Genomic DNA, 144,179 nt, shown 5'->3' with positions numbered 1-144,179 from the left:
ATCGTAGAGATGCTGGATGTAGTCCTGTGGAACGGCTTGCCATGCCATTTCCACCTGGCGCCTCAGTTGGACCAGCGTTCGTGCTGGACGTGCAGACCGCGTGAGACGACGCTTCATCCAGTCCCAAACATGCTCAATGGGGGACAGATCCGGAGATCTTGCTGGCCAGGGTAGTTGACTTACACCTTCTAGAGCACGTTGGGTGGCACAGGATACATGCGGACGTGCATTGTCCTGTTGGAACAGCAAGTTCCCTTGCCGGTCTAGGAATGGTAGAACGATGGGTTCGATGACGGTTTGGATGTACCGTGCACTATTCAGTGTCCCCTCGACGATCACCAGTGGTGTACGGCCAGTGTAGGAGATCGCTCCCCACACCATGATGCCGGGTGTTGGCCCTGTGTGCCTCGGTCGTATGCAGTCCTGATTGTGGCGCTCACCTGCACGGCGCCAAACACGCATACGACCATCATTGGCACCAAGGCAGAAGCGACTCTCATCGCTGAAGACGACACGTCTCCATTCGTCCCTCCATTCACGCCTGTCGCGACACCACTGGAGGCGGGCTGCACGATGTTGGGGCGTGAGTGGAAGACGGCCTAACGGTGTGCGGGACCGTAGCCCAGCTTCATGGAGACGGTTGCGAATGGTCCTCGCCGATACCCCAGGAGCAACAGTGTCCCTAATTTGCTGGGAAGTGGCGGTGCGGTCCCCTACGGCACTGCGTAGGATCCTACGGTCTTGGCGTGCATCCGTGCGTCGCTGCGGTCCGGTCCCAGGTCGATGGGCACGTGCACCTTCCGCCGACAACTGGCGACAACATCGATTTACTGTGGAGACCTCACGCCCCACGTGTTGAGCAATTCGGCGGTACGTCCACCCGGCCTCCCGCATGCCCACTATATGCCCTCGCTCAAAGTCCGTCAACTGCACATACGGTTCACGTCCACGCTGTCGCGGCATGCTACCAGTGTTAAAGACTGCGATGGAGCTCCGTATGCCACGGCAAACTGGCTGACACTGACGGCGGCGGTGCACAAATGCTGCGCAGCTAGCGCCATTCGACGGCCAACACCGCGGTTCCTGGTGTGTCCGCTGTGCCGTGCGTGTGATCATTGCTTGTACAGCCCTCTCGCAGTGTCCGGAGCAAGTATGGTGGGTCTGACACACCGGTGTCAATGTGTTCTTTTTTCCATTTCCAGGAGTGTAGAACTCACACTCATTCACCTAGACATACTACACACACACACACACACACACACACACACACACACATACACACATACACACACACACACACACACACACACACACACACACACACACAGACATACATACACATACACAATCTTCTACATAGAATTTTTTATGACGATAACGCAGTCTTAGAATTTCGATTAAATAACTGTTCTACATTAAATTCTATGTGGTTGCAGTAGACAAATAATGAAAGAAAACAGGCCGGCCGCGGTGGTCTAGCGGTTCTGGCGCTGCAGTCCGGAACCGCGGGACTGCTACGGTCGCAGGTTCGAATCCTGCCTCGGGCATGGGTGTGTGTGATGTCCTTAGGTTAGTTAGGTTTAAGTAGTTCTAAGTTCTAGGGGACTTATGACCTAAGATGTTGAGTCCCATAGTGCTCAGAGCCATTTGAACCATTTTTGAAAGAAAACAGCTGCAATAAAAAACATAAAAATCCAGGAAAACCACAACATATGGTATCAAGGTATGCACAGGGTGATGTAAATTCCCCTTACAAACTTCTAGAACTTGTAGAGGGGAATGATAATATTTTGAATGGATTCAAAATGGCTTTGAGCACTATGGGACTTAACATCGGAGGTCATCAGTCGCCTAGAACTTAGAACTACTTAAATCTGACTAACCTAAGGACATCACACACATCCATGCCCGAGGCAGGATTCGAACCTCCGACCGTAGCAGTGCGCAGTTCCGGACAAAAGCGCCTAGAGCAGCTCGGCCACCGCGGCCGGCCTTTTGAATGGGAATTCATATCCGAAAACATACTGTTTCCGTGCAACAGCAGTTAGAAAACATGTTTGCTAGGTAGCTATGGAACATGGGGTTAGTTACATCATATCGGCTGATGTCATTTGACGTCTATCCTACCTGTCTATGTTGGGGCCTCATTCTCGTATGTGTGGGTGTTAGAGCAACATGACTGAGTCACGTTTGCAGAATGCACCGACATTATCCTTCTGAATGGCGAAGCTCATGGTAATGGAGGAGCAGCTCGTCGTCTCTGTGAAGATCTTTATCCACACCGTATGACTCCATCGCATACCCTTACCGCCACATTTACGCAACGGCAACGAGAGAGGTACCTTCACCCTCAGCAGGTGTGACTTTGGTGCTCCAAGGAGACTTCACACACCCAAACTGAAAGAGGCCGTACTACATCACGTTGAAGAGAAGCTGTCTTCGTGTACACTAGCAATTTCTTTGGCTATTAATGAGTTGAGCTGTAAAACAAATGTGTACTCGGTCACGCCTAATCAATTACTTGTAAAGGTGGTCGCGTTACCAACATGTTTTCACGTTGTTGTAGCACGGAAACGGTACGTTTCCGAACATGGGTTCCAATTCAAAATATTGTCTACTTACTCCACTCTAGAAGTTTGTAAAGGGAATTCCCGAACACACTGTATGCAAAACTTTGTCGGATTTTCAAATTTAATAACATTGTCTTAAAAACTCGAATTTATATGTGTAAAAGTAGTAAAGAGTATTTCTCCTGTTTTATAGAAAGATAAAAACTCCACTGATTATACTGAAACTTCAGCGAAACATGACTATGAAATAAAAAGAAAAGATAAAAAAATGTGTTTTGCTCAAGATGGACCCTCTCCAAGAAAAATCTGTTTGTAAGCAAACGGACAGAAGAGCTTCGACCTCCAGATGATTAATAATATTTGTTTTCTACCTGTTTAGACTTTTAGTCAAAGAAGTCAATCATTGACCCTTTTTTGGTTTTTAATTTTTTAATTTTCATTTTAAATTAATTCCGTCATCCGTTTCTACATCTGCGTCTACATTTATACTCCGCAAGCCGAGCGAGGTATCGCACTGAACTTCCATTTGGAAGGATGCCCATTCAAATACCAGTCCGAACACACCGATTTAGGTTTCTCGTAGTTTCCCTAAATCACTTAAGGCGAATGCCGGGAAGGTTTCTTTGACAGGTCATTGCAGGTTTCCTTCCCCATCCTTTCTTAATCCTAGCTTGCAGTCAGTTTCTAACGACCGAACTCAAGACGGATCGTTAAACCCTTATACTCCCCCTTTTTTTTTTCTTTTTTTTTTTTTTTTTTTGTTCCCGTCGCGAATGGTGCGCGTGAACAGTGATTGTTGATAAACCTCCGTATGATGTCGTATCTCTCTGATTTTAAGTTCATAGTGTCTTTTAGAGTTATACTTAGGAAGAAATATAGTGGTTGACTCTTCAAAGAATGTACGCTCTCGTATATCTAACAGTAAAGCACACTGTGATGCAGAGAGCCTCTCTTGCAGCGTTTGCGACAACAGTTGCCTGAGCGTCGTCGTGAAGCTTTCGTGCGTACTAAATGAACCAGTGACTCAAGGCGCTGCTCTTCTTTGGATCTTATGTCCTCTATCAAACTTATCTGTCACGAATCCCAAACTCACGACGAATATTCCAAGTCTCAATAGGACGAAGGGTTGGTCAGCTACCTAGTTTGTAGGTGAACTACATTTCCCAAAGATTCTCCCAATGAATTTCATACTGGCATCTGTCTTACTCACGATTAATTTTATGTGACCGTTGCACTACAGATCACTACGTACATATACTCCTCGATATTTTATGAACTGACAGCTTCCAGTGATTCTTCCACAATTGTGTAATCGTATAATAGTGAGTATTCCTGTCTATTTACGCGCAATACATTTATGTTGAGAGTCAACGGATAGCCACTGCAGTAAGCGTAGATCCTCTATAGATCTTCCTGCATCTCAGTACATTTTCTAACGTTGAATTCAATACCACTATCTCCGAAAAGGCTCTAGGAGCGTCTGACGTTATCCACTAGATTATTTATACAGGGTGAACATCAGTAAACCTGACAAACTGCAGGGACGAATTGCTGACTGAAAAAGGAGGAAAAAAAGTTCTATGAATATGTGTCCAGAAAAGCATCGTTGCCACGATAGATGGCTCTGACGAATGAAAACTTCTCTGACCACGAGCCGTGTGTTCCTTGTCTGTTGAAGGTTTTCTGATGGGCGCAGCGTACTGTAAGCAGCAGAAAACTTAAGTATTCCTGTCGGGAACAAGCCGAGATGGTATTTGTGTATGCCAAACAGATGGAAACGACCGAGATTCAACACCGCTGTACCAAAACAAGTACCCTCGCAGACACCAACCACATCACACAACTTTTTAAGACCTTTTTGGGGCCCTTTCAGACAAACTGACGTGCAGAAAGTCGGCGGACTGTCCGTACACTAGTTTTGGAGGACCGGGTTCTACAGGATAACGACGTGATCCCCTGTACAAGCTCCAGGCAAGTCGCCTGCCAACGTGGTGTAAGCCAAAGTACGGTTATGCGTATCCTGCATGACAACGCTACTGCCCCGATCACCTGCAACAAGTCCAAGGATTATCAACAGCGGATTCCCCTCTACGTAAAGGATTTTGTCGATGGTTTTTGCACCAGAGCATCACAATTATGGTATTTCTGTCATCAGTCCTCTTTACCGACGAAGCACTCTTTACCAGAACTGGCATCTTCAATCTGTATGGGCTACAGAGAATCCTCAGGGAATAGTTAAGGCGTCTCAGCATCGATTGAGCACCAGTGTGTGGGCAGGAATTCTCGGCAAGCAAAGGCTTGGACGGGTTATTATTCCACAACGCCTGGACGGAGGAAGATACCTGGACTTCCTGCGGAATCCTCTGCCTGGGGTGCTTGAGGGTATGCATAAAATGCGACTTGTTATGTGGTTTGTGCATGACACAGCACCTCACCGCTTCCACACTGGAGTTCGTCGACACCTCAAGTGTTCCATGGACGATGGATACGGCGCGGATGCCCTGTAGAATGGTCTGTTACACCACCGGACTAAAACCCTCTGGATATTTACCTCTGGATATTTACCTCTGGGGCATCTGAAAAGCATTTTCTGTCTGAATCTGTTCCTGAGGTGCAGACCCCACAACAGCGTGATCACGATTCCTGTGACCGATGTTGTCGTTGCACGCTCACCGTCCGTTTCCAGACACATGTCCAAAGGACCTCTATTCGACTCACTAGGTACGCTTCGCACCTATGGCCAACTACGGTACACTGCTGCTACGAGAGGGGAAAGTTCTTTCGCATGCTCTGTGCAGAATAGTAATGCTGCCTCGTTAGATTCACTGAGCTGTGCTTTGTTTAATGATTTCAGTTGCTTTTCTGCCTTGTGGTCACTTATTTCGAAATCTATCATTGTGATGCACGTGCGGTGATTTAAGGGAAGAAACCCAGTACGATCACCCTCACTGAAACTGTTTTGGGAAAAGGAGTTTAGTATTTCGTCCTTGATTCTGTCGTCCTCCAATTTGATGCCATCATGGTAACGGAGTGTCCAGACAGATCGCTTCCATCCTTTCACTATTTTAAAATAATGAGGAAACTTCTCAGGATTTTCTGCAGAGTTGGTAGATAGAATTTTACTTTCTTATTCGTTGAATGCTCCATACATGGCTCTCTTTACACTTACTGTGATTTGATTCGGATCATAAGGCTGATAGCGGCTCGTAAAGAGCCGAATAAAGAATTTTTTCTAACTATGTCTTTGAATGGAACGGCAAGAAAAAAACTGTTCCCGGTCTCACTCTCCGCAGTGATATGATGATATAAACGTGGAATAAGTGTCATAATTAATTTACATAGAGAAAAAGCAACAGATAAATTTGTTAATGGTGTTTCTCGAAGTATTATTCAGCAGTTCTGAACAATAGACTTGTCTCTGATTTCACGAAAAAGGAAAGTATGTTCAGTTATGTGCAATGAATAGCATAATACCAAAAATATCTGCAGTAAATAAACAGGAGTCAGCATTGTACAATGTTGCAGGGTTTCGGTGATACATTGCGAAGAAAATTTTATTTGGGAGTAACGTACTACTGAGCTAATGTAGCAGCTGATATCAGCGACATACTACAATCAAACAAATCAACTGCTTGTTACACTTTACATATTACCACAAAATAATAACTCATGACTTAATTATTTCAGGGCAATTCATCGCTTGGTAAAAAAAAATATTTATTGCAGAAAAGAGGGCAATGAGAGTAATATATTGTGTAGACTCTGTGGAACCAAGCATTCTAAACGCAGCTTCACGAAGAATATAATACCACTAATGAAATTTTGACAAGAAAATCAATGCTTTCAGATACAGTACAGAATGAGAAGATTATTTTTCTTTACTTAATAATAACATTTTCCCTAACCCGGGAAATTGCTCAGTATGCAGGCACAATAAACTTTCCCCAGTTACATGAAATGTTTCACTCGTAACAAAGTAAACTTTAAATCTATGTTAATACAGCTCCTTCTTATCAATTATTACTCCGCAGCTCGTGGTCTTTTGGTAGCGTTCTTGATTCCCACGCACGGGGTACCGGGTTCGATTTCCGGTAGGGTCAGTGATTTTTCCTGCCTCGAGATGACAGGGTGTTTTTGTGTCGTTTTCATCATCATCATTCATCCCCATCACGGTCGGAGGAAGGCACTGGCAAACCACCTCCACTATGACCTTGCCTAGTACGGCGGTGCGGGTCTCCCCCATCGTCCCCTACGCTCCTCTGAGTATGGGACATCCCATCATCTATCAATTATTTGTGTTATTTCTTCGCCAAAGATGTACTTTTAACAGAAAGTAATGGAATATGGGGTACAGAATAAAAAAGTTCAGTTTTTTTTTAAAACTTAATGTTTTTATGTGTCACATGAGCAATGTCAATTGCTAATACGTTCGTTTTCATTAACTTTAGTCTACTGAGCCGCTTAGTAGTATATAAGCTGACAGGATGAGGCGATAAAAATAAAGAAATTACGTAGTTTGTGAATCGACTATCTCCACATTTTACCGATATAAATCGTGCAAATGACATACGTAACATGATATTAATGTAAGAACTGCAGTAAGAAGCAATAACTCTCTTGCGGCGGAAGTCTACGGTCAGAATATCGACGACTTAACGGCAACCAAGAGTTCTGCAGTCAGACTAATGATCCTAACGAGAGCGAGTATATCGCGAATGGGTCAAGATCACAATGGCGCGAGGTGGGGCCGCCACCGGTCTCTAACTGGACCGTCGGCACGGAAATATGACCCAGAGCCAGCGACCAGTATATAAGGCGCGCCGTGCCAGGGGGAGGCATCAGTTGCCCGCAGCCGACAACACACACACATCCTCATCATGTACAAGCTGGTGAGTACGCGGTCCGAAGAATTACACTGAGGAAAACAGCTCACGCAGGCTGCATGTTGACGTTTCGTAGGCAGAGAAAAATTCCTGGAGGGAGGGGACAAAGTGGTTTTCACGAACAGAAGGGAGCCTCGTTCACGAGACCCAGAAAACAGTAGACACCGGCGCCTATGTTGATGTCATATTCTCTTTCCATAAGGTGTTCGATGCAGTTCCGCACTGTCGTCTGTGCCAGTGTACGGAACATCAGACCAGCTTTGTTATTGCGTTGTAGAATTCCTAGAAAACAGAGTGCAGCATAACCACCTTACTGGAGAAAAATGTTCAGACGTAAAAGTAGTTTCGGGAGTAGTCTCCCCTAGGGGGAAGTAGTGACTTAAAAAAAAACCGATATTACAGCAAATATGCTGTTTATTTACTAGTTTTGCCCATCTTCACAAGACATGTATCTGTATTTACCATATGGCTGGTGTGGACAGTTCTACCTATGTCACCACACTTGAATGTATCTCATATCCTCTTTACCCTGCTTCATATGGTAGACATGACAACGATACTGTATACACAATGGATAATTTGTTCAAATGGCTCTGAGCACTATGTGACTTAACTTCTGAGGTCATCAGTCCCCTAGAACTTAGAACTACTTAAACCTAACTAACCGAAGGACACCACACACATCCATGCCCGCGGCAGGATTCGAACCTGCGATCGTAGCGATCGCGTGGTTCCAGTCTGAAGCGCCTAGAACCGCTCGGACAATCCGGCCGGCGACAATTTGTTGTTATTGGATTACACAATGTGTCGCGCTGGCTTATTTGGCGTAGGTGCTATAATGTCTTTTTTTTCTAAATTCCTGGGAGCTACAGGACGCATCGTACTGGTAACGTTTAAAAAAGTCGAAACTCGAGGAAGGTGTATCGGAATGCAGGAATTGACAGCAGAGAGTCGACACTTGCAGTTATTGGCAGTTGACACACAGCTTAAGAAATGTAGCGTAATGCACATCGATAACCGGAAAGATCCATTGCTGCGTGATTGCACTATTGTCTAAAGCAGTCACATGCATTAAGTATCTGGAAATATGGAGAGTATGTACACGGAGCAGTTTAAAGTGGAATCATCAACTAAAACTAATACTAGGAAAATAGATTTCAGACTGAGATTCATTGGAAGAATGTCCTAGAAGTGTGTGCAGTCCATCGACGAAGGAAGTAGCTTACGAAATCCTCTTAAGAATGATAATTCGGTATTCCTCGTCAGTCTGGAGCGCTTACGGGATAGAACTGATCGACTAAATAGGTCCAAAGAGGAACGGCGAGTTTCATTGAACGTTCGTTTATTGAAGACAAAAGCATCAAGGATATAAATATCATATCCGGTGGTTGACCTACGACAGTTGCGTTCTTTCTCACGGTGCAGTTTACTGTTAAAATTCTGACAGGGTACATACCTAGAGGAGTCAACCAACATACTGCTTTGTCCGGTCTCTTGAAAAGATCATAAATGAAAAATGACAAAGATTTTAGCTCAGACGGAGGCTTGTCAACAATCAATCATCTCGTGTACTATGATCAACTGCAATAAGGATTGCGGCGAAAAATGAGAATGGTACGTTAAATACCTCTCGCCACACACTATAAGGCAGCTTATAAGATATGCCTGAAGATGTGGAAATGGAACTGCAAGAGTTGTGACCGAAATCAGGCGTCGGCGAATAGCTTTGCCTCTCAGGTGGCACACAGTAATAGCCGAAATTAACGCCACTATCCAACGGTCAAATCATCATCTACAATGTTACACATCTCACTCCGTGAAATACTGCGAGACGGTTTCTGATGTGTGATCTAGGACATTGACTTAAGTTTAGTGATATTCAGGGTGAGTCAAAAAGTACTTCACAAGTTTGGAATGATACAGAAATGTACTGAGATAATTTACACAATCGGTAGGTCTTTCATTTTTTAGCAAACAATCTCAAGTTTCATTCACGTAGTGCACCAGTACCCTACTGGGCCACCACGAATGCCAGCGTAGCGCAGAGCTAAACTGGCTACTTTCACTGATGCGGAGCGTGCTCGATGTGTGCTTTGGTTTCATGAAACGAACTCTGCAATAACTGTTCGGCGTAAATTTCGTGTGTATGTTATTCTCCTACAAATAATTTAGCCGTTCTGAAAAATCGGATCTACCCTGCCGTTGCGCAAGTTACGCCCGATTTGCTGCAACAAGTTTGGGAAGAAATTGATTACCGGTGGGATGTCTGCCGCATCGCAATTGGTAGTCACATGGAACCAAAATGGCACTTGACACTTTTATGCGTAACTTGAGATTGTTTGCTACAAAATGACAAACCTACCGAATTCGTAAGTTATCTCAATAAATTTGCATATAATTACAAAGTTGTAAAGTCCTTTTTAACCTACTTGTATAATTTAATGTTATTACTTTCCCTTTACCTAGCCAGTGAAATGCTAGCCCTTAAATTTCCTTCTACCAGCACAATAGTAGCACGCTACTCCTCAGTGGAACACCTGTGCACGACCATGCGTTAGTGACCTCGGCAATGCAGCTTGGTTAATGGAAGGTTTGCTACTACAAAGAGATTTTACAACCTATCCGAGGAGATATATGAATCGGAACACTCTTACGTGACTGAATTAGGTACAAAACAGTCATTTTATTGAGAATGAATCCCTCTTGCTTCACGTTATGAATTCACTATTTAATTAGAACTCCTGAAGATACGAGTGCCTAGAACTGTTACTGGAGTCAAGACGAAATAATGTTTTGTTCAGCACTGAGCCTACAAAAAGTTATACATAAATTTTGCAAATCATTCTCGATAGTCTTGAAATTTCCAATAACCAAAGGTACTCGTCTTTAGATCGTAACTCTCTTGTTTCATTCCTTAACAACAGCATCACACTGTTTTAGTACAAAGTGATTTGTGTGAGTTTAGTCCAAGTTTCACGCATGCTGTAATTAATTTCAATGAATACAATACTTTTGATTTTATCATTCTTGCTGAGAAACCTAGAAAATAAAATTACACAGTTGAACAGAGACGTTTCAGTTCTGTGATGTTTCTTTGTTACTGTCTTGTGGAGTTCAATAAACGTTTGAAATGTGTTCTGCCTGCTATATCATTACAAATAATAATGAATCCCAAATTTAAAAAAAAATGCTTTTAGGTTTTCCATTACTGCGGTCAGGAATACATACCGAAGTATATACGTTTCGGGTGCTGGAGTGTTCTAGATTCTTGGTTCCGTAATCTTATTGAAAATTTAGAAAGCCATTGCGTAAAAGTGAAGAAAGGTACAGTTTACAATTTATAAGGGCTTCTCGCTATCTGTAACTACATGCGGGCTAACTGCTAAGTACCTAGCGATAACGAAACTATATAAGTCATTCAATTATACGTAAAGAATGTGAATACGACGAGAAAGTTAGATTAATGTTTCGTATGTTTTACAACATAATGCAGTATCAAATGTGGTACTTTAATTAAATGTGTACCACAGCAAAAACACTGTAATTACGTTAGTATTGCGCTACATTATTATGGACATATTCTTTAATTTTTGAAAAAAGTATCTTTACTACTTCGACTCTCACGTCCATTGCGTCCATATCTTTAGCAGCACATCCGTGAAAGAATATCGACATTGACGGTGCAAGACCTTCATTTTTTGGTTGGCAGTCTCAGTAAAGATTCAAGAAAGTCAAAATCGAAATTCTTTTGGAATAGCACAACGCTTCATGTTGCTATTACTTCTCGGGATAATCATTATTTTATTGCTGCTGCGGTGAACACTACCCGGCCGCTGTGCCCGAGCGATTCTAGACGCTTCAGTACGGAACCGCGCGACTGCTACGGTCGCAGGTTCGAGTCCTGCAGCGGTCATGGATGTATGTGATGTCCTTAGGTTGGTTAAGTTTAAGTAGTTCTAAGTTCTAGGGGACTGATGACCTCAGATGGTTGAGTCCCATAGTGCTTGGAGTTATTTGAACCAATTGGTGAACACTACAGCCGCTAACGAAACTATAGAAACCATACTTTAATCTACCGCATATAGTGGCTAATTTACAGTTTTAGTCAAAAAATTGTGAAAATGCCAAATAGGTTATAAGCCACATCACAACTACTTTGCTTTTCTCTGAGAAGTCCATTCAGTCGCCAAGTGTCGGGATGATCGAAGGAAAATCGATCATAACTCAGAGAGGCAAGGTTCTCTTTTCACATATTCTCTTGAAACATGTGGGATCCTCGTCAGAAATGTATTCGTACTCTTCAGATAACTGGAGTTTGGCATTTAGGGACACGGTAACATAAAATTTAAATGCACCGGATGAAGTACTTAAAAAAGTGAAGGAACTAACTTACATTGGATGGAAAGAAAATTTAACGTTTAACATTCAGTCAATGATGAGTTCATAAGAGACAGAGGATAAGTTCGAATTGGAAGAGATTGTAGCATGAAATGTATCAGTACCTTTCCAAAGGAATCATCCTGTTACCCACATTGGGATTTAGGAATTCCGTAGCAAATTATTATTTGTTTGACCAGGAGGAGATTTCAGATCATATCCAGAACGTGTTAACTGCCGTGTCAGGTTGCTTGTATCATAGATAAGTGTTATTCTTTATCATAGATTAAAACTGGGTCTTTTGCAGGTGATCCTTCTGTGCGCCGTGGCCGCCGCCCACGCCGGCTACCTGGGAGGCTACGCCGCCCCCGCCGTCGCCGTGGCCCACGCCCCCGTGGCCGTGGCGCCCGCCGCCTCCTCCATCGCCAACACGTACAGGATCTCGCAGACGGCCCGCGTCCTGGCCGCCCCCGCCGTCGCCGCCGCCCCCGTGGCCTACGCCGCTCCCGCCGTAGCCGCCGCCCCCGTGGCCTACGCCGCTCCCGCCATCGCTGCTGCACCCGTCGCCTACGCTGCCCCAGCATACGCTGCTCCCTTTCTCAAGGTGCACTAAGCAGAGCACCTCTGAGCATCGAACAAAATATATTTATTCAATAAAGAAAACATAACTACACAAGAAAATGTGTCTCTTTCTCTTGATAATCCATATCCACTACTTAATTAACCTGTTAATGTAGTAAAACGTCGGGAAAAATTATTAAGAACATAGATCGATGGCTCTGATCTGGGTTAACAAAAAAATGGTTCAAATGGCTCTGAGCACTATGGGACTCAACTGCTGAGGTCATTAGTCCCCTAGAACTTAGAACTAGTTAAACCTAACTAACCTAAGGACATCACAAACATCCATGCCCGAGGCAGGATTCGAACCTGCGACCGTAGCGGTCTTGCGGTTCCAGACTGCAGCGCCTTTAACCGCACGGCCACTTCGGCCGGCTGATCTGGGTTAACATTCATCTATAAACAACGAGTGAGGTGATGCAGTGGTTTCAAAAGAGCTAGTATCCAGCTGAGTATGCTGTTATTAACTTTAGGAAGTATCCCAAAGATCGAGGAAGAGCAGTGGTGTGACACTGGTCCCTTATTCGGAAGGAAGGCGTTTCAGTTCCCCGTCTACACTACAGGCCATTAAAAATTGCTACACCACGAAGATGACGTGCTACAGACGAGAAATTTAACCGACAGGAAGAAGATGCTGTCATATGCAAATGATTAGCTTTCCAGAGCATTCAAACAAGGCTGGCGCCGGTGGTGACACCTACAACGTGCTGACATGAAGAAAGTTTCCAACCGATTACTCATACACAAACAGCAGTTTACCGGCGTTGCCTGGTGAAACGTTGTTGTGATGCCTCGTGTAAGGAGGAGAAATGAGTACCATCACGTTTCCGACTTTCATAAAAGTCGAATTGTAGCCTATCGTGATTGCGGTTTATCGTATCGCGCCATTGCTGCTCGCGTTTGATCGAAATCCTATGACTGTTAGCCGTATATGGAATCGGTGGGTTAAGGAGGGTAATACGGAACGCCGTGCTGGATCCCAACGGCCTCGTATCACTAGCAGTCGAGATGACAGCATGGACTATCAGCTCGGAGACTATGGTTGCGGTTACCCTTGACGCTGCATCACAGACAGGAGCGCCTGCGATGGTGTACTCAACGACGAACCAGGGTGCACGAATGGCAAAACGTCATTTTTTCGGATGAATCCAGGTTCTGTTTACAGCATCATGATGGTCGCATCCGTGTTTGGCGACATCGCGGTGAACGCACATTGGAAGCGTGTATTCGTCATCGACATACTGGAGTATCACCATTGGCGTGATGGTATGGGGTGCCACTGGCTACGCGTCTCGGTCACCTCTTGTTCGCATTGACGGCATTTTGAACAGTGGACGTTACATTTCAGATGTGTTACGACCCGTGGCTCTACCCTTCATTTGATCCCTGCGAAACCCTACATTTCAGCAGGATAATGCACGACTGCATGTTGCAGGTCCTGTACGGCCTTTCTGGATACAGAAAATGTTCGACTGCTGCCCTGGCCAACACATTCTCCAGATCTCTCCCAAATTGAAAACGTCTGGTCAATGGTGGCCGAGCAACTGGCTCGTCACAATACGCCAGTCACTACTCTTGATGAACTGTGGTATCGTGTTGAAGCTGCATGGGCAGCTGTACCTGTACACGCCATCCAATCTCTGTTTGACTCAATGCCCAGGCGTATTAAGGCCGTTATTACGGCCAGAGGTGGTTGTTTTGGGTACTGATTTCTCAGGATCTATGCACCCAAATTGCGTAAAAATGTAATTATATGTCAGTTCTGGTATATTTGTCCAATGAATACCCGTTTATCATCTGCATTTCTTCTTGGTGTAGCAATTTTAATGGCCAGTAGTGTATTATCACATTAAATTGGTTTCCATTATCGCATTAAATTGCTTGAAGTGAATGCCAGGAAAACTCCTTTGGGAAGGTATTGCTAATTTCCTTCCCCAAGTTTCCCTAACTTGGGGTTGGGATCCGTCTCTAATAATCTTATTGTTCTTCCTAGCCCATTAACGTATCTGATAGGAGACAGGTACGTTATTGTTAGTTTGTTTCTTTTGCCCATATTGGGTTAAGATATTCAAACCTGACATTAATTATAAAGGTGAAACATTTACTTTTTTAATGTTGAGAAAAATATTTAAAAAGTAAAATGTAGTTCTTTTTGGGTTTTGTGAGGAGCAGTGAAATAAAAATCGAACACGCACCACTACGGGACCAGGGAATGATTTCCTTCAAAAGTAGTCACCGCACCCGTTACGACATTTATCCCAGTGGGAGACAAGATGGTCAATTTATGTTTTGCTGACATATCCAGAACCGCACCCACTCTTGCACTTCCTCGCCCTGCTGAAACCGACGTCCACACATGTCTTTCTTCACTTTACCAAAGATGTGAACACCGCACAGTGAACGACCTGGGCTGTACGGAGGATATTACAGTGTTTCCCAACCAAATCGCTGAAGTGTGTCCTTCACTCGTCTGGCAGTGTTGGGGCGGGTGCTACCGTACAATAGGATAATTCCGTCTTCATTCCAACAGCCCGAGGGAAAATGGCAAAGCCAGCAATGGAAACATCCCATATCTCTCCAGCCAAACAAATCCAACACTCTTCACACGAGTTCCGTTAAGGTCGTGATGACCACTCTGCTCGTCGAGTTCCTCGAGCTTGGAACCGCATTCAGTACACAGCACTTCGCCGAAACTTCGAAGTTCATACAGTCAAATCGCCCAGGAATGCTATCGGACTTAACCATCTTGTTGCACGATAACGCCCGCCCCACAACTGACAATTGGACGAAGGCTACGCCTCTACAATTTTACTGGGAAACGCTGCAACATCTTCCCTACAGCCCGGATTGTTCACCATGCGATTTTCAAATCTTTGTAGACCTGAAGAAAGACATGTCTGGATGTCTGTTTTGTTGGACAGGGAAGTGCAAGAGTGGGTGAGACTGTGGAATTTAAGGGGCGACCACGTTTTACGAAATAGGAATTGATGGTCTCGTCTCCCAGTGGGATAAATGTCTCAACAAGTGTGGCGGCAGCTTTTGAATGTAACGACTGCATGGTCCCTCTGTGATGGGTGTTAGGTTTTCATTTGACAGTCCCTTATAATTTAAAAAAAAACGAATAATAATGTAATGCAGAAGGTGAACGTCTCAGAATGAAGCACTGCAGATTCACCAAACGTTCAAGAGCCTGCACTGATATAACGTTATTACGCGAGGGAATGTTAGGCGTTTTGTCTTGTTGTATGGTATTGGTTAAAGAAGCAGGTGGGTTGTATTCGTGAAGGTGGAGGCAGGGGTTGGGGTGTATGGCATGAACGGTATTAAAAAATGGTATTGGGTTGTAGGCTGGGTCATGAAATGGACAAGATAGGAAAATGGAAAATTTGATAGGAAAGTGGTGGGATAGGGTGACAGGAGTTAGAACTGTTGGTGAATTAAAACATGTGGTTTTCATTATCTGGGAAGGGGAAACAGTGAAAGTTTCTTTAAGAGAGGATATGAAGTTTGTGTTCGTGTAGTTTTAGAGGGATGTTACGGTATAGATGCGGCAACATATCAGAAATGGAAATCTGATGGAGTAAATGAGCCTGTTAGAGTAAAGTTTTCGGATAGTGTAGGATATATAGAGATGTTCAATGTTCAATGGTAAACGATATATATGTTGAGGAAGGCAAATAGTTGCAGACGATAGAGTGTATAGCCTTCGAATATATGTATCTGTAAGGTGGCAGCTTGAATGAATGTTAATTTCGCACCTTACATGAGATTTTATATGCCATAACAAGTAGATGGATATGTCACCTGACATGCTTCGGTGATAATGAGCAAATTTGCCTATCAAAATTTACAGTATGTAATGCCAAAAGGGATGACACTCGATCTGATGGTATTAACACACCTAACCCAAATCCTGCTTATCAGTGAGCAAAAGGTGAAAAAAGCTGCTGGAAGAAACGTTTTAGTTTGGGGACAGACGCGAGTTGTGCAGTCACGGCCTGCATACAACAAATGCTTCTAACAGGGGTCGGTGACCCACAGCGAGAGAGATAATGAACGCACTGGGCGAAACATCGAGGGGAGCAGGTAGCGGCTCAATGTTGCCTACGACGGAGACATTCTTTAAAAAACTGTGTTGGGGAATTTATAGATGGATACAAACATGCCAGAGAGTTGATCACGTGAAAGGCCCATGGTGCTCTTGTGATGCACGCGTGTAACTTTCAGGCGTCAGGAGTGGACCCAAATGTCTAATTGGCTGAAATAAATTCGGAAGGAGTAGAACTGGCGATATTTTGACGCAGTTTACAGGTAGGCCCTGTAGGACTGGCGGGGTAGTTTCCACAAGATTGAAGGAACATTCCCATTGGTCCGAAAAATTCGTGACGTGAAGCACGAAAGGACACAGGTGAAGGACAGTTTGCTACGAAAGACACAATACCGAAAACTTCGGAGACTCTCCCCTGAACCAGCGTCAAGTGTAGAACAGGGCGCATCACACTCTGTACGACGCCAAAAGAGGAATTTCTGTGTGAACATTGCGTTCACTTTGGCTGACATTCAGCTAGAAATGTGCTGGAAGAGTCGTTGAGCTCCGAAAGCGTAAAAACGAAACAGCCACGTAGTAAATTGTTCTTGCGAGAACTGAAAGGGCACTGAAGTATACACGCTGCTCCATCTACGCACGTGTATATCGCCATATTTTCCAGACTAGGCATGAGTGCATGTTTTCTCGCTTAAATAGACACATAGGACAGTTGCAACTGATAAAATTAGTAAAGATTTTGATAGGCTTTTTATAGGATTTTCAGATGGTGAGAACAGCCATACAGCTGACAGCACGTTGCAGCTAAAGGTAGATGCCGCTGGCAGAGGCGTAAAATTGTTGGATCACGAGCTTGTATCCACTGTGAACATGAGCAATCTTGAGTAATCTTTTGCTCATCTTGTCACAAAAACTAACTATCCTCTGTAGATTTGATTGTCATCCTAAATAGCTCCAAACTTATAACCGGAATCAGATGATTCGTCGTAATATTGACCAACTCAGACAGTGCTTCACTATCTATAAATAAGAAAAATCTTGTAGAGAACCTTCTATTTAAATTTTATAATGTTATGTTCAGTGTTATTTCTGCTACTCAGGACGTAATACGCTATCCTGACAACCGTCCTGAAATTGTCATATCACAGTCTACGTAGACCCGTGTGTTTCTTTCACAACAATACTGAAATTAAACAAATTTTATGCAGCTAAACACCGAGGTGCTCTGTCATAGAATAAGGGTACACTTCTATCCTCAGTAATTTATTCTAGTGACGCTAACGCACTCACAGGGTGTTTTTGCTGATGTCTGACGAATGTAAAAAGGAGTGAAGCGTCAGATAATGGTGGCACTGCCAGGATTCGAACCTGGAATCTTCTGAAGGAGAACATTACTGGATTAAATATACACTGCTTAGCAGAAAAATTAAAGTACTCAGGAGGGGAGAGGAAATGAAATTAAACTTCAGGGACTGAGAGGGTATGTAGTGTTATTTCATTGGTTAGAAAATCGAGACAAATTTACAAGGATCTTGGCAATATGAGTCCACTTATCAGTAGACGCCACATCCCCTTGTCCAATATACCTGCACTTATTCCACAGAAAAAGGACTCAGAAAGCCGTTGGAGCCTCTCCTGAGGTAAGCTAGCCCACAACCGGTTTAGATAGTCCTGGATATCGTGGATGCTGCCACTGTGACAGAGTTGTCATCCGAGATGGTCCCACATGTGTTCTGTCAGGGACAGATCTGAAGACTTTGCTGACCATGGCAAGAGCTCAACATCACTCAGACAGTTCATAAAGACATGCGCCATGTGTGAACGAGATTTGTCCTGTTGAAAAATGGCACCACGATACTGACACATGGCATGGCATCAGCATACAGGACGTCTGTGACGTACCGTTCTGCCATCAGAGTTCTCTGTCACTACCAGGCGTGACCTGAAATCACACTAGATTCCTCCACACTCCATGTCGCTACAGTAGCACCGCTGTGACTCTCCAAAATATTGGAAGATTGAGACACCTCTCCAGGTCGCATCTGTGCTCGACGGAAATGGTTATCCAGTGTAGTGCAGAACTGCGATTCATCGTTGAAGGCAGTGTGACGCCATTCATCAGCATCCAAGTTTCCCAGTCATGGCACCACTCTAGACACTGCCGTTTGTACTGTGGCGTCAACAGAAGCGTGGAACAATAATTTCCTCTAGTACGGCCGGTGCTTGTCTCTGACCAATGGTGCGTTTTAACACAGAGCGTTGGAGGGGGCTGGAAGGAACAGGTGTGAGTTGATACGATGTGCTTCCCTGCAATGGTGAGACGTGGTCGAGCGGAAACATAAGGACGAGTATGCTTGGTCTCACGTTCACATGCTGTCGAACATAGGGCCACCATCACATCTGAATGCCACACAAATCTGGGTATTGTAAGATCCGACCAACCCACAATGAGGCCACTTACTATGTCAGGTAATGATAATACTGTCCCATACGAATATGTGGACTGTCGTGTCCTTTACAGTGGCACTCAACATCTGACGCTATTCACGTACCTTGTATACCTTGACTGGCCTAGTGACAACACTAAACACGAACAAAACTAACGCTCTCTGGTACAGGGTGTACCTGTCACATAATATTTCAACTCTAGTCATTTACGTAACCGCCGATGTTAAGAAATACGACTATTAAAAAGAAGTGGGGTCGGAGATAATAGGCCAAGTGAAGGTTTCATAGGTGTGGAGGGTAGCTGAAATGTGCATCCTCATGATGAGCCAGTTACAGTTCCAGCAGTTTTAGTCTATTGTGGGATTCCTGTCAGATGGTTAGTCCAAGGTGTTTTAATGTGTTATGAGCTGTGTGAAACCATGCCCCATTGCTACTCCTCTTCCCCAATAGTTTCCCACTTCTATAAAATGTCGTTTATGTGGTATAGTCCAAATATCGAGGTCCCGTAACAAAGTTGGCACCTCGCTTCGACATTACAGACGACAATAATGTGTCGCTGTATACTACAACGCCGAATGGGAGGTGTTGGCGAAGCTACAGCTCTAAGTCTTATGCTAAACTTGAATAGTGAAAATTTTGTCTGTGTATACCGAGTGAAGAGTTATGTAAATTTGTCTGTATCCGTTGATACTTTAATATTCAGAGGCAGTTGTAACTGCGCAGAACATTCTTGTCCAATGAGTTACACAAAGTTAAGTAAATCTTCATATTTATCTCGTAATGAAGTGAACTAATATTTTACATTTTCTAGTTCCCACTCGTTCTCCTTTCGGAACAAGTAAAGAAAAAAAAGTGCAAGTACCAGGAGGAATGGCGTGAGTTAGTGAATGAGTCCATATTTGACATGTCGAGGTGGAATATACATCAAGAATAAATGATTGTACCATGTATGTCGCACGTACAGTTCCGCCAGTGCCCTCCCTTGCACGAGTAAGAAATCTAGTGATTTGAACAATGTTCATCCTACATAAGAGACATCAGACGAAATGCAAATGTGAAAACAAGTGCATCTAGGGTGTGGTAGTTTGCGTACCACTCTCCCTTCCCCCTTACCCGTTCCAGCCGCGAATGGATCTCTGGAAGTACGATTGTTAATAAGTCACCGTTTAACCTCAAATCTAATTTTAAGTTCGTGGACCTTTCTCGAGATACATGGACGAGGGAGTAGTATATCGGTTGATTCTTATTGAAATGTATGCTCCCGTAATTTTAACACTAAACGACATTGCAATGTTTAAATCCTCTCTTGCAGAGTTTGCCACGAGAGTTGATTGAGCATCTCCATGGCGCTTTTGCGCTTAGTAAATGAACCTATAACTAAAACCGTTGGTCTTCCTTGGATCTGTTCTACTTCTTCTATCAGCTCTACCTGGTACCAGTCTCAGATTCACGAGCAATATTCAGATATAGGTTGAACGAGAATTTCGTAAGATATACTTCTTGAGGATTCTTCCAATGAATCCCAGTTTGGCATTAGTCTTACCCGCGATAAGTGTTATGAGTATTTGGTCTTTCCACTTCGCTGAATATTTTATGAATGTAGGGTCTTCCTACCCAATTACACATTAATACGTTACACTTGTTTATGTCGAGCGTCAAATGCCAATCCCTGCAGTAAGCGTCGATTCTCTTCAGATCTTCCTCTGTCTCTGCACAATTTTGTATCTTTTTGACATCTCTGTACACATCAGCATCATCCGTGAAAAGCCTCACGAAACTTCCGACATTATCCACTAGGTCAGTTATACACTATCTCATCAAAAGTAACCGTAAAAATAATAGTGGACATTAATATGGGCTGTGCCTACTCTTCACCTTTATTCCTGCGTGAACTCTGCTTGGAACACCGTCACTGAAGTGTCTTAATGACAGTGAAGGATTGGTTCATCAAGAACCAAAGACAGCGAGGGTAATGATGTTTGACGCTTTGGCCTGGAGCGAAGTCGACGATTTACCTCGTCCCAAAGCTGTCCAATTGGACTCAGGTCTGGACTCTGGGCAGGCTAGTCCATTTCAGAAATGGTGTTGTCCACAAGCCATTGGCTCACAGTTGCTGCTTTATGACAGGGTGGACTGTCTTGGCACTACAGTCAGTCATTTTATACGAACTGTAACTCTAGCGTACAGAGTACTCTATGCGGTAAAATGTGTTCATATCCCTTCGCATTTAGCGCAATAAGAAGACCACGAAAACCATACCCATAATGTAACACTCAGGAGAGAAAAGCGTGGTAAAATTCTTTGATACAATGGACAAAAAGAATCAATGCCTAGACAAACCATACAGTAACGGAGAGCTGATACGTCTATGTAGAATGAAATCACCGGTAAAGTATCAACAGGCGACAGTAGGTAAAAACTGAAACACCTAAGAATTCAAAGAGGTTTTAAGGGAACTTGAATTTATGTTTAAAGAAGACGAGGTAAAAGAAAAAGGAAAGGAGAGGGAACAGCAAAAGGAGAGGACTAGAAACGAATATTCCAATAATAATAATCGTAATCCTAACACCAATAATTTCAGGCAATTTAACAGACAAACTAACGTCCACCCTATCTTATACTAACCCCTAAATAAAAAATAAATTAAGAATCGACAAAATAACACATTAATTAAAATAAAAAGGGACACAATACACACAAACAATCTCTTGTAGTATCAAGTACACTACAACATGCACATAAACAATAAATGGTACACAACAATTAAAAGAATGAAGAAGTGGTAGGCTATAAAAATGATAGATATGTGCTTTAATTAAATTATCATATGAGAAATAAATAATAATTTTCTTCATTTTTTTAAACATTGCATTGTATAGAGTAAATTCTCTTGTTGGTATAAAATAAAACATTGTAAAAAAATTTCTCTGCACGAAAAAAGCGACATCGCCACCAACACTTCACTGATGCCACGTAACGTTCTCCAAGCAATCGCCAAATCCCAACTCAGCCATTGGATTACCACAGGTGTGAGCGTGTGGGTGTTATTCTGTCATTCTGCGCAACGGTTTAATTTGAGATGTACACTTTACCCTGTGACTCCTGCAAGATGCAATTTCCACCCCCACGCTACTACAGAAGTCAGACAGACGCTCCTAACGTTCTAAAGAGAAATGCCTGAAAAACTCTCAGCAATAAATATCTCCTGGAGTCATCCGCTGTAAGGAAATGACACAAAATTTCACAAAATTTCTTATGTAGTTAGTGGGATATTTGGGTACTGGATTAGTGCTAGTTAGTGTAAGAAAAACATGAAACTAACGGAAATTATTATTTATTTTGCAAATATTCTGAGAAATCACAATGGCACTTTTAGTGATCAACTGAACAAGTTATTTTCGGGTTCTTTTCGGAATGTGAAGTTACCTCTTAGGGATAGGACTTGCGAATGAAATTTCTATACAAAGTTTAAGATTGTTATTGGCTTGGCAGAATGGCTGAGAGCCGCGCCTACTCAACTTGAATAATTATCCATTAGAATTTTGCTAGGTACGGTGGAGGCTGTTGTGTGTGAAATGCAGTGAAGTGTACTGTTGTGGAGGAAATATGGGGCTCGCAAATGCTATAGCACACAATACCATAAGCTGCGATGACTGCTGTCTTTACCTCTCTCTGCTGACAAATAACTCTCGTTCTATCTGGATTAACCTTCGCCAATCAAACTCTCCCTACGCCTCGATGAAGTCAAGGACTCCTATTCGCCCCTAGTCTAACTATTGGCGTGGTACACCAGTCAGATAACAAGTCCACCGTGATGCCACTCAAAAATTCGGTCACAGGCGTTTAACTATAACTCTGTCCGTTCACTCAGCACAATAAGTATGGCGGCTGACACAGTGAACAACGCTTAACCGCAAGGACTCAATATAGAGTTGCACTCCTATTCGTTCTCGACAGAGGTGCTCTCCCAGTGAAGTACTGAGGAGAGACTTGTTCCTCGCTTGTGAGTACAAGTACGAGTGCACACGCTCTCGTTACGTGTTCTCGCTCCAAGAGCGACAACAGAACGGCCCCTCTCCAGACCAGACGTGAAGGGGTATATCTTTAGGTCTCTTCTGTTATTCCTTCAGCTCAAGGCATCAGGAATATCGTCTGCCGATCAGCATTGCTCTTCTAAAACGGGAGAATGACGTTTCGTTTAAGGTGACCAATCCGGAAGTCTGTAGCATCAGTGTTCGGCGTTTGCTGTCTCCCTGTGAAAGCCTCTGAAACTGCGTGCTATGTTTGTAAAGAATGCGTAGGCTGGGCGCTCCCACACAATGTAGCGTAATTTGCTTTTAATTTGAACACGGGGCCGTTTTGCCTTTCACTCAGGCAAACGCTGTCCGCTATAGGGGCGCTCGCCGTCTGACGTAGATAGGCTGACTCATCCTTGGAGGGGACCGGCCTCCCGGCGTGCGGTCTGCCTCTCCTGAACTAAAAGCCCCTACGACCGTCGTGTCTTGAATGTGTGTGTGTACGCCGGGCTCGAGTATTTCAATATCAGTGCGCACTTTCGATTTAATACTTATTTGCATATCGTTTGCATGAATTCATACAACATTGGCTTTATCTTATCGAGGTTGGGTTCGAATGAAGCGTCTTGATGAGCGGAATATGATTGTGAGGGCGAAATATGTAAGCAATGAAGGTCAGGAGACCACGACGTCTTACATACAATGAAGGTCAGGAGACGACGACGTCTTACATACCTCTCTTTGTCTGGGGTTTGTCAATGCCGAGGAAAACATTGACAATGGCAGGCAAAAATTGTTCTTTTAGTACTTCCAATAAACTTTTCTCAGGTATGCTGAACAATTTTTTCTAACGATTTCTTTATAGCTATTGTTTCTATTTTTAATTCTACACTTTATGCTTTTTTTTAGGCAAATATAGACTTAACAAAGGTTGTTATTCTTTGTCATTGCCAGTACATATGTCTGTTTTCCTTTTTCATTTCCAAAAATTGTTTTTTCAATATTAATTTTTCTAAACTCGTTAGTGTACTGTGTATCATGTTTTAGTGTGGTTATACCTTTTCTTTAGTTAAGCTTCCCATGAATGTTCACAAAAGCTCTGTTGTGTGACTTTGCTTTATTTATTTAGGCATTATTTTTCTCGTGTCACTGTTTTAAGAGTGAAGAAGTGTTTTTTCTTTATTCTATCCTCTTTCAACCTATGATTAACCAAAACCGTTTTTATATAAAAACCTAACTTGGCTTTACAGGGATTTTTGAGATTGTCTACTTATACTAATTAATATTCTTTACATAATATTTTAAGGTCTCTATCACATTATGGGCTTTACATATATGATAAAATAATTACTTTTACAAAAACGGAAAAAATATCTTTACAAATATATCATTTTCTTAACCCTACATTTGAATTTTATCAGTCTTTTCGTTTTATGCTGCGTCAGTTTCTGTGCTCGACGATCCTCACTGAAATACTGGAAGGCGTCGACTCATTTGTATGGGTGTCACAAATCATGAGAGAAGCGCTCTAACATGCTCTTACTTGTCGACATTGTGATAATGGAGTGGTACTTTTAACCGATTATGATGACTGTGGTTTACCGCATAAACAGTGATGTCTTGGTACTCCTTTGCTGTCACACCTGGGGCAGTATGGCAGTTCGATGATTGTAGTTGACTACCGACGATCATCACCCAATATTGTGCTGTGACATCTTGGTACTTCACACCTGGTTCGGTATGACAATTTGATGATGTGGTAGGGAGAATACTGTTCATTTTGCTGAATCTGTTTCTATATAATGTTGGTTGGTACTACGTAATATTCCATTTGCCGTTTGCTTGTATCTGTTAGACTTTTCAAGGTTTATTTTTGGAGAGGTTGTTGTAGTAGTTGCCATGCCTCAAAGTTCATGGAAAGACGTTTGTAGCAATTTGCTTTGTAGGATAGGAGAGAAAGGTATCTTGCTGTTTTCTGCACTTCTTCATCTTGTATCTTCTGTTCTTCTCTTCTTCCTTGCATTCTTCTGCTGTTATTGGACTAGGAATATGTGAATTTTAGTGTAGGAGTGATATAGGATTTGTAGGACCTGACTGCCTTTCCAAAAGTTACTTGATGAGTTTGTAGATCTTAGTAATTTTTTGTACCTTCATTGTCGTCTCGTCGAATTATGATTCTCGCCACATCTTCCGTTGTGTAGCAGTGTCATGACATATGAAACGTCCCTGCTGTGCGTTGTCCTCCTGAAGTCCAACCTGGTTGCAACCTGCATTTCCAGTGAGGCGTTGGTCTTCATGTTGTTGTTATTGCCATAAATGCTTTCTCAACATGTCTGTACCCTCTCTGTTGCTATCTCGAAGCATCTGGTGTTAAGGGAGCTGGTGATTGGTGTTGGTGGCGATGTCCCTTTTTTCGTGCAGAGAAATTTTTTTACAATGTTTTATTTTATACCAACAAGAGAATTTACTCTATACAATGCAATGTTTAAAAAAATGAAGAAAATTATTATTTATTTCTCATATGATAATTTAATTAAAGCACATATCTATCATTTTTATAGCCTACCACTTCTTCATTCTTTTAATTGTTGTGTACCATTTATTGTTTATGTGCATGTTGTAGTGTACTTGATACTACAAGAGATTGTTTGTGTGTATTGTGTCCCTTTTTATTTTAATTAATGTGTTATTTTGTCGATTCTTAATTTATTTTTTATTTAGGGGTTAGTATAAGATAGGGTGGACGTTAGTTTGCCTAACCTCTTCGGCATTTTTCAATTCAATCTTTACGTTTTGCAGTCTTCGGTGGCCTAACTTCTACATCTGGTTTCTCTTTGATGTGTTGTTCTTGTCTCTGTGCAGCCTAATTTCCTGTGTAATTATTCGCGCCTTGGTCTCGCCAGTTGCTGTTTCTGACATCGTGAACTCTTTCAAAGTACCCTTGACCGTTGGCATTTTGATTCCTAAACCCATATCCACCACTGTATGAGTGTCAATAACCGTTCCTATTTGGGTACAAATTATTCTGGTTATCGTTTCTATGCCAATTGTCGCCATTGTGCCACTTTCCTTGTCTGTTAAATTGCCTGAAATTATTGGTGTTAGGATTACGATTATTATTATTGGAATATTCGTTTCTAGTCCTCTCCTTTTGCTGTTCCCTCTCCTTTCCTTTTTCTTTTACCTCGTCTTCTTTAAACATAAATTCAAGTTCCCTTAAAACCTCTTTGAATTCTTAGGTGTTTCAATTTTTACCTACTGTCGCCTGTTGATACTTTACCGGTGATTTCATTCTACATAGACGTATCAGCTCTCCGTTACTGTATGGTTTGTCTAGGCATTGATTCTTTTTGTCCATTGTATCAAAGAATTTTACCACGCTTTTCTCTCCTGAGTTTTCATATGGTGTCATTTGAAGTAACTCGTATTTAATTTTGTTTTGCGCCTCCTTAGACCAATATCTTTCGAGAAAAGCTGTTCTGAACTGTAGGTAAGACGTACAGGTAGCCGCGATCTCTTGCATCACCACTGTTACTGTCCCTGACATGTGTGCACAAATGAAGTCAAGTTTGTGAGCTACGCTCCAGTGGTTTGGTAAGCCTACTTGAAACTGATCGATGAATGTGCGTGAATGCAAGCTACCGCCTTCTTCCTTGAAATGTTGAAATTGTCTAACTGTAAGGAAGCGGTCTGTATCATCTCTACTCATAAATCCGGTTTGTGGATGATTCATGGACTCAAATAATCTGCCACTGCTTGTGTCGTCGTGTTTATTCTCTGGTAATCTACTGCCTGTCTGCCTATTCTCAATTTCCTGACGCATATCCGCGTCATATCGTATCATTTGTGAACAAAAGTGTTGCTCGTGTATTCTACTCTCGTCGTTCGCGGTATAGTACCAGTGCTTCTATTATGATGTGTCATTGGATTTACTGGTTCAGTTGCCTGTCTTTCGATTGGTATCGGCTGAATGTATGTGTTCCGTTTTTCTAGATACTGTGCCTGGTCCTGTGGCATGTCATGTATTACTTTAATCCGGGTTTTCTGTTTCGATTTCCGCGCGAGTGTTACGTCTAGCCTTGGTTCTACTTGAACTTTATTACTCGGCGCGTGTTCGTATACTGAATTAATGCTTGACATGTCTGTTGTTTCGCTACAGGTGTAATCGGTCTCGATCTTTTCTTCGATAGTTTGTATCAACTGTGTTCGAAGCTTTTCAAACTGATCTTTGTTTTTAAGTCCTATTTTATTGAACCGCTGATCATATTTTTTCAGTGCAACCTTTGCGACCTTGCTTTGAATTGCTTGTTCTTCCGAAATTTGTATTGCTGTGCGAGTGTCTTTTTTCGTAAAACGTTCCACCTTTTTGTCACCGTTTACGATGTCAAATTGGACCCTGTCCACGTCAGTGCGTAATTGCTGCTGACGTTGTGTTAGTACCTGAATTCTTTCCCTAGATTCTTTCGCATCTTTGTTTATCTGAGTGATCTGACTATCAATTCTGGCGATCCCTTCTTGCACCTGGATTTTAACCTGTTGGATCTGTGTCTTAACAGCCTGATTATCCTGTTTTAACTCCTGATTCTGTTTCGTCATACTAGCGTTCATTTTTTGTAACATCTCCATGATCGTGTCCTTTCCTGTAGCACTAACTTCTGCTGAACTATATGTTCTCGATCTATTGTTTTCTACTCGGTCTATGCTGTGGCGTTTCTAAGTTTGATAACTGCAATAACCCGTGCTGTCTGTGTTGGGGACTAGTTGCGTTTGTCATTGAACCATTGCGTGGCGCAAACAACTCCGCATTCTGCCCTCTCTGTTGTGTATTTCTTGTGTTTGCAGGTACAGTTGCGTCTGTTACGGAACCTTTTCGTGCCGCTCGTAACTCCGCACAATTCTGTGTCTGTTGTTGGGGCATATTTAGAATGTGTACGATAGGTCCGACGTATTCTAAATGTTCCCCCTATTCCTCACTGTCTATTTCTCTTTGAAGGTTAGCTAACTGCCGGTTCATTGACTGTATTGACGCGTATTCTGTCCCTCAATATGCGGCAAACAAACGCGTTTCCTGTGCTCGTTTCGCTGCTATTCTTTGCCATTTCCTACGTGGGCTGTATATTTCTGGTTCAGAATGTACCCTACTTGGAATTTCATATTCTGGAAATTCGATGTTCTCGTACCTTCGATTCCCATCTGTCTGATCTGTCTCAATTTTATCCCAGTCTAAATGAGCCTGCTGGTTCTGCAGCTCCCCGACTGTCCTATTCTCTGATTCACCGTCTGTCCTATTCTCAGGTTCACTTTCTGTCCTATTCTCAATAAGCTCGTTTACTTGCTGTCTATCTGGTTGATTCTCCCCCATCTTGCCTACTTGCTGTCTCTCACGTAACCTTTTGGCTTGTGCTCTCGTTAACATGGAAATTCTTTCAACACACCACAACCCTATCTACAAAACTGTACGACCACTTACCAGTTGGTTGAACCAAAAACATCAACAACGTCGTGACTTCTCGGCTAATGTTCTGTCTGCTCTGCTACAGTCTCCAATCGCCACCTGTGCACTTGCAAGGGGGGAAAGATTAAAATGTTATTTCTTAATTCTAACTTATATGATGCTGCATCACACTGCGTCTCTGCATCAATCTGTGTCTGTGCATATCACCTGAAGATCCTATGCCCTAACAGCTACACAAAAATCGTAAAAAATGCAAAATTTTCCGACGCTATAACATACGCCCTTTTCCCTACAATTTTGCTTTCTTCACTGCCTGTATCTATTCTGATCCCAATCTTTGCAAATAGCTATTTAATACATGAAAGAAAATTCTTCAAAGAACTACTGCTGCGAACTGCCATACCTAACTATCCTGACACTATCCTATCCTGGTAGCTTGCCTATTTTACCTATCCTGACAGAGTCGCCATTTTCTGGGAGTGTGTGGGTGCTACTCTGTCATTCTGCACAACGCATTAATCTGAGATGTACCCTTTACCCTGTGACTCCTGCAAGATGCAATTTCCACCCCCAAACTACTACAGAAGTCAGACAGACGCTCCTAACGTTCTAAAGAGAAACGCCTGAAAAACTCTCAGCAATAAATACTATATCTTCGGGAGTCGTCTGTTGTAAGGAAATGACACAAAAATTCACAAAATTTCTTACGTAGCTAGTGGGATACTTGGGTACTGGATTAGTGCTAGTTAGTGTAAGAAACATGAACTAACGAAAATTATTATTTCTTTTGCAAAAATTCTGAGAAATCACAATGATACTTTTAGTTATCAACTGAACAAGTTGTTTCCTGGTTCTTTTCGGAATGTGAAGTTACCTCTTAAGGATAGGACTCGCGAATGAAATTTCTATACAAAGTTTAAGATTGTTATAGACTTAGCAGAATGGCTGAGAACTGTGCCTACTCAACTTGAATAATTATCTGTTAGAATGTTGCTAGGTACAGTCGAGGCTGTCGTGTGTGAAATGCAGTGAAGTGTACTGTTGTGGAGGAAATATGGGGCTCGCAAACGCCGTAGTGCACAATACCGCAAGCTGCGATGACTGCTGTCTGCGCCACTCTCTGCTGACAAATAAGATGACTCTCGTTCTATCTGGATTGACCTTCGCCAATCAAACTCTCCCTACGCTTTGATGAAGTCCAGGACTACTATTCGCCCCTAGTTTAACTATTGGCATGGTACACCAGTCAGATAACCAGTCCACCGTCCGCCCCCGGTAGCTGAGTGGTCAGCACGACAGACTGTCAATCCGAAGGGCCCGGGTTCGATTCCCGGCTGGGTCGGAGATTTTCTCCGCTCAGGGACTGGTTGTTGTGTTGTCCTAATCATCATAATTTCATCCCCATCGACGCGCAAGTCGCCGAAGTGGCGTCAAATCGAAAGACTTGCACCAGGCGAACGGTCTACCCGACGGGAGGCCCTCGTCACACGGCATTTCATTTCATTTCACCAGTCCACCGTGATGCCACTCAAAAATTCGGTCGCAGGCGTTTAACTATAACCCTGTCTGTTCACCTGCACAATAAGTGTGGTGGCTGACACAGTGAACAATGCTTAACCGCAAGGACTCAGTATAGAGTTGCACTCCTATTCGCTTTCGACAGATGTGCTCTCCCAGTGAAGTACTGAGGAGAGACTTGTTCCTCGCTTGTGAGTACAAGTACGAGTGCACACGCTCTCGTTACGTGTTCTCGCTCCAAGAGCGACAACAGAACGGCCCCTCTCCAGACCAGACGTGAAGGGGTATATCTTTAGGTCTCTTCTGTCATTCCTTCAGCTCAAGGCATCAGGAATATCGTCCACCAATCAGCATTGCTCTTCTAAAACGGGAGAATGACGTTTCGCTTAAGGCGACCAATCCGGAAGTCTGTAGCATCAGTGTTTGGCGTTTGCTGTCTCCCTGTGAAAGCCTCTGAAACTGCGTGCTATGTTTGTAAAGAATGTGTAGGCTGGGCGCTCCCACACAATGTAGCGTAATTTGCTTTTAAGCCGAACACAGGGCCGTTTTGCCTTTCACTCAGGCAAACGCTGTCCGCTATAGGGGCGCTCGCCATCTGACGTAGATAGGCTGACTCATCCTTGGAGGGGACCGGCCTCCCGGTGTGCGGTCTGCCTCTCCTGAACTAAAAGCCCCTACGACCGTCGTGTCTTGAATGTGTGTGTGTACGCTGGGCTCGAGTATTTCAATCTCGGTGCGCACTTTCGATTTACTACTTATTTGCATATCGTTTACATGAATTCATACAACATTGACTTTATCTTATCGAGTTTGGGTTCAAATGAAGCGTCTTGATGAGCGGAATATGATTGTGAGGGCCGAATATGTAAACAATGAAGGTCAGGAGACCACGACGTCTTACACAGGGTATAGCGTGATTCATCACTCCAAATCACACGTTTCCGCGTGGCGATGCTCGTTACCCCGCCTCAAGCGACGTTTAATGCTGACTACAGAAACATATGGTTTATGAGGAGCTGCTCGATCGTTGTAACCCATTCTTTTTAACTCCCAAAGCATAGTAACTGTGCTATCTGGATTGCCGGTTACACTTTAGAGCTCACAAGTGATTCCTTCTGTCGATTCCATGGGACTTTTACTTCCATCTTCCACAATGCTCAACAGTCCCCATCCATCAGTACCTGAGGGCAGTCCAGTCATGTTTTAGCGTGGTTTTTCCTTCGGGGTACCTCATCACCTCTAATCGATTTTGGGTGGCTTTAGTAGTGTCTAAATGTACTTCATGGATTTGTTACTCTGGTGACGTCCAATGACCAGTCGCGTTCGAGGTTACTGAGTTCTCCTGAACAGCCCATTCTGATATTACTGCTTCTCTACTGACGGCATAACACTCCCAGTCTCCTTTTATACTGGCTGGTCCTCCTGTCGTGACAACTAGGGGTGAGTTCTGAATGAAATTGGAGTGCTCGGGTACTGCCGATCACATAGTACAGTATATGCATCGTGAAAAGTAATAGGCATTTAACATGCCATTGGTGTACGTATGAAGCCAATTCTAGGCCTGAATATTTGCCTCTGCTGAGATTGACATTACGTATTTTGTTTCCTAGAAACTCTATATTAAAACAATAAAACCAACCAAAGTTGTAAATTTCACTTAATTCATTCACTTGATGACTAGTTTTGGGCGGGATCCACCTTCAAACCATCATAATATAGTCAAAAATGATATTTCCGATCCGGCCGTACTGGCCAAGCGGTTCTAGGCGCTACAGTCTGGAACCGCGTGACCGCTACGGTCGCAGTTTCGAATCCTGCCTCGGGCATGAATGTGTGTGATGTCCTTAGGTTAGTTAGGTTTAAGTAGTTCTAAGTTCTAGGGGACTGATGACCTCAGAAGTTAAGTCCCATAGTGCTCAGAGCCATTTGAACCATTTTTGATATTTCCGAAAACACAAAAACCATGTCAAAAATATGCAAAAGAACAGTTACAGCATATACAGCATACTGGAAGTTCGTAAGAAACTCTTCAGTCCATACAGTAAGCCTTATATTCCGTATGCCTTTATTTTTTTCACTAGCCAGAACTGTATCGAACGCGTTCTGGATATCAATAAAACCGTAATCAGCGTCTATTCCGGAATCTATTGCTTTCTGTGTCTCGAAGACGAAGAGAGAGAGAGCTGAGTGTACACGATCGCTGTTTTCGGAAGTGATGTTGTGATGAGATTTTTGATCTGCAGAAATGTAATATGCGAGGAAAAAGCGTCTTCCAAAATGGTACAAAGGGCCTGTGAGAAATAGGTCTACAGTTCTAAACGTCCACTCGACAATCCTTTTTGAAACTTGGAATGACCTGTCCTTTTTTCCCGTTCATTAACGGCGCATCGTTCCTCCAGCATCTTTCGGTACACTGTTGTTAGAAAAGAAGCATAGTCTATCTAGAATCGTATTGGTAGCCCATGAGGTTCAGTGGCCGTTCCCCTGTTGAGCAATTTTAGACGTTTTTCTACCCAGTACTAATTTACTTCGGTATCTGTCGTTCTTGCAACGATTTAAAGAAGTAATCACGTACGATCTTCATCAGCGAAATAGTTTTGGAAAAAGGTGTTTAATATTTCGGCCTTCTCTGTCATCTCCTATGTCGATGTCATTATGGCCAATCCGTTTACTGATTTAAGAGAAGACCAGACTAGGTTTTTCTGTTAAGTCCGCTGGTGGAGTTTTACCTTCCAATTCGGAGAACGCTTCACGCATGATTTCCATAAACTAATTTTTGTTTCGTTGTACTTGCCAGTATGCCACATTGATGCCCAAGAGAGAAATATCAGATAAAATGGTAGCCGAGAAAATGGTATCCAATACCAGACCAAATTCTTCGAAGAATGGATAGTACCATTACTCACTAGCCAGTACAGTCACTCGATATGTTGCTCATCAGACACATGTTTGATATTATTCGATCAGCTGGTTGTTTGTCACAGTCTTACAACAAATTACTGCTGCTGTGTGGACTCTCTCACGAACTGTGTGGAGGGACATTCATTGGGAATATACTAGGCCTGCCTGTGACCGCTACGGTCGCAGGTTCGAATCCTGCTTTGGGCATGGATGTGTCTGATGTCCTTAGGTTAGTTAGGTTTAAGTAATTCTAAGTTCTAGGGGACTGATGACCTCAGAAGTTAAGTCCCATAGTGCTCAAAGCCATTTTGAACCCATTCAAAATATCATGTTATCATTCCATACTAGGCCCATAAATACGACACCTCCCCGTTTAGAGTCTCCAATTGCAGCTTGTGCTGGCCTCTAAAATGGTTCAAATGGCTCTAAGCACTATGGGACTTAACCTCTGAGGTCATCAGTCCCTTAGACTTAGAACTACTTAAACCTAACTAATCCAAGGACATCACACACATCCAAGCCCGAAGCAGGATTGGAACCTGCGAGCGTAGGAGCATCGAGGTTCCGGACTGAAGTGTCTAGAACCACTCGGCCACAGCGGCCGGCTGCTGGCCTCCCACCATACAAAATTCGCCGACTCAAGGGTTACTTAAAACTCTTAAATCACCATCAGTTGTGTACTGTCATGTATCTAAACTGAAGATCACAGAGGAATAAATTTTAAAGAAGGGCGGAATTACTGCTGAAAGAACGAGTTTAAAGTAAGTGCTTATTTTGATGTATTCACAAACCTACTAGTTTGAGCAGCGTCGAGCGCTCCAGGGGACTGGCGTGCGGTCGTGTGCGCCGACGGTCGGCGACGAAAAGACTGGGCCTTCCTCCGCAAATTCCGCCGCAGGAAAACAAGAACATCATACAGAGTGGCCACGACGTGCCGCCATTGAGGTTCCACTCCGGTTGTATTATCGACTATCGATTTTCTAATTCTTAATTCATAGGCTCTGTTTCGTTGATTGCCTCTTAATTACGGTTACGGTAATTAATTTGCCATGCTGGAAGATTTCATTTTATACATGTGATTTTAATCTTATACTTTTTAGACTGGCTTTACACAACTGTATGTTTTACTTTGGCAGGCTAGGAGCTTCACATTATTAGTATTTGTCTTTTTTATGTCGATTTTAAGTATGGATCTAACTCCAAGTATAGTATTTCAGTACATGTTTTACTGTCACACGCTCGTTTTGTCACGTGAAGAAATTTTAATTAATGACTACGTATACCACATTTTAAGCATTACATTTGCGATACTAGTTAATCATGTACCCTCGCTATAGTGCCCTCTGCTGGCCTCTGTTTCTTTCTATAAACACCAGACGCATTATGATCACCACCAGCATTTACTATGTACCTACATGTTTAGTTTCATACTACGTCAGAATATTTTATGGTATGTACGGCTGTTAACCATCTAAACACTTCTTATATTTCTTATGTAGCACCAGGCCTTTTGTAGATTTAGCGTCAGCAAACTAACTTAGTTGGTTACACACTGTTTCTGTTCGTAACAGATCTGAAGATAGCAGTAGTCGAAACCGGTAATAGTGAAGTGTAAAAGTTCGTGTGAGCAAGACGGACCTGTAAAATAAAATTTCCCCTGTCTCATATAAGGCTCATTACGGTCACAGATACACTTCCTTGTTTTGTGATTTTCGCAAAGGTTACCAGAGGTCTTCATGTCAAGCCACTGGTTACGTATATTAACGGCAAAAAAATTAGAGTATGGTCTATGCTAAATTTTTGGTGTGTTGGTGGTGTCAAGCCGTCTCTAGACCTCTGCCACAGGAATAGTATTTACATTCTAAGGAGCTCACAGCCACCGTCAGTCAAAACCCCTCTGTTCACATTGTATTGATGCTTCTCGGACTACGTGAAACGTACACGATAATTGTAAATGTATAGCCCTTTGGAGCTAATTCCTTGAAACCGCACTTTTGCAGAGAGATAGTGGCATCATGCGGACACATAGCCACGTGTGATGCTGATCATAATTCTTCTCTTTAGGTAACCTCATATTTTGTTCGAAGTAAGAATAGCGATTCGAACGTGTCAGTTGAAGAAAGTACAAAGTGTTCCAAAGCCGCCTAATCTAAACTGTTTTTACACAAAGAACGATAACAAGCTCATGAATGTTACTTAAAATAGCTTCACTATGAAGTGGTTTGATCATTCAATGAAGAATCAGATACGGTGGCAGAACACGATAACTTCTGTGAAAAAAATCTACGATTGTATTAATGGTGCAAATAATTGAATTGGCCGTGGGTGTGTATGTACCAGTTACTAATACGACTGCAACTGTTCAAAATAAACTTCTGACTTCCGGCCATATATTGGGCTATGTTTGCCAGTTTGCTACGCAATTTTCCCAGTGCTGTGCAGATATTCGCTCATGTCCGTCTCCTCAGGAATGCATATTTAAAAATTGACGAAAGCGGAGAATTCTGTGTTGATACGGTGGCGATGCATTACTTCAGTGACCTGGAATTTTATGAACATGGCCGGAAATACTTTGACAGCCTCTGTTGAAGCGTATACTTAACGTTCGCCTGTGTGTTTAATTTTTTAGTTCTGAGAGAGTACATTAGGAAGACGATGTCTCTGGATTAGCGCGCGGGGTAGCCGCGTGGTCTTGGGCGCCTTGTCACGGTCCGTGCGGCTCCCCCCGTTGGAGGTTCGAGTCCTCCATCGGGCATGGCTGTGTGTGTTGTCCATAGCGTAAGTTAGTTTAAGTTACATTAAGTAGCGTGTAGGCTTAGGGACCGATGACCTTAGCAGTTTGGTCCCATAAGACCTTACCACAAATTTCCAATTTTCTGAATTAATAACTCCCAAGAAGGTTCCTTAGATTCTAGAATTGAGCTAAAGTTAGAGTAAGTTGGGGAACTTATGTATATCGACTTCACTGGCGTAAACAGTGTCTCAACAGCTTTTACCATGGCCGAAAGAACATACACGTCCGAAAGAACAGATACCATCTTCATATATTTAAGGCTAACCGGCCATTGACCATCTTATTCTGTGCTGGATGCACACGCATTGCCCGAACTCTTACGGGACTCGATAAGATTGTCTGCCGCGAGTAATGAGAGTATTGGGCAGGGCACTACGAATGTAGTGCGTGGATATTAAGGTGGGAATGTGGGTCTCACGGGGAGCGTACAAGGGATAAGTCCCTGCAGTCGCACTATCAACTTTGCCCTTGGTGGCTCACATGGATAGAGCGTCTGCCATGTAAGCAGGAGATCCCGGGTTCGAGTCCCGGTCGGGGCACACGTTTTCAACTGTCCCGGTTGATGTATATCAACGCCTGTCGACATCTTAGAGTCTTGATGTAATTATCATTTCATTGTTAAACTGATGTTGACGCTGCACGAGATACAAATTGTATAAAGAAAACACTAGAATATGTATGATATGGTAGTTACAGAGGGATAACAAGATTAGCACAACACAGGAAGAGAAAGCAGATGTCATCAAACCAGGCGAAAATCGTGTTGACAAAAGAAAAAGAAAGTGGTTCAAATGGCTCTGACCACTATGGGACTTAACTTCTGTGGTCACAGTCTCCTAGAACTTAGAACTACTTAAACCTAACTAACCTAAGGACATCACATACATCCATGCCCGAGGCAGGATTCGAACCTGCGACCGCAGTGGTCGCGCGGTTCCAGACTGTAGCGCCTAGAACCGCTCGGCCATCCAGACCGGCAACAAAGTGGTCAAATGGTTTTATTGCCTAAGAAATATTGGCAAATCTGATGATTTATCAGATCAGTGTAGATTGTCAGATTTGTTAGGATTCGTCAATCTAGGTTTCAAAATAACTAAATAAAAGACGGATTTCTTAAACAGGAGAACCATGATTTATCAATAGCACTAACCAATACCGAAGTTCATTTCAGTACGGCTAAATGGAGTTGGCAGAGTAGGAGTCAGGGAGTGTGCTTGTTTTCAGGACGCACGTTCGTGTCAGTATCCGAAGTACGTTCTTGAGAAAGACGCAGAAAATAGTTTCACTGATCCTGTCTCACTATGTTGAACTCCAAATTCCAAGAAACATGTAGTCACACTGTTGTGTAGTAGACATGGACTGAATGCTATAATTCAGGATAATACTCTACAGGTTCTTAGATATAAGTTCAGCTATGTGAGTTTTTTTTAAAACGAGACTATTGTCTTTTCAAATAGTTTTATTATTGGCTATGCAGAGCACTTTTATTGGGTCAGTAAAATCACTCTTTGGTCCTTTTCTGTAATGTTTAATTGAAAACAGATCCTCTACCTTATCTGCACGGTTTTGACACTAGACTGAAAATATCTTGACAGTTTCGTGTTGTTCTTCGTGCTACGCACAGAACCATCTGAAAATGTGTTCCAGCAACTCTCAGAGCAGTGGGCTACTAAGTGTCCGACTGGATTACAGAAGGTACATTATGAAACAGAAGTAGTAGACTGTGTTCATTCCTTCTATAACCCATGCGTGATTTAAATGAGATACTCGACAATGCAGCAAAAGGAAAGAAATAAGCGTTTAACGACTGGTCGACGACGAGGTCGTTAGAGTTGGAGCATGAATGGAGATGGAACAGCGATGTGGGAAATTGGTCAGCCCACTCCAAGGAATCATCCACATATCAGATTTAAACGATTTTGGGGAACCTAATTCTGGCTGGGCGTCAGAATCCTGGTCGTCGCGAGGGCGAGTCGACATATTTACCACTGCACTACCTAACAATGCAGATTGTAGTACAAAGTCTATTCCCCATACATTTAAAGTAACACTCCATCAGAGACTTCTGATGGGCTGATAGTCATGTTTTGTTGCAGTGGTGATAGTACACGTCAAGAGCAGTGCGTTTGTCTCGAGAACGCGAGCAGAAGTAAAACGAGATCAAGAGCACGAGTGCGCAATCTGTGCCTGCCGATCTAGACACACGGCGAGGCCTCAGTCCACCGGCTACGCGCTATATACGAGGGCTATTCCGAAAGTAAGGTCCGATCGGTCACGAAATGGAAACGACTATGAAAATCCGATAAAGCTTTGCACAGATGTGTTGGGTAGTGTCTCTAGTATAACCCCAGTTAGCATCACGTCGCTCTTCTCATTTCTGAGCTCGCAGTGAGTGCGTAAAGATGTCTAGAAAATAGTGTCTGCCGCCAAGTACGGGGGCCTGGTGAGAAATTTCCCCTGAAGCTATGCAGCTAACATTACATAACTGTCGTGCTGTTTCGTCTTCATGACAATTCTCAGCCGCATTCTGCAGGGGCAATGAAGATGCTCCTGCATCGTTTTCAAATGGAAATGTGAGATTACCCACAATACAGCCCGTAATTGTCTCCCTCTGAGTTTCAGCTCAGGTCACATGAACCGCTGGTTATGAAGACAACATTTCGGCACAAGACAACGAGCCGTAGGCCAGCGTAGAGAATTGGCGGAGAGCACTGGCGGCTGCCTTCTATAGCGAGGGTATGGGAAAGTTGGTACAACGCTACGATACACGTCTAAGTCGGGTCGGCGACTATGGAGATAAGTAGCTGCAAGGTGTATCTAACTGTTGCAAATAAAACATTTTTGATTTTTACCGTGGTTTCCATTTCGCGACCTATCGGACCTTACTTTCGGAATAGCCCTCGTAAGTCCGCCGCTGCAGCTAGCGGCACCAGTTGCTCGCAGACGACAACCGACACTCCCACACCATGTACAAGCTTGTGAGTATCCCTCTCTCTTGCTGCGTGTCTGAACGAATGTGGGGGCAATGAAACTGTGGGTCAGCTGCACATACGATTTCTGGAACTTTTCTGTCGTCGATGAATGTAAGAAGTTACAGCTGATAGCAACTACGAGCTGACAGATGTGCAAGAGAACTGTCAATAATAGACTACTAAGATTTCTACATTCGGGAAGTCTGAAATAAGACAGGATATGCTGTCTTGGTCTCTGTGTTGTGCAGTGTTTTTTCAGTTTATAAAACTATTACTTCTTTAGCCGGCCGAGGTGGCCGAGCGGTTCTAGACGCTACAGTCTGGAACCGCGCGACCGCTACGGTCGCAGGTTCGAATCCTGCCTAGGGCATGGATGTGTGTGATGTCCTTAGGTTAGTTAGGTTTAAGTAGTTCTAAGTTCTAGGGGACTGATGACCTCAGAAGATAAGTCTCATAGTGCTCAGAGCCATTTGAACCATTTGAACTTATTTACATTATTTGTAAACACATTATGAAGTAATAGGGATAGAAAGAAATAGCTTTATGTCAGTCAGTGACTACTCAGACAAAAGGTAACATCAGTTCATGTCTCCTTCTCGTAATCATGTACATAAATGAATAGAAATCTTCCAAAAGTAAAAGAGTTTTTACAATTTACTTACAACTTAAACGTATAGTGAAGCGAAATCATCAGACATATTTACTAAAGGTTTCCAGTTCTATGATTCTCAGCAATCCTGCACTGAACGTTAGAACAAGTACATGTAATCTGTCCCTTTGGAATCTCTTTAAGAAACATCTGGAGGAGACGAAATCGATTGAACCGAGATCCTTTGTTCAGTAAGGAGTTACACAAATCCAACAACTATCCATAAATTAACCATGGAATGATAAGAAATGTTTTAAGTATTTTTATACAAGAAAATCAGTTCTGTTGCTTCAAGTAGGCTATTTACAGTTCCTGTCGCACACTTGCGAAGGCTGTAACTAAGGTTCTGCGTAAGAACTTTTCTCTGGTAACGAAGGACTCACATTGTTAATTTTCGTGATATATCTCAACCACACTTAGTGTTGGCAAGTGACATGGTGCAATGCTAAGATGCAGGATTCCTACTTGAGAGGATGGTGGTTAAGAATCTCATCTGGGCATTTAGATTTTTCATTGTTCCTTTTCATTATAAAAGGCAACTAACGGTTATTTTTATAGGACACAGGCGATTTCCTAATTTATCTTTCCTAAGCTTGAACTTGAGCTAGAGTTTAATCAATAATATCATCGTTGTCGATGGGAGGTGAAATTATAATTTTCTTTCTTTCCCTTCACACTGAGCGTTTATATGTTATGTCCACTTGATGGTCTTTGTTTCGTAAATTCGACGTACACTAACTAGTTCTGACAGAGTGTACTAACTCTCTCAGTATATACAGTTTGTGAAACGAATGTGTCAGTCATCATAACGACATGTTTCTGTTATTAACTACATAACAAAGAATAGTACTCTAGTGAGATAAAAAAGATACGGTTTTACTTTTCCTTACGAAAGATGTAGGTAAATTTCTGGACGTATTTTTCTACGTGAAACTTTCTCTAATGCGTCTCATTTGCGACCTCTAGGAGTGTGACCTGTCGTTTAACTGTATGGTCAGCTTGACAACACAGTAAATATTATCGTACATAGTTGTAAAAAGTGGGCCGGCCGAGGTGGCCGAGCGGTTCTAGGCGCTACAGTCTGGAACCGCGCGACCGCTACGGTCGCAGGTTCGAATCCTGCCTCGTGCATGGATGTTTGTGATGTCCTTAGGTTAGTTACGTTTAAGTAGTTCTAAGTTCTAGGGGATTGATGACCACAGCAGTTAAGTCCCATAGTGCTCAGAGCCATTTGAACCATTTTTTTTTTTAAAGTGACTTCATATGGTGGTACTTGCAGGTGATCCTGATGTGCGCCGTGGCCGCCGCCCACGCCGGGTACCTGGGAGGCTACGCCGCCCCCGCCGTCGCCGTGGCGCCTGCTGTGGCCGCCCCTGCCATCGCAGTGGCCCACGCCCCCGTGGCCGTGGCGCCCGCCGCCTCTTCGTACGCCAACACGTACCGCGTGTCGCAGACCGCCCGCCTCCTGGCCGCCCCCGCCGTCGCCGCCGCCCCTGTGGCCTACGCCGCCCCCGCCATCCATGCACCAGTAGCCTACGCTGCACCTGCTGTCGCTGCTCCTATCCTCAAATATCATTAAAATCTAACTTGTGTCTTGTCGACAATAAAGTGGAGTATTTATTATAATAAGTGTCTTCAAAATTACACCATCACCTATCATACGTAATTCGTTACTGGCGTCAATAGTGGACAGCATGTCCATTCTTATGCATAAAATGGCAACGTTAATCATCATTCACCCACACTTAGATTATGGTTGTGCACGCATCAAACTTTTCCCGCCGGCAGAAGTGGCCGTGCGGTTAAAGGCGCTGCAGTCTGGAACCGCAAGACCGCTACGGTCGCAGGTTCGAATCCTGCCTCGGGCATGGATGTTTGTGATGTCCTTAGGTTAGTTAGGTTTAATTAGTTCTGAGTTATAGGCGATTGATGACCTCAGAAGTTAAGTCGCACAGTGCTCAGAGCCATTTGAACCATTTGAACCAAACTTTTCCCTAGTTAGTACAAATATATTCGAAATCTAACGTTTTCGGTTAAGTACTCATGTAACTTATCTCCAGCTTCACCCATTGGCTGCCTTAACAAGAAACACTTTACTACTTTAGTACGATACGTGTTGCATTTTATTGTACGCTCGTAGCTGTTTAAAGAGCTGTTCTACGTGCCGTCCTGACAATGGATGTAATATTGTACTCGTCTCTGCAAAGAGCTACGACTTCTTCCAAATAGCCCCAAATCGTAAGAGAAGGTTGCGTGGTTTTTTGCTGCAGTTCTCCAATGGTTTCAATGGGAATGCTGTACAATTCGCTTTCTAGAAGTTTCCAGCTAGAAACGTCCAGAGGATTAAGGTGAGGTGATCTTTGAGGCCAAAGTACGGTTCAACTTATCCATTTTGAATCATATTTACACGTTGGATGTTTTCCTACATCAACAACGATATGCGGTTCGCCCCCCTTCGTAGTACCACATTCCTCAAACTTGTGAAAGAGGAACATTTAGCAGTCCTAAAAGACACTGCCGTAGAAACAAAAGGAATCCTTATCCATCAAGTTTTTTTGGAAGAATATATGGCCTAATGAGGGGATCACCAAATCACACCTTCACCGAGAAGTGTTGCTGTCGTGGTGAGTCACGAACAACATTTGGTTTACGTCAATCCAAAGAATGTGTATTATGGAAGTTCAATACACCATTACTCTGAATCTCGATTCGTGTTTTAATAAAATGTTACTTGTAAAAGAATTGCTGCAGACAGTTTTTTCATCCACTGAAGAAAAGAGGCTCTCGAGGACCAAAGTTCCTATGACTAAAAAATGGAACGTCATGGAGATGGTATAGATAGACCGAATAGCGTTGTAAAATTCCCCGTACAGTACCAGTAGTGTGACTCAGTACAGAAATATGTGTCGGTATTGTTCTCGTCGTATTTCCAGAAGGCGTTTAAGTGATTGTTAAACATCTTCAACTTCGAGATCGCGGCGGACTGCAAACCAAAGGGGCCCGGGTTCGTTTCCCGGCCGAGTCGAGATTTTCTCTGCTCAGGCACTGGATGTTGTATTGCCCTTACGTTCGTATCGTCACAATTGGCATTCCACAACTGAGATGGCTGTATGGGAACGTTCCGAAAGCCCATAAGAAAGATAAAGAAAGTACTTCAGGTGAGATGCGTTCTGGTTTTCCTTCTCGTTTCACACATGCGAAGCCTCCCTGTTGTCGGAGGGGTGTATGCAAATCTACGACTTTCAGCCTGTCATCGATCAGGATTTTTTTCGGAGCAAACATACAGCTTGCGACTTATTACCGTCAGCCCTACCATCCATGACATTCCTGTCTGCATTCTCTCCGTAGCTATACGGTTCCACTGTGACTATACATAACACTTCGCAGACATATGACGTCACTGATATGACTGTGCACTGAATCCATTCTATCTTTCCTGTACGTACGGTCTGACTTCAACTCCACACCCTTTCTCGGTGATGTTCTTTTTTGCAAACAACATCACATCACGGACCGCTTCAAGTACGCCACGAGCGAAGCATAGCGGTACTGACGTTGAATGAAGCCAGTGGCGGCTGGCACCCACCAACGACAATCACAGCGTAAACGACTCGTATGCAGGCGCAAGTTAACTGGTAAGTTTCTCTTCCGTTATAGCATAGCTTCACCTAAGCCATTTGTCGCTGTTACTTGTGATACACCCTGTATAGATGACTTGCTGTTTACTACATATCACGGAGAATTACATTTTTTCGTCAACATAAGTACTGCTATCGGTACAAATAACCATACAACAGCATCGGAAATTGTATGTAATATAGGTAAAAGTATTACTAACCAGCTTTTTACAAATGGTTTCTCTCTTCATTCAAGATAACACACACACACTGTCACACATACAACCACAACAAGAACAACAACAGCAACACACACACACATACACACACACACACACACACACACACACACACACATACGCGGGTGTGCGTGCACACAGGCGCACACGCGTGCACATACGCACACGCGCACACGTGCACACACACGCATACGCACACACACACACACACACACACACACACACACTCACACACACACACACACACACACAACCCCCCCCCCCTCCCACACACACACAGACACACACACAACAGAGAGAAAGAGAGAGAGAGAGGATTTTGCGTTATGTATAATAAAGGATATAACACAAGTGATTAATTTAATGCTTAAACAAGTGTTTCCAACTAATATCCACGATCCAGTCACATTAAGGTGACCACGACCTATGTTCTACGTCAACGTGCAATAAGCACTTGCAGACGCAGAGTTGCAGCAGTAGCAGTGGACGGTATTGAAGCGTGTCAGGAGGAGGCGGATGAATGCTGTAATCGTCAAATGTGTGTGAATTCCTATGGGACCAAACTACTGAGGTCATCGGTTCCTAGACTTACACACTACTTAAACTAAATTATGCTAAGAACAACACACACACCCATGCCCGAGGGAGGACTCGAACCTCCGGCGGGATGCGCCGCGCTATCAGTGACATGGCGCCTCTAACCGCCTAGCCACTCCGCTCAGCTGCAGTCGTTGTCGTAATGCCGAAACGGAGTAATTTATCGGACGTCCAAAAGCACATGGCGACTGGCTTTTGGCCAGGGCTGGAAGCATTCGTAAAACGGATTAAAGTACATCAATCGTGACAAAATAGGGCTATCTAAAACCGGCGCCGGGGCAACTACGGTGCACCACATGTCATAGATGACAGGGTTTAAAGAAGGCTGTGGGGATGTGTATGGGTGAATAGCTGACCACGTATATGTATCAAGGGGCTACCAACTGTGTCTCCTAAAAGAACTTTCGCCAGACGTTGCTCCCTGTGGTCCTCCACAGCAGGCACCTCGTTCATCCACCCGTACTTACCACTGTTCTTTGCGACGAAGGCTGGAATCTCGACGCCAGTATCGGAACCGGACACCCACCGAGTGGCGACAGGTGGCCTTTACAGATAAATCACGTCTTATGCTCAACTGGCGTAAAACGTCTGAAAGCAAACATGGTGCTACATTGAGAGGGTCCAGGCCTGCAGGAGGGCCTTATGGTCTGGGGAATGTTTTTGTGGCGTTCCCTGGGTGACCTCGTCATTCTGGAAGGCACAGTGGGTCAGCTAAAGCATGCATGTATCCTTGGGGATCATGTACACCCATACATGCAGTTAGCTTTTCCTCGACACGATGGCATCCACCAGCAGGACAAAGCGATTTGTCACACAGCTCGCAGTGTACGGGCGTGGTTCGAAGGGGGCGAGGATGAGTTTACAGTAATGTCCTGGCCAGCAAAGTCCTCGGATTTAAGCCCAATCGACAATCTGTTGGACCACCTCGATTTGGGTGTTCGAACCACGGATCCTCAACCGAGAAACCTAGTGCAGCGTGGCTGTCGGTACCTTCCAGAAAATCACTGACTCTTCCTGCACGCCTCGTAGAGGTCCGCGCTGCAAAATGCGTATTTTAGGCATTTAACGGGTGATAATATTAATGTGATTCGACAATGTAGATAACTGTGTCAGTGGCGTGAAGTTACAGCTGAAATTGCTACAACTGAACAAAGCTCAAGAGTCCGCTGGAGTCCTCATCAGATTCTGCACAGAATATGCGGCTATTTTGCCCCTCTTTAACGATAATATGTCGCAGATCAGGCGAACAAAAAACTGTGGCCAACAGTTGTATTTGACATTTCTTTGCTGTAGAAAACATTCTGAAATCAAACTAACATGGTATCTGGAACCGAGTGAAATCTCCATTCCAGCCAACATCAATTCATGTTACATCGGACATGCGAAACTCACGCCGCAGTTTTTTCATAGGGCACCCTGAAATCCATGGATCGAGGTAGTCAGGTAGATACTCTACTTCTTGATGTTGGAAAACCATTTGACCAAGTACTACTCCAACCATTATGAACAAAATTATAACCTTATGAGGTATCAAATGAAATTTGTGACTCAAGGTTTATTGGTCCCACAAAAGTCTGTGCTACTGTAGTAAACGTAAGCAGTCACTTAACTCAGTATTGGGAAATTATGAAGCTTCAATTTTATGGTCAGGCATGACGCCAGGTACTTGTAGCTCTATCAGGGTATTCCGTACAGGCTGCTCTATGGCTGCTCAGACGCCGTAAACTCACCCGTGCGCAATTCTTATAGCGTAACGTGCATTATCTTTGCTCACCATTGATTTAGCCTGTTAGTGTATCTTCTTGGGACTTCTCCCCATCTTTCTCTGATGTATACGACGGATTTGCGCATGAATTCATATCTTCACTTAAGATCACATTTCTTCTTCAGTTTCTCTTTCTGAATGTTGCACTTCAGTATTTTGTTGTGCTGTCTGAGCTGACATGTTGTCCGTCCTCTCCTGGTCCCCTTGTTCTTGTTCCTGCACGTTTCATCTTGTAGCATGTACTGGCTCATAGGTCATTTGACAATTCCATCGATCTCTATTTCCTATCCTCATGTAATTCATTGCGCAATTCTATCCTTAATTGAAGGGTTATCACGCTTAAGGGGCTAAGCTCCAGCATTATATAGATTGTGTTTTCTGCTTCGTTAGGTGGTATGCGAACAAGACTTTCACATACCGAAAACTCTGTCTCCAATGATGTCTAATGTAGACGCTGCGAAGCCCAGTAGATGGATAAGAAGTAACTCCTATGACTTCTTCATACTAAATGGGGTAAGTGGCGAATGCGTTACAGGAATTGGGCATACTGGACATAGATATTATACAATTCGTCTGGCTCCTGTCGTTTTGTAGCCTGTCTATTTCGCGTCTTCATTGTAAGTACAAAAATATGAATAATTCAGGAAAACGAATTGGTAGAAAAACTGTTAACTCCAAAAGAAGTCCGTTATTGAAAAAAGAGCGAAGATGAGGAAGCATTTTGTTTCTGATGATGTAATGAACACCATAGCAACAACTGGCAATAAGAAACCATTCAAAGTTGTTCATATGAGAGGCAGTTATTTTGTAGACTTTCAGCGAGGAGCTGACATTATCTTTACTAACACAACTAAGGTAGTCGAAATAGTTCACGAGTGAGTTGCCGGACGTCAGTGTCCAACAGCCACAATATGTTGGCAATCGACGACGTTGCCATCATCAGACACGCTGATGAACTGACTGGCGGGGTGCCGGCACCGCGCTTTTATCTTCTCCTCCCTCCCTCTGATCGATCGCACCATCGGCCGTTTGCGCCTAGCATCCCTAGGCACGTTCCGGTCGCCGGCACAGTGTTTCGTCCTCGTGGTGGTTGTGCGGCGCAAGCGCTAGAGCCGCTTGCCGTCCTTGTTGACACCATGCCCGTCCCTCCCGAAGGTGCTGCCGCTTTTCACCATCGTCCTACCGCTAATGTCGGCTGTCAGAGTCGTCGTCTTGTCACCGGGTCCTCAGTAAGAGGAGATCGCGGGCTACTTAGACTTTGGTTAAACAGCAGTGTTTCCATGAGGACTGTGATAACCTGATGAATGAAAATTAAAATTAGCGAATGTGGCAAATAAATACACTGCTGCCCATTAAAACAGCAGTACTAAAAAGGATAGTACATTTTACTTATACTGAATACACAGTGCAGCAAAAAGGAAGCATGACTATCCCTGCGGCGGGCGCGTGGAGCCATACAGTACCGCCAACTCAGTTTTCTTTCCGTAATTGAGTTAGCGCTACAAGTATACAACAGTAGTGATATATATGCTTAGATGACATTGTCAGTGGACAAGTTTCACTATTGTCGCATTATAGGACCGTTCATAATAGCCGTGACTGATCTGTGAAGTGCCGAGCGATCTAAGGCGCTGCAGTCACGGACTGTGCGGCTGGTCCCGGCGGAGGTACGAGTCCTCCCTCGGGCATGGGTGTGTGTGTTTGTCCTTAGGATAATTTAGGTTAAGTAGTGTGTAAGCTTAGGGACTGATGACCTTAGCAGTTAAGTCCCATAAGATTTCACACACATTTGAACATTTGAATATTTTTTTGATCTGTGAAGTGGTCAACTACACTGAGGCGGCCCTGCCTACCGCACGCGCCCGGTGATGTAACTAAATGTGGCGTAATCTTTGCTGAAAGTTTTGAAGATCAGAAGCTATATTTTACAAAAACACTTCGAGTCAATTATTATTTTGTTACTGAAGATTAATATTATACTTTCCCTATTGTCTTGAAGGTCCGTCCCAAAGAAAGGATTGACACCAGCGACTTCTTCTGGAATCATCTGACGAAGGGGATTACGCTAACTTCTTTTACAGCGATGATGAAGCAGAAATAATCGAGGCTGCAGATTATGCCAGTGAATCTGAACGGCGGGAATGAAGTGAATCAATTACCAAATGATGAGTGCCATTTTTATATTGATTAAGGACCACGAAACTTTATAAATAAATAATGCGTCAGTGGTACCATGTAAAACACAACGTAAGAATAAAATCAATGTCTTACCTGGTCCAAAACGCCGCAATGCTACAGGAACTAAAACTGAAATTGAAAGTTTTTTCAAATTTTTTTGATCCTGAGATAATCGATGTTGTTGCAAACACCAATAAATATATAAACAACAATAGATCATCCATGAATTACGCGAGAGCCTTACACTACAGAAATACGTCTGGTCCTGAAATAATGGCTCCCTTAGGAGCACTGTTTCTCATTAGTGTACGAAAAGGGGAAGGCACAAACGTATTAGAGCTGTGAGCATCAAATGGCACAAGGATGATTATTTTCAGGGCAGCATTTAGCTACAAGCGCTTTCGGTTCTTTCTCCAGTCGCTGAGGTTTGATGATACCCCAACTAGAAAAGAGCGACTTCCAATTGACAAATCGCTGCCATCAGTGATCTCCACTTTGCATTTCTGGACAACTGCAGATGTAACTGCAGCCCAGGGGGTTCACAATCAAAGACGAAATGCTTGTTCGGTTTCGTGGACGTTGTGATTTTGTGCGGTACAAGCTCAATAAGCCTGCCAAAACATGTGCGCATTGTGGGATAGCAAGACATTTGTAGCTTTGAAGTACACTGTAGCAGACACTATCCTGGACCATATCTTGCATCGAACGGGGCCTATGGATATTGTGAAAAGATCAGTTGAACCAATCAAGGGCACTCACAGGAATGTAACAATGGACAACTATTATAGCAGTTATCATTTAGGGCAATATCTTCTAGAAAATGGGCCAATCCTCATAGGGACCTCACAGGAATGTAACAATGGACAACTATTATAGCAGTTATCATTTAGGGCAATGTCTTCTAGAAAATGGGCCAATCCTCATAGGGACGCTGAAAAGAACAAGAAGGAAAATCCTCCGGAATTATAGCCAAACAAGTCGCGAGAAACTGTAAACTGTCTTTTCGGATTTCAAGATGACTTCTATCTTGTTTCGGGGCAATCGAAAAGAAACAAGGCTGCGCTTTTTCTGGCGCCAATGCTTGAAGCTGATGAAATAGACACTTCTACAGGAAAGTATATTGTGAATCTGGACTACAATTCAACCAAAGATACTGTTGATTACATGTGTACATGAAATTTTAAACATTTTGATTGGATGTGATCCAGCAACCGTACGCCATTTCATCATGTCCTCCTGGCATGTGGAATTATTTCGCACTCTCAAATCTTTGAAATTAGGGCAAGCAGTGGGTTCGTAATGTTTGGTCCACCATATTTAAAAAAGTTCTGATGGTAAGTTGTCTAATCCTGCTGATTTGTTATTTTTCATCTTAGCCAATGCTGAAATGAATTCACTGAACGAAGGGGCATCAGCAAGTTGGTCATCGACTGGCAGGCCTTCAAGTGATTCTGTGTATGAAATATAAGTCGTCTGATGTTCCGTCCACCGATCAAGGATATCACTCTTTTGCGTCAGCCGACAGGTTTTATCTTTGACATAAACAGGTGCGTCATTCAGCCACCATTTGTTTTTGAGGGCGCGCACCTTCACTTTAAAAAAAATGGTTCAAATGGCTCTGAGCACTATGGGACCTAACTTCTGAGGTCATCACTCCCCTATAACTTAGAATTACTTAAACCTAACTAACCTAAGGACATCACACACAACCATGCCCGAGGCAGCATTCGAACCTGCGACCGTAGCGGTCGCGCGGTTCCAGAGTGTAGCGCCTAGAACCGCTCGGCCACTCCGGCCGGCTAGAATCGCTCAGTCACTCCTGCCGGCGCCTTCACTTTCAGGTTGTAATGTGCTACTTTACGCTTGTCAAGATCAGGACTACGAAGAGTTGCTCTGAAGTCATTAACAAGCTTTTTGAACTCTGCATCTGAATCGCCAAACCAATCTTGGTTCTTTTTGTGAGGTTTTCTGAAGACTTCTGTGGCACATCTGCGCAGTTTGGTAGCGTATACATTCCAGTGCTCATCTACAGAGGCAGACTCGGATATCAAAAGCCCATGAGAACCGAATGCATCGTCCAGTTTTGCTCTCGTAGTCTGATGGTGGACCATGATTTTGCAGGATATTTTTGATGGTATTTTGTGTGACGCTCGGCGTGGTTGCTTTCAAAGTTATGTTTGATTTGGACCTCAAAAGTCAATGGTCTGTCCAACCCTGAGCGCATCTCATAGCACGTGTGATCAGTACTTCACCAAGATCTTTTTTCCGTACGATCACACAATCTAGAAGGTGCCAGTGCCTGGATCTTGGGTGCATCCACGTCGTTTTATATTTATCGGGAATCCGAAAATATGTATTTGTCAAATAGAGTTCAAATTCAGCACATAAAGTTAAAAGATCAAGACCATTTGAGTTGCATTTTCCAATTCCACGGCGACCAATGACTCTATTCCAGGCATTGAAATCACTGCCAACGCAAGTATTGAAATCTCCGAGCAACAGGAATTTATCCGCAGAAGGAATGCCCTGAAGTACGTATCGGAGATCTTGGTAGAACTTGTACTTCTCTTCATCGGCATATGGCAGCCGATGAATTATGAAAGGGGATGGTAGGCAAAAGTACAACGCTAGGACAGGATGAGAATAGGAAAATGGGGACAGATAGGACGTTGTGGGGCACACTTTGTCTGGCTCCACCCCTTCGGCCTGTTCGGCTTGGGTGACCCTTCTGGTAGCTAAGCTACCGGCGGCATAGCCCTCCGGATCCTGAGCGCGCAAACCTCCTCGCCCTCACGGACGGTGCTTCGTTAAGGCGGTGTCCCCTGAGGATTGCGGGATGTATATACAGCCACATCTGTCGCACAAAATATTTGTCCGTTGACCATGGTTTCGATTCCACTAGATCAATCTTCATCAGAATAAAAAATACACGGAATACATGTAATCACACCAAGGTTAAAAAAGTCTGAGCAAAAGTGCTCTCGTCAAACAGAAATGTCACAGGAATAAGAACTAAATTGTAAAAGTAAACATGATTTATCTAATTGACAATCATGTTATAATGTACATGTAAAAGAAGGGAACTAGCTTTTCGACTTATCTGGCAAACTTACGTGAATCAAAACATCTTGCCATATTCGCGCTTGTTTACTTGTTAATATTAGTTCCCATATCATGGAATATAACACAATGGTTCAAGTAATGTAATGTAACGTCATGTTGTGTAACAGGACACATACCATCATGTAATTCACCATGACATTTGTCGTGCAGTATGACACAACGTGTCATTAAAGTTTAAGATGCATGCATCCCCACTCTGGGATACTTCCTATTATACTGTACGTGCACCCTCCCATCCCCTTCCCCACCCCGCCTTTCGGATCTTTCACACTGCTGATGCATCCCACTCTCTATACGAACATAAATTTGTCTATTTGTTCTTACACCCCTCACCTTACACGTAACAGTGGTTGGGACTAGTAGAGTTCATTGAGATTTTTTTTTCTACGATAGGAGCATTTTTCATTCTGGTTCCCATCTTTTGTCCTATCGTAATTTTAACATTAGTGTGTCATAGCATAGCAACCGATATAGATTTTGTTGACACGGTCGACAACTGATCCGGTACATGTTTTTGTATTGTCTTTCGAATCGTGTTGCTTATATCGTGGCAACGGATAAATCTTTCAAGAAAAAGCAGGAGGACCATTAATTACATTGTCCACCTTTTTAAAAAATTTAAACAGATTCGCACAGCTCTGAAAATTAGAAGTGGTGCGCATAAAAAACTCTAAAAAAACGTCTTTTTGCACGCAAAATGAGAATGAAGCTAGATTCTGGAAATCGAATTTTCAGTTTTATAGTAAGAATTAATTTGTTATTTGACTCCATTTAAACCGTTTCCGCGCATTCAGTTCACGAAGTAACGAATTATACGCGCTACATTTAGATCGAATGTAAATCACCGTATCTCGACAATGCAATTAAACTACTGGATAAAAAAAACCGTTTTGACTTTATTGGACTACGCGCAAAGTTTGAACCGCTTCGAACAAGTTTAATATACAGAAGTGTTGCTCAGAAACCTCCCAGAAAAAATTAAAATGTGGTATCTAGACAGCGGATAAAAAATGTTGAATAAAGCAAGTACGTTTTGACTTTATTCATTTATCTACCTTCGGGCATAGCTTGAACCTATTCGACAAGTTTAAAGTATAGAAGTGGTGCACTCCAAAAACCCTAAGAAAGTGATTATTACACTTAAAATACAAACGGAGCAAGGTTTTTTCAAAGAGTTAAAACATATCTTAGACAATGGTCCGATGCACTGGTGGATCAAATTTGAACAATCATTCTCTCTCCAGTACAGAGTCTGATTTTGCACATAAAATCGGAACGAGGGTAATTGCTTTTGCATTAATTTCAGGCCAAAAACTTTTTTCTTCAAAAGGAATTAATCGATTCGCACAGCTTGCCTGGGCTCCAGCTCCAACTATAGTGAAACAGGGGTTCAAATATTTTTAATAATGACCGCCGGTCTGGGATTAACTAAAAGCATTTTGTTCTGTGTTGCTAACTCAAATAGGGACCGAGGACCAAGATCCGCCATCGCCTACATAATCCACGATTCTGCGCCCTCCCTCTTCAGATGTATTTGTTACAGTGCACGATAGAAAAACAAATACTTTCCCTTAACCATATGGGTTTGCCACTAGGTTGAAACTACGTCCACTGATAAAGTGCAGTCGTTCGTGTTATGTACAGAACCATTTGAACACGAGCTTGAGAACTTCCAAAGTGCACTACGGAAGTATTGTTTAGGCGGTAACGTCAGAGATACTAAGTGTACGATCGGATTATAGAACCTACATTACGAAATTAAAAACATGGGAGAATAAGAGTTATACTATTCATTCGTTTTGTAATTATTCACGATTTAAGTATAATACTTGACAGCACAGAAAAAGACAGATGATAAGTGTTTAACGATCCTTCGACGTTGAGGTAATTAGAGATGGAGCATGAACTGAGACTGGACAGAGACGTGGAAGGAAACTGGCCGTTCCTCTCAAAGGAATCACCTCTGTATTGACCTTAAGTGATTTAGGGGAACCTAATTCCTTTGGGAGATCAGAAGCCTGGCTATCTCCCACCTCCCCCCACTCCTCCCCCCCACTACCAGTGGTCGAGTTGAGTGATTTGCTACTGCAATAACTAACATAGCATATTGTAGTTCAAAGACTTTTTTGTGATGCATCCCACATACAGGGTGAAAAGTATTTGAACCGACAAACTCTGGGAGGCTGTAGGGGACATCAAAACAAATATTTTTCCCTAATGTCATTTTTTCCCATGAGGAGTATTTAAACCGGTAGAGGAAGATTTCTCTGGCGGCAAATTAATTAAACCAACAAAGACTTTTCCATTTTTGTATGACCAAGAGACAACACATTAACACAACCAAATTTCAATTACAGTAGATTTTGAAAAATGCCTCCATTGACACGCAAACAAAGATTACATCGTTGGATCATGTTCTTTCTGACACGGGCAAAATCCCAGGCGTATCCTGAATTGTTGCTGCTGCTGCTACTATCCGGGCAAACAGATCCATTTTTGATGAAACAGGACTTGCGTAAACAAGGTTGCGCATCTCTCTCCACACAAAAAAGTCCAGAGGGGACATATCTGGGTATCGAGCAGGCCATGGTACAGGACCACCTCTGCCAATCCACGTTTCTGGGAACCGTCGGTCCAGAAATCGACGCACACGATAGCTGAAATGTGCCGGCGCCCCGTCATGTTGGAACCACATACGTTGTCTTGTAGGGAGCGGGACGTCTTCCAGCAATTCTGGCAATGCTCTGGCGAGAAAATTGTAATAGCACCTGCCATTTAATGGCCGAGGTAGCAGATACGGCCCAATTAAACAGTACCCAACAACACCAACCCACACATTAACGAAGAACCGAACTTGATGAGTGCTAGTAACATGTGGGTTATCCTCACTCCAAACATGCGAATTGGGCATGTTGAAGACTCCATCTCGCCCGAACGTTGTTTCATCGGTAAACAACACGGACAATGGAAATGTAGGATGCATTTCACACTGTTCCAGGCACCACTGCGAAAATTGTGCTCTGGGTGGATAATCAACTGGTTCCAAGTTGTGGACACGCTGTAAGTGAAATGGAAGTAACAACTGCTCTCACGGGCTGTTCTTACATTCGTCTGATTCGTCCCCATGTTACAAGCAGTTGCACGAGTGCTGATTGAAGGATCCCGCTCCATATGCTGCAAGACAGCTTCCTCAAGTTGCAGCGTTCTTACCGTGCGACGGTGACCCTGTCCAGGTAATCTGCTAAATGACCCGGTCTCACGCAGACGTTGGTACACAGCAGCAAAGGTCGTATGATGCGGGATACGGTGATAAGGATATTGTTGATAAACCTGCTGTGTAGCTCGTCTGTCGTGGTGCGCTACGTAGTACGCATTAACCATATCAGTGTACTCACTCCAGGTGTATCGCTCCATTACTAAACAGAGACAATGCACTACTACACTGGTGGACAGCAGTTGCCTACAACTGAAGATCGTAATGCGGCCTCTAACAACTGAAGACCATAATACGGCCACCACCGGTTTAAATTATCCTCCTAGGAAAAAATGACATTAGGGAAAAATATTTGTTTTGATGTCCCCTACAACCTCCGAGAGTTTGTCGGTTTAAATACTTTTCACCCTGTATATTTAGACCAAAACTCTCCCAGAGAACTCTGATGAAGCGATCGTCATGTACCGTTCCGGGGGTGATAGCACACGCCAAGAGTAGTGCATTTGTTTCGAGAATGCGAGCAGAAATCGAACGAGATCAAGAGCACAACTGCGCAATCTGCGCCCGCCGACCTAGACTGCTAAACGGTCACTCCGCGAGGCCTCGTGTCCAGAAGCTGCGGGGTATATAAACCCGTCGCTGCAGCTTACCGGCACCAGTTGCTCGCAGACGACAACTAACACTCCCACACCATGTACAAGCTTGTGAGTATCCCTCTCTTGCTGCGTGTCTGAACGACTGTAAGTGGTGAAAATGTAGGTTGCCTCATGCTGGAACTATCTTACCATTCATGAATGTAAAGTGTTATAGTCGATAGCAACTACAAGATTACAAATGTTAAAAGAAAACTGTCAAAATTTACTAGAAAACTTTATTTAATCTAGGGAAGTTGAAATGAGACTAGGTATGCTGTCTCGGCTATTACTTGTAAGAAAGACCTGTTTTCAGTGATTGGCAGAGCTATATGTTTATAACGTTATACAACAGTAGGAATTGGTTCCTTAGAAATCAGTCTGGACTCGAAGTTTTTGAGGCAGGGGGTCATTGTATTTGTTCTTAGGGATAGTTCGTACGCTCAGAGGCAGCACGCTTAACATGTGAAATCCGTATTGTGCAGTGTTTTTCCTGTTCTGTACAACAATTACTTGATTAAATTACTTGTGAAGACATTAGGGAGTAACAGGCACAGACAGACATGGTACACCAACTGTTGGCCTAATTCGTCGCTAGTTATTTGGTGCTCTTTGCTGTGCATATATTTAGCTATTTCGTATTCTACACGATTTTTGTTTATACTTTTGGAAAATCCGTGGTTGTACGTAGTTATTGACTTTTGTAGAATTAGTATTTTATGTTAATCGTGTTCATGTTTGGGTTTTGTTGTTCACTCCTTATAAAATGATAATGTCGTGTGACTAGGGCCTCACGTCGGGTGGACCGTTCGCCGGGTGCAAGTCTGTCGATTTGACACCACTTCGGCGACTTGCGCGTCGATGGAGATGAAATGATGATGAACAGGACAACACCCAGTCCCTGGGCGGAGAAAATCTCCGACCCAGCCGGGAATCGAACCCGGGCCCTTAGGATTGACATTCTGTCGCGCTGACCTCTCAGCTACCGGGGGCGGACTATTCACTCCTTCTAATACTGTGATTAACGATGTATAAACCCCAGTTATATGGTTTGTCACGCCACAGCCGTTGTGATTCACCTTAACAGTATCGTGTATAACAGGGGGTGCTGACGAGTGTATGTCAAGAAGTAGTTTAAAATATTTCGAGATTCACTTTTAGCGAACAGAAATTCAAGTGACGGTCTAATAGTGTTGGCTGAAGAAAGTACTCGTATGGTACCTCATTCAGTCCAGAGCAGAAGTTTTATCTGCGCTAATTCTATCTACAGGGGATTTTCATCGATTTTATGTTTGCATCAGACGTTCCTTCGTGTACTGAAAGCTATATAGTGTAACAGATCTTGCATGTTTGACGTCAGATTTCACCACGGGGAAAGCTGAAAAAATGGCTTTTAGAAATCTTTTACCTGTCCCTTTTGCTTTCTATCGACTGTCGAAGAGTAGTTTTTGTTAGAAAATGTAGCTTTGTGTTAATCAGTGGCTGCAAACACAAGAGGAAAACTAATTTAACCTGTCCATCTCACCATCCTTTGCATAGATGAATAGAAACCTTCCAAAAATAAAAGAGGTTTTGGAAAATTTACAATAATTTCAATTGAAGCATATAGTAAAGCGAAAACATCAGACATTCATTAAAGGTTTCCAATTCTGTGTTTCTGAGCAAGCCTCCAGAAAACAAAACAAATAAGAGAAATCTGTGCCCTCGAATCTCTTTATAAAACGTCTGGAGCAGACAAGAACATCTGAACTAACACCCTACATTCAGTAAGGAGTTACACAAAACCAATAACTACCCGCAAATTAAACGGCCTAGAGTGGTAAGAAAAGTCTTAAAAAATTAAAGATTTTAAGAGAAAGTCAAGAAGTCATTTCGGTTGTAACATGTACAGTGTCTACAGTACATATTTATAGAGGCTACAGCTAAAGTTTTACGTAAGAACCTTTGTCTGGAAACGAAGGACTTACATTGATAATTTTCGGGATGTGTCTCAACCACATTAAATGTTAGCAACCGAAGTGGCGTACCGCTAAGGCACTTGACTCTAATTTGAGAGAGTGGTAGTTGGAAACCACATCGTGTAATTCAGATTTATATTTCTTACTGTTTGTTTAAATTATATAAGGTAACTACTGGTTACTTTAAAGGGATGTGGGCAATTTCTTACTCTGTCTTTCCTCATTTTGAGTTACTTCAATAATGACATCGATTGTCTACGAGTGTTTACATGTTACATCCACTTGATGTTTCCTGTTTCGCTGACAGCACATACTATATTTGTGGCAGGCGCGATTCATCATACACTTGCAATTTTTGAGCGAGTGTACTTCAACTCTATCAGTATATACAACTTGTGAACGAGTGGGATGGCCATCAAAGGAAACGATAATACGACAACGAGAGGAAGGAAAACAGAATCGATTTCGTTTTTCTTCATAAAAAGGGACGGCCAGTTTCTGGACATATTTTCCAATGTAGAACTTCATCTATCAGTTTCCGTTTACGACCTGTAGGGCAGTGACCAGTCAGTTTTGGAATACGGTCAGCTTGACAATACCGTAAATATTATCGCAGATAGTTGTAAAAAGTGACTTCATATGGTGGTACTTGCAGGTGATCCTGATGTGCGCCGTGGCCGCCGCCCACGCCGGGTACCTGGGAGGCTACGCCGCCCCCGCCGTCGCCGTGGCGCCTGCTGTGGCCGCCCCTGCCGTCGCAGTGGCCCACGCCCCCGTGGCCGTGGCGCCCGCCGCCTCCTCGTACGCCAACACGTACCGCGTGTCGCAGACCGCCCGCCTCCTGGCCGCTCCCGCTGTCGCAGCCGCCCCCGTAGCCTACGCCGCCCCCGCCATCCACGCCCCTCTGGCCTACGCCGCCCCTGCTGTCGCTGCTCCTATCCTCAAAGTGCACTGAAGTGAATGCACCATACTAATGGTGTTAAACGATCTAAATGTATTACTATTTATGTAAGAAATAAAAAGTTATTTAATTATATTTTCCATCTATGGGTCTTTTATATTATTTTTTAATGTACATGTACTTATTAACTTACACCAATTTTCTTCCCAAGGAGAAATCACTAACATTTCGATATCAGGACCACACGATACATTGTGTTCATTTTAACGGAGGACAATGAAAGACCCCGAAAACTACATATCAGATCAGAAAAAGTTATAATTCCAATTTCTTTGTTTCACAGGAAAACTTCCAATGAAAGCACACTCGACCCGTCACCCACCCCGGGAGTAGGTGGTAGGGGATAATTTTGAAATCTTCAATGGGAACCCGTTTTTTTTTATAGCAGATTACTATTCTACGGCAAAATCCAATATCCAGTGGTACGTGGGATCCCCACCTTCATGCTGCGAGGGTCGGACAGGCCAGTATTTGATAACTTCTAATAGGAAACCCCATTCGCAACGTTGTATTCCACCGACATATCAAACAGGGGACTACTCGACGCGCAAGGTGGCTATGGCTAGAGACAAACGCTACTCTACTTTTCCAATTAGAGTAAGTGTTCAAAAGTACTACCACCAACATCAATACACCTAGTGATCCTCTTTTCAAGTGACCGTACACATCACAGAAGTATATCTGCGAGAATGTCAGCTCAGATGTTTCTGATGTGGTCGACCTCGTCTTCACAGACTGTTGGACTTTCTGGTACACCTTATCTTTTAAACATCTCCACATACAGAAATCCGGTGACGTCAAATCCGGCGACCAAGCGGACCATTTAACAGGGTCACCTCTGCCGACGCACGGATCAGTGCAAACACGGTTTAATATCTCCCGTGATTCAATTGTGTAATGCTCAGGGCAGCCGTCGTGCTGAAACCAAATACGCTGTCGAACGACCAGGGCGATATAATGCTGTAGCACCGGTAGTTCCTGCTTCGAAAACGTTCGATATCTCCGTCCATTCAACGTACTGTAGATAAAATATGAGCTAATGAGTTTGTTTCCATCATGGCACACCATACTTTAACCGACCAAGAACGTCGGTGGTCAGCTTGCCGCAAGCAGTGAGTATTGTGTACACTACAGCAATGCATGTTAGGCCGGTTTATGCTCCAGTGATGTGTGAATGTAGACTCACTGAAAGATAGTGTCTCGGCAAAGAACGTGGGAGGTCCCGTTCTCCTGTAAATGGTCTCTAGTTCCAGCCGCTGCCTACCTGAAGAAGTAACACAGTATTACTTCATCGCATTACGTGCTATAGTTAACTGCAACCTCTTACCTGTTTAAAGAGCCGTTTTACATGTCCTCCTCAAACTGGATGTGACTTGGCACTCGTCTCTGCAGAGAGTTACGAATTCTTTCCAATAACACAAAATCGTAAAATCTGACAAGACTGTACCATTCGTTGCAGCAGTTCTTCAACGATTGTAATGGAAGTGCTGTAAAATTCGCTTTTCAGATGACCCCAGACAAAAAATTTAGAGGAATGAAATGACCTTGGAGGCCAAGCTAAGGAGCCTTCCTGACCTATCCATCATGAACTGTACATACGCTTTAGACGGCCTCTTACATTAACAGGAAAATGTGGTTTTGCCCCTTAGCCACCACCTCTCATGTTAGTACCATATTCCTCAATGCTAAGCAAGTAGAATGTTCTCAAGAAGTACTAAAAGCTACCACCGTAGAAAGAAAAGGAACCCCTCTGCATCAAGTTTTCTTGACAAACATTGTGGCCTAAAGAGAGGTTCACTTTCTACACAAAATCATACATTTAGCGACAAGTGTTGCTGTTGTGGTGACTCGTGAACATAATTAGGGGTTACGACAATGCAAAGAATGTACGAGTATTATCGACGTTACATATACCATTGTTTTCAAGCCCAATGCGTCTTTCTGTCGGTATGATGAAAAGGTAGGATCAAGTGTTTTGGATAGCCCTTGAGCTAGGGATCATTGGGATAACCAACACAAAGATCACCTTAGTGTCACCACCTTACAGTACAGTGTTAAAATTTGACTATTGCACACTTCCTCCTGCTTAGCAAGTGGAGCAGATAGGTTGGTCCTGTCTGCTTTAGAAGTTGTCTACTGTGGGTTTGATGGGACTTAAGGTAGCGCCATTAGTGCATGGGTGGTTACTCGGAACACCCCCGCCCCCCCCCCCCCCCTCCGCCCGCCATCCCATCAAAAAAAAGTGCTCGTAACTATCTACATTTTTGCCGTCACCAGCAGACCAAACCCCTGCCAAGGATTCCAAGATGGATAAGCACAAAAAATGGCTGTAAGTTTTACGATGTATTCCCAAGATTCTGATCTCGAAAAATTTTGAGAATTTTCTTGATATCTTTATCCATTTCCAAGATCCACAGGTTCAAAGTTACCCTACTTCTACACATAAAATCCCGTATGATGCGAAATCTAACTAACAAATAGCCGTTGCAGAATGTTCATATTTTAACAATATATTCAATACATTTCATCTAGGAGAGTCATTTCACCATTTAAGAAATGTTTATCCATTACCGAGAAACATCCGAAAAACGTATGCTTTGGGTACCAAAATCCAGCCGCGGATTCCGAAACGAATATGCATAGCAAATGGCTGTAATTTTTTGCGGAGTATTCGTAAGATCCCGATCTCGAACAAATTTGAAAATGTTTTTCATATGTATATCTGTTTTTGAGATCCATTGGTTCAAAGTTACCCCACTTGCTCACGTAAAATACGGTGTGAGGCGAAAATGTAGTTTATTAAGCGACGTAGCACGGAGAAATATACTGTGAAGTGTCTCCATTAGCATCTGAGAACCCCATGTTGTAGTACTGGAGCACGTGCAAAACTTTTTGCACGTAGAATCCGGTCTGAGGAGTAAAATTAGTTTTGTGTTCTTTCAGTGTTACATAAGTAAATTATCCAAGTATTACTGACCAATACATTTCTTTTCGTTCGAGGTAAAGGCGGTGCTACAGCAGGGAAAGAAAGGAAGCCAGCGGAAAAATGCTCCTATCGGAGCACAAAAAATTAAAAATATGTTGCTGTTTATTTAAAAAAGACTGGCTGAGAAGAGTGGTAACAGCTGCCTCATTCTACCTGCCTCAGCACCTTTGAAAATTATCCCAATAACGTTGGGTGCGAACATATTGGCGCTTTTTTAGACTGAAAGAGAAGAAAACAGTTGCAGTGTAAAGAGACGGGAAATTAACAAATACAGGAAAATAGTAGCTGTTTCTTTTTTAATAGAAAGAGCGAAGTAACAATGACAGTATGAGGTAAAGAGAGATACACAGTGGCAGTGGAATATCGTTGTCAGTGTCAGGATAGTGTTAGGAAAAGAGTGGAGACAGTGCTAGGGGGGTGGAACAAAGAGAAAGAGAAAGTGGAAGCGAGTGAGAGACAGTAATAATGAGACACAAAGTATATGACAATAGCAACGAGGAAGAGAGAGAGAGAGATGGTGACGGCGAGATGAGGCAGCAGTAGTAGCCAATAACGAAGGAGATATTATCAGTAAGAGAGAGCAAGAGAAAGAGACAGTGACAGTGAGAAAAAACTGTGGTAGTAGGACAGAACGAAGGGGCTGTGGCTGTGACACAGCAAAGAATGACGGAGAGACACGAAGAGATAAAAAAAAACCTAATATGTTCGTATTGCAAAATTTTTAAAGGTGCTGAGGAAAGTAGAACAAGGCAGCTGGTACCTCGCTTTTCAGTCAGAAGCTTTAAAATAAACAGGAAAGTATTCGTTTATTTCATGCTCCAACAGGAGCATCTTTCCCCTGGTAAAGTGTTCCTTCTGATGGTTCAAATGGCTCTAAGCACTATGGGACTTTACATCTGAGGTCATCAGTTCCATAGACTTAGAACTACTTAAACCTAACTAACCTATGGACATCACACAAATCCATGCCCGAGGCAGGATTCGAACCTGCGACCGTAGGAGCAGCGCGGTTCCAGACTGAAGCGCCTAGAACTGCTCGGCCACAATGGCCGGCTGTTCCTTCTGAACTGATTGGCTACAGGCAATTTCATCCACTGGAAGCACGAAGCTCAACGACCAAAGCTCCTATCACTAAGACAAAGAACTGTTAGAGATAGTATGGCTACAGTGAATAGCACTGTAAATTTCTCCCTACAGTGCCAGAAGTGTGAGTTAGTACAGGCACATGTGCCACTGTTTTTCTCGTCGTAGTTCCTCAGCTTCGGGAGTAGTGCTGCAGGCCTTCCTGCTCACTGTTGTCGGAGGGATACACGTAAATGTACGACTTTTCAGGGTAACATATAGCTTCCAATTCATCACCGTCAGCCCTACCTTCCACTGTGACTTTACAGACATGCGACGTGTGCTACGACTGTCAACTTTATCCATTCTATCCGGCCCGTATGTACGGCTTGGTTACAACAGTTCTGTAAAAAACACCGCGTTGCGGACCGCTTCAAGTGCACAACGAGTAAAGCGTAACGGTGCTTATAAGGAATGAAACCAATGGCGGCTGGTACCCATCCATTCACAATTACCACACACCAAGTAGAATTATATTTGTTCGTCTACATGAGCACTTACTCAGTTCCAACAACATACAACAGTTGATACTGCGTGTATGCACGTCAATGCATTACTGATCGGATTTATACAAATTTATACAAACTCTTAATTCAAAATAAAACACACACAGATAAAGACACAGACACACACGCAGATCGAGAGAGCGCCCACAATCGAGAGAGAGTGAGAAAAGAAAGGTTTTGAGTTCTGTATATCAAAAGATGCAACCAAACTGATAAACGTAATACTTAAGTAAGAGCTCCCAATTACCATAGTATCTTAATATATTTTAATGTTATCTGATGAGATACGGCATAGGAAGAAAGACACGAGTTCACTTTTTTGTCGGTTCATTAGAAATCTTAGCGAAAAAGTAATTCTTATGCTACCATAATTTACTTATTTGCTCTGAATAGCAACTTATGTAATTGGGTTATGGAATAACCCCTAAATAAGAAATGAAGCTCTCATTGGACAGAAATGTGAGAAAAAGTTATGTATGGTACTGACTAATGATTTTCTTCCAAACAATGTTTAAGGAATAATGTATTTTCCATACATCATCGCGGTACAATTATTTTCACACGATATTTATTGGAAATATGACACTGATATGAGAAAAAAAGTAATCTCCCAAATTACGACATTAGAAGGAAAATGATCGTTACTCTTAGTTAAGACTTACTTCAGAAAAGAAATAAGTCAAATACGCTGCCAACTAAATCTTTAACTGCTTACCTTACATTAAAAACCGATTAGATATCGAGGTCAAGTTCGAAATTCAGTTCAATGACTTCTTTACAGGTATCTCCACTTATTTCATGGACAGTTTTTTGAAACTTCCTGGGAGATAGAAAAACTGTGTACTGGACCTAGTCTAGAATTCCGGACCTTTGCCTTTCGTGGGCAAGTGGTCTATCGACTGAAGTACCCAAAAACAACGGAGGATCGTTCCTCACAGCTTTACTTCTGCCAGTGCCTTATCTCCTACCTTCGAAACTTCACAGTAGCTCTACTGCGAAACTTACAATGTTACCACTCCTGGAAAAAAGGATATTGTGAAAGCATGGCTTAGCGACAACCTAGCGGATGCTCCAAGGAAAGTGTGGAAGATACGAGCCAAGGTCCCGGCGGAAGTACAGCTGTGAGGAGGGCTCGTCAGTCATGCTTGGGTAGTCCAACTTGCTGTTTGCCGTCCGTTACGGAGTGGCGAACACGTGCGTTTAGGTTCCCATTGGCCACGTGTTGTGCGGGAACTTGTTTACTTCGCGTGCGTGCGAGTCGTTAACCAAAAGTTCACTAACGCAACATTGAGCACTTCTATAGGAAGAACACTATTGACATAACGTTCCAAGCCGCATGTACACGCCCCCTGGCATATGGAGTAGGAAAGTGTTTGCGTGATGAACTCGATCTAGATCCAGAGGACATCGTTGGTATCAATTTCTTGATCACGGCCGGTGTCGTCAAAGTTAAGACGACCAACGAAGGTGGTTACCGGCGCTGCCAGCAAGCTCCATATATCAGCGCTGTTACCATTGAACATGCAGCCCTAGACATGAGGACCCTCCGTGTTTCCGAGCTACCTTTTGAGGTACTCGCTGATTCGGTTATCCCCACTCTTAAGCGGTACGGGACTGTCATTAGCCATGTGGCTGAGAAGTGACAGACTTTTATAATGTATCCCGTACTCACTGAAGTAAGACAGGGAAAACTCCTACTCACGAAGAATGTTCCTTTCTACTTAAATATAGTCGGTTGTCTTGCAATTATCATGCAATCTGGGCAACCGCGCACATGCTGAGGATGTGGTCAGGAGGATCATGTTCGCTCCGATTTTGTGCAGCAAATCACCCAGATTCCACACGCGAAGCTGAACACCATCATCGTCCTTCGATTCCACCATTTACTTATGTTGAAATGACGACGCCTACGGCGTCTGGCTGCGGAGATTGGGATAGATTACCACTGTAGATTGACGGACACGTTATTGATGAGCCATAGAGGGAGTCGCCAGATATACTCGAACAGCAGGGAGATGGCCCCGAACACAATGAGTGGACTGATGTTGATCCACGAGTCGTGACAACCCAAGCTTTTCTCGCGGAAGGGGCAGGCAATTCGGATCTAGACAAATTCTGACACGGAGTCTCACGTAATTAATCAGCTTTCGCTCTGCAAACAGAAGAAACGCCGATGGACGACGTCTGGTGACTGTCTCTTGTGAACGGTTACACACGATCTTACTGGTCTCCGTCGTGTCGTGGACGCACCTGTTACGATGGGGTCGGCCGATAGTACTCTCCGTTTCGTAGTTGAGACTTTTGATTTTTCTTCGCCTGGAAATCCGTTCGGAGATGGAGGAAGCGATGGAACACGGTCGCAGCCGCGAGGAAACACGACAAGGGCGTCCTGGGTAACCACTGTAACACACCGGCAGCCTCTCTCCAGAGAATCGTATGCGGACGACGCGGAAGACGACATTTTTGCGGACTCAGCGCTTGTTGTATAGGGAGAACTACACCACCACCCCTATCCCCAGAGGAAGGCATATTAACAGAGGCGACAGAGCGGCGCTGGGTTAACATAACTCGGCACGGTTCACCCGGATGACTGTCACTACCTTAAGAGGGAGAACGTCAGTCATATCGAATCGCGACTATCAATATCAGCATAGTGCGGTCGCCCGAAGCTGTCATCGTTACGCGACGCACTACATACGGCCGACACTGACAGTGACCTCACTGGAAGAGGTATACGTTCTTGGTTTCTTGGACATGAATACCTCATGGGTCGGATATGGGCAGTGGCGTCGCAGTTCTTCTCAAGGAAGTTTTATTGGCCACTAATGTAAATACCTTCCGAATTCCCGAGACATGACGCTTACGGTCCAAGGAATACATTTCGTCTGCGATTACGCACCGTCGGGTGTCGGAATGAGGCGTGGACGTTCATTATTCTTTGTTGAAGATTAGCCGGTTGATTTGGAGAGCAACTAAGGCGGTCATCAGTACCATCTTTGGTGAAGAATTAACGCAGCTATGCAGATGCAAGATAGATGGAATGATGATCGGGGGCCATTTTATTTGTACACGATCTCCCAAGGATCTAATTCCTCGCCACTCACAACGCCCAGCGCTGTCATTCACGTGCTCGGCTTGGTAGACACTTTGGTCAACATCTGTGCTGATAGACCGGTTTCATGCACTTCACGAAACATTCGTCTAGCAGAATTAACGAGGTATACACCGTCCGCTCTCTCAGGAATGCGGGCACGGCAGACGAGCTGTGGCCGACAGCCTTTACTGACCACATTGCTTACATCTGTACTCACACGTGGACACTACAAGGAGTGGTACAGCCACAACCTGTGGAAATTCAACACCGCTCACCTCCCATCACCGAGATATCAGGCGGTGGTGAGCGACACGTGGAGACTGTGCCTTTGACGACGAGGGTCGTACATGTCAGCTTTACAGTGGCGGCTGGACTATGTCAAGCCGAGCCTTCGACGTACATTGAAGGCATTTAGTAGCGAAGCTGCGGCATGGAGGCGCAGCACTACGGAGCTCTGTTATGCCATCCTCAGGGAGTGTTCTTCTATGCTTCCATAATGCCATACGAAAATGGGCACCAAATAATAAACCGGGTCCGGATGGGTTGCCCCTGGAATTTTATAGGACGTTCCGGAGGCTATTAGTGCTCTTATTGGACGACTGTATATCAAGAACTCATGAAGCCGGACGTGCAACTTCAGGCTGCCTTTGTGGGAGGTATCATCATCCCCATACGTAAGGCTCGCGGAAGATCACGTATTACGGACTTGTGTTACTACCTTTGTTGAACTGTGGCATGAAAATTTTCATACGCCTATTGGAGTCTTGAACTCGGCGTAAGACGTCTAGAATCTTGTCAAAGGATCAGGCATCGATGGGTGGGATGCATAATAACCGTGCCGCTCTGTCTCACTACAGGGATTTGACTGCCGTCGCTTACTTGGAGCTTTGGCGGTGACAGACTTTAGTCAAGCTTTTGATTGCGTACTTAACTGCTGCCCTTTAGAATATGCGATACCCGGCCGCTTTCGTCGAGGTGGTGCTCCTTCTCCTACACGGCGCAACATCGAAAGTACTTGTCAACCGTAGACTGTCGAAAACCTTGCAGATTCGCCGCTCTGTTACGCATGGATGTCCCTTACCGACGATACTGTACCCTGTAGCAGCTGCAACCGTTGTTGTGCGATCTGCGAAACAGCCTCACGGGATTGCCTATCGGTGGCACCCTTTTAAGGTGCACTGCGTGCGCAGATGATTTGTGTGACGAACATGACGTCGGAGCCGTGGATTGGTGAGCCTCTTATGGAGAAGTGTAAATGTTCATAAATCGGTGGCTTTGAATATTCGTACTGACACCTGTAAGCGTCGTCCCACTCAGACTGTGCGACATAATCTGCTGTCTTGGTATCGACTTCACGGTCGACATCCCACGGAAGACGACCCTTAATTACCGGAGCCTCTCGCGACGTGCTGGACTTGTGGATCCTTGCGTCCTGGCTTTTGATCTTCATCAGCGGACCGAATTTCTTAATGCCTATGAGGTATCGCGAATTCCACTTGTGGCGGAGACGCTACCAATGCCTGAACACACAACTCGGATCCTCATGGCTGCATTCAGTTCATTTGTCAGTGCTTTAATGATATCTAATGTACGGTACGACTCCTTCATTCTTCCTAAGGAACGCTATTAAGTTGACCCTGTCAATGTTCGTGATCGAGCGGTGTCTCCCTACGCTGGTGTGCACCTCAAGCCTTGAGGGTGATGCCCGACCACTGTCGAGGGCATACTGATTGACCCTCCAGTGGCGCTTACCGAGCTACCGGTGCCAGAGACTTAGAAAATGCAGCGTGTCTCCTAAAGACACTGCCTAAGTTCACTTTTCGGCCTCTTCTGGAGTACAGCTGCGCGGTATGGGAACCGCATCAGATAGGATTGACGGAGGACATCGAAGACGTTCAAAGAAGGGCAACTCGTTTTCTATAATCGCGAAGTAGGGGAGAGAGTAATGCGGTCATGATACACGAATTGGGGTGGCAGTCTTTAATACAAAGACTTTCTCGCTTCTGCAGGACCTTCACATGAAATTTCAGTCATCAGATTTCTCCTCAGAATGTGAAAATATTTTGTTGGTGCCCACCTACGTAGGAAGAGCCCGCCTGGCTACCCGTGCTGCCTGACGCACTGATTTCAGGGCAACCGCCCGGCGGATTAGTGTCGAGGTCCGGTGTGCCGGCCAGTTTGTGGATGGTTTTTAAGGCGGTTTTCCATCTGCCTCGGCGAATGCGGGATGGTTCTCCTTATTGCGCCTCAGTTACACTATGTCAGCGATTGCTGCGCAAACATCTTCTCCACGTACGCTTACACCATAATTTCTCTACCACGCAAACATAGGGGTTACACTCGTCTGGTGTGAGACGTTCCCGGGTTGATACTCTGGGGTCAAACCGCACAATAACCCTGGTTTCGTTGTGGGGCGGAAGTGAGGTGAGTGGACTGCTGTAGACTGTTGTGGGATTGTGAACCACTGAGAGCTACGGCGGAGACGAAGCCTCTCCGTCTTTTCTAGGTCTCCAGTTCCATACAATACAATACGTAGGAAGAAATCGTCATCACAATAAAATAAGAGAAATCGGAGCTTGCACGGAAAAATGTAAGTGTTTGTTTTCCCCGTGCGTTGTTCGAGTGTGGAACCGTAGGGAAGTAGATTGAAGGTGGTTTGATGAACGTTCTGCGAGGTACTTAATTGCGAATTGCAGAGTAATCATGTAGACAAAGACTTAGATGTTCTCAAGCCTACAACTTTCGTCTTGTGGTCCGTCTTTCCTCTGCAGTACCTTCATACGTCTTTGATAGTTCTTTCATACCTTGGAATATTTGCTTTCTATCTTGATGTGAACCACAGTAGACCGAGAGAGTTGTCCCAGTGGTCGGCACACTAGACTCGCGTTGCGGAGGACGACGGTTCACAACCCCGTCCGGACATCCGCATTTAGGTGTCACCGCTCTTGCATGTCCTAATTTTCAATCTGCAAATAGGTCATTTCAGTTTCACACACAACTATTTTCGACTCTCCAGCGCTGCTCACCATAATCAGCTCCTTCGCTGACCCCATTGCTGCGCTTCACTTGTTCTTACAACGCTTTCTTCCTTGATTTCTCAGCCCGGCAACAGTTATAGAACCTTTCTCCCCCTTTCTGAACCTTCCGTTGATTGCCTGTTTCTGCTTTTTTGGTAACACCAACCTTTATTGTAACTGATGACTACCATTAACTTACACCATACCTTCACGTTAATTAGGCCCCATCAGGATTAGGATAGCCACTTCTATAGCTGCTTTGCACCACGGGTAACAATCTGACCAACGCCAAAAGATCCGGCTGCGCTGCAAGAGCTGCATCCAGTTGCTGTCCTCTGCTGATACCGGCCCCGTCACTTCCGGAGATGCTGCCCCTTTTCCACTGTTCGTGCTACCTATCGCTGATGTTGTCGGCTGTCAAGATCGTCGTCTTGTCACCAGGTCCGAAGAAACAAGATCACAGGCTAATTATGGTTCCTGACTTGCTTAAATAACTGAGTTTCGATGAGGATTATGGCAAGCTGGTAAATGAAAATTAAAGTTTGCATTCGTGCTAGTAAATATACGGTTTCTCACTAAAATAGCAAGTGTATTGGTTTTTTTTATATTTTTATTTTACTGAGAGCGTACAGTACAGTACGATGAATACATGGTGCATCTGAAAAATTCGTAGAACGGTCTCAAAAAATAAAGGAAACAAGAATTGCAAGCAAAATACACGTCCTGGCCTTCGTATTAATCACCAGTAAACACATTACACTTTTGACATCTGTTGTAAAGCTGATGGTAATTGTCAGAAAACGCATCTTGTGAAAACACTCAAAGCATCGTGGTCACATGTTGTAGGATGTCCGTATCATTAGAGAATATAAGATATGAGATCTAGAGCTACCAACGCGATCCAGAGACCAAGTGACTAAGGCAAGCTCTTCATCGTCTTCTCCGCCTTCCCCGCTAGAGTTTCACGATGGGTCAAACCTTTGGTATAAGAAAAAGGTGGTCAACATCACCTTAGTCTTGGATTTTGTCGGCCGACGCTTTTGGGGGCAGTGGAGACGATAAACACCGTGCCACTGATCGTATTGGAAGCAACAGGTCTTATCTCTTGCAATAACGAGGATGTCCAACAACGCATGACCACGGTGCTTTGAGTGATACCGCAAGAAGCGTTCGTTGACAGTTTGGAAAAGCTTTATAATCAATGTCAGAAATGGGTGGTAGCGAATAGTGATTATTCTGAAAGCCAGTAAAGATATTTGGCTTCTAAATTTCCTTTATTTCTGCGATCATTCGCCGAAATTTTCAGGGACACATTGTTCACAATTAAAGTTGTAAGTGAATTGGCAGGCTCAACGATTCATCAGTCGTGATGGTGTACCTGTTGTCTCGGCAATACTTAACCAGATGTTTCAAGTGGATGCGAGTATGTGTTGAGCAGGCCAGGACAGCACGGAAAACATGGGGTTTTGTGTTATCTTGTCAAAAGATAACATCACGGAGGTCTCAAATACAGTGCACAACCATTGGCCGTAACACGCTCGAAAGGTAATAGCTGCTATCCAAATTACCAGCTACCTGAACCAGAAGTGATCTTTCTGTGTATCTCAAGGCACTCGGTACCACCACGGTTGGTGCTGGGCCTATGTGACGGTGACGAAAACAGTCTGTGTTCTCGGAGCCTCCACACATGAATATGACCATCATGATGCTGTACGCAGAACTGTGACTTATTAAAAAATGCGAAGGGCGCTCAGTAAATAATGCAACACATTTTTTATGGAAACAGGATTCCAATACAACATATTAACCCCACTCTTTTGCCTACAAAACCCCATTTTTCAACATAATCTCCGTTCAATGCACCGGCCTTACGCCATCTTATTGGAAGGGCCCGTGTGGCCACATGTACTACTCTAGTGGTCGACTTCGGGGCCAACATCTTGCTGCACGAATAACTTCCCCATCATCTGCGTACTACTTCCCGCAGAGTACAATCGTCATTGCGCCAAATAGAGGGAAGTCGGAAGGAGCGACATTCTGGGTGTAGGGTGGATAAGGAGGAACTGTTCAATGAAGCTTTATGACCTCCTTTCGGATGCACAGATTTGTGTGAGACGTTACGTTGTCATGGAGAAGGAGATTTTCGTTTGCACTTTTGTGGCGACGAAAACGCTGAAGTCGTTTCTTCAATTTCCTGAACAGTACACTTCCGAGTTGACTGTTGCACCTTGATGGAGAGCATAAAACACAGTAATCCCTTCAGAGTCCCGAAAGACCGTGGCCCTGATTTTATCGGCTGAGTGTGCGGCTTCGAACTTCCTCTTCCTAGGAGAGATGCTGTGTTGCCACTCCATGGATTACCGTTTTGTTTCCAGTTAGAAATGATGAACCCATGTTTCACATCCTGTGACGATGTTCGAGAAAAAAATTGTCACATCAGCCTCGTACCGCGCAAGCGATTCCGATTCTGTTAGGCGGCGAGCAACCCAACAGGAACATACGTTTGAGTACCCCAATTTGTGCACGATTGCGTCAGCACCACCAAGAGAGACATCCAGCTGTGCAAAGAGGTGTTTGACTGTGATCCGTCGATCACCACGAATGAGAGTGTCCGCATGTAACAACACTGCAGGAGCTGCAGCTGTAAGCGGCTGGCTGGCGTGCGGGAGATGTCAGGTTTGCGCGACCTTGTTGCTATGACAGACGTCTTTCGCAACGTACTTTTCTTCACTGCCAGTTCTCCATAGACATCTTGCAAACGTCTATCAATATCTGCAATGATGTTGTTTTCCGCCAAAAGAAACTCAATGACATCTCTCTGCTTCAAAAATGGCTCTGAGCACTATGGGACTCAACATCTGTGGTCATAAGTCCCCTAGAACTTAGAACTACTTAAACCTAACTAACCTAAGGACATCACACACATTCATGCCCGAGGCAGGATTCGAACCTGCGGCCGTAGCAGTCGCGCGGTTCCTGACTGAGCGCCTAGAACCGCTAGACCACCGCGGCCGACATCTCTCTGCTTGGAATGCATCTCAGTTACAGACGCCATTTTGAGGGCAGCCACGAATCGGAACTTCATCAAACTATAGGGGCTGAAGCGGGAATGTTTCAAAATTTCCTATAAAAATTTTGCATATCTTCAACCGCAACTAGCCGAAAAAAATTGTATCATTATACGAGGGGCGTTCAGAAAGTAAGCTCCGATCGGTCGCGAAATGGAAACGACTATGAAAATCCGATAAAGCTTTGCACAGATGTGTTGGGTAGTGTCTCTAGTATAACCCCAGTTAGCATCACGTCGCTCTTCTCATTTCTGAGCTCGCAGTGAGTGCGTAAAGATGTCTAGAAAATAGTGTCTGCCGCCAAGTACGAGGGCCTGGTGAGAAATTTCGCCTAAAGCTATGCAGCTAATATTACATAACTGTCGTGCTGTTTCTTCTTCAAGACAATTCTCAGCCGCATTCGGCAGGGGCAATGAAGATGCTCCTGCATCGTTTTCAAATGGAAATGTGAGATTACCCACAATACAGTCCGCAATTGTCTCCCCCTGAGTTTCATCTCTGGTCACATGAACCGCTGTCTTTGAAGACAACATTTTGACACAGACAACGAGGTGTAGGCCAGCGTGGAGAATTGGCGGAAAGCACTGGCGGCTGCCTTCTATGATTAGGCTATTGAAAAGTTGGTACAACGTTATGACAAAAGTCTAAGTCAGAACGGCGACTACGTAGAGAAGTAGCTGAAAGGTGTAGCTAATTGTTACAAGTAAAACATTTCTGATGTTCACTGTGGTTTCAATTTGGCAATCAATCGGAGCTTACTTTCTGAACAGGCCTCGTATATTGAACGCCTCTCAAGAATGTTTCACCACTCTTGTGTACGTAACTGTTACTGGGTGTACCTTTCTCTTGTGAGACGGCAGACATGCATAGCTGTATGCCTGATGGTTTGACAGCCGATGCAGTGCGACGCGAGTCCCGGCGCATGTGGGCACTGATCGTGAGGAGATGGCATGGGAGGTTACACGCTTGTCTGTCAGACACACCTCGACCTCTGCTAAAGGCAAAATATACGGGGCACGAAATAAACCGGCGGTTAGATGGGTAACAGGTAATCTGAAGGTTTCCTGTCAGTATTTTTCCCCAGCCGAGTGGCCGTTGCAGATCCGCGCGTTGTGTGAGGGTGTCACGACAGCAGAAACTCAGAAGTCTCAAATTATTTCACGGACGCTGCATAATACACAGAACAGGCAATAGTACCACATTAAAGAGAGAATCGAAGCGAGGAAACATGTCCAACCATCCAGACTGTATATGCAATAGTTCTTCAGATATTGACGATACACCACTCGAATGCACTTTCCTCCTCTAAAAATTAATTATTTTTAACCTTCCTAAGCGATCTTCGTGAAAATATTCTCGACTTGTAGCGCCTGAAAAGCAGTGTCTTATAATAGCTTGAAAGTTCCTATTAGAGCAATACAATTTGAGTTAATGAGCCAGACTATTAATTCTAAGGGGGTTAAAAAACTATTTTACTGCAAAACAAGTCGAAAAAAAGGGTAGCGGCAGAATCAGGCTCCAACAGCTATCCGCAGAAATTCGATCATTCACTGACTGTCGGGGCTCAGTTCGAAGAGGGATTCATTACTGAAGACAGTTCTACTCCACTCAATGATATTCCAGGCCAAAGACGTGTCTAGAGACGCCACAAACAGCGATGGGCTACCACCTGCTGCTGCCTGCTATATGGTCCGAAACCAGGAGTGAGGGTCTGCTGTGCCACGTCTTTTAGTACCAGGCATCCGCGGCACGCTTACAGCTTAGCAGTACGTCGAAGATTTTCTACCCTAATTTTTTTTTTTTTTTTGCCATTCGTGGCAAGCCAACTTGGACTTACATTTCAGCAAGATAATTTTCTGCTTGTCTTTTGGTTGCCAAACCCTACCTTGGCAAGAGAGGTTGCCGGATCTCCCCCCCCCCCCCCCATCTAATGCTCAAATTGGACAGAATTTGGTGCTATGTTCTTCAGGAGTGAGACACCCGCTAAACCTGCAAGTGATTAGGATGTGGAAAGGGCCAAATAAGGTGTCGGTCAGGTTCACTCAAAATTGTAATTTATTATAATTTAATAACACCTTTAAACCAAAACAGCACATAGTCGTACCTTTAGAACTATGAGTTAAAAAAAGGCAATTATTTCACGGCTGAGGGCCTCCAAACAAGAAATCTTAAAAGTCAACAAAATAAAAATGCAGTTAAAATAGCAAATAAAATAACTAAAATATATATGGTATCACAGCTAGGCTGGAAAGCAACAACGCAAAGGTAGGAAGAACTAACATATGCAAGGTGCAATACAAGCGGCTGAGGGCCACCATTAAAACTGAAAATTTTAAAATATACACTCCTGGAAATTGAAATAAGAACACCGTGAATTCATTGTCCCAGGAAGGGGAAACTTTATTGACACATTCCTGGGGTCAGATACATCACATGATCACACTGACAGAACCACAGGCACATAGACACAGGCAACAGAGCATGCACAATGTCGGCACTAGTACAGTGTATATCCACCTTTCGCAGCAATGCAGGCTGCTATTCTCCCATGCAGACGATCGTAGAGATGCTGGATGTAGTCCTGTGGAACGGCTTGCCATGCCATTTCCACCTGGCGCCTCAGTTGGACCAGCGTTCGTGCTGGACGTGCAGACCGCGTGAGACGACGCTTCATCCAGTCCCAAACATGCTCAATGGGGGACAGATCCGGAGATCTTGCTGGCCAGGGTAGTTGACTTACACCTTCAAGAGCACGTTGGGTGGCACGGGATACATGCGGACGTGCATTGTCCTGTTGGAACAGCAAGTTCCCTTGCCGGTCTAGGAATGGTAGAACGATGGGTTCGATGACGGTTTGGATGTACCGTGCACTATTCAGTGTCCCCTCGACGATCACCAGTGGTGTACGGCCAGTGTAGGAGATCGCTCCCCACACCATGAGGCCGGGTGTTGGCCCTGTGTGCCTCGGTCGTATGCAGTCCTGATTGTGGCGCTCACCTGCACGGCGCCAAACACGCATACGACCATCATTGGCACCAAGGCAGAAGCGACTCTCATCGCTGAAGACGACACGTCTCCATTCGTCCCTCCATTCACGCCTGTCGCGACACCACTGGAGGCGGGCTGCACGATGTTGGGGCGTGAGCGGAAGACGGCCCAACGGTGTGCGGGACCGTAGCCCAGCTTCATGGAGACGGTTGCGAATGGTCCTCGCCGATACCCCAGGAGCAACAGTGTCCCTAATTTGCTGGGAAGTGGCGGTGCGGTCCCCTACGGCACTGCGTAGGATCCTACGGTCTTGGCGTGCATCCGTGCGTCGCTGCGGTCCGGTCCCAGGTCGACGGGCACGTGCACCTTCCGCCGACCACTGGCGACAACATCGATGTACTGTGGAGACCTCACGCCCCACGTGTTGAGCAATTCGGCGGTACGTCCACCCGGCCTCCCGCATGCCCACTATACGCCCTCGCTCGAAGTCCGTCAACTGCACATACGGTTCATGTCCACGCTGTCGCGGCATGCTAGCAGTGTTAAAGACTGCGATGGAGCTCCGTATGCCACGGCAAACTGGCTGACACTGACGGCGGCGGTGCACAAATGCTGCGCAGCTAGCGCCATTCGACGGCCAACACCGCGGTTCCTGGTGTGTCCGCTGTGCCGTGCGTGTGATCATTGCTTGTACAGCCCTCTCGCAGTGTCCGGAGCAAGTATGGTGGGTCTGACACACCGGTGTCAATGTGTTCTTTTTTCCATTTCCAGGAGTGTATTACCATAGTCTTTTAAGGCAGAAGGCAGCAATCTTTTTGCTTAAAGAATAATTTCAAGAATAAGGTTTTAAGCGGCTTAAGGCCCACAATTGATTTTCCAAAATTCAAAAATACATAAAGTCCAGTAAAACAAGCATTTTAAAATAATTGTCTATGATAGATTATTAACAGACGATTAAACAGCGGTGAGTAAACAAGACCGGTGAGTAAACAAAACAGCATTCAGAAGCCCTCAGAGAGGTCGGTCTGCCCTCGTTCTCTTAGGTGAGACAGGTGGTGAGCCCATCTACACTTGATCCGTCGGAACTCAACCACGGGAGAGCCACAGCCCGACCGACAAACGACTTACTTGTCATCAATCGGTACATGAGAATTCAAACACAAAATGTTATGGGCGTGATTACTCACAATCTAATATGTATATGTATTAAGCTGTCAAAACTAACCATCGTGTTGGACAGCGACAAATGTGAGGAACGGGCAATGCCTGAAATTACGTTAGTGGCTAGGGCAGGTAACCGGAGCACTAACGGTCACAAGGCAGAAAATTCAGCTTGTAAACTTGAATTTGAAATACGGTAATATAGTTAACTTCACCCAAAAGGAACACTGCCTGAATTTAAGTCAGTGGCCAGGGCAGCTAACCAGAAAACTAACGGCCACAAGGCAGAAAATTCCACTGGTGCACTCGAATTGTAGTCAACAAATATAGTTAATTGCACTGCATGGCGGCTAAATTTCAGCAATAGAAACACTCCGTGTTGCTCACAGGAAAACCTCTTCAACAGCGAAAAACCGAAACGAACCAAACAACATGAATGGACGTGGCTTGGGTAGTTGAAACCACTACTCAACTTTGACGTACTGGGTTGGTGAATCACGAAGCTCGTAGCGATCGGACAGCTCCACACACGCTCCGACACTGCGCAGGGACTGCCAGCGGACCCAGCCGACTGCACCACGCGGAGCTATCTTCCCTGATCCGCCGCAACCGACCGACTCCTCTCAGAATGCCTTCAACATAGTCGTCAGTGGAAATAACGCCAACTACACACATAACCTGACAAACACTTGCACGAAGACCTGAACGATACCCGACAGTAACTAAGCACGCACGAAGACAAATCGGAAGCACACACACACACACACACACACACACACACACACACACACACACACACACACACACAGCCGACTCATGAACGATCGGCGAGCCAAAACGCGTCGTCCGGTAGGACGACCGACCGACAATCCACCAAGACTGTGGCCCAGCTCAAGTGATGCATGGCGGCAATGATCGGGCGAGCCATGTTGACACAGACCTCACAGCTCCAAACCTACTGCACTAGTGCCGAATTGCAGCTCCCCGATTGGCAGGTCCGGACTGCGCTGCAGACACGTTCCAACTAACTGGCAGACCCAAACTCACGACGCGAACTACCATCCCGAACTGGCTTACGACAGACAACGACCGGGAAGTAATAGCAGTCGAGCTAAGATACTACGAGACGGGATCTATCGACATGCGCTGCTAGTGCCGGTCACGGTCAGGCAAAGCAGCAATTCAGTGACAGTAGAAATTTAAATTAACGTAGAAAGGTGGAAGTACGTTAAAAACAGGGTGTAAAATACAGGATGGCGGGAACACGAGCCACGCATGGCTCAAGTACGCCCGACAACTGTATTAATCAGTGCCAATCCGAATAACTAGTTGTATATGGGGCAGGGGTGGGCCAAAGCGTTGTTCACTTACTCAGTTTGTGAAGCTCTTTCTCTGTATTAAATCATAATATATCTGAAATAGCAATTATATGTTCGTCTGTACATGTGTGCCACAACATCTACCGAATTCCGCCCGATTCGGGTAATACCTTCCTGGTGAGTCGTATTTCCCCTTTAGAGTGCAGTTGTAATATGCAATGAAACTCGCACCATAAGAGAAGTAAAGTTCACTTGTAAACAACAAGACATTATCTTGGATTTGCTTATAAATACTCAAGTTACATGCTCTAACGTCTGAACATTTCAAATTAATCCCTGAACAAAATGTATAGGTGTCCTGTTTTTGTAGCAAAATATACAATTTTTTTTTATCTTCGTTGCTTTTGTTACCACATACGGAACTTACATGAGGGCAGCAGCCACATTGGCCTGGGTCAGTTTGCTTTGCGAGATCGTTGAGTAAGGGCGTGCGCTGATGAACGGCGTGTCAGTCGCGATTAAAGTGTTTGAAATCTGGTCGGCGAGAAGTCTAGGGACTTGTAGAATTTCCGCTGCAGTTCGGGATCTTGGAGTAGTATTTTGACAATCACGCTCGTGGACTTTGCCTCAGACCTCCAGCATCGTATTGAAAAATCTATGAAATTTCAGTATAGGTTTGTGGACTTTGAAACGTTAACCGCAATTGACTAAACTAATACGTGAGCCGATCTTGAAACGTTCTTGATCAAGCTCGTGAAGCAATCAGCCATAGAACACATAGCATTAAACAAGGAATCTTTAAACATTCTAATTCCTGAGCGGTGCACAGCTTGTGTTAAGGACATTTATTGATTTTGAAATTTAGCTGTATGGTGCTGATATTTGTAAATCGAAACTGTGTCTAATTGAATTTTTCGCTAATAATCCGAAAACTGTCTAGCTTCTAAATTCTGGGCTTCTAACTTCTGGTTAAAGATTCAGATCTAAATAGGCGCAACTACCGTAGTCTTGAAAGTGAACTTATTTATGCAAAATTCGTTTTAGTAATGTGATTTTAATTGATCTGAAATACATCTCATTGTCTGCAAATTAGACTGCATAAAAGAACATTTCGCAAGAATATTCAGAATGAGTAACTTAGGTAATTTAAATATGCCCTATTACAAAAACAGCATCTAGTGAATTTACATAAAAGTTCGCTAGTAAAATGGTCCTGACATTCTGTCAAAAATTTTCACTTATTCCCTACAGCAAAATCTTACCTTGCAGCGGATGACTTGACTCTGCTCTCTCTTCCCAGCAAATGATTATTCGAAATAAGTCTCTGCGTGGCAGTTCACCTTGTTGATGCTTCAGAAAAGTATCTCTTGATTCTCTTTTGAAAATTATGGATTACTGTTCATGTGGAAGTGCGAGGCGTCAGAATGCAAGTTCTACCGAAAATCTCTGTTTGAATAGTGGGAATATGCTCTGTGCAATATTTAAAAATGACAGAATGAAGTACTTTGATATTCTTTTAATGACACAAAATTGAATCCAACTAATATGAACGATCAGCATTCTCTCTCTCCACATTGTCATACTCAATAATGCCTGCTCTTACAAAATATTTGAAAATATTTCTATAACAAAATTTCTTTCCTTGAATTCGTAATGGAGTACTATTTAACCGATATAAATGAGGGGGAGAGGGGGGGCGAGGCCAGTTTGAACACGGAACTCATGACTAATAGTTTTTCCTGATTACCAGCACATAGCCTTTGTTGGACACTATGGAACCCTTGAACATTATGCTCCAGTGAGCCAGCTAATAGGAATTCATGGAAGGGCTGGGCCCCAGGTTATGACATCATTCATTATTTCCCAAGTGATTCACATTTATTAAACAATTTTCTTTTTTAAAAAAGACGATAATAGTAAAACTCAATGAAATACTCTTCTAAAAATAACAAAATTATACCAGACTAACAAAACGGTTTTAAATTAGAGACCCAAGATTTTAGGCGGTACTGACAGATTTAAAGCAAAATATTTGAAGGTCAAATGTATTAATGACTAGCACAAATTTAGTAACAGGTAAAATGTTTAAGCAAATTTAAATGTTCCAAGCTAACAGAGTGCTGTTATGACAGACCAAAATTTTTGAAAGTCAAATGTAACAGCTACTAGCACAAATTTAATAACAGGTAGAATTTTTAAACAATTTAAACGTCCAAAGTTAACAGAATGATTTTAAATTACAAACCAAAACCTTCTGAGGTCGAATGTAACAACGAGTAGCACAAATTTGGTAACAAGTGAAATATTTAAACAGTTTGAATGTCCCAGGATAACACAATGGTTTTAAATTCCACGTCAAATAACGAAGAGTGTAAGGTCATCCACATGAGTGCTAAAAGGAAGTCGTTAAACTTCGGTTACACGATAAATCAGTCTAATCAAAAGCAGTAAATTCAACTAAATACCTAGGTATTAGAATTACGAACAACTTAAATTGGAAGGAACACATAGAAAATTATGTGGGGAAGGCTTACCAAAGACTGCGTTTTAATGGCAGGACACTTAGAAAATGTAACGTACCTACTAAGGAGACTGCCTACACTACGCTTGTCCGTCCTCTTTCAGAATACTGCTGCGCGGTCTGGGATCGAAAAATTTCAAAGAAAGGCAGCACGTTTTGTATTATCGCGAAATGTCGGAGAGAGTGTCACAGAAATGATGCGGGATTAGGGGTGGAAATCATTAAAAGAAAGGCATTTTTTTGCGACGGAATCTTCTCACGAAATTCCAATCACCAACTTTCTCCTCCGAATGCGAAAATATTTTGATGACACTGACCTACATAGGGCGGAACGATCACCACGATAAAATAAGGAAAATCAGAGCTCGTACGGAAAGATATAGGTGTTCATTCTTTCCGCGCACTATACGAGATTGGAATAATAGAGAATTGTGAATGTGGTTCGATGAACCCTCTGCCAGGAACTTAAATGTGATTTGCAGAGTATCCATGTAGATGTAGATGTAGATGTAGATGTAGAAATATTTTGAAGGTCACATGTGAAAATTTAGTAAAAGGTAAAAATTGTCAAACATTCATGTCCAAGCTGGGAGAATGGCCTTAAATTGAAAATCAAAATTTAACACGGTCTTTTGAAAGAGCTGACTACTTTAAACGACACATGGGTCAGCAACTGTCCCGGCTGACTAGGGAAAACGTGATACAGAAAGGGCACAACACAAAAGGGATCGAAACCAAAAGACAAAAATACTTGAACTCTGAAAAGATTTAAGGCCCACCCAAACCAGAGAAGAATAAACTTAACTGATACAACACTCACCGTGCCGTAGATCTGCTTCACACAGGCTAACAGCATCGACGACTCCTCAATTGCTGTCCAGTAATTTGCTGAAGCCGTTACGCTCAACCTTGTCAGACTGGTCCATTTGCACGCATAGACTGCACAAATAGTAACCGAACCATCAGGAAACATCAGGGCGACTGTAAAATAAGCGTCATGCAACAAGAAGATGCCGAGAAACACCAACACGTCCATTAGTACGATAACACACTTTCAGAAAATAGCTAGTTAAACAAGCCATCCAGAATAAGGTACAATAATCCCGAGAAACGCAGATTAACAGATTAAACTCAGAATTTCAAGAATACTACAATTTAAATGCTGGCAAGAACCAAGAACAAGCATTTCAACATAACCGAACTACAAACACAGTTCAAGTAGATTTTAAATAACCATCTGACACTTCCTGCTGGTGCGATTAATAACACAGGTCAGCAAAAAAATATTTTTTTAGAGTTGTTTGAAATTTGATAACTGACTTTTATGTACTTTTCAGCGCTGATTTCAAAAATTCAATCCATTTTTTCCATCACGTCAGGTTTTCTCATAAAAAAGTAAGTATTGTTGGATATAATAACAAAATTTAAGTAATTTATCTCATTCTTTCCAACGTTATAAAATTTTATTTATAAATTATGTTCTAAGCTATTTTTCCATTACACTTACATTTCTTTTTGAAATCGCTTTCTGTCGAAGCTTCTTTATGCTTTTCCGGCTGTGGACTCGTTGAGGATCATCTCTTTTTTATCATCCAACACTAGTCCGCTATCGTATTGACGTTCTATCTCCCTTGATATCTTCTTTCCATTTCTTTGATGTATTGGTGGAATCTTTCGCCCAATTTTCACTTACATCACCAAGGTATGCAGGGAAGTAGTCAAGATGTGAGTGGAGAAAATGAGCTTGAATGCTCATGTTACAGCCCAGCTTCTTAAAGTTGTCGAGCATGTCTGCGACGATTGTCTTGTAGTCTGGATCTGTTTTGTTTCCATTTTGTCCACAAAGTTGGGATTTGTCATTAGTTTTCTAATGTCTGGTCCGACAAAGATTCCTTCCTATAGCTTTGCCTCGCGTAAATCAGGAAACTGTCCACAAAGAAACACTCCCCTTCTTTTGGCAAGCCTTAACAACTTGTTTCATCAGCCCCAACTTAATGTGAAGTGGTGGAAGTAACACCTTTTTGGTATCCATGAAGCTTTTCGTCCAACATTTTTAACCCCTACCTGTAAGGTTTTTCTCAAGGGCCCAGCTTTTTTTATGTAATGTTGCTTTCTGTCTCTGCTGTCCCATTCATAGAGAAAGCAAGGGAACTTTATATAGCCACTTCGTTGCCCAAGCAGCACTGAAATCACTTTTAAATCACAACATAGTGTCCATTTGTGGTCTGAATAGCAGAGCTTGCTTAAAACCAGTTGAAGGTTTCCGTAACAATCTTTTAAGTGTACCAAGTGTCCAACTGGTACAAACGCTGCTTTCAGGCTTCTTTTTGAAGAATCAATAAAAAGTCTCCACCCATCAGGAGCATATTCTACTTTGAAACGTGCCATGAGTCCAGGAACATCACTGCAAAACACCAGGTCACCTTGTAAGGTGTATGCTTCGCCGGCGATGGGCGAGGCATGACAGAATCTCTGACCAGAGAATAGTTTATTGTTAGTTGTTGCTTGTCGCGAGTCTGCGCTTGTCTGCGCGAGTCTGCAGTAGTAGTCAGTCGGATACGGTACTAGGGAATCGGCATGCGTCGGGTGTGTGCTCTGCTCGCGACTCTGGTCAGGACTCTGAAGGATGAGTATTGTTGTAGAAGGTAAAGAAGCAGCCTTGCGCATATTTAATAATGTATGTTAATTGAAATTTAATTTGTTAAAAAAATGTCCCAATAATAATTTTTTTGTAAAGTAACTCTTTTAAAGCAAAGTATTCATTTCAATTTAAAGAATTTTTCCACTCTTTTGAAGAAAAAGCATTCATTTCAATTTAAAGAATATTTCCTATGCATTCCTTCCAAGAATAAAAAAAAAATAAATATACGCCAGCATTGCACGAAGCTGTGTCGATAAATAAGAGCAGATATAGTTGCAGTTTTTATTGAGGTAAGAATTTTGCTTTTGTTATTCAGAATACAGGGCTGAAGGTCAGCGCTGCTGTCCTTATAAAATTTACCAGATATTATTATTTCTGTTGAGAGGTTCCATTTGGTTCATGGTTCATTATTTAATTAATATTATTGTGTAGTTCATTTTTCATTTTTCATTTAATAATTTCTGAGGGGAGGTTACGCTTAGCTCCATTTTGCATTATTATTAAACATTATTTTTGTTGGGAGGTTACACTTGGCTCCATTTTGAATTTTCATTTAATTAAATTTCGTGCTGGGAGGTTTCAACCTTCATGAGAGAAGATACAAACTGCTTTTCCCTCGATCGATACCAAGAAAAGGATGTACCCGGAGCCAACATATGTTTATCTTTCAATCTAGATTCTAAAACCTCTGCCGTATCTTTAGAAATCTCTAACTAAATCGTTCAATTCAGATTGTGAGAATGGAATGGGATCGTTTGTGCCAGGATCGTAGCAATCTCTGTCTTCTTCACTATCACCTTGCTGAGCCAATGTCTCGTGATGATCTGTATCATCCAAAGAATCTAGAGGAGAGGGTATTGGTACTTCAGGTCCATGAGAAACAGGGCGAATGGCTAATTGAATTTCAGGGTAAGAAATAACATTTTTGTTTTTCCAATTGAAACCTCGTACGTTGAAAGAACAAAAATACCATGATTTTTGGGCTCCCTCCAAACCATTGGTTTTCCAAAACGTAAGGACTGCTTTTTACGTTGAAACTATTGCCTCAATTCTTCAACACACACTGGACAAACTTTGTGTGGGGCCAAAGGCTTATCTAGATCGTCTAACTTTATACCAAAATAGGCAAAATGTACCTTTTCAACAAAATCGGAAATGTTTCTCTGTTGCTTTTTAACGGTATAGTTACCACAAATGTAGCAGAGGCAATCTGGCGAGTTAATACATCCTCTGGTAGCCATTGTCCATTGTCCATAAAACAATTTAACAACACAAGAAAACAGTCACTACTTTAAAGCTCTAGTAACAACAACACGTTAACAGCACAGAGTGAAGAGGTACTGTGAACTGAAGGACAGTAGCATAAGCTCACTGCTCAGTGATGGCGGGGGAAGGGGCAGCGTGACAGACAGGCACTGACATGAAAATACTGCTGTTTTCTCATAATTACTCTTTATTTAACGTATATCTAGTATAAAAACAGCTAAATAGCAGTTTATGGAGATCCTAAAAACCAAAATTCAAACTCAGTACAGTGCTGAAATATCGAAGAAAGCTAAAACTAGACAAGCAGTTTATGAAATGTACATGATGGAATTTTTTCACTATTTTTCCCGAAATCAGCGTTGAAAACGCTATAAAAATCACTTAATAAATTTGAAACAATTTTTATGTTGCTGACCTGTGTAATATAACGGTCAGATACCAGTACAAGACGGCCTGCAGAAACAACCAAGCTTCAAGATTCAGGTAAGGGTGTCGCCTTACAACAACCAAGGGAGCCAACACAGAACATCTTACAGCTCTCCGGCAGTGTACTCGGCATACTAGTGGATTTGGCCAGATTAGAATCTGAAACATAATTAAAAGAACACATTAATTGTAAATGTCCATGACAGCACCAGTAGCACCTGCGACCGCCGTCACATTCCCACCCCATACATAGACGGTGACAGTAACAATGTTAGCTATCATTTGGCAAGGAGAAACACTATTGAAGCCAAGCAATAAAAAAAACACTATCATCACACCCGGAAACAACAACGAAGTTACTTTTTAGGAGAGCAACACAGGGCGCTCAGCGAACGCAGGTGGGCAGGCTCAAACGGTTTGTGTAAGAGATACACGCCACACTACGTCGAATCCAAACTTCCCTGAAGGCACAGACTCAGAACCCAGGGAAGAATCACGCAAGGCAGGATAGCAACAAGAGAGTCCGCTAACGCCGCCAAACTGAATCACATAACACGGGGCGACCACAGGAGAGAGGTGACCTTTCAAGAAATGGTCCAAATGGCTCTGAGCACTATGGGACTTAAAATCTGAGATCATCAGTCCCCTAGAACGTAGAACTACTTAAACCTAACTAACCTAAGGACATCACACATATCCATGCCCGAGGCAGGATTCGAACCCGCCACCGTAGCGGTCGCGCGGTTACTGTAGCGCCTAGAACCTGCCCGGCGGTGACCTTTCATAACACCGGAATAAGCCAAGATAATCAAAGTGGATACCCTTGCAACGACTCCCTCAGAAAAAATCGGTCAAGACCACCATTACCGGTACGTGACAAACACATTTCCTCCACTCAACTTCCTTCCCCCTCGTCCTCCGGTGACTATGACTTACCCCACTCGGCCGTCTCGCAAAAATTTCAGGCTGGAAGACGCGGTGCAAGAGCTCCTTCCGGTTACCAGAGGAGAAGCGAACCAGACATACGACCTACACATTGCAATCGTAAGAACCAACACAGATCACACAGCAATAGTCATTAAATTCGGGCTTGCAGCTACCAAATTCAAATTAAATTACCTTTTTTGAAATGCTATCTCTTTATATGATTATCTTACAAATCACACTTCATCCTCAACTTTCAGATCTTTGTGCAGGACATCCGCTATCCAGCTGCTCATTCCGCCATGATACAATACCTACTCTTAGCGATTCCACAACTGCTGCTACTCAAGGCTGTGACTCGACTCGATTCTTACATATTAATTGGCCTGTGCTTTTCTCAATAATGGAATCTTTGGAAACCAGAGACGATATATCGCTCATGTGTTCAGTATGCAAAGATATTTAAAGTGTCAATATTGCCAAAAATCCGCTAATTTTCCTTAGGTGTGCATTCAATGAGGCATCAAGAGGTAATATATCAAACTAACTATGATTTACTATTATTTAATTTAATGTATAAAACTTTCAATTTCTCTAACATAATACTGGCCATAATTTAACCAAGTTATAGGAAGTTAAGAGAACATTAACAGTGTAATATGTCAGGTATGTGGCGGTTCCCTAGGCGCATACAAAATCAACGAACTTCAGAAACGCGGTCACGCACTTGCTGAACCCTTTCACGGGAAGAGAGTGTGTAAGAAAGGTACTAGTACCTCGAACGTTGCTACCTCGAAAAGAGCCGCTGCATCAATAATCGCCGTGTTGGCAGTTAGTGGCGCTCCAGACGTCATCGCACTGCCCGTGTGAATATTTTTCTTGAAGATAACAAGACTATTTCGTGACTCAAGCTCCGTGACGTGGCTGAATGAATCAGCACAGGCAAGCTAAGAGTACATTTGCCCTCTCAGGTGCTAGCCGTGTGGGGCCGTTGAGGTCTTGCATGGCCATGAGTGTTGTCCTCCTGAATCCCGATTCCAAATTGTGCCTGGCAGCCTTGGGATCCCAATCACAGCGAGCAGCCATATTGCGGAATAATAAATCGGAGCCTCGACAGGTCACTACCTTACAGATGTCACACTTCGACGCGTTCTGATAGACTCTCCACCTTCTTGAACGAGGCATAACACGAACCAAACAATATTAAAACACCACTTATGAATGAGAAACGCTCTGTATAATCTCTCCTCACATATAGAACATTGGAGGCGTTTTTTCTGGCTACTTCGAGCTTTTGAGCTGAAACCTTCTTTGTTTTCATATTCGAACATCTACCATATTTTATGCCAATTTGGCGTTTGTTTATACCGCCTTCACGGTTCTGCAGTTTTAATGCCCAGTAGTGTTATATCTTTGAATCATGGTAACGTAGCCAAACGGGCAGCCAAAATCTTACCAATTCATCGGCTGCTTTCAAAAGCTTGTGCAGTGCATACTGAAAGTTTGGCTTCTTGAGAAAGCTCTCGTTGCTTCTTTGAATTAGCCTGCCGCCCTGTTCTGAGGCAATAAACCGCCTTCCACTGGGTTCTCGTAGTCTCTATATCATGACCTGACGGCGTACTGTAGTGATCCGTAGGTCATAAACATATCCAATAAAAAATTTCGGGAATGAAACCGCCTACACACGATTAGAGCCCATTATATCTTTTATGTCACTGCAACATAAATTAATTACCAAGGGAATATTTCCAATGGTGATAAAACGAGACTAAATGGCAAGCTGTGTCTTCCTGATTGTCAGCAATGTCTCGAAGTGGTCAAAGCAACGACCATTAGTGACGAATGAGTTCCAGCCAGTCTTGAATCTTACATGTTAAGTAGTTACAACATGTAATGAATCTTCACTAATTAAATGAAATCCTTCGAAATAGAAAAGGAATGAAGAATAAACATTAATTCACTTTCTCTTTTTTTATACCAATACTGTCCTAAAATTATTTAAATAGTAAATATGACAAATTTGTTCCGAACTAGTTAGTGCGATGATTTTTGTAGTGATTGGCGTTCTCAGAATTACACTACTAAGTTCATACTGTAAGTACATTACATTGCGATGCTCCAGATTTTTAGTAGGCAGTACCATCCTTATTTTCCACCTGAGCGACATCAGATAGACCATGGAAGTATATGATTGAAGTATGCATTTTTATATGATGTATGTACTAAAATGTTTTTGTTTTTCTGTCTGTTTCATGTCGCACGAGAAACATCCTGGCAGGTGGTTCATCGATGTTCCACCGATGCAGTAATTATAAGAGCGCCGGCAGTCCGCGACGGGGGTCTTGGTTCTCAGCGTGTCCTCTGTGTATCTTTGTAAAGTTGATGTTTAAACCGAATTTATAAAGATGTATTAGTTCATAAGAAATCATGTAATGACCATTTCTGTCGCGTCTGTTTACTGTAAATAAAAAGAGAGTTATTTAAATGTGTGTTAACTGCGTCTACTGAGTAGCGTAGTCATTGCACCAATCAGAAAAGACTGAGGTTATTACAGTTTGACTCACTTCGAGTTAACGTTTAAAAATCAATAGCTCATGCATTTGAAGGAAGAATAGGTCCTCATTGTTATGATCTGTGAACATTACTGTCAAAGTTATTAGTGATCAAGTTATTTTGGGAAAACGTTTGAAAGTGGTTCCAGAATGAGATTTTCACTCTGCAGCGGAGTGTACACTGATATGAAACTTCCTGGCAGATTAAAACTGTGTGCCGGACCGAGACTCGAACTCGGGACCTTTGCCTTTCGCGGGCAAGTGCTCTACCATCTGAGCTACCGAAGCACGAATCACGCCCGGTCCTCACAGCTTTACTTCTGCCAGTATCTCGTCCCCTACCTTCCAAACTTTACAGAAGGTCTCCTGCGAACCTTGCACAACTAGCACTCCTGAAAGAAAGGCTGTGGCTAAGCCATGTCTCCACAGTATCCTTTCTTTCAGGAGTGCTAGTTCTGCAAGGTTCGCAGGAGAGCTTCCGTAAAGTTTGGAAGGTAGGGGACGAGATACTGGCAGAAGTAAAGCTATGAGGACCGGGCGTGAGTCGCGCTTCGGTAGCTCCGATGGTAGAGCACTTGCCCGCGAAAGGCAAAGGTCCCGAGTTCGAGTCTCGGTCGGGCACTCAGTTGCAATCTGCCAGGAAGTTTCATTTGAATGTGGTGTTAGTAGACAGAGTGGGAATTGCTGTCTGAACGACTCCCACAGCTACTTAAGATAGAGCGCTCACTTATTAGCATTAATGAGCTTAACGTCAATTAAAAGTACGCCAGTAGGCACGTGTGCCATCGTATGACTGAAGTAACTGGCAATAACGATAGCTTAAACCATGTTTTCAGTTTAGAAAGGGGGCTAACATCTCTATAATTAAACAGGCACTTTCCTGATCAACACTGACAATAAATCCCAGAATATGGTGGTAACCAACGCTCTAAAGAACTGGAACAGTCTCGCTGTAGGACATTGCAGATGAGAGATCAAGAAAGCCACCGAGAAAAATGAATGACCACAATCGGCTAAAAAACAACGACATCCTCAAGGATCTCGAAACAACAGTTAATACAAGACACTAGGCAGACAAACTGTAAGGCTCTAGTCGTTCACGTAGTTGGACTACCAAAATACACACGACACATGAGTGCCTAATCATAGCTTTCATATCATAGTGGCACTGCCGGCTGCTGTGGCCGAGCGGTTCTAGGCGCTTCAGCCCGGAACCGCGCTGCTGCTACGGTCGGAGGTTCGAATCCTGCCTCGGGCATGGATGTGTGTGATGTCGTTACGTTAGTTAGGTTTAAGTAGTTCTAAGTTCTAGGGGGACTGATGACCTCAGATGTTAAGTCACATAGTGCTTAGAGCCATTTTGAACCATAGTGGCACTAACTACCATGGAGCTATCAAAAATTCCTGAAAAGGTGATACGCAATAGGTCAGGAACACTCACACGAACAAAACCATTCTGACAACAAATTAGCGTTGCCTGCTGCAGGAAACAAATTCCAGCCTGGTTCAAAAAATGGTTCAAATGGCTCTGAGCACTATGGGACTTAACATCTGTGGTCATCAGTCCCCTAGAACTTAGAACTACTTAAACCTAACTAACCTAAGGACATCACACACATCCATGCCCGAGGCAGGATTCGAACCTGCGACCGTACCAGTCGCGCGGCTCCGGACTGAGCGTTTAGAACCGCGAGACCACCGCGGCCGGCTCCAGCCTGGTGCTGACGGAACTTGGAAGAAGCTAATCAGAGCTTTAGAATTTTAAAATAAGTTACGAACCAATGTCACAGTGGAGAGAAACAATTCAAATAACTTCCACTTGCAGACATGTATGCGTAGGGTCTAACACTGTGCCGATTTCGCTGCAAATGTTGGAGTTCACTACGTGAACGCTGCTACCACAATTACGGAAACGAATACAGAATTTCAGTCGAATTGCGCAACTCAGGTTTCAACGTACAGCTGGCTGTGCTAAGCCTCTGGAATAGCTTTCGATCACTAAACCTCCAAATGTTTCGCAGACATGACAAACATAAGTATCCCATTAGGAACGGCATATAACGCTGGAAACCTCGCCAAGCAATGAAAGCAATACCATTAGACGTGGTGCCAATTTATGCCGGTAACACACACAGTCACTGGTGCAAAACATGAGACCGACACAAAATGGAAAAGTCCCTACACCCGGTTCGCACACCGAACAAGCAAAACAGGTATTCTTTATCATTAACCACGCGTTGTTTGCTAACCCAGTCCCAGTGGAGCCAACGAAACTCAGAACACGTGATTCATGATAGATTAAGAACACAAACACTCTTGTAGCACACCGACCACATTTGATCAGGAACGTGGGAAGTAGAAAGTCGTTTGCGGTAGCGGCAGCTGCAGGCAAGCACGGAAGTTATGCGCTACAAAATATAGCACAAGCGACGTAGCGTTGTGAGGTGAGACTGCCTCGTGAGGTACGGGAAGCTGACACAGGACTATCTAAGCATAAGAGGGCGGAAACCTTTCCACACAGGCGGCTGCCCAAAAGTTTAGTATACAGTATGTGCCGCAAGGTGTAGCGAAAACCAAACAAATTCAAAACTTCCATCCTCAAGCACGCTAGCTTCCCTAGATATGAAAACTCTCTATACCAATATACCAGTGGAGGAAACTATTAAAATAATTGCCGATAACTTTCCTATTCCAGTGGAGATTAGTTAAATATGAAAATAAATCAACACTAGTCGGGACGTAACATAAAAGGTGCTGGGTTAAGGCCAAGCAATATTTCGGAAAATTACGGCATGGGCATTATTTATGTGATATTGTCAAATATTATTACGCGAAGTCATAAGTCCTATAGTCCTACGAAGTGAAGTAAGTACCAAATGGAAATCGAAAAATCGAACAATAACTAATGTTAAGTGCATTTACTCTCGAATTCTATAAAACTTCGTTTCATGGCTAGACAGTGTTATTGAACTATATATACAAAAGGTTCACTCAGGAAAATGCATTTGAGGTAAAATAAAAGCCTGAAGTCGCTCAGCTGCGGATGAGGACATGTGGGGCTCCAGATTTTAGTGAGCAGCACCGTTCTCACTTTCCCCTACTTTTCCCTTGAACCACATCCGGTAGGTAAGAAATGTGTATTATTTACTTATATCGTAAGATGCACGAAAAGTTCGCTTATCTGTGAAGAATCGTCAGAATTAAAGCCTTAGAAAGTTAGAAAAAGGAAAAACTTTATTTCTTTTGAAGTGACGAATTTTCAGCAATAGAGCGAAATTGTATCCTTTTAATATGTGAGTGTAAATTTGATCTTGATAGTAACCACAGAACAATACGGCTATGCGAAATTTAACCTGATACGCTTATTTATTTATAGTTTCGTATTACAGATGTGTTTGATAGAAAAATGCACATAGGAATTTTAAGGAGTAACGAATCTCACATTCGCATAGCTGACACTTGTGGATAGGTGGCGCTCGGTGGGAGTGTGGAGCGGCCATGAGGCGCCTCGGATGGCGCAGTGGTTACCGCATCTGCCTAGTAGGCGGGAGATCCAGCATTCGAATCACGCTGAGTCCACTTAATGGTCCGCTGAACTACTTAAACCTAACTAACCTCAGGACATCACACAACACCCAGTCACCACGAGACAGAGAAACACGAAAACTGCTGTAGCTTCGTGTTCAGAACTGCTTCTGATAAATTGCGTTCTCTCTCTCTCTCTCTCTCTCTCTCTCTCTCGTGCATGTGTGTGTGTGTGTGTGTGTGTGTGTGTGTGTGTGTGTGTGTGTGTGTGTGATATAGTGCATTGAGAACAAAGTATGAAAAAAAACGAATAATTTTAACATTTGTGTCTAAAATACTCTCACATTTAGTGTTAGTGCCATATTCAACCTAATATCACGCGGATGAAAAGCAGGACAGGACTCAGAACATTTAATATTCACATCCCATCGCTCTGTGTAGCTTTCTATATGAGAACAGTATAAATTGTAAATGAGATCGGTAAAACGTGGGGTACGGAATTGAAACGCTTGAAGTTTTCTGACGCTATACGTACTACGATAATGATTACCTCAGTAGGCGGTTCAGTTGAAGAGGAATGAACAGCTCTAGAAAGGCCAATCACGGAAGAAGGTTCAAGATTGGGATTAAAATTCAAGGTGAAAGATTCGCTGATGACATTGCTATTCTCCGTGAATGTGAAGAAGAATTACAGGAAGTGGTGCGTGGAACGAACAGTCTAATGAGTACAGAATGTGGGTTGAGAGTAAATCGAAGGAAGACGAAATTAATGAGAAGTAGCAGAAGTGAAAACAGAGAGAAACTTAATGTCAGGATTGATGATCACGAAATGGATGAAGTTAATGAATTCTGCTACCTGGGCAGCAAAATAACCTATGATGGATCAAGCAAGGACATACAACGCAGACTAGCACAGGCAAAGATGGCATTCTAGCATTCCTGGCGAAGAGAAATCTACTAATATGAAACAAAGACTTTAATTTGAGGAAGAAATTTCTAAGAATGTACGTTTGGGGCACAGCATGAGTGGCAGTGAAACATGTACACTCCTGGAAATTGAAATAAGAACACCGTGAATTCATTGTCCCAGGAAGGGGAAACTTTATTGAAACATTCCTGGGGTCAGATACATCACATGATCACACTGACAGAACCACAGGCACATAGACACAGGCAACAGAGCATGCACAATGTCGGCACTAGTACAGTGTATATCCACCTTTCGCAGCAATGCAGGCTGCTACTCTCCCATGGAGACGATCGTAGAGATGCTGGATGTAGTCCTGTGGAACGGCTTGCCATGCCATTTCCACCTGGCGCCTCAGTTGGACCAGCGTTCGTGCTGGACGTGCAGACCGCGTGAGACGACGCTTCATCCAGTCCCAAACATGCTCAATGGGGGACAGATCCGGAGATCTTGCTGGCCAGGGTAGTTGACTTACACCTTCTAGAGCACGTTGGGTGGCACGGGATACATGCGGACGTGCATTGTCCTGTTGGAACAGCAAGTTCCCTTGCCGGTCTAGGAATGGTAGAACGATGGGTTCGATGACGGTTTGGATGTACCGTGCACTATTCAGTGTCCCCTCGACGATCACCAGTGGTGTACGGCCAGTGTAGGAGATCGCTCCCCACACCATGAGGCCGGGTGTTGGCCCTGTGTGCCTCGGTCGTATGCAGTCCTGATTGTGGCGCTCACCTGCACGGCGCCAAACACGCATACGACCATCATTGGCACCAAGGCAGAAGCGACTCTCATCGCTGAAGACGACACGTCTCCATTCGTCCCTCCATTCACGCCTGTCGCGACACCACTGGAGGCGGGCTGCACGATGTTGGGGCGTGAGCGGAAGACGGCCTAACGGTGTGCGGGACCGTAGCCGAGCTTCATGGAGACGGTTGCGAATGGTCCTCGCCGATACCCCAGGAGCAACAGTGTCCCTAATTTGCTGGGAAGTGGCGGTGCGGTCCCCTACGGCACTGCGTAGGATCCTACGGTCTTGGCGTGCATCCGTGCGTCGCTGCGGTCCGGTCCCAGGTCGACGGGCACGTGCACCTTCCGCCGACCACTGGCGACAACATCGATGTACTGTGGAGACCTCACGCCCCACGTGTTGAGCAATTCGGCGGTACGTCCACCCGGCCTCCCGCATGCCCACTATACGCCCTCGCTCGAAGTCCGTCAACTGCACATACGGTTCACGTCCACGCTGTCGCGGCATGCTACCAGTGTTAAAGACTTCGATGGAGCTCCGTATGCCACGGCAAACTGGCTGACACTGACGGCGGCGGTGCACAAATGCTGCGCAGCTAGCGCCATTCGACGGCCAACACCGCGGTTCCTGGTGTGTCCGCTGTGCCGTGCGTGTGATCATTGCTTGTACAGCCCTCTCGCAGTGTCCGGAGCAAGTATGGTGGGTCTGACACACCGGTGTCAATGTGTTCTTTTTTCCATTTCCAGGAGTGTATTATGAGAGAACCGGAAAAGCAGAGAATGAAGCATTTGAGTTGTGGTACTACAGAAGAATATTGAATATTATATGGACTGATAAGGTAAGAAATGAGGATGTTCTCTGCAAAATCGTCGAGGAAAAGACTATATGGGAAACACCGAAAAGAAGAAAGGACAGGATGACTGGACATCTGTTAACACATCAGGTATTAACATCTATGGTAGTAGAATGAGCTGCAAGGGATAAAACCTGGAGAGAAACACAGAGATCTGAATACATCCAGCAAATAAGTGAGACTGTATGTTGCAAGTGCTATTGTGAGACGAAAAGATTGTTACATAAGAGAAATTCGTGGATGGCTGCATTAAAACTATCAGAAGACTGTGACCCCCCCCCCCCCAAAAAAAAGGGAAAAACCAAAATCATGTAACGTTTCATAGCAATAGCTGAAATTATATCCTAAAAAAATCGAAACGCTTGAGGATCATGAATATTTGTAGTGCGGCACAAATGAAACAGTGTACTGTTAGCAGATGTATTGTTCGTATTGCTGCTGGGTAAAATGACAACAGCAACAAACCTGACAAGAGAAATCTTGTTTATAACATTTTTTTTACGAGAGGCATGAAGTCTTGAAGTATCTGTTCGACAGAGTACATTGCAACCTCTAGTTTCAGGTCCACAAACAATACGAAATTCAACAGCCAAAGTAATAAGAAAGATAAAAAATGTAGTTCCACACATTAATTGAATGACATTCTTTTTACACAAACGATACATTCCTGCACATATCGTAGGGAAATGTAATTTGTAAATAATCCTCCAAAGGACCAAATTATAAGCAAATCAAAGCTCCGCAAACTGGCCATGACAGGAGCAAATTACGTTATTTATTAATGAAAAACTAATACTGGGTAGGACTCCATCTTAAGTAGTATTTTATTTCAATATTTATAAGATGATGTATACCCCGTAAAATGAAGTTAACTGAAGTTATACAGCTCCTAATATCGATATGGCGTCAATAAATCACATGATTTGGAGCATTGAATGGTTGTTTTAAGATATTATTTATTTCGTAATATAAAGTCAGTAGGCAAGATATGCACAATATTGATTATTCCTGCACATTCCTGGATGGTACATAGGCATTGACGACAAACGACAAAAGTAATGGAATATGAGGACGGTGAACATAGAATTAGAATCAGGTGGTCATAGCAGTCAAATGGAAAGACACTCCGTAACATCGTCAGGAGCTCTGAATAAACTTACAGAAAGCCTTTCTGCTTACACAGCAAGAGAAAATATCATTCTCCTTGAAATAAAATTCTAGGGACAGCGAACCTGAGAAGACGAACGGGCCCTCCTAGTCATATCTGCTTGTCCCGACTGCAGCTATTTTTGTGCGTGATCACAACGCCCGTTGAATCAGGGAATTTGGGAACTGGATATAGAGGTAGAATTCAGTGTTAAGTAGTTAGCCGTTGTGCAGCCAGTTATACTAAAAAGTAGGGTATTTGGCTCTCGATCGCTGGCGGATAGCGAATGGGATCAAGAACGCACTGGCGTAACGCGCTACCGGTCCAGATTGCAAACGAGACGACAGAACTGCGAGTACGGGGACCACTCCTATATAAGCTCACGGCGATTCTACTCCACATCAGTTGTTTGTAGACGACAGCAGACCTCTCACATCATGTACAGGCTGGTGAGTACGTGGCTATGCCCACCACCTGAAGTCAAATACAGGCGAGACCACCCTACGCATGTACAGTATTCGTGTGAAGTAAAACTTTGATTTTAACATACAGGCAATAACTTGGAATTTTCTTAATTTGATGGTACTGGTTATTTACAGTCTTAAGACAGCAAGTATTGAGTAGCAGGTGGTTACCTACATTCATTCACTTTTATGCAACTCAGTACTTCAGCTTGTGTAATGGCATGTAATTAGTGTGCATCGTGCAATGTCGCGGTATTCTTTTTCAATAGCCACTTGAAACAAAATGAGTTTCTTTTTCTGTTTTTTTTTTTTAATTTTTGAGTCGTCAGCCTTCTCACTGGTTTTATGCGGCCCGCCACAAATTACTATTCGATATCAACTCTTTAATACCATCTCAGAGCTGCAATTGCAATTTACATCCTCAATTATCTGCTGGATGCATTCAAACCTCTGTCTTGCTCTACAGTTTTTACCCTCTACAGCTCCCTCTGTTACCAGGGCACTTATCCACTCAAGTCTTAAGAGATGTCCTATCATGCTGTCCCTTCGTGTTGTCAGTGTTTTCCATATAGTCCTTTCCTCACCGATTCTGCGGGGAACCTTCTCATTTCTCACCTTATGAGTCCGCTTAAATTCAACATCCTTCTGTAGCACACTCTTCTCGGATGCTTAGATTCTCTTCTGTTCTTGTTTTCCCAAGGTCCATGGTGCACTACCACACAATGCTGTGCTCCAAACGCACATTATCAGAAATTTCTTCCTCAGATTAAGGCCTTTGTGTAATATTACTAGACTTCTCTTTGCCAAGAAAACATACTCTACCGAATGAAACTAATTTCCGTGAATAGCTGAAATTGTGGACATTTATTGTTTTATGTCTGCCATTGACGAATGGTCCATAAGATCCAAGCACAATTCTGGTGCACGCTATATGAACCCGCAAAGATTGATATTCCTGCTTATTTATGCTTTTCGTTTGTATGTACAATCTGTTTGGACGCACGCGGTTAGATTCATTTTTACAAAACATTATGGTAATTACGATGTGCAGCAGATTTCCTACAGACATTAAGTCACCTCAGAAGTTCATCCCGGAACCGTATCAGAGAGTTTCAAATATACGAAAATAGGGTACAGGGTCACGTATTCCATGTTTTGGTTAATTAACATGTGTCTGACATCAGTGGCATAGTACAGCTAGTACAATTTGCCAATTAGTGCTTTCGTCTGAAGGAAAGGAAACGTGACTTTCGAAAGGCAAGAGGAGTTGTCAACGGGAAAACGCTCTAGTGAAAGAATGATACAACGGAAAACACAAATGTTTCTCAACTTATGAGATTCTCATTATTGTGCTGCATTCTCTCCTTAATGTTTTACTTTTTATTATGAATAAACATCGGATGCTTGGAAATTGTAAATGCAACCGCATATGGGACTCATAAGGGTCTTCATATTTTGTTACATAGACTGGCCTGTGAAATCATTCGATTTGTATGAGACTTTCTGAATAACGACGATCACTTTCCATATTAAGATTCAGTGGCAAACAGATCATCGTACTGAAGCTGTGAGGATAGGTCATGAGTCCTGCTTGTGTAGTTCAGTCGACTGGCGGTGTCGTGGCTGAGTGGCTTGCCGGCACGGTAGCTCAGCGTGTTCGGTCAGAGGGTTACGTGCCCTCTGTAATAAAAAAAAAAACTGAGTCAATCGATCAACAACGAACATAAGTGGATGTCTTACGACGTCCGCCCCGAGCAGATGCAACGAACAAAATGAGATTAAAAACAAAAACAAAAAAGTGGAAAAGTGGCCGCGGTGTTAGACTGTAAACCAGGGGGTCCGTGTTCAACCCTCCCTCGTGCAATTCAATTTTTAGTTAGTAATCTGTGCGACAGAAAATGTGGGGATTCGCTAACACCACAGCTAATTATGCGTGGAGTTTGATAGCAGACCGCTCCGATAAATCATCATAACCCACACACAGATTGGTTGTCTATCACCATAGGATAGATCTGATCTTTATACATATACTTCATTTTGCCGGCACGGAACCTCACCGTGTTCGGTCAGAGGACTGCTCGCCCTCTGTGATAAATAACTGAGTAAAAGAATCAACTATCAATTTCAGCGGATGTCTTGTGATGTCCGCCCAGACCAAACGCAACGAAGAATACCGAACAAAATGAAAAAAAGGTCGGTGGAGCACTTGCCCGTGAAAGGCAAAGTTCCCGAGTTCGAGTCTAGGTCCGGCACACGGTTTTAATCTACCAGGAAATTTGATCATCATACTACTTTCTTTTATTTTATTTAAGTGTTACTCCCTGTCATCGAGATGGTCATATTAATTAATAAAACTGCTGTTGGACCTACTACTTTCCTTTCTTTTATTAAAGTTTGACGCTTTGTCAACGAGATGGTCATACTAATTAATACAACTGCTGTTGGAGAAGAACATGTGACTACATGTTATTTGTGGGCTGTGTTAAAAAGAAATTTTCCGAAGAACTATAGGAAAAAAATAGCTCGTTTCCAGTCCTAGCTTTGTAGTGAAATCACACTAATTGCAGTAACGTAATAGGTGACTAAAATTAGTCCTCTTACTTCCTCACCAGGACCTAATTGAGAGACTAGTTATTTCTACACACGAACGATGGTCCCTTCCCGTTGCAGGTGATCCTGATGTGCGCCGTGGCCGCCGCCCACGCCGGCTACCTGGGAGGCTACGCCGCCCCCGCCGTCGCCGTGGCCGCCCCCGCGGTCGCCGTGGCCCACGCCCCCGTGGCCGTGGCGCCCGCCGCCTCCTCGTACGCCAACACGTACCGCGTGTCGCAGACCGCACGCCTCCTGGCCGCCCCCGCCATCGCCGCCGCGCCCGTGGCCTACGCCGCTCCCGCCATCCACGCGCCTGTGGCCTACGCCGCCCCTGCTTTCGCTGCTCCCCTCCTCAAAGTGCACTGAGTGAGAAGGGACTGCGTCAATGATATTCCATACATAATGAATCATCTTTATTTAATAAAGACATCATAAACCGAGTACATGCAATTTATGTTTCGTCATGCCTTCCTTCTATCACTGCGTTTCAATTCTACAGTCATTCTAAATCGTAATTAAGCCGTGTTAAGTCACTGTTGACCATAACCGTATAAAAATCGAGGACCATCCAGCAGAAACCAGTGACACAAAGACATTAATAGAGGTTTCATTCAGTATGGGCGTTCTAGTCACCAAGTACTGGAGAATAATTGCTGTCTTACTTTCACGCCTGGTAATCACTTGTCCTTCTACTGTTGATGGACCTCTGTGTTAAGCCTCTCCTGCTGCCAAAGCATCAATTTTCAAGGTGCACTGAGAACAGAACCAGCCAGTAAAGAGCTAATGGTGCGGAATTTATTTATTTACATGTCTTTTCCACGTGGATTCGTCCGCTGATGAGTTCGATACAGGTACTGAACACACATTCTCTATCCCTTCTCTGTGCCCACCTCATCCTCCCACCTCTATCTGTCAATCTCTTTCTTCACACTCTCTCTGTTTCTCCATCTCCTTCACCCCCTCTCTTTGTTCATTTTCTCCGCTCTCTTTCATACAGATATGCACACATACATTCTCCTTTATACATAGAACCTATTAAGGAGACTGGCTTGGATTATAAGACCTAAGTTTCAGATTTTGTTTGATCCATAAAATTAGTATGAGCTGTGGGTGAAAGAATAATACATGCTAATAATGGGTTAGCAAGATGGATGTTTGACTAACAGAACTCAGTACGTTATACTAGATGGCGGATGTGCCCCAGAAATGAATGCAACATCAGGTGTCCCCCAAGGAAGTGTAATCTACATCATGTACCTCAATCCATCTAACAGTTTGTGGGGGAGGGTACTTCTGGTATGTTGTATGTTAACCGGGGACCTGTAAACGACGGAGAGGCTCCGTCCCCGCCGCAGCCGCAGTGGTCCGCAACCCCACGACGACTACCGCAGTCCGCTTCACCCCTCCGCCGCCCCACACCGAACCCAGGGTTATTGTGCGATTCGGCCCCCGGTGGACCCCCCCCCCCCCTTCCGGGAACATCTCACACCAGACGAGTGTAACCCCAATGTTTGCGTGGTAGAGTAATGGTGGTGTACGCGTACATGGAGAAATTGTTTGCGCAGCAATCGCCGATATAGTGCAACTGAGGCAGAATAAGGGGACTTCTGGTATCACTGGTTCCCCCTTCCGTATTCCATTCAAGAATGGTACGTGGGAAGAATGACTGTTGGTAAGCCTTTGTATTAGCTGTGATTTCTCGATTTTTTTGTCGTGATCTTTTGGACAGATGTGTGTGGAAGGAACCTATGTTTTCTGACTCTTCCCAAAAGTGCTCTCTCGAAACGCCTGTTTTGCAGAGTGTGCCACTAGAATGTGTTTAGCATATCTGTAACGCTCTCGTGCCGACTACACTGATCCACTGACGAAACGTGGCGCCCTTCGTTTTATCTTCTACACCTCTCGAAACAATGCTTCTTGGTAAGGATCCCAAACTGATGAATAATACTCAAGAATTTATCGAACTTTCTTCGTGGATAATTACATTTCGTTAAGGCTCATCCTCAGCCTGGCATGTACTTTTCTTACTGTTTGTTTTATGGGAGCATTCCACTTAAAGTCGCTCTGGATAATCACTCCTAGACATTTTACGGTAGATATTGTTTACAACAATTTTTCATCGATACTGTAGTCGTACGGTATTGGATTTCTTTCCTAAATTGTTGACAATATACTACACTTGTTTACGTTCGGGGTCATCTGTCAGCGTCTAAGCGTTCATCAGTCCTCTGCAGGTCATTGTGCAATTCGATAGTGTCTTCTGGCATTGCTACTTTCTGATAGACAACTCATCTGCGAACAATCCAAAAGAACTTGCGGCGCTTTCTACTAGATCATTTGTATACAGAACTCCTTCATCCGCTCGGAAACCTGGCCCGATATTTTGTAAGATGGTATTTTTTGTACTAAACGACAGTGCGGGGCAGTGTTAGCCGCCTTCCTGAAGTCGAGGAGCACGACGTCAACTTCAGTGCCGTTGTCTACAACGCTATGGATCTCACGGTAGAACAGAGCGAACTGAGATCCCAATACCTCTGTTTGCGGAATACATGTTGATTTTTTATAGAGGAGATTTTAGTTTTCCAAAAATTCATAATTCTTGAGTATAAGACATGTCCATAGTTCTACAACAGATTGAGGTCAACGATACAGGGCTATAGTTGTGAACATCTATCCTATGACGCTTGCTGGAAACGAGTATGACCTGCGCTTTTCTCCAGTCGATAAGTACCTGTCGTTGCTCCAAAGACCTACGAAAAACTGCTGCTAGAATAATAAGACTTTTAATGTTCTCAATATGCTTAAACAATTTATCAGAAAGGTTCAGCAACAATATAAGATTGTAGGCTGACGATGTTGTTCTCTACAGGAAAGTTATGCCGTTACATGACTGAAAGGAAATGGAAGACTCGGACGAAATTTTCGTTTGGCTAATGAATGGTGGCTCTCTATAAAGGTGGACAGGGGCGATATGAAATGAATAGATCTTTCCCTTCTAGGGAAGGCGAATGGAATATGTAGATTTGTTGGAAGGTTCTGGGGAAATATAATGCATTTGTAGGGCGAATCGAATGGAAAACACTAGTGCAACGAATTGCAGAATATTGTCCCAGAGTTGCAGTCATCATCAAATAGGCAAGACAACATATGCTGAACAGATCTATTGACTTCATGTATAAAGCGTCGTTTCTCCTTCGCCCAATACATGACAGAGTAAGGAAGATGGAAGATTAGGATTTAACGTCATCTCGATAAGAGGTCATTTGACACGAAGCACAAACCCGGATGGTTTCATGTATGAGAAAGGAAATTGTCCGTGTTCTTTCAGAAGAACCATCCCAACATTTGCTATAAGTAATTTGGGTAAATAATGGAAGACCTAAATTTGGGTGATCAGAACGGGATTTTAACCGCCGTCGTTCTGAATGGGAGTTCACAGTGTTAAGCATTGCGCTACCTCGCTAGGTATGAATGGAAAATAACAGAAAAAAATCTATAATATTGGTATAACGTTCCTCCACCACGCCCTACACAGTTGCTTGTGGAGTATACAGGATATTTTACGAATCCCATTACTGGCATCTACTTGTAGTGGGAACTTAGTAGGTAAAGTTTTGATGAGGAACCCATGTTCAGAAATGTACCGTCTGGATACAAAATAACTTTGAGGATCCAATCGCTTTCAAATCTCCGCTTCACGGTACTCACAGAAAATGAGAGGAGGGCCCTTTCACATACCACTTTCATCCTGCTAAACGTCTCAGATAATGTGGTAGATTAGCAGTTGTGAGTGCTGACGGAGGGCTCCACAGACGTGCACTTGGGCTTGTGTACCGTGTGTATGAAAGCATGTGTCGCAGATACACCTTGCGCAACGAACATCGGGGCAGTCACATGGAGCAGTCCCTGTGAAACACTCCTAAGCTCTTCCCGGAAATGTCGCCTGTTCCAACGGGCAACTACATGCCACGAATCTACCAGGGAATTAAATTAAATGCATTTACCCAACCCAAGGCGTGGAAGCTGTAGTGTTAACATCCACTGCCTCGGGTGAAGACCATGTAATTCATATCACGCGTTCATCTGCCCTCCAGGTGCTCGCTCACACTTGGTGGTCATTCCTCAGGAGATTACAAAATAGTCTCTTCTTGAACTCATTCCTGTTTCCAGCGGGTAATTTGCCTTTTTGTTGCACAACAGTCTCTCCTCTCATCTCCTTCCTGCCTGAGGCCTCTGAGGAAGTCTTGCAGCAATTGCTCTACTGCTTGCGGTTCCTGCTGCAGCTCACCGTTATGTGTTGAGTGAAAGCTCATTCGGTGTATCGATTTATTGTTACGCCAGAGCATAGTGGTTCGTTAACGCAGATTGTATAAAAACAAGGGTTGTAAGAGAACCTAGTTGCGTATCTGCGATCTGTTTGAATTAAATGAACCAACCATGAAATGAGGTACCGTTATCAGCTACGGGAAATTTTTACAACGGTACATAATTCCGCCAAATTAACTGAGCTACAGTAACGTACAAAGCATGAATACGTAAACTTTCGACTAAAGTTATGTGTTGGCCATTAGATTGTTATTAATATGGTCCTGAACTGCGATAAGGAACATCAGTTGCAAAGAACACAGGCAATTCAGTAATTATTACTTGTTTCTAGTGGCTTTGAAACATCAGTGATATAGACTATTGATTTGTTGAAACACTATTATTGTATTTGCAATCTAAGACGCCTCACTGTCGTTGTTATTGTCATTCGTATTCAGTATATGAGTAAGAATGTAGGGGACGATTGAAGCTCCCGTAAGTATTTCTTTATACCGTTCAAATTTTGTTTGTACTTCAGTGATTCTGTTGTATATTTCAAGTTCAAAACCTTATACATAGATGGGAAGCATACAAGTATTCTCTCCGACCAACAAATTACTACATACTACGAGCTGCATAAAGAAATAAGAGTATACCTGAAGAATTACCAATAACTTTAGCCATACTCCATTCATCGTAGGTTTTGTAGGACCGTTTGTCTAAGAGTTAGGTAATTTAAATTTAAACGTGTTGCAGAGCTGTACATCAAATTTTTTTACAAAAAAGTATAATTCATTTATAGTTAATGCCATTTGATACTTTGAAGCAAAAATACTGTCATCGTAATTTGCAACAGTAATCTCCTAAATTTATTATATTTGACGTGTCTTGTCAGGATGGTGCCATTTTTCATTAATTCTTTAACCTATGTCCACTTTATAAAACTAACTACTTCATACGCAACAAAGGATCATTCTTGTGTAGTCCAGGCTACGGAAGAACTGACAATTTTTGGAACCGTTGCATATTCTGTTCTCAGTATAATACCTGCTATACAACTGCAAATAACGAGCTTTTGATGCAACTTTTACCCACGCAACTAGCCACTTTCTTTCATTATTACCGTCATGCTGCACGATCTACAACCCTCGCAGGCATATACAGCGTACTGTAATTCTCTTGGTATTTACGAATACATGTCATCGGATGGTTGCAGCTAATGATGTTTTCCAGTGGATAGTCACTGCTTTTTACATTTTGAGCGATATGAAGATGGTTGTAGACAGCAACCGAAACTAGTTATCGTAGTTTACTAGGTATCGTACTTTAATTGTAAAAGCAAAATGTTGTTTAGGCACTAAAATTTTTTTACTTCATAATATTTTTATATAATAAACTACATTAAGACCGCCTCTCCTCCCAGACAATTTCAGGCTTCACCAATCTCCTAAATGTAGGGTGGAGATGCTGTTAGACGCTTTTGACCCTACAAGGGGAATATTGTTCTTGAAACAAAGAATCAATAATAATTGCCTGCATGAAGTTGCAGAACAAAAAAGTGAAGACTGTATAAGTGAAAAGAACTGAACATAGCAAAACTTCAGGTTGTTCGTGTCTTTATGAAGCACATTCCATAAAAACTAGACATGTAAACGAGAATTCCAATTGATTCTGCATATAGAGTTAGCAGAGGAGTGGATGTAACAGGGATTAGAAAAGTGAAACAGAAGGATGCGGAACGAATTCCAGGAAGAACTGACATTACTAACAGTGTAATTACAAGCAGGTTCAGATAACGCAGACAGAACCAGGTTAAGCGCAAGTATACGAGTTGTAAACCAAGTTTAAATAGAAGACTGTGACATAAATGGAAATAATACCTCAAAAACGTTTTCGAGAGGTAGAACTGTCTGAATGAAATGACAGTCTTCAAAAATTCAAATTTCTTTTCCAGTTTCACTACACTACCATTAGAATAAAAGATACATAACCTCACAGTCATTTGATTCTAGCCCCAGCAATAGCTTAGAAAAGTGCCAATAAATAGTTTTCATATCATCATTTTTACAATAATATTTAACAGGTGCTCAATTTGTAATGTATTTCGTCAACCTACGTCTGTAATACGATAACAAGACGTGCAGAAGACATTGAAAAGATCTGACACCACATAGATCGGCAGATCGATAGTCATATCGAAACCAGCTGTATTTTGAGCGCCATCTTGTCCACTGCACTACAGATTTGTTTTTGTGATCGTGTTTCGAAGTTACTGATACGTTTGTGAAAAATTGTAAACGGTGATGAAAAAAGCCAAGAGACTCACAGAAACGGAAACACCTCAGCTCATCACAACGAGACTGCCACGCCATAAGAACAAAGTGAGTGACTGTTACAAAACACTTTCATGCAAACATCAGTCCAGCTTACAAAGTGACACCACCTCTTACTAGGTTTTCTCTTCTTCCACAGGATAACCACAGCATTTATGAAAAGGCTGTTTAACATCTGCATGATCCTACTGTGACACTATTTTTGTAATGCCATATAGCCTGATGATGAGGTATACCCTCGAAACATGTCGCACAATAAATAAATAACACATTAGTTAACAAAGTTTGCGACTGGTAGAGGTAGTTAAAAACCTTTACATATTTTTTGAGACAGTCACAGTCGAAAAATAAAGTGGCTTCAAAGACAGGATAAAACCTGTAGACAGCACATAGCCATCCTCTCGAACAGCATCAAGATGACAACAGGGCTTAACGCGTTCGTCGACGGGCAGTTTACTATTCAACAGCATTACATGTACCCACTCCAGGAGACACTGCACAGAGGTTTGTAATTTAATAAATACACTGGCACACGGCTTGGCGATTATTTGATTTTCGCAATCATCTCTAATCCCCTGGCAGGACAAGCACCGGAAATAAATCTATCTTCCACCACTTGGTTTCGATCTGGCTACAACCAAACCAAGCGCCACCACACAGGTATGCTAAGCTCCCTGTGCTATGGAGGATGATGAAGATTTACTTGGTCTTACGGATTAACCATAAACTGGCATTACTTTCATCTACAGCTTAGCCAATGTCATCGTTCCACATAATATTGATGTACGTTCTCACTCCAAAATATTTGTATAACATGACTACCAGTACTTGTGACAAGTTAGTGCTTTGTTTTCCAGAAGTACTACAAGGTAATTGAATATACTGAAATGATCCCGGATAGCAAAGGTGTGGACATAGGTGTGGTGAGTGTTGGTTACCCAGAAAAGAAATATTTTTTTCAAACAGTAACATTTATTTCTCAGAGACGTTTTGTTTCTTCCCTCTTTTCTTAAGGAAATTTGGTACAATGGTAATCCTTACATAAAAGCAACTATTCGTTAGCAATAAATCACCACATCAATTTAGTGAGCTCAGTTATTACTGTTTTTATCTTAATTTGAAATAAAAGGTTCCAGCTATATGAAAAGATAGAATTAAGGAAAATTGGTGAATCTATCAATATTCAGTATGAATTACCATAAAATTTAGTTAATCAGATAAAACTTAACGCTCTGAAAGCATTACTTCCAGTTGCCATTTATATTTCGACGCTAACAAACATGAGAGCGCTTCTGAATTTGCATCCTCCAGATTCGACTGTCAGGGAGAAACTTTTCACTTAGTTTTCTTATTTCCTCCGTGACAAGTGAAAATGACCACTCTGAAGACATATTTTCCTCAAGTTCCCTCTATGTGGTAACCCAACATATGAACCAAAAAGAATAGTGATGCAAAAGATGTTTAAAAAACCACGAAACTAAGCGGGTTGCGCCATGTCATAGGCATCGTCATGTGTGATATTACGGTGCTCAGCATAACATTTTTCTATCTTAGGAACTGATTGCTAATCTTTGCTTCATGATGATATTTTGTCGAAATGTATCTGCCTACTACCTATATACAGGGTGGTCAATTGATAGCGACCGGGCCAAATATCTCACGAAATATGAATCAAACGAAAAAACTACAAAGGACGAAAATCGTCTAGCTTGAAGGGGGAATCCAGATGGCGCTATGGTTGGCCCGCTGGATGGCGCTGCCAAAGGTCAAACGGATATCAGCTGCGTTTTTTAAATAGATACCCCCATTTTTATTACATATTCGTGTAGTACGTAAATAAATATGAATGTTATAGTTGGCCCACTTTTTTCGCTTTGTGATAGATGGCGCTGTAATAGTCACAAACGTATAAGTACGTGGTATCACGTAACATTCCGCCAGTGCGGACGGTATTTGCTTCGTTATACATCACCCGTGTTAAAATGGACCGTTTACCAATTGCGGAAAATGTCGCTATCGTGTTGTTTGATGTATGGCTATTTTGATCAAAATGCCCAACGGGCGTGCGCTATGTATGCTGCTCGGTATCCGGGACGACATCATCCAAGTGTCCGGACCGTTCGCCGGATAGTTACGTTATTTAAGGAAACAGGAAGTGTTCAGCCACATGTGAAACGTCAACCACGACCTGCAATAAATGATGAAGTCGAAGTAGATGTTTCAGCTGCTGTCGCGGCTAATCCGCACATCAGTAGCAGACAAACTGCGCGAAAATCGGGAATCTCAAAAACATCGGTGTTGAGAATGCTACATCAACATCAATTGCACCCGTACCATATTTCTATGCAACGTTGTGTACAGTTCTACAACTGGGCACAAGAGAAATTACGAGACGATGACAGATTTTCTGCACGCGTTCTATTTAGCGACGAAGCGTCATTCACCAACAGCGGTAACGTAAACCGGCATAATATGCGCTACTGGCCAACGGAAAATCCACGATGGCTGCGACAAGTGGAACATCAGCGACCTTGGCGGGTTAATTTATGGTGCGGCATTATGAGAGGAAGGTTAATTGGCCCCATTTTATCGATGGCAATCTAGATGGTGCAGTGTATGCTGATTTCCTACGTAATGGTCTACCGATGTTATTACAAGATGTTTCACTGCATGACAGAATGGCGATGTACTTCCAACATTGTGGATGTCCGACACATAGCTCGCGTGCGGTTGAAGCGGTATTGAACAGCATATTTCATGACAGGTGGATTGGTCGTCGAAGCACCATACCATGGCCCGCACGTTCACTGGATCTGACGTCCCCTGATTTCTTTCTGTGGGTAAAGTTGAAGGATATTTGCTATCGTGATCCACCGACAACGCCTGACAACATGCGTCAGCGCATTGTCAGTGCATGTGCGAACATTACGGAATGCGAACTACACGCTGTTGAGAGGAATGTCGTTACACGTATTGCCAAATGCATTGAGGTTGACGGACATCATTTTGAGCATTTATTGCATTAATGTGGTATTTACAGGTAATCACGCTTTAATAGCATGCGTTCCTAGAATGGTTCAAATGGCTTTGAGCACTATGGGACTTAACTGCCGAGGTCATCAGTCCCCTAGAACTTAGAACTACTTAAACCTAACTAGCCTAAGGACATCACACACATCCATGCCCGAGGCAGAATTCGAACCTGCGATCGTAGCGGTCGCGCGGTTCCAGACTGTAGCGCCTAGAACCGCGGGGCTAAATCGGCCGGCATGCGTTTCTCAGAAATGATAAGTTTCACAAAGGTACATGTGTCACATTGAAACAACCGAAATAAAATGTTTCAAACGTACCTACGTTTCTGCATTTTAATTTAAGAAACCTACCTGTTACCAACTGTTCGTCTAAAATTGTGAGCCATATGTTGTGACTATTACAGTGCCATCTATCACAAAGCGAAGAAAGTGGTCCAAGTAAAACATTCATATTTCTATACGCACTACACGAGTATGTAATAAAAAATGGGGATTCCTATTTAAAAAGCCTAGTTGATATCCGTTTGACCTATGGCAGCACCATCTAGCGGGCCAATCATAGCGTCATCTGGTTTCCCCCTTCAAGCTAGACAACTTTTGTTTCTTTGTAGTTTTTTTCGTTTGACGCTTATTCCGTGAGATATTTGGCCCGGTCACGATCAATGGACCACCCTGTATACACTTCGTCGCTGATAACTGCGTCATCTGCAAATAGTCATTAAAGTATAACACGAACAGCAACGTTGCTATTAAACTCCTCTGGGGCACATAAGATATTACCTTTAGTCAGATTTTTCTGGATGGGCACCACAGGCAGTCGGCTCTCAGCCGTGATACCATTCATCTGTCTATTGTAACCAGCACAGTGTACCTCAAACTGATTGACGAAGCGGCCTGCGACAGATTACTCCAACGATCTGCAAACGGCTTTCGCTTCTGTCACGCAGACGGTAACGTGAGCGTGGTAGGAGTTGACCATGCTGGTCTGGGTGTGCGTACCGTGCGCATCTTTGAACTACCGTTCGAAGTTCCTGCCAACCTAGTTGTTGATGCGCTACGGCCATACGGCACAGTTCTGAGCCACACAGAGGAGAAATGGAACACATTCGAAACATACCCTGTCCTTAACGGGGTACGACAAGTGCGCATAGAACTTAAGAAGCACGTTCCATCATATCTTTTCGTTGGTGGCTGCCGCGCAATTGTTATATATGATGGACAACCGAGGACCTGCTCGGGCTGCGGCCAAGAGGGCCACGTTAGAACTGAGTGTCTGCAGCGCCGCCTCGTTCAGGTGCCCCGCAATGAACTTCCCCAACGATCCACTATGACCTCTCTCCCGCTAACATATGTGGAGGCTGCACGACATGATGTGATCGATGATCAAAACCTGCTACCTCCTCAAGCCGCTGGCAGCTCCGTTGGAGAGTCAGCGCCGTCGACGACGCCGCAGCCCAACGGTGCAGAGGTTCCTACAGCCTCTACCCACCGCAGCGTCGTGGGCACCCAGCCACCGTCACTGTCGGGATCGGACACAGGGATTCCTAGCGACCGAGACTGTGTCGAGACCCGCCCTCCAGTGGATGTCGAATCTCGGACCCGAAAGCAAAAATCACCCAAGCGACACAAGAAGAGGCGATTGTCAGTTGAAGAACAGGACAGGGATGTGACGCCGGTGGAAGACATCGACTTCGTTAACTCGTCCACAATTGCAACGGACTCCAGTGGCATCATTCACCAGAAGGTGCCTGAAGACAAGGAACACTCTCCTAAATTTGGTGGCCCAGAAAACGAGGTGCATGGTGTCGACTCCCAAAATGTGGGCTCCTGTGAAAGCGACCAGCCACCAATGGCATCACAATCGTCTCTTGGTGATTGGGCAGACGATATGGAGGCAGATGATTCACAGCAAACATCGATATCTCCACCAGAGCCCATGGCTGACATTGAGCCCGGAGGGGTCTGCCAGTCAGGGACTCATACGGCACAGTAAAGCACAGCACTGTGGGCTTGCACCGGCACACTGCCTGCGCCACTTGTTATGTCTCAGTCATACCGTGTGGGAACAGTCAATGTAAATGGTGTCCACTCCACTGTCAAGACCCGCATGTTACATGACATGATCAGAGCGGCAGACTTGGACATTGCCCTTCTCCAGGAGGTCCGTCCCGAGCTGCGTTTAGACCTATATGGCTACACCACCTACAGCCTACCCTTAGGTGATGGTGCAGGAGGAACGGCCATCCTTCTCCGAGATGGCATAGACGCGACGGACGTGACGTACTTGACGAACGGGCGAGGCATCGCACTCACACTTGGCGCAGTCCGCCTCATTAACGTCTACGCTCCCTCCGGTAATTCGCACCGTGGTGACAGGCATGTCTTCTATTCGGAGGAGGTCGCTCCACTTTTGCAAGGAAATATGGACCATTACATAGTGGGCGGCGATTTTAACAGTGTTCTGCGGCCCGAGGACCAGATACCGCATTACGTCCCATGCCCGGCTCTACAAGCATTGATACGTGACCTCGCGCTCCACGACACATGGCTCTTACATCATGGGACCCAGAGTGGATATACGCACTTTACCAGCCATTCTGCCAGTCGTCTGGACCGGATATACGTCTCGCGTGGTCTCCGCACAGCAACCTGTGATGCAGAACTCTGGCCGACGGCCTTCACGGACCATCTCGCCTACATCTGCACTGTCACCTTACCTCGACAACTCACAAGACGCAGCAAGGGCTCGTGGACGCTGAACGTCTCCCTCCTTCGCGAGGAAGCGTGTCGGCGAGCAGTTACTTACACGTGGCGTCGATGTATCAGGCGCCTGCCCATGTATGCTTCCACGTTGCTGTGATGGCTGGGATGTGTCAAACCTGCACTCCGAAAGACCTTGATGGCCTACGGGCGTGACATCGAACTGGCAAAGGGCAACATCGGAATTTTACTATAAAGCGTTTCGCGAGCTGGCGACGCAACCGCCGTCTCCCGAACGTCAGATGTACGTACAACGCATCAAAGCTCGTCTACTCCGCATCAGGACAGAGCAGCTAGAAGGTTTCCGCATCCGTGCGCGAGTGCAAGACTGTATCCCCAACGAAACGGCATCAGTGTATCACATTGTGCGCGAGAGGCGCCACCGCAAACGTCAGCTCATTACGGCGGTAAACACGGAGGGGGGCGGCCGCGCAGTGACACAAACGGACATCGCGCACACGTTTGCCAGACACTATGGGACCTTTTACATAGACGATCCGCGAAATGTACACCCGATGATAGTCTGCTGTTGCCGATTACACCCGAAGAGCTGACATCGGCCTTGGCACATGGAACACCGAACAAGTCGCCTGGACCGGACGGTTTACACCTGGAATTCTACCGCACTTTTTACGACCTTATGGGCGGCAAGTGGCTCCAAATGTTTCAAGACCTGATCCGACCGGATTTCACTGTCCCCACAGAATTCACAGAAGGCATCTTGATCCCAGTGCCGAAACCGAATGGTGATTGTAGGTGGCAGGACTTTCGCCCACTCACACTCCTCAACAACGACTACAAGATTTTCGCCCGTATCCTCCGCGCGCGTCTCCACACCGCTATCGGGAAAGCCATCCACACCGATCAGACATGTTTAAGTGGTGTCAGCAACATTCATACGGCGTTAGGAGCATACCGCGACGTAATTGCTTTGACGGCGGCCTGCAAAATACGAGGCGCCCTTGTCGCCGTAGATTTTGACCACGCATTCGACCGCGTCGACCACGGCTTCTTACGAGCAGTTTTGCAACACATGGGCCTCTCTCCGGAGTCTGCACAGGTGGTCCTTCGACTGGTCCACGGAGCGCGCTCCCGCATGATGGTCAACGGTTATCAGTCTGGTCACATTGTTGTTGGACGGTCAGTGCGACAAGGGTGCCCCCTGTCGGGCATATTATTTGCTGCAGCGCTTGAACCAGCTTTACATGGTCTACGGCAGCGATTAACTGGTATCTCCTTGTGGGACGTGACCTTCCGTTGTGGTGCATTCGCCGATGACGTGGTGTTCCTGGCCAGATCAGAGGATGAAATGCATATGGCGCTTCAGTGGCTACGCCAGTACGGGGCGGTCGCTGGGAGCGTCATTAACGTGAAGAAGACAAAACACATGGATGTCGGAGGGGGGCTTTCCCACACAACGGCGGTGCCCTTTGACAAGGTGCCCGTACTCAAGTGTTTAGGAGTGCAATTCTATAGCAATATCCGCCGCACGGCGGCGGCTACGTTCCGCCGGCTCCTACACCAGACACGTGCTCTGCTGCAGGACAACAAACTGCGTAGCTTGGATATGCTCCTCAGAACACGTTATGTCAACACCTATCTTGTCTTAAAACTGAACTATTTTGCGCATATCCTTCCCTTGACGGCTACGATGGCCGACAGATTTCAAGCAGCATATGGACATTTCGTAAGCACCGGCCTGGTTTTTAAAGTCCGATACGCCACCCTGACACTGCCGCAGCGGGCGGGCGGTATCGGTTTAATTAATGTATATAACCGTGCGCGATCGCTTTATCTCAACACTATGCGCCGCACATGGACGTCTGCCCACGCCACTCTGACGGGCACCCTGATAGCGGAAGTGGCACCACACTCTCTGCATCCCCCGATTTCTGTAGGACACATTTCACCGGTACTCACCCACATCAGAGATTTCTTTATTGACTTCAGCTATTTACGGTCAGAACTTCCGACGACACGAAAGCCCAACACGAAAGACTATTATCGCCTCTATCAACGGCGGCAACCTGTAAATACGGTCACCCACAGACATCCTGAAGTTGCCTGGAACACGGTGTGGCGAGCGGTACACACGCCTTTTCTACCTACGACGGTGCGTTCATTGTGGTACGTGGTTGTGAATGGGAAGTTTGCTACTCGTCAGAGGCTACATTCCATACATCTGACAGACGATCCCTTGTGCTCGACATGCTCCGTCGTTGACTCGGATGCACACCGTCTGACTTGTACCGCGACCAGCGAGTGCTGGCTACTGACGCAGCGCATGGCGTTACTCTTGCGGCGATTGCCGGAGTCTATCTCCCCAGATGAGGTATTGCGCCCCGACGGCGTATACTTTCCATCAACCAGAACGAACGCCGTTAACTGGCTAAAAGGCATGGCCGTTTACTACATATTTTGCGATGCTCCCAAAGGCACACTCGATTTTTGGTCCCTATTGATGACGACACATGCAGCTTTCAGCCGCCACCCGAAGTACAGAACTCGTTTCGCAAATTATTTAGGTTCATTATTTGCGGATCCTCCTGCTCACTGGGGCGTTCCGGGTATGAGACGCTGAAAATGAAGAAGAATCCTGGAGCATATTGATCCTCTATGGACGGAATAGGGGGGAACCCCTCCAAACAGAAGAGAAGACGACTCGGACGCTCGGCTACGGCAGTTGTAGGATCTTTCTTTGTAATGAAACACAAATAAATCTATACATACAATACAAAATGAAAATTTTAAAAAATAATATATAAAAAAATTTATGTTGTAAAAATTAAAGAAATAAATAAATAAAACAACATCGACACACCCACTACATCCCCTTCCTGATCCTTCGATCCTCGAACACGCGGCTTGGGCGTGGCGGCGGGATGGCCAGGCTTCGGGTGTCGACCCCTGCCCTACCCGTCGTCCTGCTCCTGCAGCGGTAGGCTAGGATTTAAAAAAAAAAAAAAAAAAAAAAAAAAAAAAAAAAAACAGCATTGACAAATTTGAAGAAGACGTCGTCTCCCCAGGCTCCATTGTAAAATTCTACTTTCTTTGGCACTACTTTTTCTTTAGCGCTGCTCATTGTCAAATGCATCTGAAATCATTTTAACCCACTTACACAGCACTAAATTAAATCAAAATTACAATGTAACAAACCTATTCAACTGTACGTGATGGCCAGCCGCCGTGGCCGAGCGGTTCTAGGCTCTTCAGCCCGGAACCGCCGTGCTACTACGGTCGCAGGTTCGAATCCTCCCTCGGGCATGGATGTGTGTGATTTCCTTAGGTTAGTTAGGTTTAAGTAGTTCTAAGTCTTGGGGTCTGATGAACTCAGATGTTAAGTCCCATAGTGCTTACAGCCATTTGAACCAATTTGTACGTGATGTAGTGTTTCCGTAAACGCAGTTATCACCTATAACAGAGGTGAATACCTCTTCCTAATGATCCAATTTTTATTTTGGATCATACACTATGGCGAGAGTGCTATACGTTATCACATGTGGCACATGATTTTTATTTGGCGAGGATAGTGTATCGGCATCTCTTATAGATAAGTACTGTGTTTGAGAGAACACTTCATCCGCCACAGCTATATAGATATTTTTATATTGCAATCTTCATTTAACGTGATGGGCTGACATGTTTTTACATACACTTGAAAATGAGGCATGCTCGAAGCCAGCAGTGCTTAAAACAGTAAAATTTTAAAATACATCCTGGTGGAACAATGTCTTTCGTAAGAATTACCTTTGTTGTCTGTAGATGACTCCCCGTCCTGCATGCCACACTTTCTTTCTATTCGGTCACAAATTTCGTGCCACTGTAAGAAAGTTTCCTTTGAAACCGTCGATGTGAAACTGCATGAAAAGCTTTGAGGAGTTTCAGTAGAGAGATTAAAACACTGTTCAACGGGATAACTCGTGACAAATACCTAAGTAATGCGATCAGTGTTACTTTGATTTGGATTGCTGCACTGCGGAAATACCGAAATCGATGTAACATTTGCTGAAGTTTTCCTTGTTCTATTTGCAACGGTTCCATTTTGCTGAGCTTTATCCTCTCCATTGAAAGACCACAGTGGCAACTATAATACGTATAAGAGAAGGGCATACGACGACACAGTGACTTGTATATTTTTTTGGGAGACAAGGCGCGTCCTCTAGTGGCGGATGGCGGATCTCACCAGTTATGGTCCGGTAGCCTGAATAACCAAGAATCAGAATGCTGGAACACACCTCCTGAAGGGAAAAAACGTCAGGTGGGCAAACATATGGAAACACAGTACTATGCCTAATATAGTGTGGGAAACCGTTGACTTTCAAAACCTAGTAGTCTCAGAATGTATAAATACAGGTCCTGCATAGTTTTTAAGAGTATCTTATACCATTTTTCTTGCAAAACAATGGCAAGTGTAGGCAACGATAATCTTGGCCACAGAGGCTCAACAATATTGACATCTTGTGACTGTGGTGGCCATGGAAGATGCGGCAATTCATCCCCGTGCTCACAGATCAGTTCTGGACGTTGCGAGCTGTGTCAACAGAGGCCCTATCCTCTTGTAACACATGATCGGCACTGGAGATCAAACATTGGACCATAGGATGGATGTGACCAGCCAAAATTGCCACTGAATCCTTGGCAGGAATACGACCTTGTGTCCCGTGGAATGGCACCATGTTTCTGCCCAGACCATCACCGAACCTTCGCAATGTTTCACTCTTGGAACGTAAATTCGGCCAGAAACTGGAAACTGTGTCAAATAAGACTCACCCGACCAAATGACTGTCTTTCATTGCTCCATAGTCCAGGTTTTATGACTTCGGCATCACGTTTTCCTGTATGTGGATTTGTATCACTGATGAATGGGTTTGGAAATCGAGCTCGCCCTCCAGTTCCCTGCTCGTGGAATGTATTCGTGTTGTTTCGGCGCTGGCAGGGTTCGCAAGTGCGACATTCAGTTCTGCAGTGACTTTCGTATCTGACGTCCTCTAATTTTTCGTCACCATCGTCCTCAATGACCATCTGATACGATTACTCAACAACCACTTTCGTCCGTGTTGTGACTTAGCGGACGATGTTTTCCCGCTTGCCGGCCGGAGTGGCTGAGCGGTTATAGGCGCTACAGTCAGGAGCCGCGCGACTGCTACGGTCGCAGGTTCGAATCCTGCCTCGGGCATGGATGTCTGTGATGTCCTTAGTTAGGTTTAAGTAGTTCTAAGTTCTAGGGGACTTATGACCTCAGACGTTGAGTCCCATAGTGCTCAGAGCCATTTGAACCATTTCTTTCCCTGCTTGCTCTTGTATGTGATGTTTCTTGAAACGCTAGACACGTCGACTACACGGCTTACGGAAATATCCATCATCGATTCGAATTCAGTTACCTCCGGCATAATGCACTTACAATGATAAAGAACGCTGTTGTGAACATGAATGAGACTGTAAATGTGTTGGGAACATTGGACAGGTACCGGTTGTAGTCAAATACAACATTAAAACCTGAAAACTTGGCTAACATCAGAATTTATGCACGTCTCGTCGTGTTTCCATGCTTTTGTGCAACCTCTATAAATATGGACATCTCAGCTCAGAATAACGGGGTGAAGATCTCAGCGGTAGTGCTGTGACCAACGAAAGAGGCAGTCCTCCAACGCAAGAGGAGTATGTTACTGTGAACGGTTCAGCGATAGGGTTGTTCTTATTAGAATCGACAAAAAACCAACACCGACAACGATAGTTCAACAATACATGCCGACATCGCTAGCTGAAGATGAAGAGACAGAAAAAGTGTATGAAGATACTGAACGGGTAATTCAGTACATAGAGGCAGACGAAAATCTAGACTGGAATGTGATGGTAGACGAAGGAGCAGAAGAAACGGTTACGGGAGAATATGGTTTAGGTACTAGAAATGAGTGAGGAGGAGGGCTAATTGAGTTCTACAACAAATTTCGGCTTATAATAGCGAAAACTCTGTTCAAGGATCAGAAGAGGAGGGGGTATACTTGGAAAAGGCCGGAAGGTATGAGAAGATTTCAGTTGGATTCCATCATGGTCAGGCAGAGATTCCGGAATCAGACACTGGACTGTAAGGCGTACCCACGAGCAGATATAAACTCAAATCACAATCAGTAGTGATGAAAAGTAGGCTGAAGTTTAAGAGACAGGTCAGGAAGAATCAATACGCAAAGAAGTGGGATACGGATGTACTAAGCAATAAAGAGATACGGTTGAAGTTGTCTGAGGCTAAGGGAAAGCTCAATATACAGCTGAATTGAAGAGGAATGATCTCTTAAAGGGGTAATCACAAAATTCGGGAAGAAAAACGTAGGTACAAAGAAGATAACTGCAAAGAAACCTTAGGTAACAGAAGACATATTTCATCTGATCGATAAAAGAACAAAAATGCTCAGAGAAATTCAGGAATACAGAAATACAAGTCAGTTAGAAATGAGATAACTGCAGGGAAGCTAACACCAAATGGTTGCGTGAGAAATGTTAAGAAACTGAAAAAGAAGAGATAGTCGGAAGTGCTGACTCAACATACATAAAAGTTAAAAGAACCTTCGGTGAGATTAAAAGCAGGGGTGGTAACATTAAGAGTGCAATGGTAATTCCAACATTAAACACGAAGAAGAGAGCGATAGTTGGAAAGAGTACACTGAAGGCGTCTGCGAGGAGAAAGAGTTATCTGATGGCGTGATAGAAGAAGAAACAGCAGTCGATAGGATAGAGATAAGGGAGTCAGTATTAGAATTTAAAATAGCTTTGGAAGAATGAAGATCAAATAAGGCAGAAGGGATAGGTTGCAATCCGTCAGAATTTCTAAAATCATTGGGGGAAGTGGCGACAAAACGATTGTTTACGTTTGTATGTAGAATGTAAGAGTCTGGCGATATACCATATGACTTTCAGGAAAACATCATCCGCACAATGCCGAGATAACAAGAGCTGACAAGTGCGAGAACTATCGCACAATCATTTTAACGCCTCACGCAGCCTAGTTGCTAATAACAACAATATACAAAAGAGTGGAAAAGAAAGCTGAGTCTGTCTTAAATGACGATCTGTTTCGCTTTACGAAAGTTGATGGCACCAGAGAGGAAGTTCTGACGTTGTGGTTGATAATGGAGGCAAGACTAAAGAAAAATCCGGACACCTTCACCAGATTTGTCGATCTGGATAAAGCGTTCGACATTATCAGATAGTGCAAGATGTTCGAAATTCAGAGGGAAATAGGGGTAAGCTGTAGGGAAAGAAGGATAATATACAACATGTAGAAAAACTAAGGGGGAACAATAACAGTGAAAGACCAAGAACGAATTTCTCGGATTAAAAAAGGGTGTAAGATAGGATGTAGCCTTTCGCCCCATATGTTCAATCTATACATTGAAGAAATAATAACGGAAATAAAGGAGATTCAAGAGTGGAATTAAAATTCAAGCTGAAAGGGTGACAATGATAAGATTCGCTGATGTCATTGCTATCCTCAGTGAAAGTGAAGAAGAATTACAGGATCTGCGGTGTGCAATGAAAAAAATGGTTCAAATGGCTCTGAGTACTATGGGACTTAACTTCTGAGGTCATCAGTCCCCTAGAACTTAGAACTACTTAAACCTAACTAACCTAAGGACGTCACACACATCCATGCCCGAGGCAGGATTCGAACCTGCGACCGTAGCAGTCGCGCTGTTCCGGCTGTTCCGGCTGTTCCGCGGTCGGCAATGGAATGAACAGTCTAATGAGTAGAGAATACGAATTGAGAGTAAATCTAAGGAGGACGAAAGTAATGAGAAGTAGCAGAAAGGAGAGCACCTCAGCTAGCTAATTTCAGGATTGGTGATCACGAAGTTAAAGAATTCTACTAGGCAGCAAAATAACCCGCGGCGGATGAAGCAAGGCAGATATCAGAACAGTTTAGCAGTGGCAGAAAAGGCATTCCTGGCCAAGGGAAGTCTATTAGCATCAAACATAGGCTTTTATTTGAGCAAGAGCTCAGAATTGTTTGGTCCTGTAACATGGACTGCGTGAAAGCAGGAACAGAAGAGAATCGAAGCATTTGAGATGTGTTGCTACAGAGTAATGTTGAAAATTAGGTGAACTGATAAGGTAAAGAATGAGGAGGTTCCCATCAGAATCGGCGTGGAATTGAATACATCGAAAATCTTACAATAAGAAGGAAAAGGATGTCAGGACACCCGTTAAGACATCGCGTTGTAACGTCTATGGTGCTAATAAAAGGGATCTGCAGTCAGAAGACTGATGACTAAAGAAACAGAGGGAGGGGGGGGGGGGCGTCGGTCAAATGAAATGAGACATATGAAGAAAAGAAAATGAACTGTTTGGTATTTCAAAAATAATCGCCATAACTGTTGAAACGTTTATCCCGCTGTAAGAGAAGGCGGTCAATGCGTTCACTGAATAATGTTTGCTGTTTCCTACGGAACCATCATTGTACCCAGGCGTACATCTCCTTGTTCAAAAAAAGTAGGCGGCCATAATGTATTTCTTGACTGCTCCAAAAATATGAAAATGGGAGTGCTGTAGCTCAATGATGTCCTCTGTCAACATTCCTGGTCGTTTGGACCTGATGGCGCGCGTCACTTTTTGCAGACTGTCCTCGTATCGCTGTGGCGCCTTGCTCCAGAAAGTCTGAGCAGGTGACTATTCCAATGAGAGAAAAGTGTCATTACGACTTTCCTGGAGCTGGCATGCACAGCTTTGGATGTTTCCGCTGGGGGAGAGAGGGCGGATGGGGGAGGGGGTGGCTGAATCCTTGTTCTTCCATTTTTGGCTCTGACGCTTGCACTCCAGCTCAAATTGATGACACCATGGTTCATCTCCCTCCACAAAACGGGACAGGAAACGATATTCTTCATCGTGATACCGTTCCAGATGCTGCATTGATGTCGACATTCTGTTCTGCTCCTCCGTCACGCTGTGGGGAATCCGCTGCACACAGATTTTCCGGAACTTCAGATGCTATGTCATGATAGCGTGAGTTATACCGTGACTGACTCCCAACACGAGTCGAACGTCTTATACCGTGCACCGTCACTAGCGTCTGAGGGCAGAATCAACTGCAGCAATGACAGGAGTGGTAACGACACAATAAGGCTGTCTTGGCTAACCGTTGTCTTTCAGTGACGCTTGACCTTTTCGAAATCGAGCTCTAGCCCAGAGCTGGGCAGCATTGTGCGTTTCATCTGTTCTGTGCGAACAGCTGTCACTAATCGTACCTGGCGTGCCTCTAGAATTTGGACGCCCAACAGTCCGATTGGCTAAATTCGGTGCTAATTAACTCTAAAACGACGCGACATGTCTAGTTTTTTTTCCTTGTCAACTGTTCTTTCTCAGCACAATCGAAACTGTAAAATCCTTAAAAATTTTCAGACTGTTTGTGACCACACTGCATTATGGTTTATAGTGTATTCTCTCAAAACAAAAGGGCCTGTGGTGGTGTAGCAATTCCAGGTAGTGTAATAAATGTAAGAGTATGATAGCAGCTACTACTATGTAAATGACATAATTGTTACATGGAAATTCAGAATAGACGGAGGTTGCCTTACTGTATCTGGTGTATATGCACCAGAAAAAGTGAGAAAAGAAGAGACCTGGAAAATTTATGACTATCTCCGAACGGAATTAAAGAAAAAGTATATAAGACAGACGATGTGTGGTGACCTAAACGCGAGAACAGGAAGTCAAACAGTACCAGAAATAGGTGGCACTTTCGGATAACAAATCATCAGTGATAACGTGTGGGTGCTAAGACAGTTCGACACATACAGTAAACATACGTAAACATACAGTAAACATACGTAAGTCCTTTCTTAGGAAGAAAGACATAAATAAACTTAGCCGCGCGGAGTGGTGCGCGGTTAGAGGCGCCACGTCACGGATTTCGCGGCCCCTCCCGCCGGAGGTTGGAGCCCTACCTGGGGTATGTGTGTGTGTGTGTGTGTATGTGTGCGTGTGTTGTTCTTAGCGTAAGTCAGTTTAAGTGGTGTGTAAGTCTAGGGACCGATGGCCTCAGCACAGTTTGGTCCCTTAGGAATTCACACACATTTGAACATTTTTTGAAATAAACTTATTTGGACTGCAGGAGGTTTTAAATCAATTAAAATATTTTTTTGCAAATTCAGAAATGAGGACTTAAGTACAAGGAAGAGAAATATATTCATATCACTTTCTCTTAGGTGGAAGGTTAACTTTAATAGAAACACGGAAAAAATTTGCTACAAGGAAACCAGCTTCTTCGGAAGAAGTATTCCAAGTAAATTTATTACAGAAAGAGAATATTAGAAACTGTATCAAAAGAGACTGCAGGAATGACTAGTAAAAATTTCAGTTGCGGAATATTTGGAGGCAGAGTTGAACAACATAAAAAAAAACTATACAAAGAGCAGCTTTTGAAGCAGTCAGTAAGAAGAAAAAAAAAAGGAGGAAGAACGTTAAAAATAAGAAATACAGGAACTGAAGGATGTGTGAAGGAAAAACAGAAGGTTTTCAAGTCTTGTTACAAAAGACAGCAGAAGAAACGGAGTATCAGAGGAGGAACAGTAAATGCATGCCAAGCAGATAGTAAGACAAGCACATCAAGACTCTAGGAACAAATTAATTACAAATATCGAACATGATATACCTGGAAAACAGAACTTTGCTTATAAAATGTGAAATAACTTGTATAAAAGAGGAGAAAAGAGAATTCTATAATTAATATAATTAATGAACAACAGTGACTATAACGTTATAAAAATTTATGCTATTGTGAAATCCCTACAATAAATTCAAAAACCTAACACCTTTTTATAACAAGACTGTTGATTCAGTAACCTTACATGAGGTTCCACAGGTTCTGAAAAGTATGAAAAAGTAGCAAAAGTTGTGCCCTGAAGGGAAAAGTGCTGAACTTGTTAACTATGGAGGGACTCTGTGCGAACTAAGACTGATAACGTTTCTTTAATGAAGCTATAAGCCCCCTGATGATCAAGAAGCTGATTAAGTAATTTATATTTTAAAAAATGGTCAAATAAATGCTTGCAGCAATTACAGGAGTTTATGCAGTTAATATAGTTTATAAAGTTTACTCAAAAAATTAACAGTTGCTTGGAAGGTAATAACAGATGCATGTTTGGGAGACGACCAAAGGACTTTCGTTCAGCGATAGCATTTTTAGCATTAAGAGACTAGAAAAAACAACGAGAAGTCGATTTAAAAGCTAATGTTGCTTTTATTAGCTTAAACAAACCTTTGACACGGTCATTAGGAATAGACCATGGACAATAACGGACAAGCAAGAATATCCCTTTCATCTTATGCAGGTATCCAGAAAGATATATGCAGACATCAAAATAATCATGAATACAGGCACTCCAAAAACAGAAAAGGCAAAAATAAATCAGGGTATCACACAGAGATATAGCATGTCTTCGACTCATTTTAATATCAATATTGAAGGCGTTATAAACAACTGGAAGAAGGAAGTCCAACAAGGTATACAGCAAAATAGTAACTACCATCTGAACCTAAATGCTATACTATATGCAGGTGATGTAATTGTATTACAACATGTAGAGGTAGACTTACAACGCTATGTGTGGAAGTTATGTGAGTTTGGGAGAAAACATTAGAATCTAAAATCTCTCCTACGGACTTTAAAGTTATGGTCCACTACGACCGATTCCCAGTTCGATCTAAGACTGTTATCGAAAACAAGATGCTCGAGAAGGCCTCCGGTCTCATTTATTTAGGCAGTGAAGTAAATGTGGTCATAGACAGAGACATAGAACAAAAAACCAGCAGATTTCAAGATAAATGTGAAACTATAACCAAAAACCTTATTTTTTAAAGTTATCAGAGTCACAAAATTAAAACTGCGTATAACAGGGGCAGTGCCTGCGCTACTTTAGGGCAGCGAATCCAGGACTGAGAGAAATAGATAAAAGAACAACATAGGCTCAGCAGAAATGAGACTTATAAGATCTGTCCAAAGTTGTTCAAGGGGGGACTACATAAAAACTGATGACATCCGGCCAGAATTGGGAATTTATAATTTAAGTGAGAAGATTGAATAATACAGCGAGGAACAGAGACAACACTTCAAGTGGATGGATGAAGACGAGATTTCAGTCGTTGTAAGAAAGTACAAGCCCTCAGGAAGACGAGGGGTGAGATAGCCGAGAGAGAGATTGTGTTGATCATTTGAAGTCAGAGCAGGCATATTGCTTAAGCCTTGCATACGGAAGAATAAGAAGAGGAAGAAGCCAAATGTGTAAGTTGACCCCAACCCGGATAGCCTTGCGCGTTAGCACGGCTGGAGACGCCCCGCTACATCCGGCAGGACAGGACAGATAGTATAAATTGTGGAAAGGGGCCAAAATAAGGGGCTGTCAGTTACACTCGAACATACAACTTTATTACTTGATCAGACATTACAAGAGCCCCCTTTTTTCCCAAACACACAGCTTTAATCCTTGCGACTTAATTACCGGCTGAAAACCAATTTAATTTAAAAATGGCTGAAGGCCAATAACTTAAAACGCAAGCATAATGAGAAATTTAAGAGGAATGCCTCACCTTAAAACAGTTCTTTAGTTAGGCTGAAGTAAACAAGTTAAATTTAAATCGGTTGAAGGCCTAACACTCAAAACTCCATAACACTGTTTTTAAATTCCAAAGGCCTTACATGAAAGACTTCTTTAATTCTGGCTGAAGGCCTTTAGAGCAAAAGAACTCAAACCCAAAATCGGCTGAAGGCCCAAGACTTAAAAATTTAACAACATTAAAAATTTTAAAATGTCAAAGGGCTTACGTGAAACAGTACTTTAAACTAGGCTGAAGGCCTTAAGAGCAAAACAACTCTAATTTTAAAAAATCACTAGAAGAAATAAAAGTACAAACAACAAGAGCAAATTAGAAAAAATGGGGCAGTACACACAAGGGCGCTCAGATGTTCCAGATATTCGAGGGTCGGCCTGGAACACAAACACTAACGCTCGCTTAGTTGAGACAGGCAGTCGGCCCAACCATTGACGATCCGACGACAACCCAACCGACCGACAGTCAGCGGACCCACCGACAAGATAACTTCCACTTCACCCGACCAGGGCACAAGAGGAACAACGTAGAAGGTATTGACGCCCACAATCAATCATACAAGGAGCTGTCAAAGTACACAACGTGCTCGACAGCAACAACACGATGAGGAAACTACACTGCCCGAAATTTACGTCAACGGCCAGGACAGGTAACCGGAACGTTAACGGTCACAAGGCAGAAGATTCCGCTTGTGGACTTCAATTCAAATAATCAAATACAGTGAAACTCCACCGGAGGGTGGCTAGAATTTTCCAACTTGAAAACCACGTTGTTGCTCGCGAGAATATCCCAACAGCCGACAACGAACTCCAAACGACACAATGTGAACAGTCTTGACTTTCTGGTAGGTTAAATCAAAACTCAACTTTCGTGTCCAGTGTCGGTGAGCCACGGACCTCGTAGCAATTGGAACAGCGCCACACACTCCGACACCGCGTAGAGACAGCCAGTGAGCCCGGCCACACTACGCCCCACAGTATTAACTATTAAGCTAGATGTGTATTCCTCTAAGCCTGACTCAAACTTTCGTTGTCACTCATGTTTCCGAACTCTAATATCACAAGTCGTCTCGCGTTGTATCTGGAAATATCACTGCTATGGGACTGGAGTTTGTGGAGGGCCTTGGTTATCCTGCCACAAGGGACGTATATTAAATTAATCCAATGCAGGGAAATGAAGTGAATAAATCTACGAGGATGAAATATATGACAATTCAATGACATGAAATGATATCAATCTATATCGGTCTGATAGGCTGCAGTGCATGTTTAGCGCTGGCATCGTCTATGGCGTAGAATGTTCACTGATTTCATCCACATCGATCTGTTCATTCCATTGGAATACATACAATTCATTTTCATCTATTTTTGAAGCGGAGAAAACTATCGTGATCAGTGCTTCACCGGAATTTGTAGCCATGACTTCTGCATCCAGATAGACTTGTAGAGATACAGACACTGTCTCCTTCGTTCACATGAAACTCAACTTAACTTCCTCGTTTACATCATCCCCAGTTGCTTATTTTTGTAAAGATTTCGCTGAAGACGTTGAGAAACGTGAACGGGAGAATTATGCCTAGACACTCTCACGAACAATATGTGGTAGTACATTAAAGTACTCGCAGTTGCTAATTTGGAGAATCATCAGCAGTATAATTGATTTACGACAGTGAAAATTTGTGCTGAACCAGGATGTGAACCCATATTTCCAGCTAATCGCGAGTGGTAGCCTTACCATTTCATTTTTAAATTTTTAATGCTTCCTCAAGAGGACCATGTCTGCTCAGGAACTATGTCAGCTGAGAGACGGCCTCCATGTTCTTCACACAGGCTTGCTTTCCGATTTGTTTTGCAATATGTAGTAAGTCATTCTATGTGTCAGTTTCCGAACTTCAAGAAAAATGTCTCCTCTGTACGCTTATATACATAATGGATGTCCGAGTACAGATTGTAGACACATAGTTTACGACGTATTGGAGTTTGGGTCTGACGGTGAATAACGCTCGGATAGCTAAATGGTAAGCTGACCGCTCGCGATAAGCCTTCGAGTCACAGTCCAGCGTAAATTTTAACTGTCGTAAATCAGTTACACAGCTGATGGTTGTCCATATTCGCAACTGCGAATACATTTAATGTACGAGTATTTCGTAACGTCTGTAGTCGCCGCAGTGCCTGTCCCTTCGAAGACGTTTGCAATTTCATAGATATGATAATGGTCGTGAAATTAATTTTAATTGAAATTCAGTGCAAGCGCAGATGATGAGTACTGCATTACTCAGTAGTACGAACGCTGTTTGTTCCATTTAAAAATCAGTGCTAAGTTCGTCTGTATGTAATTGTACTAGGAATTTAAATGATGTCCCACATAGTAATCTTATAGCTTTCTACAGCATAACATGAAAGAGTGATGTTAATTGGCAAGCATCTGTCCCCTCTACAATCATAATATTTCAATCGGAGAACACGTAACATTTTTGGTTCATTGACCACGTGTGATCACTTATTTTACGCCAAGGCAAGATACGACTCCCTCTCGAGATACATTACCTGACAAGAGGAGTTATGGAGACAGAAGTCTTTGTAAATGCTCACGTTTTCGTACACATACATAGCATCGTCGGGTATGTAAATGATTATTGAGAGAACTCGGCTGGCACAATAGCACGTCACAAACATCCTCCGTCCTCATGTGTTACCTCTCATATGACAGCATCGCGGTACCATTTTTAATAAGACAATGCTACTCCACACGTGGCAGGTGTCTCAGTGAATTGTATTCCTGATGCTGATGTATTCCCTCGTCAGCATGATCCGCAGTTATGCCCCTGTCGAACATGTGTTAGTGAGTCAACTCCAGTATTCAGGGTATTAAGGACCAGTCACAGCAGTCTCTGTTGGTCCATTGTGGATACGGGACAGAATCTTGTCAAATATTTACCGAGGAAAATCGGCAAACAAAATGTTTTGGAAAGTTGTTTTATTGAGACAACCAGTTTCGGCATCTCAGTAATGCCGTCTTCAGGCTCCATACACACTTCATGTGCAGACAGTCAGATGTATCGATACCTGAGTACTGGAGCCATCAGTACCTGAATGCCGTGAATTCCTTATTCGAGTGTTTCCTTCGAAAACTTGACAGCGCAGCTGTTGCCAAGTTTTCGAAAGAAGCACTCGAATGGCTACACATGAAGTGGTTATAGGGCCTGAAGATGGCACTATTGAGATGCCGTAAAAACTGGTTGTCAAAGTATAATAACCTTTCAAAACGTACGGCTGTTTGGCGATTTTCCTTGCTCAATAAAAGTCATAACAGTTGTTGGCCGGCCTGCCTCAGGAGAGGCTACAAAGGCTATATGTCACCCTTCCCAAATGAATCAGTGTGTCCTTACAGGCTAAAATGATGCACTGTCATACTGATGAATGGGATTATGCTACGAAGTTCTTTGTAAATTTGACTCTATTCTGTAATCACTACAGTAATATCACATACCCTCACAGCCTGTGAAATTTCATTTCGTTCCCTCCGCCCCCTCTCGGCACCCTACTTTTCTTTTATCAGGCACGGTATGTATGTCTCTCATCAATTACTTCAAGAGTGTTAGATCTAGAAACTGGCGGAACTCGTAGCGCTAATTCCAGACTGCGGGGCGTTATATGTTGTACAAATAGAACTGCATTCTCTGCTGTAGCTGTACGAGCTCGCAGACAGAAGGATGATCAACTTCTGAAGTAATAGATGATCGACACCAAGATCCGAAGTGTGGGAAAGTTCTCTGAAAGTAGATAACTCTGTCCTTGAGCAACGGCAGATCGGAGTATCTCCCTTACCAGAAATGGCACCACCAAGGTCCATTACGTCAAGTAGTAACATTTAACATCTGAGTTATTGGAAAACCAATGCAACAATGCAGAAGCCTTTACTCATGTTGATGCTTTATAACTGCAGTTTCATTTATTAAAATTTAACCTGCAGAGAATAACAAATGAACTAGCTCACTGCTACGAATATAGATGGAGGTGGCCAAGCTATAACGAAAGTGTGCCTTGGGCAGGCATGTGGAAACAATCTCTGTCTAGTAATAGTCATCACTCAGCATCAATGACGTGAAAAAGTATAATAAATGTAGTTATTTTCAAGTATTTTCCCTTGGGAAACGTTAATTTGATCAAAATATTCGCACTTAAAGACAGTGAATTCATGTTCAATGTTCATGGTGCTCGTGGTAATACGATCAGGCCTGGCGAACAGTACAATAATTTATCAATTGCGAGTGGGTGTTACTAATGGTTGATTGCTTTTATCCTCAGATAAGGGTTAGCACACCTCTCCCGACCATGGCTTTTGTAGACTTTGAAGACGATACTTTTCACTTAAGTAACTCCTCAGTTGGCATCACAAGTCTGAGTGAACTTATGTCTGGTCCTCCGACCAAAGAAAAGTCCATGGCAGTACCGGAAATCAGAGTCAAGTCCTCATCATAAAAGACCACTGAGCTAGCGTGCCGGATATCACCAGACAGAAGAGTTGCCTTATTTCACTTGGTCGAATGAATAAGGTTGCATTCCTTTTACGTGAGGTAAGGACTTGGAACGTTATTGTCGTGACCGTAGTAGCAATTCCAACATCAACATTTAATTTCACTGTTAAAGAGTAATGTTTGTAGCGGCGACTTAAGAATACAGGAAATCCAGTGAGGATGACGAGACAGCTTTAGAAGATACGAGGTAAGTACACCGTGCTCAAACTGCTAGGATGTACTCGTTCAGTTTATGAAACGCACAGCTCTGTACGCATCTTCACATAAGGTACGATTTACGCTGTTAGTACATTTAGACACAGTAATGGATAATGGTAAGAAGGTTCCCTACGTCGAGTTTTTCAGTAGAGGATGCCGGAAAAGAGGAACTGCTGTTGATACCGGATGCGGGGGATGTATGAAATCAATACAGGTTTTGATGTAAATTTTTCTTGTCAAAAATAACTGTTAGCTTCGAAAATAAGTTTTACATGTTAGCCCATTCTAGCAAGGTGTTTGTATTATAATATACTTCTGCGTCTACTTAAAAATTTTAATCCAGTTGGAAACCAATCGTCAATATAACGATATTCATTAAAAGCAAAGATTTTTTCCTTCTAGTGTAACCTTATGCTCAAGATCTGTATGCACCTTATTTCCTTTCATGACTTGTCAAACTACTCTTGATTAAAATGTCATCCGCTACGAGGACAGCAACCAGTTACCTTCAGATGACATGCTGTATATTGATATGTTTGAGAAGGGGGTAGGTAATCTAAGCAATATAGCTTCCAAGGTTTGAAAAAGAATCTGCTAGATAGTAATGTGCTCACCAAGCACACAGGTATAAGAAAGTTGTTGAATAAGAAAGTCCTGCATTTTATGTGTGGATAAACCATAATCCAAGAAGTGAAAACAGACCTGAAAATATCAATCCATGTTTTCATGGGGATCATAATAGTGATTAAAATATTGTATTTAAACTTCATAATGTGTATTGCTTTCTCCAAAACGAAGTTGACAATATTAATATCTTGTTTCACACAACTTCATCCCGGCATAAGTTGAAATTTTGTTGTTGTTTTGGTCGTCTTCAGTCCTAAGTTCTCCACGCTACTGTATCCTGCGCAAGCCTCTTCATCTCCGAATAACTACTGCAACCTACATCCTTCTGCATCTTCTTAGTGTATTGGTCTGCCTCTACGACTTATACCACCTCCTACCACCCATACTTGCCTCCAGTACTAAATTTATGATTCCGTGATGTCTCAGAATGTGTCCTACCAACCGATCCCTTCTTCTAGTGACGTTGCGCTACAGATTTCTCTTTCTGTTAATCCTTTCCAGTTCCTCCTCATTAGTTACGTGATCAACCCATCTAATCTTCAGAAAATGTGATTGGCAAACCTCAAAGTTTTTATTTCTTTTACGTAGACTATAATTCCTGCTCCAGATTTTTCTTTGGCCTTCTTTACTGCTTGGTCGATGTACAAATTAAATAACATTGGGGATAAGCTACAACCATGTCACACTCCCTTCTCAACCACTGCTTCCCTTTCATGCCCCTCGATTCTTATAGCAGCTGCTTGGTTTCTGTACAAGTTGTAAATAGCCTTTCGCTCCCTGTGTCTTACCCCTGCTGTCTTCAGAATTTAAAAGATAGTGCTATAGTCAACATTGTCAAAACAGAAAACGTATATTCTAAAAGACGTTGTAGAATCAGTATTGCCTCACGTGTTCCTACATTCCTGCTTAATTCAAGCTGATCTTCCCCGAGGTCGTTGAAATTTTATCCTTCAACATTTTAAAAATTCATTTACTGTACAGCTGTGTGCAAGGTATGAATGCATTAAATTAGTCGCAGCCACATATTATAAAGACACCTGAAACTCCATCGCTGAATCAATTCTTTCTCAGTACGTTTAAACGACGCTCTCCAGCAGAACCAGAGCAAGGAGTTTCAGATTTTCAAACTCCCAACAGTAGAAGGAAGGGAAGGGTAGGCATAAATGCAATGCAGCTGGTTTACGAAATCTTTAATAAATAAAGATGAGTCACTGGGTTTGGTACATCACTTGGAGGCGTCGTTCTCAGTGGACCTTCAGCAGAGGAGCAGCGACAGCAGGGGCGGCGTAGGCCAGAGGGGCGTGGACGGCGGGGGCGGCGTAGGCCACGGGGGCGGCGTAGGCCACGGGGGCGGCAGCGACGGCGGGGGCGGCCAGGACGCGGGCGGTCTGTGAGATCCTGTACGTGTTGGCGATGGAGGAGGCAGCGGGCGCCACGGCCACGGGGGCGTGTGCCACAGCGAAGGCGGGGGCAGCCACGGCAGGCACCACGGCGACAGCGGGGGCGGCGTAGCCTCCCAGGTAGCCGGCGTGGGCGGCGGCCACGGCGCACAGAAGGATCACCTGCAACACAACAGGATTGCGTTAAAGGCCTCAGATGAACTTGAATGATGCTATAATAGTACAAATAGTACATCTCATATTGTCTGTGAATTTACGGTTTTACCTTCATAAATTTATGTTCATAATATAAGCCAAGGTGTACAAGATGGTGTTTGAAACAAATTTGAGTGTTTTTGAATTCCAATTATTTTATGGGTTAATTGCAGAAGAAATGTTTTACCACATGCTTCTGCCATATTTTCTGTAATTTCTTCATGACCTTTCATATACACCATTCAAATATGTAGGACTGCTATTTTTTGTGACTTTGAAGTCCTATGTTTTAGAGAATCGTATGAATAACTTACGTATGTTATTCTGACTTGCAATGATATTCATCAAATATTCCTTTAATCATACAAATGTTTTCTTTTGTTTCACAATTTCTTTTCTTTAATGGATATTACAACTTGATAATTAGGTCAGTGTGACTAACACAATCACTGAAATTACACTCAGCTCTGGAAAAAGGTCGCCAATATGTTCAGTTCTGTGAAATTTAATCTAACAGCATTGCGAAAAACTGGGTTGGTGACAGTCTCAATCAAATTACGAGGTTATTAATTTTAGATTTGGTGCTAGGATGTCTACCTAAATAAATAACTGAGTTCAAAGATATTAGTAATTAATCTAAGTTCTATTACTTTATCAGTCTGACTTGTGGAACTGCTGTTGCTAAAGGGATGTGTTCGTTGGTGAGGTTTTCTGTTTATGTTTCTGATTTTTCTACCATCAGACAAAGGATATCACCCCCAGATTCCCACTGTATCTAGAAAATTAGACAAAAAAAAACCTCGTTTTTAGTTTCCAAAACAGAAAGTTGAAAAGAGCCAATGTAAAGTAATTTATTCTTGTGAATATTTTTATGAGGCCATTATGGGGTTGCCGTAGCTGTGAGGAGTGAAGATGCCATTAACTACTAAAAACCGGTACAAATGGCTAGAAGTGGAAGAAATGAAAATGCTGACTTTGCTGTACAGTGTCACCAGAAATAGAATATGAGGGACCTTAAGTTACTGAAGTGTCTCAGAAAATTCAGGAGCGAACGATGTGTTATGACATGTGACGGGAAGAGAGCAGATTCGCGTTCCAAGAAAGGTGGTGGAGATGACACTAGAATATTCCAGGGAAAGGGGAACATGGACGAGGAAGATCACTTGTATTCGAGAGGACGGAAGTGAGAAACAAACTTAGTTTGTTTATGATGCTCTCGTTTAGTGTCTCCTAAAGTCACCAGATGAAAACCAATTGCAAAATAATTGAGACAAGATATTTGCAAGGTGGGAAAAGTGGCAATTGATTCTAAATAATGAAACGTGTGAAATCATCCACATGAGTACCAAAAGGAATACAATGAATTTCGATAACATGATAAATCACAGAAATGTAAAGGCTGTGAATTCAACTAAACATTGTATGTAGGGTTTACAATTACGAATGACTTAAATTTGAAGAATTATAGTTAATGTTGTGGAGAAAACACCAGAGATGCTGTTTTATTCGCAGAACACGTAGGAGACGCAACGGACTACTAAAAAGACTGCCTACAATAGGCTTGTCCGTTCTCTCCCGGGTTACTGCTGCTCAGTACGGGATCCGCATCAGATAGGTCTGACGGTGAATATCGGAAAAGTTAAAAGAAGGGCAGCTCGTTACGTATTATCACGAAACAGGAGAAAGAGCGCCCCGATGTGATACGTGAGTTGATGTGGCAATAATTAAACCAAAGGCGTTTTTCGTTACGGCATGATTCTCATGAAATTTCAGTCACCAACTTTCTCCTTCGAATGCGAAAATATTTCGTTGGCAGCCTCCTACATGTAGAAAAATGATCATCATAATAAAATAAGGGAAATCAGAGTTCTAACGGAAAGATTTAAGTGTTACTTTGTCCCTCACGCTGTTCGAGAGTGGAACAGTAGAGAAATTCCTTGAAGGTGGTTGTATGAATCCTCTCTCAGCCACCACAGGGCAGTCAGAGCAGTCATTTACACGTACGTAGATGTAAAAGGGACACACAAGACCGGTAGAGGTTCCAAAAACATCGACTTACAAACCTAAAGACGCAGCACAAGAAGAAATATAAGGTTGATGAATATATACTGATGACTGCCAGACTGCAGGAGAAAGAAAATAAAGATTCGTTCCTCAGCGTCCGCTGGGAGATCCACGGGTTATATAATCCGTTCTCTAATAGCAAAAGACTTTCTTCCTCCACATGCAATGGACCCTTTCGAAAGGTGTGAGAGGTACTTGCTTTTTACTGTCGATCACTGTAATGGGTATGTGTGTACTGCGGTGTCATACTTGTATTTTATGATGATGAGAGAATAGATATGGGGTAATTTGATTCCAGCTCGTGATATACTCGTCTTGAATTGCACCTAGGGACACCCGGGAATAATGTTTCCATCCAGTGAACGGGTGGTCAAGCGGGTGATTGAAAAATACGAATTTGACTAACCATAGAACATTGCCCACGCCTGATGGACAGAGGTCCTTGAACGAAAGACAAAGAAGGACAGCACTTACCTGTGAAGTTTTGTTTGGCACAGGGGAGAGAGTCGCTGAGATTTGAAAGGACGTATACCTTCTCGTGCCTGAAATCTGATGGAAAATATTCCGCGGAAGCCTACTAACAAACTTTAGAGGAACAATTCTGAGGACTGTAGGAATGCACTATTGTCGCGTATATTCCACTCCCGTACTGGCCGAAAAGAAAAACAGGATAATTACGGTACACACAGCGGCATTTAAGCAGTCATTCTTCCCGCGTTCCATACGCGAACAGAACAGAACGGAAACCTAAGACGCGGATGAATGTGAAGTGCCCTCTGCCATGCGTTTCATTGTATTTTGCAGAGTATCGAATCAGATGTACAACAGTGCCACATGCCTCCGCTTGACGAGACATCGTGAAATGACGAAAATTTAATACACCTCATTGGCGCAAATTTGGTGATCTGGAACTGTGTGGTATCACATCTCCTCTTTTTGACTGTCAGACACTGGTGGTGGAAGTTCGTTTAACCAGCAGGATTTGAAGTTACCACCGCCGAGCGGAGAGGCATCTCGCAGACGTGCGTTAGCGATCTCGATTAGGAAAGTGAAAGATTTCTCGTTTTTAAGTTTTTCATTCATTTATGTCAAGAGTGTCTAGTTCACGAGAAAAATTAGGAAAATCAAATTTCTTCGGTACTGAAGCAATAAACTATGTGTTGAAATAAACGACTTATCTCTCGCATAATGCACCATTGTAAACAGTAAGCGAAACTTGACATAAGAGCTCGAGTGGCGAAATAATAGCGTAGAAAATTTGTAAAGCTGGGTTTGATAAAATGAAATAATTTTTAATGAAAGAGACGGCCTAGCGGCACAATAAATGCGAGTGACTGCTTCTAAATAGATTGTAGATACCAGAAGAGTTCAAAATGATCTGGATATAGAGAGGGATCTGATTGTCCGACTGGAGAGCCCTCGAAGAGTAATGTTTTGATAAAGGCCTGAGTTTGCACTGTCTTTATAAATAGCAATTAGAAAAACGTGGCTTCGGTTCATTGTTTGCATAAAGTGTGTTATAAAAATTGTGTTCGTCTCAAACCAAGATGATTTTTAGGTTTCTGTACCTGAGTCGGTAAAAACGGAGTACTTTTAGAATCACTCTGCTGTCCGGCTTTTTGTCTGTCTGTCTGAATAGTAAGACCCCTTTACTTCAGGAACAGTACAGGTATCGAGTTCAGATTTATCTCAGATACTAAGGTCTACGGACCCTTGGTGATGTAAAAAAAATATTAGTTTCTGAGTCACTGCACTCAAAAGAAACGGCGATTTAAAATGCTTTGTTGGTCGAAAACTCAGTCGTGAAAACCTATAGCGACTTGCCGGTGAACTAGAATCATCAAGTTTGGCAAGGATCAAAGTGTCAAACATACATTGCATCCGTAAACTGTCAAAAGTCTCAGGAACTACTGCTCGGATTTTAACCTGGTTTCCAGAAATACGTAGAGTGATTCACGTGTAACATTTTTGTAAGTAACTTACAAACATTTCGTGCTAATTGGCTGAGCTACGATGAAGGGAAGTTCCCAGCCGCAATGAAGACGATGCCTTTGCATCTAGCGTTGACAGGAGTAAGGCCGTTCTACTACTATGCTGACAGTCTATTCCTACGACACGCACAGCATCTGTAATATTTCGAAGAAAAATAATTTTGGTAATCAATGCAGTATTGCTCTTCCAGAAATACGTAGAGTGATTCACGAGGAACATTTTTGTAAGTAATTTACAAACATTTGGCTTTTCTTGTCTGGTGACTTTCGTCAAATCTTACCAGTAATTGCAGCAAGGACAAGAGCAGAGAAAGTCAACGCATGTGCAACTGTCAGTTAGCGCGGTGTGTTAATTTAATTCCAAAGTTAATAAAATATGTGTAAAATTACAATAGCAAATGAAAATTAGAGAAAAAAAAATTATTTACAATCAAAACATTCTAGAAAGACTTGGAACTCCCTGGATTGATATCGTGCTAGTAACGATTTCGATAAAAGGCAAAAAGTCCAGATTCTCGTTTCCAGGGATAAGTGACGTGTCTATATTCGAAATTAATTTTTCACGGAACCCTCGGTGCGCGATACCTACTCTCACTTATCCGGACTTTGAGTAATTCCCCCACTCACCAGCAGATCCAGTACACTAGAGGCCCTGTCCGTTCGCTTTTCTGCCTGGGTCGTGCTACTCACCAGCTTGTACATGATGGTAGGGTGTCTGTTGTCGTCTGCTGGCAACTGATGCCGTTCGCCAGTCTGGCCATCTTATATACCGGCCCTCTGTGGGTCAGGCGGCCTCCGGCATTCGCACTCGCAGTCCGAAACCAGGCTTCCGCAGCACTATGCTGCCCTTGGTCTCGTTACGTTTGACTTACCCAGGTGTAGTGTAGCTGATCCCTTCCATAATGTGATTATTTCTAACATAATTTATTAGGTCTACAACATTGCTTCCGCCGCTTTGCAAAAGACGGCAGTAGCGGCAAGTGGGGTTCAGGTGGTTGGTCATAGGTGTAATACAATAAGCTTAGGCATCTGTAAACATAATGCCATAAAAATATTAGTCGATTTGTGATCGCATCGTAAGACTATTCTCGATTAAGTACGTCAACTTACATACCCATTTCTCGCCATTTGCGGGAAGTTTTAATTTTCTGATTTAACATAAATAAATCTACGGCTGTGGCTCTTAAAATGCTGGGTAAGACCAATGGTTAGGGAACTACTAGTAGAAGAACGTGCAGAGAATGTTTTCAACGCCTTAAGAACGGTGATTTTGATGTCGAAGGCCGGCATGGCGGTGGAAGACAGAACGTTTTCGTAGCTACTGAAACAGACGAAGACTGTCACAGGACATCATTTTCGAAAGCAATTGGTGCGTTCGAGCCCAGCACTGAAACACAAACGGCTGCAATACAGCGATAGACACGTAAAGGTAATTTTGCATAAGGTCAGTGCTCGTCCCCATGTCACAAAACCCGTCAAAGTATAAATGGAAACGTTGAAATGAGAAATCTTATCCCTCCCGCCGTATTCTCCATACGTTGCTCTCTGACTATCACCTTTTTCGAACAGTGGCATACACTCTGGCTGAGCAGCACTTACAATCATATGAACAAGTGCCAAATTTAATCGATTCATGGATCCCCACGAAAAACGCCCAGTTCTTCCGCCCCGGGATTCGTATGCTACCCGAAAGACGGGAGAATGTAGTGGCCAGCGATGGGCAATACTATGAATCATAATTTTTTTGTAAGTTTTTCAAAATAAAACCCCGAACTTTGAGAAAAAATGGTGGAAGCAAAGTTGTAGACCTAGTATATTTCATGTAAGCATGATGCAAAACAAAAAGGCGCTTTGACATCCAGTCGGCAAACGAGGTCATTAGAGATGGATCTCAATCTCATAACAAAGACGAATTTTCTAAGGATTCGGTCACGTCCTAGTCAAAGGGACCAGTCTGGCACTTGCCGTAAGGCTATACGAGTATATGGAAACCACACAACACCTACGTTTCTTTCATCTATCGCTGAATAGGATTTTCAACTTCGGTCCTTCCTAAAGCGGGTATCTTAACCACTACTCAACCTGCTTAGTATCTGAGGTACAGCCACTGAGCAGTCTGTGGGTAGAGGGAGGGTGTTACAACATTGATTACGTTACCCAAGTTATGCTACTCATACCTTATCACTGATGGATATGTTTTGTCGATTAGTAAGCTGATACTGTTTACTGTCCCTGACTATAGGAATTAATTTTTAGTTTTGTAGTCGGTTAGTGTTACGCACTGTGTTGATCATAGGAGATGCCTGTATTTTAATATCGCAATCTACGGCATGTGTTTGGTGTTAATGAAAAAAAATTGTGAGTGTTTATTAACGAATTATTTTAACTATGTGCTGTGATTTTTGGATCAGAAGCTGGCCTGATTATGGGACTTGGTACCAAACCAGGTAGCGAGTAGGCAAATTTATAAAGTACAACTATAGACCAAAATAAATAATTACGAAATAGAATGAGATTTTCACTCTGCAGCGGAGTGTGCGCTGATATGAAACTTTGCCATTCGCGGGTAGAGCACTTGCCCGCGAAAGGCAAAGGCAAAGGTCCCGGGTTGGAGTCTCGGTCCGGCACACAGTTTTAATCTGCCAGGAAGTTTCAATTAGGAAATAGTTTCGCATTTTGCGAGTATCCATTGCCGTCAGCTGTTAACCACACACCAAAATTTGTGCCGGACCAGGACTCGAACCTGAATTCCCGCTTAGTGTGAGCGGTCGCCTCCATCACTTCAACTGTCAGAACACGCCTCCAGGACCGACCCAAACCTCCATATGCCAACTCTTACTCTCTCATAATTCCTGATACTGCACAGGGAGACAAATATATCGTCATTTTAGCCTGTAGAGGCACGGATACATTACTGATGGCTACAATGTTTTGTATACCGTGTCTTTACCTTCACGATACAGTGTCATTCAGACATGCATACATGGACATTGTATTGTAAAGGTACCTACACTGTATACACACAGGCATTCTACCGATCAATAAAGTAAATATTGTTTTGTTAAAAGGGATATGAAACTATATGTAAACGCAGCATTGCTCCCGTATTAGATGTATGATCTAAGGCGGAACAAATACGCTATTCATCGAGCTACAGTCTGATATGCCGCCAAAGAGCCCCTTGAACTTGCCTCAACAATATATTTGATGAGAAAGAGATGTTTTCTCGTTGCGCGATGTGCGTTCCTATCAAGTTTCGTGCCGTATGGGGCAACCACGACTAAAGAAGATATCTGCCTACCACCACCTTTAGTTTGTATTGATTTAAAATTTCGAATGAAAGCAGTACTAGAATCTTGTTTGCCATTAGAAGTGCCGTTTATCAAAATGTTGCGCTATGTCGTAGATAACTAACCGAATTCCCTCTGTCACATTATATCTATCGTTTACCGTTTATCGCGTTCTGCGTATAACGCATTAATCGTACAGAAATTTTATGGCTTGGTCATTATATTAATTTACGTGGTCCTTCCCATTTTGACTCTCTTATAGCTCCAAACGAGGTGAACCTAACAAGAATTTGAGTGTATCACACAGGAGGAGATTTCTATTTTTTCACACTACGTACAGAATGAGAGCTATAGATCTACATAAACATGAGGATAGTGAAGAAAAGTAAGACCTATGTGCAATGAAGTTCCAGTAAATTGTCGTATAGCAATTAGCATTAATTTTGATTTTCGTCACGTGTTTGGTGATGATAAGAAGAATTTTTACAGGGCAACGAACTGCTTCGGATGAAGTCCTCTTGCAGACAACCACTCCTTCCTCATATATACATCAGCTGGCAATTGGTAACAAATCCTGCCTTCTGTACATGGTAAATTCAGATATAATTCCAGAAAGTCGTATTGCTCATTAAGAAGACTTTCTTAAATAATGCATGCAACGGCTAGAGGACACCATGTACAGTACAGAAGACACTCCATATTGTTGACTTTTGCCAATTACATGGCCTTTTCTTTTTTTGCTGCGGTCTAATGTAGAACATTTCTCACCGCATTACGACATGTCTACGGGGACTCCTTAAATAAACAATATTAACTTATAATTAACTTGTACATACATAACGTAGTAGAATAAGATGAGTGTATGAAAGGAACCTGAATTCCGTGGCGTGGGTTCCCAAATTAAAAGAATGATCTTATGCTCCTCACATCAAACATCTAAAAAAGATAAGTAAAATATAGGCAGGGACCATAAGCCGCATCAATGAATGTACAGATCTGTGTCGTCAGTGTTCTCACTGGTCTGATGCAGCCATGAATGAATTCCTCTCCTCTGCCAACCCCTTCATGCACACAAGCACTTACACCCAAATTCCTGATCACTTTTTGCATATGTTCCTACACAGCTTTTACTCTCTACGCCTACTTCCAACACCATGGAAGTTATTCCTTCATTATGAACGTAAGTCCTATCATTCCGTCCCTTCTCCTAATTCCTAATCGTGTTTTCCACGTATCCCTCTACTCGCCATTTCTCGGAGAACCTCCTCATTTCTTATCAGGCCACTTTATTTTCAGTCGCCTCTTATAATAACGCATCTCAAACGCTTCGATTCCCTTCTTTTATTTAATACACAGAGTCCGTTATTTACATACATAGAGTTCTGCGCTCCAGGTATACATTCTCAGAAAATTATTCCCGAAATTACGTAGTATGTTCGATAATAGTAGACTTATTTAGCGGGAAATGCTGCCTTGGCCTGTGCTAATAGGCTTCATACACCCTTTTTTCTTCGTCCGTAATGCGTTAATTTCATCGAAGGTAACAGAATTCCGGCACTTTGTCCCAATTTTGATGGTTTATCGAAAATATTATTTCTGTTTCTCCTAACCATTTTCACCTTTCTTTGTTATACTCACAGCGCGTAATCTGTGCTCATAAGACTGCTCACTACACTAAAAAGGTCCTTTAATTCCTTCTCACTTTCACTGAGAATAGCAATATCACCGGCAGATATTTCCATTGGTATACATTCACCCTGAATATTAGTCCGTCTCCTGAAGCTTTGCTTCATTTTCATCATAACTTATTAATTAAGGTATCGGTTGAACATCGGTGAAGAACGACTGCGTCCCTGCCTTACGCCCATTTTACACTGCGATCTTTTGTCTACGTAATCCACTCCAAATGTTCTCCCTTGGTTTTTGTATATACTGTTTATTGCCCTTCTGTGTGTATAGGTTAAACCTGATCCTATGAAGCCGTCTTGGTCTTTATTTTTTTAAAATGAAGTCTTGCACTGTAAAGCATAACGCCAGAACTGCTCCTGTGATGGCTTCACCTTTCCAGTCTGATCCTAATACATTCATCAAAGAAGTTTTGCATCACCCCTGTTTCCAGAACTCCTGAAGATAGACGTTGACTGTTGATATTGTGTCACAGGCACAGTCCCTTTGACTGTTCAGCGATGTCACTGACCCGCCCAAAGACGGAAGGAATCCAACAGCCGATCAGTTCCAGTCATTTCACCAGGAAGGAGGTACACGGCTCGTGTAGTCTGTAGTTCAACCATGCCTAGACGGTCAATACCGCGGTTAGATGGTGTTCGCATTGTTTCTTCGTCCCAGGAATGGCTCTCAACAAGGGAAGTGTCCAGTCGTCTCGGAGTGAACCAAAGCGATGTTGGTCGGACATGGAGGAGATACAGAGAGACAGGAATTGTCGATGACATGCCTCGCTCAAGCCGCCCAAGGGCTACTACTACAGTGGATGACCACTACCTACGGATTATGGCTTTATAGTTAGGGCTGCGCGACGCTTGATTGCGAATATTAACACGTCTTTATCTCGGAATGCATATGTTTTCGGACCAATGTTTGTTAGACTTATTTTTCTTACTTCGATGAGTACTATCACCTATCGAAGAATTCGACACCTTTTTTTGAACACCCTGTGTCAACCAGTGTACAACTACAAGGAATTTTATATTCATCTGTTGTAACCAAAAGATGTCGCATATCTTTTGCCAATTTTAAACATTATTTTATCTTACTGGTGGGTCTGAAGGTAGTTTCCACACAATACTTGCGTAACACTTTACTGATGCAATCCGTAATCGTACTGATGAACGAAAGGGAAACTTTCCCTTTGGGTGGCCGTCGTCCCTCGTCGATCCTAGTTCTATCCCTAGAGCGATGTGCTCGATCTATGTCCTTGTTGGAATAACGGTTCTTCTTAAATGTCGACCGTAGATGACACTTAGCCCTAGGGAGAGAATCAGGATCGACGAGGAACAACAGCCATCCAAAGGGACTGTTTTCCTTCCGTTCATCAGTAGGATAACAGATCGCATTGGGAAAGTGTTAAGTAAGTATGGCGCAGAAACTGCCTTCAGAACCAACAGGAAGGTAAAAGAATATTTAAGATTGGCAAAAGATGTAATACATCCTTCGGCTATACAAGGGTATATACGAAATTCCCTGTAGTTGTAGACTGGTTTATACAAGTACCACAAAAAGAAGTTTTAACACCCACCTGATTGAACACAGGAGGAATTCCTGTGTGGGACATACGAATGAATCGGCCGTAGCGGAACATCTTTACCAAGAAGATGACCATGAAATAAAATTCACTGGAGACGAGTGTCATATCGAAAACATCTCATTATTACGTCTGTATGTGTAGAGAGGCTAAAAAATGGTTCAAATTGCTCTCAGCACTATGGGACTTAACATCTGAGGTCATCAGTCCCCTAGAACTTAGAACTACTTAAACCTAACTAACCTAAGGACATCACACACATCCATGCCCGAGGTAGGATTCGAACCTGCGACCGTAGCGATCGCGCGGTTCCAGACTGAAGCGCCTAGAACCGCTCGGTCACACTGACCGTCTGTAGAGAAGCTATTGAGGTTTATAAACACCGCAGTAATTTTAACAGAAAAGAGGTAGGTGTTAAATTAGATAAAATTTGGATGTCAACATTGCAACGTAATGGCGAAGAACGATTACTGGGGTAATCCCAAAAGCAAGGTCTCCTATTTTTTTATAAGTACATAGACCCGTTTATTTCTACAATGATTTATATCAGTTTGCAGCTTGAACATTTAGCTATTTTTCGCCATAATTACCATTTCCGTCGATGCATTTTTGTAGACGCTGTGGCAACTTTTGTATTCCAATGTCATACCAGCTCGCCGCCATGCTGTTCAGAAAGTTACGAACTGGCGTGATTGTTGCTTGGTCTCAGGTGTAAAGTGGTATGCTCAGGTTTCGTCACCCGTGACAATTGAGTCCAGAAACTTATCCTGTTCGGCTGCAAGGCGCTGAAGAAATGCGCTGGAAGCATCACCTCGTTGCCGAATGTGGTCCTCAGTCAGTATGCGTGGCACCCATCTAGCGCACACCTTCCGGTAGTTCAATGTTTCCGTTAAAATTCTGTGCGCCGTGCTTCGGGAAACCTCAGGAACCAACGTGCAGAGATCACCCAAGGTGATCCGCGGATCTTCACGCATGCTTTGCTCAACCTTCAACACTGTCTCCTCAGAAATTGACGGTCTCCCGCTGCTTTGTTCGTCATGAATTTCGGTCCGACCAGCTGCAAACTCTCTAAACAACTTACGAACAGTTTTGACATCCATGCACGACTCACCATACACTTCCGTCAGTTGTCGATGGATTTCAATCGGCGCAGTGCCCTTTGCGTTCAAAAATCGAATAACTGCGTCCAATACGCACTTGGCGGTAATATCCAACGGGAGCTCCATTCTCATAGGCTGCCAATCCAAGACTGGGTGCCTCAGCGCGGCGTGCGCAGAGGCACACACAGCATGTGAAGCACTCTTCATAACAGTGTGACCAACAGCCACACAAACAGAGTTCTGTACTTATAAAAAAATTGGAGACCTTACTTTTGGAATTACCCTCGTACTTTCAATCGAGAATGTTGGCACTACCAGAGGTAATCTCATAGCTGAAGTCAAGTGATGGACTGTGATGTTCTCTACACTGCACATATATTCGGGGCTTCGTCGAGCCCTAGTAGCAATTCGTCACTTTACCTCTGAAGATGTATCCCACATTCTAGAGAAAACATCAGGAGAAAGTTTTATACATCGACCACAGCCTGTTGGCCCGGAAGTTTCAAGTGATGTCAGTATCAACCTTGAAAGCTTACATTATAGTCTATAGTTTGTTTCTGACTGCCTGGGTGAAAATGTCGTTTCACGTTATTGTATAGTTAAGCACAGTCGGAGGTGGGCAGGTTCTCACGTCGTTTCAGAATTTGACGCAAAAACTTCAGGAATGGACTCCTCATATAAAAAGAAGAAAGGAGCCTATTAAACATGGCTTCTAAAATGTATACCTTAAGAGTTATGAGCCCTTTTTTTATTTCGGTAACGTGAAACAAATCTCTTTTTAATGCAAGGTCTTTGCTTTACATATTTTGGAAGAGAGTAGTATGGAACGAAACAAGAAAAAAATCCAGTAAACGTGGGCTCTAAAACGTATACGTTAAAAGATGCGAGAAATTGTTGACATTGGCTACTGTGAAACACTTCTATTGAACTTGCTCATAGTTGTTAACGTATGCATTTTACAGCCATTGTTTACTGGACATTTGTTATTGCTTTGCTTCATACTACCTTTTCCCAGAATATGGAAAGGAAAGAGGTTTTAGTAGAAGAGATATGCTTCACAGTATCGAAGATGAAGAAGCGCCCGTAGGTCTTAAGGTATGCATTTTAGAGCCCATGTTTACAATTTTTCTTCTTTTTACATGAGGGATCCTTTCCTAAAGACTTCACAGAAGCTCTCCTAGTTCTGCAAGGTTCGCAGGAGAGCTTCTGTGAAGTTTGGAAAGTAGGAGACGAGGTACTGGCGGAAGTAAAGCTATGAGGACGGGGCGTGAGTCGTGCATGGGTAGCTCAGATGGTAGAACACTTGTCCGCGAAAGGCAAAGGTCCCGAGTTCGAGTCTCGGTCCGCACACAGTTTAATCTGCCAGGAAGTTTCACATCAGCGCACACTACGCTGCAGAGTGAAAATCTCATTCTGGAATGCAATAAGTATTTTACACCTTTCAGTACTGTGTACGTGGAGATTATCTCGCTCTAGTTGTATACCGTTTCTTGCGTGGGGATTTCTATGTATGATATTCACTTGCTTTCTACGGAATAAATACAGCACAGGAGACTCATGAGACAGATATTCAACACAAAGCGTTTCTGGATTCTCGTTCTTCCGTGTATTTAGCTCTCTTTTATGCAGAACCTCCTGTGCTGGAACACCATAGCAGTAACACACAACACTGATGTAGGGATACATTTGGGAATCAGATCAACCGAGATTGGCTCTGAGCACTATGGGACTTAACATCTGAGGTCATCAGTCCCCTAGAACTTAGAACTACTTTCACCTAACCAACCCAAGGACATCACACACATACCTGCCCAAGGCAGGGTTCGAACCTGCGACCGTCCTCTTCTTGAGTACTGGTGCGCTGTGTCGGGTCCACATCAGACAAGACTGACTTAAGACATCGACAGGGTCCAAAAAAGGGCAGCTCGGTTTGTATTATCGCTAAATAGGGGTGAGAGTTTCAACGACATGGTAGGCAACTTAGGGTGACAATCATTATGACAAAAGCGTTTTTCGTTATGGCAGGGTCTTTTCAATAAATTTTAATCAGTGACTTTCTCCTGCGAATGAGAAAATATATTGTTTGCGGCCGACTACAAATGGAGGAATGTTCATTGTAATAAAATGAGAGAAAGCATGTTTAAGTGTTCGTCTCTTTCCGCCGCTATTCGAGAACTGAACTGTTGAGAGATAGCTTCAACAGGGTTCGATGAACTTTCCGTTAGGAGTTTAATTCTGAATTGCAATGCAGTAATGTAGATGTGGTCGTAGATGTAGAGTGACACTGCACTAATGTTACAAACGTCATGGGATATCCCCTAATATCGTTTAGCACCTCGTTTTGCCCGGTGTAGTGCAGTAACTCGGTGTGGCATCGGCTAAATAATTCGGAAGTCCCCTACAGAAATGTTGAGTCATGCTGACACTATAGTGTGCATAACTGCGAAAGTGTTGCCGGCGCAGGATGTTCCGCTCAAACTGACCACTCGATTATGTCCCATAAATGCCGATGAGATAATTGCCGGGTGATCCGGATGGCCAGTTCTACCGGTAGAATTGTCCAGAATGTTCTTCAAAGCACTCGTGAAGAAATGTGGTCAAGTGACATGATACCGTAGTTTGGCAACATGAAGGCCATGAACGGCTGTATAAAAATGCTTTCAGTATTACGTAACTTCAGTCAGTGGCTAGAAATCACTTTTTCAGTCACTCAGTGATCATACAGGCACCGAAACGTAAGATAAAAGAGAGAAGTACCAAATATTGAATTCGGTCTTCAGAAACTGTTTCACCGCTGAAGATCGTAATATTGTTCCTCGTTTCAACTATCGTACGAACGTCGGAATGGCAGATGTTGAGCTAACCGATTGCGGAATAGAAAAGAAGATAGGGTCACTTTCTACTGGAAACGCATCAATTCCGGATGAGACACTTGTGAGATTCAACAAACAGCAGGCGAAAGAACTTGCTCCCCTTCTACCAGCGGCTTATCGTAGTTCTCTGGAGAAAAGAAGGGTACCTAGCGACTAGAAGAAAGCCCAGGTCACTCCCATTTCGAAGAAGGGCCGTAG

The 144,179-nt window shown here is 43.4% G+C and overlaps 3 protein-coding genes across 3 annotated transcripts; 2 read left to right on the top strand and 1 right to left on the bottom strand.

Moving 5' to 3' along the window:
- Window positions 1–7,422: 7,422 nt before the first annotated feature.
- LOC126253059 (cuticle protein 38-like) lies at window positions 7,423–12,511 on the top strand. The gene is made up of 2 exons (XM_049954146.1): window positions 7,423–7,459; window positions 12,138–12,511. Exons 1-2 carry the CDS (start codon window positions 7,448–7,450, stop codon window positions 12,441–12,443), a joined length of 318 nt encoding a protein of 105 aa, XP_049810103.1. The 5' UTR covers window positions 7,423–7,447; the 3' UTR covers window positions 12,444–12,511.
- A 26,083-nt stretch (window positions 12,512–38,594) lies between these two features.
- Window positions 38,595–97,786, top strand: LOC126252387 (cuticle protein 38-like). The gene is made up of 4 exons (XM_049953278.1): window positions 38,595–38,606; window positions 40,529–40,777; window positions 57,228–57,518; window positions 97,499–97,786. The coding sequence occupies exons 1-4, from the start codon at window positions 38,595–38,597 to the stop codon at window positions 97,784–97,786; spliced, it is 840 nt and encodes a 279-aa protein (XP_049809235.1).
- Window positions 97,787–129,053: 31,267 nt separating this feature from the next.
- LOC126252386 (cuticle protein 38-like) lies at window positions 129,054–134,177 on the bottom strand. The gene is made up of 2 exons (XM_049953277.1): window positions 134,150–134,177; window positions 129,054–129,371 (listed from the first exon to the last, which is right to left on the bottom strand). Exons 1-2 carry the CDS (start codon window positions 134,159–134,161, stop codon window positions 129,054–129,056), a joined length of 330 nt encoding a protein of 109 aa, XP_049809234.1. The 5' UTR covers window positions 134,162–134,177.
- Window positions 134,178–144,179: the final 10,002 nt, after the last annotated feature.

This window comes from Schistocerca nitens, chromosome 4, assembly GCF_023898315.1.
Source record: "Schistocerca nitens isolate TAMUIC-IGC-003100 chromosome 4, iqSchNite1.1, whole genome shotgun sequence".
NCBI lineage: Eukaryota > Metazoa > Arthropoda > Insecta > Orthoptera > Acrididae > Schistocerca > Schistocerca nitens.
Note: the sequence above shows the minus strand (reverse complement) of the source record. Positions and strands in the feature narration are given on the sequence as shown.

Excerpts from the sequence above, each read along its gene's own strand:
- LOC126252387 (XM_049953278.1), top strand. Across the intron at positions 40,778-57,227 it reads CCCCCGCCATCCATGCACCA|GTGATCCTGATGTGCGCCGT; the intron begins GTAGCCTACGCT and ends TGGTACTTGCAG. Across the intron at positions 57,519-97,498 it reads TCGCTGCTCCTATCCTCAAA|GTGATCCTGATGTGCGCCGT; the intron begins GTGCACTGAAGT and ends TTCCCGTTGCAG.